Raw genomic sequence first — 135,371 nt, 5'->3', positions numbered from 1 at the left:
TTGTAGATAGACACAATACCTTTATTTTATTTGTTTTTATTTTTATGTGGTGCTGGGACTGAATCCAATGACTCATGCATTCTAGACAAGCACTCTATCACTGAGCCACAATCCCAACACCTGCAAACTGACTTTAAAGACAATATTTGCATATATTCAGAGGCAAGATTTGAAGTCTTGTGTAGGCTTTAAAAATTGTTGCACACAATATTTGCTTTTTACTGAATTTTAATTTAATCAAATTTCAATTTATCTTGGTTCTTTATTCAATTTTTGATTTATTTTTCTATGCATTGTTGGAGAAAAATAAATAAACAGAAAATATAAATTTCTGTTTTTTCACATCCTCACTACTCTGGATATTAAAGTAGCTAGAAGAATCTAATTAGAGAAGTAAGGCAAGAAATGGGAGATCTTACTGTAGGAGGAGGGAAAACTAACATTATAATCTGGTGAAACTGAACTAAACATGCAAGTCTACAACTCTCATTCTTTTTTCTTAAACATTTCTTTTTTTAAATTTATCTTTTAGTTTTAGGTGGACACAATATCTTTATTTTATTTTTATGTGGTGTTGAGGAACAAACCCAGTGCCTCATGCATGCCAGGCGAGCCCACTACCACTTGAGCCACATCCCCAGCCCAACTCTCATTCTTAACAAAAGGGAATAGTAACTCCTTTTATTTTCTGTCTTATGACTAAATTGTATAGGATCAACAACAAAGTAAAAATAGCAATTTAAGAATATTCAAGGCCTTGTGTGGAAATAACATTATGTCTTTCTAACCAAAGAGTTTACCAAGTTGCATAGTTTCAGGTAAGAAGCTTGTTAAGATCATCCAGAAAGCTGGGGACATAGCTCAATTGGTAGAGTGCTTGCCTCACATGCATAAGGCCCTGGTTCAATCCCCAGCATTACAAAAAAAGAAAGTCACCCAAAATTTTTGAGGCAAAGAAAAGTTCTATATTGAAATATTTTTTTTTATGTCATGAGGATATATAATGTAAATTCTCATGTAGCACAGAGGGCTTTCTTTAACAATGTGTTAAGAGACTTGAGCAAAATTAGCTTGACTTCCATCTGCAGTAATTCATGGTTTGTGTCCTTACAGGTGACCTCAACCTCCATGATATGTCTTTGCTCATGAAAATGCAGTTCTCTCAAACCTCAAAGTACATATTGCTTAATCCTCTCTGCTAGGCCATTTTCAGTAATTTTCTGCTTCTTCCTCTGTAATTTTCCATTTACATGTAACTCAATAGTTCTCTTTAGTCCTTCCACTCATAACAGGCTCCTCCCCCGATTCCCTTCTTATTCCTATGAAAACACAGTCATCTTTGCCTTACTAGGAGTTTAGCTCAGTTTACACTATAATCTCTTTCCCTTATGCCAGTAGTTTAAATAAATTAGGTCTGTCCACCTTTAGCAAAGATGTGGCTCTGCTTTGCTGTGACAGACACATAAATGGTACATTTGATTGCATTTTATTCAAACAAAGGATGTTCCTAAAAATGCATAATAAAAAATAATCTGGTTTCTCATTATTCTTAAATCAATAAGCTAAGGTTTTCATGGTCTCATTTCTTTTCAGTTATGATGATATACAAGATAGTAATAAGGTAGAATTTTTAAGGAGTTTTGAAACTAGAATTATATAATCATTAATGTTTAATGAGGAAGAAAATACATAGGTAAATCAGGTAGGCAAAAATCTTGTAAACATGGAATATAATCTTGCCATACCTTAATTCAGATTGGCTGAATTAAATGGGAAAGTCTGCCTATCATGCACATTGACCTTAGATCTCAATAATTCTACTCTTTTTCTTTTACCTGTCTTCATAAACTTTTGATAACAGAAATTTTATGACAAGGAAGTAGCAGTTGCCACACAGGCCTTTAGGACTTAATGACATCCAGCGAGTAGTACTGCAACCAGGTGATGTGGTGAGCAGGTGGACACAGGCATTTGACTCCTTTGTGGGTCATGTCAAACATGATCAGTCCAAGGTTTTCATAGACTGGTTGCTGTGAATGGTTGATAAACATATAGCATTCTCTTTATAGCTAAAGGAAAATCAGTAGAGATAGATTCATAAAATATCAAAGATAGACATGAAATTTTTGTGTATGTGGGAAAACAAGTGCAAAAAAATGGAAGGGAAATAAATTTATTTTCTTCAGTGATAATTCCAAGGATTGTAGTATATATTCTGAAAATTCTTCAACCCATAGGATTTAGAAATGAAGAGAAAAGATGGGAGAGCTGAAGTACTTTCTAATGTACAGATCGGAATTAGTTAAATTCCAAAGGCAAAACGAACGCGAACAACCAATCTATTATTTGAAGATGCAGAGCTCAAATTATCTAGTAAACAACTATAAATGGACTATGTGTACAGGGTTCCAAAGAGCATCACAATTTGTAGATAGGAGGCAACTCCATGGCTACTTTCAGATATGTGTCTGAAAGATGATAAAGAGATGGTATTGATCTGAAGCCGGTATTGAAATTTTATGCATGGATTAGTGATTAAAACAATGAAAGCAGATTGAATCCTGACTCTGACACTTACTTCTTGTTCTTTCATAAAATTCTTTGTTTCTAGTTTTTAATTGTTTAATGCAATGTCTAGGAAGAGTGGCTTTCTTTGCTGATCATCATGAGACGTATTATATTAATTTTTAGAATATTTTGAATTGTTTATATTATTTAGTAGACTCTCAATAAATGTTAGCTATTGCCTCTCAATAAATGTTTGCTATTGTGGTTGTTTTCCTTCTCAATATTATAATATTAGATCTAAGAGAGCTCAATATCTTAAAACAGCGTATGAAAGATATATTATTTTTCACAATAAAATAAAATAAACAGAAAATATTCTTGACACAATATTCTTTAGGATGAACAATAGCTGTACTAAAATTAAAACAGCATTACTTTTAAAACATAATTTTCTCCTGTGTTATTACTCTCAATATACTCCTGCTATATTTTGAATAAGCATTCCCCAAAACACATTGCTAAAGATTTGGACACCAACCACTGTGAAATGGAGGAGCCTTTAAGAAGGGAAATGAAGTTACGTTATTGGAGGGGATTCCCTTGAAGCAGACTTTGGGACCCCAACATATTTCTCTCTTTCTTTTCTTGTCCATTGTGATGTGAGCTGCTTTGGTTCATCTGCCATGATGTACAACCTTGCCATTGACCCAAAAGCAATGGAGCCAACCGCCATGTACTGTAAACTTCTTAAACCATAAACCAAAATAAAATTTTCATTCTTACAAGTTATTTGACTAAGATATTTTATTACAGTAAGGGAAAACTGAAGATCAGAAAAATACTGATAGAAAGTTTGAACATTGTTGTGACAATTCCTAAGATGATTTGGATAAGTCTTTGGACTTGGTTTGAGGGAGGAGTTTGGAGAGGCAGGCTAGTAAAACCCTAAGTGTAATGTAATAGGTGATTCTGGTAAGAACCCATAAGACCAAAATGCTGATAGACATGCGGACAATAAAGGATGTACCCATGAGGTTTCAGACAGAATTAATGGGTTTATTGGGAAATGGACTACAGGATTTCCATTTTTTATATCATGAAAGAAACAAACAAAATAAAACAAAACTTTGTTTTGTCCATACCCTGAGACAGTGAGAGCCTTTTAAAAATTGATAGAATAGTTAATCTGGTAGAGAAAATTTCAAGAAAGCAAAGCATTTAGGCTCTGATATGGAATTCCCAGATGCTTTAAGCCATATTATTGGTGAGAATCAGTAGCAAAAAAAGAAAACAGAAAGATTTTAAAAATTCACATTTTGGTGAGAAAAGAAGAGCTTCTAATGTTATTGCCAAGGAGGATATAGATGCTAATGAGACAAACTCCATTAAAAAAAATACTTTTAACTGGGAAAATAGGAAAGATGTGCTTTGAGGGCATCTCAGGAATCAGCAAGACCCCACTCATCACAGGATTCACAGAAAGTATTACTTTTCATTTCTAAGACTTTCACTTGAGAAGAGATCCCTGGGATGCCTGCTTGCACAGGGTCACTTTTTTCCTGCAGGATTTCCTTCTCCTGTGTTTAGCTCATCAAAGAATTCTGAAGCCACTACAACCATAATTCAACCAGGCTTGAAACATCTCACACATGCAGTAAATCTTATCATCATCCACATGATGCTGGTTCTGTGTACACAGAATTTAAGAGTTCTATGCTCATGGAGTTTTTCACAGAGACTTCAGTGAAAATCCTGGGAGACTGGTTGTAAGTGGCAGTATTGAAGGTCCTGTAAGCATCCTTTTATATGCACTATATGAAACTGTCAGAATGAAACTGATGCTGCAATGGAGACAGATTCCAGGAAGCTGGAGATGCCAGGAACCTGGAACATTTTCCAAGGGAAACTGCAGGGCAGGAGCAGAGCCAGAAAAGTGTGACCATGTGGGTTGTATCCATCAAGACCATAGGGACAGGGATGCCCATGACCTTAGAAGCTCACATTCTGCCACCATGTGTCCCAGATAATCGATATGATTATTAAGGTTTTAATGTTTACCTTTCTGAATTATCGTCTTGCTTTTTTCCTCATGCATTTTATTTTCTATTAAAAAAAATTTCTGTTTTTGGTGGGAAGGTTTACCATGTGCCATGGTTTCTTGAAAGTGTGTAAATAATTTATTTATTTATGTTTTGAGGTTTATAAGGCTCACAGATAAATTTGCTTTGAATCTTAAAAGAAAAATTAGAATTGGACTTTTGTGCAATTGTGAAATAATTAATTGTTTGGGGACTCTTGGATTAGGACTAGATACATCATTCATAATGAGATGGAAATGAGCCTTTGGGGACCTAGAAAAGAATTCTATGGTTTGACTAAATGTCCCCCAAGGTCCAGGTGTTAAAAGACTTTAGTTGTCAGACTGTGGTATATGTGGGAGGTGGTACAGACTTTAAGTGAAGACTAATGGAATAAACCTAGGTCACTTCAGGTGACACCTTCTGGTGAATAGTGGGATCTTACACTTTCCTTTTCTCTTTTTGCTTCTTGGCTACCACAGGGTGAATAACATTTGTTTTGTCTATCATATAAATCCTGTTATAATGTGCTGCATTGCACGGGTCCAAAAGCAACAGGAACAATTGGCCATGGACTAGACCTCTGAAATTGTGAGCTAAAATAAAACTGTTCTTCTTAAACCTTGTTTATCTCAGGTATGTTACAGTAATGCAAAGCACTCTAACACTACTTCCCCCAAAAAAGCTTTATTTTTATTTAAAGACATTATGATAGGGGGAATTATATGGACAATATTAATAATATTAAGATTGTAATGATTGTAGCATAACAAATTAATATTTCACTATGGACTAGACCTCTGAAATTGTGACCTAAAATAAGACTTTCCTTCTTTACCTTGTTTATTTTGGGTATTTTGTTACAATAATGAAAAGCAAACTAACACTACAATCCCCCAAAAGCTTTATTTCATTTACAGTAATTATGAAAGGAGAAAATGTATACACAATATTAATAATATTAAGGTTATAATGATAATAGCATAACAAATTAATATACTTCTAAAATAATTTGGGGACCAAATCTTTCTCACTCGGAAGTTTTGTCTATTATACAGAAAGATTCCAACCTATCTCATACATGGCAATTATTTTTTGATTTTACAATTCTTTGAAATGAAACAAAAACAACCACAATCATAAGCACTAAAAATATACCCACATATATAAATAGTAGCCTCTTTTCCTCCAAAGGTTTTAACTAAGCAAATTTGAAAATAAGAATCATTTACCATTTATCACTGCTAGGCTGAAAATATGAGCATAACAAATTTGGGAAGATTTAAATGTCAAGATAACTGGAGATTGACTATATCTTAATGATTTAATGAAATTAAACCATTTTAGAAAAGTATTAAAATTGAACACATTTAAATGAGATTATAAATATGTTAATTCACTTCACTATAGTAAGTTTTTACTTTCTATATATATTCCACAGCTTCATGTTATATACCTTAAAGGTACACAATAAAATTTACAAAAAATGATGAGTTCTCATGTTGAAAGTTATAACCAAACTGAACATTAGTACTTTTACAACATTCATGTTTTTGTGTTTCAAAGTTTTCCTAATGCTTCATTGTAATCATTCTATTAACACTTTCAATGATTCCTCTTAATTCCCTTTATTAGTTATTAAAAAAAATTTTCAATGTACTTAAACCTCTGACAAACCACTGAAAAACACATGCAACACAATACTGATGTTTTTCATCTACTATTAAGTAAATAAGTTCTCATTGTTAGGTTAACATTCAAATTCACTGCAGCCCCCCTTGGCCTTCAGGTGAGAATTAATCTATAAATACAATGTAGTTAAAAAACACAGTTACACCCACGAAGGTTTGATTGTTCATGACTCCATCTTGAGTGCACTCAACAAATCTGTGCTTAGCTTAATTTTAATCTCTTTCATTTAAATAATTCTTAGACATAAAATGAGAATTGCATAATATGAGACACTAAAAGGGGCAGTATTGTCTAGATAAATAATATTGCATCCATGAAACTGCATTTAAATATTTTTAATATCTCAGTGCAAACAGCACCAACTCCAATGGAGATGTACATGAAGGCCATATATCACACAGTGTATGACTGGAGATTTGACAATGAACCCATGATTAATAGGGGAACAAATAGAAAGAGCAAACAACAGACTAAAGAAGTTATGGGCCAAAGAAAGACTATGTAGTTGTTAGAACTTGTTCTCTAAAATAAATAGTGCAAAAAATGTAGAAAGGAAAAAAAATAGTATAATCACTAGGCCTGATATGAAGGTTATTCAAGGCAACAAAGAGAGGTCTTGGGATCAGAGAAAGTGTGTTATCACTTCATGATAAAGATTCTGTTATTTTTTCCCAAGGAAATACAGTCATTCATAATAAAACAAAGGTGATATCTCTCAGTGGCACTTGAAACACCCTTATGGCACAGGGATGCAATCCAGGTAGTTTTGGAAAATTCTGTGTGAAAGTTAACTGTGCTTGAAATAAGGATTCTTTGACCATACAGAATAATGAAGGTATAATCACATTTCCTTAGGATCTAAAATAAACATAAAGAAGTTTGGTTCTAAAATTTAGTATTTTAATAATAAGTTATAAGTCAGATTATTACCTATTGAATCATTATCCACCTTATTGACTGTTACTAAGATTTTCAGGGTTTACTTCCAAATTTTCAGCAAGTAGCTCATTCTGAGGGATCCCCATTGTACACCTGAGAACTGTACCCTAAAGTATATGGTTTCCTACTGTCAAATCTCCAAAGAAACTATAGGGAGAGACAATACCTTATTCAATTAATCAAATGTCAAATTTCAGCATATTAGAATTCTAAAATATTTTCAGAGATCATATAGTTACATGATTATTAAACAGGCAACATATGAGGGAATGAGGACAAGAGTGATTAAACAAAAAGAACTAGTAAAAAAACAGAGAAACATAAAGCATTTATGCATTCTTTACTTATTTCCCCATTCAATCAGGTAAAATGCAATATTGTTTTTCAAAGAGAGAGAGAGAACGAATCCTTTTTTGTAGATGGACACAACACAGTGCTTTTATTTATTTATTTTTCACACAGAGTGATTTGGGCAAAAAGAAAAAAATAAATAACGAATTCAAGGATTTAAGAAATGGTTTTGCAATTATAATTTTCTTGCAAAAAAGTAACAAATTATTGATAGTTTGCATGTTTACATTTTATATGTTTACTATACTTGCTACCATCTTCCAAGTTCAATATTAATATTTTCACTTTTTATTTTTGTATTTTTATTTTTTAAGAGAGAGAGGGAGGGAGAGAGAGAGAGAGAGAGAGAGAGAGAGAGAGAGAGAGAGAGAGAGAGAGAGAGAATTTTTTAATATTTATTTTTTTTAGTTTTCAGCGGACACAATATTTTTGTTTGTATGTGGTGCTGAGGATTGAACCGGGGCACAAACATGCCAGGAGAGCGCGCTACCGCTTGAGCCATATCCCCAGTCCAATATTTTCACTTTTTAAATAAAATGAGTTTACTTATATTCATTTATTCTACAAATTATTGTTTTAAGTGACACATTTTTGATTTACAAAAAGTTTATGTAATCAATTCTTTGTGAGAAATCAATTTTACTTAGCAATTACAATATCTCTTTTGGTAAACTATAAGTTATTAACACTATTTCCACGAAAAATTTCAAGTGGCAGTTTCAAAAGGAGTTTAGATTATTATTACTATTTCTAGGCTTGGAAATTTTTCATGGTTGCCAGAGAGAGAGAGAGAGGGGGGGGGGGAAAGAAAGAGAGAGAGAGAGAAAAGAAGAAGAAGAAGGAGGAGGAGAAGGAGGAGGAGAAGCAGGAGGAGGAGGAAGAGGAGGAGAAAAAGAAGAAAATTGTAATGGTACTGAACTTTGTTCCATCAACCATTTAGTCTTCCATAAATTACTACAAAGCATTTATAGCACAGATTAATATGGTTTACTATTGCCAAACCATTTCCTTCCCAGTTACAAAAAAAAGATATTGATTTTAAAATTCCCAAAGAATTTTCATAAAGTGGAGAACATTTATAAGCAATTAATTTCTACTTATTGTGTGAATGATAACAATATCCTCAGGTTATAACCTAATAATTAGCATAAGTGATTACAAGAAAATTATATCTGATAGGAAACTATTCTAGGTGCAGTAGTACATAAATACTCAAAAAATATTTATACGAAGTAGAAAATTAGTAATTACGATATTTTATGGATGGAGGAAACTTCCCATTTAAAGATTACTTCTGTTTGACTCCTTTCTATTTTCCTTTTCCTTCCTCAGTTGGGAGGAAGTATTAGTCTTGTGGGTTAGAAGAAAAGTCCTTGTTGCCTACTATAAATTTTAGTCAGCTTTGACATCTCTGTGATAAAAAAGACTTTACAGGAATAACTAGGGAGGAAAAGTTTATTGTGACTCAGTTTCAGAGTCCTCAGTCCATGGGCAGCTGACTTTTTAGCTCTGGGTCTAAGGTTAGGCACAGCATCAATGAAGAAAAGCATAGAATGGAAAGCAGCTAAGTTTATGGTACCAGGAAGAAGAACTCTGTTTACCAGGAACAAAATATAAATCCCAAAGGTCCACCCTCAGTGACCTACCCCTTCCAGCCAAGTCCTACCTGCCTAGAGTTACCATGCAGTTAATTCATATTAGTGGGTTAATCCACTGATTATATTAAAACTCTCATAACCCAATCATTTCACCTCTGAAAATTCTTACATTGTCTAACACATGAGCTTTGGGAGGACACCTCACATCTAAACCATAATGAGCACATTTTAAAATGCACTAGATTCACCACAAAGATAGAAACCCATCTCCACCATTCTCTTACATCTTTCCACTTTAGACATTAGGAGAGTCCAATCCAAAAGGGCAGGCTGATTTTTTTCTTTCTCTTAATCTGTATGGACTTGAACAGGCACACTGAAAACCCTATTCTGTAATTATGGTAAGTAAAGAGGGTGAGATTCCATGGGTAGCCTAAAATGCAAGAGGAAATTTCGTTTATTTTAAATACCTGCTTAATATTTTTGTGCTAGTTCTGTTAGAAATTAAAACTCCTTCCTGAATCATCTTCAGTGTGTACAATGACTGAGGGATTCTGCAAGGAAAGGAGTAAAGGACAGAGAGAAATTTTCATGTCTGTGTACCTGCATACAATATCACGATAACAAAACTACATATTGCATCTGTTAAATATATTTATTTCTTATCTCAATATTAATGTCAAAGTTATTAGGAATCTTTTTCTCCCACAAAACTCACTATGAGGACAGTATTCATATTATGGACATGAATGTAGTAGTCTCTATGAAAATCCTACTCTAGGATTTTCACCTGTTGCCTGAACTCTTAGGAAATTTATAGTACTTCCTATTTCCACAGCTTTGCCCTTCTGCTGTCCAATCCAATGGTTGTATCCTGAAGGCTTTCTGTTTTTTAAAAGGAATTATGGTTATATATCTGCTAAGCTCAAGTCTTCTTTGAATCCCAGTGTCTTTTAAGATGGTTAAATTCTTGTCTATTATCTGATTACAAATTACTTGTCCATACTTACCTAATTTTGAGTTTGTTGGAGGATTTCACTGTAAAACTGCCAAATCATTACCTAAGGTAGGTCTATGGTGATGAAAATTTTCCCATTTCCTTTAAAATTTAAAGCTCCAATAACAAAGATATGTTGTTGAATATTTCCAGTCTACCACTCCCAGGTTATTTTCTTTATCATAGGGGTCTTTTTTGAGTGATATTAGGTCTTTTGGACTTTATTTGGGAATTTAGCTAAAGAATAAAATAATTTGAGTGATGTACTGCATCTTTAGTGTGGATACTGAGCAAAAGGACAGAAAGGAGAGCCATGGAATCACTACAGAGACATTAAGATATTAATGTGGAACCTGATCACCAGGGACATTTTCCAAAGCAGTTGATTGAGAAAAATACCTTCGTGAAAATTCTTTGTGAATTGCACAGAATTTGATGAATAAGAAAAAAAAAGTATTAAGGGAAGGCACGGAATAAGGTAGCATTCTTAGATTTTAATCCTGGGGGTTATTGCCTGGTGGTGACCTTCAGTATCATAGGGAACAACTGGTGAAAAAAACTCTACTGAGTTGATGATGAGTTTAGTTTTTGACCAAAAGGGATTTTCACGTGATTTCTGGAAACATTTGGGGTAGCACAAGGTCTCAGTATTGGTAGAAAGCATGAAAAATAGAATGACAGTTGTCAGTATACTGAAATAATAATAAAACTGAAAGACTTGCTGGGTGATGCCTGTAATCCCAGCAGCTCTTGGGGCTGAGTCAGGAAGATCACAAATTCAAAACCAGCCTCAGCCTAAGGCCCTCACTTCCTGGACTGACTGCCAACACAATACTGGACAGTCAGGGGCCGAAGCCTTCACTGCATGAGTTACTGGGTAAAACCAGCTGAAGAGTTGCCCCCATCTCTCCCTCCTTCTTGGTCCTCCAGGCCAGTCCATGTGCTGAGGCAGCACTTGGTCACTCAAACACCTAAGCAAGGAGGCGAGAGACAGCAGAACCTCAGTTCCTGGGCAGTGGCTGCCCCAAGTGTTTCCTCCCACCTATCCCAAAAGTCTCAGCCCTGTCCCTGGAAGATGTGGGAGGCAGCCTGGGGGCTTATGGAATTCTCTCAAAGAAAGATATTGTGAAGAAACACTGAGAAAAGACAAGTTTTAATAAACACTGTGCCTGAGAAGAATGGATAAAGGAGAAAATTTCATGTCATAATGTCTTTGCAATAATTTAAATATGGACTATCCCTCTGCCAGTGCATGTGAAATTGTACCAGAGAAGAGATTCACTCCCCATGAGTGGGATACCCCACCGATCCTGCTCATGACCTTTGGAGTTGTTCTGTGGGGAGAAAGAAGGTAGATGCACATTTACCCTCTGACTGTTGGCATTCCTCATGTGGCCAAAACCCCAAATAAAGCCAATTGTTATGGGATGGGGTAAATATCCACCCCAATTCAAATGTAGTATTGCTTTCTGTAAGCATGATGTGAATATTTGTTTTCTGACAGAAAAATAAAGTTGTACTCCATATTCCAAAGTTTTCAAAGAAAAACTTGGAATGCCAGAAATGTTGGACAGAAAAAAAAATGTTGTTAAGAAACAACAACAACAAATAAAGTAGATAACCATGGTAAAAACATTATTGTCAATTATTAATAGGTGTGAGTGAAGAGACAAAACTTTTAAAATATGGTTAGTAGGCTGTACATCAAATGGAATGCCCAGGAGAGTTTTTGATTTCTCTTTAACTTAAGTAAAACATATTTAAGTTTCAAATTTCACTTCAAGATTCTAAATATGCTTAACAGTCAAGTTTATGGCTGCAAAAAAAAAAAAGCTATGCTAAGTACTGTCAGTACAGGAGTTAATAAAACAATATCTAAATAAATATACAGAGAGAGAGATACAACTCGTCCATGATCACTAGATAATACCCCTATCACACTATTTTATATATCCTTTTCTCCCTTTCATATGTATAATTTCACAAAAATAACTTTTGACATGCTTTACAAGAAGATTCCAATTTGGATTCAATTCCAATCTCAGATTACCTATTGATATAGACTTTGATCATTATGATTACCAATCTTAACTTTCACAGCTAAAAAATGAATTATGCTAGACACTAAATAAATAGAATAAAAAAGCAATAAACACAGTTAAGTAAAAAATACAGATCAGCATGGTGTGTGTGTGTGTGTGTGTGTGTGTGTGTGTGTGTGTGTGTGTTTTGATTTGCTTGATAAGAACCTGCTTAAGAGAAAACAGTTATTAGGACCTCAGAAACACTCTCCTAACATTAAGCAAGCTGGAAAAACAGTGCACTTTAGTTCAACACATTGCCCACTTCTGATAAGTTTTTTAGACATAAATTGAGAAATACCAGAGTGACCACAAATAGTTGCACAGAGAATACAGAACACATCTTTAGAGAGTGGCATTCACATAGGTTATTATGTAAAAGGACCTAGTCCTCAACTTTGCAGTGCCCAATTTGCAAAACTGAGCAATGACTCAGGGGAATCTGTACTTCATTACTGTTCTAAGACTCAAATTCTCAAATTAAATGCACCATCTTATAAATGTTATACAAATTTGTACCTAAAGCTGGTGTCAGTTATGCTCAGTGTTAATGAGTTTCAACATCCATCTGCAAAGAGAGTGATTAACTATATTCTCTGTCCCATTACTAAGAAGTTACTGACCAGAGTGGCAGGTCATACTGACCTTCTGTGAAATCTGGACAAGGGCTGAGGCAATGAGATTGGCCTTTTCTTCTGTGAGGTTTTTGACCATTGACCCCAGAGAAAATGCAACAACACCATCTTCCCCTGAGCTCTGGACAAAGTCTTCCATTTCCTGTGGACATACATTTTTTTTTCTATTAAAAAGTGCATCATCATAAAGAAAAAAAAATGTTCGCCTATACTTCTAACTAGAAAAAGTAAGAACTAATGTCAGAGAAATTGTTAGGCTGATTCTATCTTTTGACATATAACTATCTAGTCTCTCTAAAAAGAAGTATATCCCTGAAACCTATGGCTAATATGTATTGTAAGAAATTGCAAGTACAAATATGAGTCAAATCACTACAGAGACAAATAGCCAATGATGGCAGCTCTTCTCATGGTTAGTGCAATTGTTATTCTCAGGGTATCATTTTCCCAACCAACAGAATTATCTACAATCTGGTAAAAATATTTCATGGCAGGAAGCTCAAGAAAGGATCCAGATCTAGGCTTTTATATTATCAATATATATCAATATATATCACATTTTTAACAAATTTCTTCTTAGCCCCTATTAATCAGAAAATTGAATCCTTGTGATAAATCATCTTGAATGTTTGTCTCTTAGGAAGGTACATTTTGGATATAACAGGCATATTGATTTATTTTCTTTCTGGGATCACAGTTTTCTAGGGTAGCATTGTCTTATGTGGTTAGCTTCTGTTTAAAAAAAAAACTGTCGCCTTCTTCAGTGACTTATATGCTATAGCTTTTTGTTGCTTCCATCTCTGAAATTTTGCTAATGTGTTAGCTTGAAATCCATACCCACTTCTCCCTCCATCCCCAAACTAGGTCATCCTAAAACCAAAGCTTTTATCACTCATGATGGAACTAATGGGATCTATGAAGCTATTTATCATGGGATCCCTATGGTGGGAATCCCCATGTTTGCTGATCAACCTGATAACATGGCTCACAGGAGGGCCAAAGGAGCAGCTGTGGAGGTGAACTTCAACACAATGACAAGTGCAGCTTGCTCAGCGCTTTGAGAACAGTCATTAATGACCCTTCGTGAGTACTGCTACATTCAAAGACTTATCTGCCATTGATTATGTTATTGGTAATCTTAGAAAAGTTCCACTGCCTCAAACTTCAAAATGGGCTTATAGTCAAATAATGTAGCTTGACTAATATAAAACCTTTTATTTCATTCCCAACTGTGAAAATACAACAGCAGCAAAAACAACATAAAAAAAAAACATTAGAATTCTTAACAATAATTCTTACTATGTGGTGCCATGTTGATTAGGGGGGCTCTAAGAACTCCATGCACTTGGATTTACCACTTCTTAGTGTTTTCATTCAAATAATCTACTAATATTTTTTCACAATGAACACAGTTTTTAATAGAAGCACTTACATTGTTTTTCTGGATAGTCTGTTTGATTTTATGAATAAAAATATTTAAATATTATAAACCATTTATTAAGTGCAAAATGAAAGTGATAATGTTCCCAATATTAAACATTCAAAAATAACTACTAATACTCAGTGTCAAATAGTGTTGTTAAACACTGCTATTAGGTAATAGCTATTTCTGAATCATTAAAAATCTTCAGGATCTTATATGCATCATAATTTATGAGACAGCTAAGGGTTAGGAACTTCAATAATTCTTAGTATGATTTCTTTCCCTATAAATGTTGATCTTGATGTTTAATCAATTACTTTCTTACTAAGATGTTAATTACTGATAATTTCACTCATTTTATTAAACATGAAAGCTGATAGATTTTGTAATTCTTTTTACCTCTAATGTATAGAATATCTATTTATTTTAATTTAATTTTATAATGATTGACTCATGAAAACAGAATCATAGATACTCAGAAATTTCCAAGTAAATATTAAAAGTTATCTAATTAAAATATTTTCATGCTAATCCTCAACTTAATACTGCCTCTGAGATTTTCTAAAACCACAGGAGTGGTATAGTGTAGAGAATATATATGGATTCAAATGTATTCCATTATCTTCTTCCCAAAAGCAATTAAGAAGTACAAAAGATTACATAGTATTAAATAAATCCTAGTAATTCTGATTATTCAAAATATTTTATCATAGTCATAAAACAGTTCATAAAAATATAAAATAAAATATTTATGAACACAGTCCTTGATTATTCTTATTCATTAAAAAGTTTACCTAGATTCATGAGTATACATTTATCTATAAAATTTATGTATATTCAAAAATTTAATTCTCTATAAAATTGAAAATCTTAAGAAAAATCTGATTTGCAGAAAAAAGTTTTTACAGCAACTACACTTTGTCTAAACTGCAATAGAATGACCATATTTTATTATTATCTTGACCTTTCAGGTGAATGGCAGGATGACTCTTCTTCAACATACACAAAGAATGCATGTTGTTAATCTCATGCTGCTTGGTCTAGGTCATATTCACCTGTGAATGATGACCACATCTCTTTCCCCAATCCTAACTATGTCCTGCTAGCACAAACCAACCTGGAACCTACTAGTTCTGGCTAAACTATCAGGAAACTTAAATGAAGACATATCTTACCTTTTAAATACATAGATTTTTACCCAGTGTTTTTTGAGAAACCATTAGAGCTGTTAACAATATTTCTTGCTATTGTGGTGCCATGTTGATTAGGGGGGCTCTAATTCTATGGAGACAGTTTTATTTGTTTTAAGAACTCCATGCGCTTGGATTTACCAATTCTTAGTGTTTTCATTCAGTCCTGACATTGCCAGGAAAGATATTGTCATTTTCACCACAAATATGCAAATGCTTACAAAGGAAAGATTACCGCACTGCAATGATCTCAACACTGTAAAATGAGTCATTAAAGTTGATGACTAACTCCCCATGTTTGTCATTTGATCTAGTCAGATATTAGTGGCCATGCATATTGATGTCTTAAATAACACTATCTAATAATATTGGCTTATTTACTTCTTCATCTTAAAACAATCCTGAGCACTATAGCTCACATAATATCAAATTTTTTCATTGAAAATTAGGCTATCTATTTACAACTAAATATTTAATTTCTTTCTACATATACATTTCTATATCTAAAAACCACACTGTGTTAAGAATATATCTCTTCCACATATACACTTTTATGACTTAAAATCCTGGTCAACTGGCTAATCTCATGCAAGATAAACTTTTTCTCAACATAGCTATGGGTTTTGGTTGTATAATATTGAACTCACCTTTAGTAAAAAACAAAAATAAAATCTAATTTTTATGTATTTGCCTTTTAGTTATAAAGAAAATGCCATGAGGTTATCAAGAATTCATCATGATCAGCTTATAAAGCCCCTGGACAGAGCTGTCTTCTGGACCAAGTTTGTCATGCACCACAAAGGAGCCAAGCACCTATGGCCAGCCTCCCATCACCTCACCTGGTTCCAGTACCACTCTTTAGATGTGATTGGATTCTTGCTGGCCTGTGCAACGACTGTTATATTCATGGTCACATAATGTTGTTTGTTTTCTTGTCAAAAATTGGTAAGTCAGGAAAAAAGAAAAAAAGGGAATAGATCAGGAAAAGAGGAAACAGACTTTTCTAAGTTTGGCAAAGTCCAGAATTGTGAAATCCTATTGATTCTAGCCACAAAAAGCTTACTGAAAATCCATCTCTGCTTTCTGTTTTCAGATATCCCCTTCTGGGCTGGGGATATAGCTCAATTGGTAGAGTGCTTGCCTAGCATGCACTGGGTTCAATTCCCAGTGCCACAAAAAAAAGAAAAACAAAAATCCCTTTCCTCTGACTTGTTTTAGAGAAAAACCTAGATCTCAACATGACCATTAACTAGTGAGTATGTCAAATTCTTTCTTTCCCATTTTTTCTTTCTTCCTCTCACTTTCCTGACATAGGGGTGCTACAAAGTATAAATATGTTCTTTTCATAATGTAATTTTAAATTTTTAAAAATCAATTTATAGGGACTGGGATGTGGCTCAAGCCGTAGTGTGCTCGCCTGGCATGTGTGTGGCCTGGGTTTCAGCACCACATACCAACAAAAGATATTGTGTCCGCCGAAAACTAAAAAATATGAATATTAAAAAATTCTCTCTCTCTCTCTCTCTCTCTTTAAGAAAAATCAATTTATAGACTGACTAAAAATATACCAAATCCTAGGGAAAGTACAAAGTGTAAATGGAATTTGATGGATTTAAGGAAATCAGGAGTCAAATGCACAAGTCTCCAAAGACCACACATATCAAATAACCACCACAGGAAATTAGTTAACAATTTTATTTTTAAATTAAGAGAAAAAAAGAACCACTCTTCTGCTTCTCCATTGTTACAGTGATTACAGCATGAATTTATAAATGTGATGGTATATTATGGTGGGTCTATAACATTTTAATTGAACACATTTAGATAATCATGGTCTTTTTTCCTGCTTTTTTTTAAATAAATATTCTTGTTTGTCCTCTACTGTAAGGATTTAGATACTCTCTCCCGAAAGGGAAGACATGAATTATTTTTTTCAGAGTCAGGTGAAATGATCATTTTTAGAGAAATAATTAGGAACAGAACAAAATTAGCAATTTTATAAAATTTTTAAGTGATGGTACTATTAATAAGTGCTAATTCATTATATTTTAAATTACTAATAATTCATAATTTATGATCACTATTTATAATCAAGTTTAATTTTCTGCCAAAATTATTTACTAAGAATTTAGGATTGTTGTTTCCAGTTTCTAACTTCTATAAGTTTTAATTCATCTATTAATTCTTATGCTAAAGATACATGAGCCTTCCAGCTTGAATGAGAATATGTTAAAATAAATGTTTGTCAATAACCACAGTAATTAAAGGCAAATAATAATATTTGAATCATCTTTGAATTAATAACATTTATAAACTTAATGGCATGTATAATTCTTTTCATTTCAGTATTTGATATATAATTGATATAAGTGGCATTCATTGGCTTAGTAAAATATTTAAAATTCTTATTTGTTTTAATGAAGTTCATTGAAAACTACTCCATTTAAAAAGATAACTACATGGCAATGTATGTCTTTGTGAATATATGCATTACAGAAAATGCAAATAAATTGTGAAGGCTAAAAATGTATTTGATGAATTTTAACAATTTTTTAAAAGGTGATTCACATTGATGTGTTTTGAGTTTTACAACTTTACTGTATTTTAAGATTTTTTTATGTTGTCTCCATGATCAGGTGGTTTTCTGCAGTTAGAATTCCTCCAGGGAGCAGTAGACTATGTATTCTGGGGGTTGAGCCCTTTTGAGGCTCAGGCCCCATTTTTTTTCCACCTGAAATTGGCAACCCTGGCATAAGACTCACTGCTACTCAACAGTTCTAGTTCACTGGATTTTTTCCTCCTGCCTTTTTAAATATCCTGCTGATCTCTTTCTTTGCCTGAATATTATCAGATGGCAGTTTTACCTGGTAGAAATTCCTGAGTAATATAAACTGCATTAGTCAGTGTAACTATACTATGTATTTAGATTTAAAAAAAAAGTCTTAGAGTAGACTTATTTTTATGTCATTCATAAAACTATTCAGTTGGGAAAGTCTCAGATACCATTAAACAGAGGCCTGAGCACATCAATACAAGTACTTCTGCATAGCTCTTCCATAGAACTTGGAGATTCAGAAGAGGCTGAAGTTGGTAATTTATTCTGTTCACATACATTCCATGTATATGATAAGAGTGTCCTCTGGCAGCTTCTCCAGTGCTCAAGGTTAACTGGCAGAATTAAGCAAAATTCATCAATTCCAAATCAATATGATAACATGCTTCTTTACGTCTCTCACAACTTTCTACTGTATTTTATTACTGAACATCAGATAATTAAGTTGTATCCAAATAATGTGTTTTATACTAGACATAATTTTGCCTGGTCCTAATGTGTTTCTGCAACATAGTTGGATCAGTCACACAAGACAGCAATGTCTTTCCTATTTGGAAAAGGGAAACTCAAAATAATAACAAAATACTCATATCTTCCACTCTAAGAAAATTGTGGCCAAAATCCTGGGTTAGATCATTTTTCCCCCTTACAACTACACCCTCAACTTTCTGGCTCCAGATTATAAAAGTGAAAAACAAAATTTTCTAAGAGAAAGAGTAAAGACTACTTCTTAGAGGCCCCATTCTCACTTTTAACTTCTTGACTTCTGGACCCATGTATTCACAGTAAAATAAAAAGACATCAATACCAGGGTATGATTTAGATTTAAAACATACACAATATCCTTCAATATATACCTTTAAATAACTAAGGTGTGGTCTTCTAAATAAAATCTCAAACAATTGTCATTAATTAATGAGTGCAGATTTTTATCAAGTTAAGTTTGAACCTTGTTGTATTTCCTTTTCTATTACTATATTACCTGGTCATGTTCAGCATTAAGATTGCTACCATGATTTACACTAAAACTTCTTTATGTCCACAGAATTTCATGGCAGCAATGCAACACTGAAGGGGAGAAATCCATTATTTGTAAATTATAAGTACTTCTGATGCATCCTCTAAGATATAAGGTGACCAGGGAAATCTGTTACTTGTGGCTAGCTAGAACTATAGGGAGTAGTGACTTCTTAGGAAGTAGTGGGTAGCTAATTGCTATTAACAGATAAAGCATCTGGCAGCTTCAGTAGCCAGATGACCTCAGTGAGAAAATTCATGCTGGACATTAATGTATAGTCCCCATCACAGTCACACTGTTCCTTTTTTATGCAATTTTTAAAAAATTATGTATGACAGCAGAATGCTTTACAATTCTTATTACATATAAAGAGCATAATATTTCATATCTCTGGTTGTATACATAGTATATTCACATGAATTTTTTTATCTTCATACATGTACTTTGGATAGCAATGATCATCACATTTCACCATCATTAATAATCCCATGCCCCTTTCCTTCCCGTCCACCCCTCTGCCCTATCTAGAGTTCATCTATTCCACCTATGCTCCGGTTCTCTATCACACTATGAATCAGGCTCCTTATATCAATGAAAACATTTGGCATTTGTTTTGGGGGGATTGACTAAATTCACTTAGCATTATCTTCTCTAATTCCATCCATTTACCTGCAAATGCCATGATTTTATATTTTATTGCTGAGGAATATTCCATTGTGTATATATGCCACATTTTTTCATCCATTCATCTATTGAAGGGCATCTAGATTGGTTCAACTGTTTAGCTATTGTGAAATGTAAGTAGGCCCTAATTTCCATAATGTGGGATTAGGCCCCAATTTCCTTAATAAGACTAATGTGGCACAAGAATTAAAATCAAGAATCAATAAGAAGGATGGACTCAAACTTAAAAGCTTTTTCTCAGAAAAAGAAACAATCTGTGAGGGGAATAGAGAGCCTACATCTTAGGAGAAAATCTTTACCCTTCACACATCAGATAGAGCACTTATCACTAGGGTGTATAAAGAACTCAAAAAGCTAAACATAAAAAAAACAACAACAACAAATAACCCAATCAGTAAATGGGCCAAGGACCTGAAGAGACACTTCTCAGAAGATGATGTATAATCAATCAACAAATACATGAAAAAATTTTCATCATCACTAGCAATTAGAGAAATGCAAATTAAAGCTACTCTAAGATTTCATCTCATTCCAGTCAGAATGGCAGCTATTATGCATACAAACAACAAGTTTTGGTGAGGATGTGGGGGGAAAAGGCACACTTGCACACTGATGGTGGGACTGCAAATTGGTGCAACCAATATTGAAAGCAGTATGGATATTTTTTGTAAAATTGGGAATGGAACCACCATTTGACACAGCTGTCCCTCTCATAGGTCTATAAACAAAAGACTTAAAAAAGGCATACTACAGGGACACAGCCACATGAATGTTTACCACTTTTCATTTGTACATGAGTTTTATACCAAATTCTGGAAGGTCAGGAAAAAGCAATTGACAGCCATAGGACAGGTCATAAATCCACCTTGTTACTGATTCAGTTTTCTGGATTTCACACCTTCTGGTGGGAAGTGGCATGGAATGTGAACATCCTAGTTACCTATGCAGAGTTGTATTGATATAATCCTATGTTAGATTTTCATATAATTAACCTTCCACTTTATATCAAGTATTTGCTCAACTAGTCAACCCATGAGTCACTGCCCTGACTCTGTATATTTGTAACACAAGCAAGCCATTGTTGCTCTCCCCACTGGACCCCAAACATTATCCAGATGTGGTGCTTCATAGTCTGCCAGTTGGAATGATTTTGTTTCACTCTTATCTTTCAGAGACATGTCTGAATGGGACTATATCTAAGACTACTTCTTGGGCTCTGTTCATATAATGCAAGGCATACATACCTGGTCCTGGAATATTTTCTCTGCTTTTAATAAAGACTTTCTCCATAAAGCTAAGATGGTGGTTTACTAAGATTTATCTTAAAATGTTAATAGTTTCTATGAAAGTCTAAGTCAACTAAGAAAATTTACTTATTTCTCTGGAACTGCTCAGGCCTATATATATATATATATATATATATATATATATATATATATATATATATATATATAATACATTTAATACTAGAATATTGTCAATGTTCAGTTCTATTTCTATTTTTATTATAACAATGGCCATGAGAAGTAGCATACTTATGATCAAGTTTCCAGTCTCATTCAAAACTTAGTAACAAGCTGATGACTGCTTTCTCTATGCAGGATAGAGATCAGCAGAGAGAGAGTAAAGGACCCTTTGGGCAAAAGAGTTTATGTGAGTCCAGGATATGACCACTTCAGATATCTCATGTAAGTGAAATTCTTGTGATATTTGTTTTTCTCTAGTTGGCTTATCTCACTAAGCATAAGACCCTTATAACTCATCCATATAATTTCACATGGCAAGATTTCCTTCTTTTTTAAAGCTGAATAGTATTTTATTTTAATTGTATATGATATTTTCCTTATTCATCCATTCACCAGGGGACATTTTGCTTAATGTCATATCTTGACTATTGTGAATAATGCTGCAATGAATATGGGAGTGCAAGTAATACCTACAGCATTCTGATTTCCATTTTTCAGATAAGTGATCAGATCGGATTGCTGGATCACATTGAAATTATGTTTTTAGACATGTGAGGAACCTCCATAATGTTTACACAGTGGCACTATTTTATGTTCCCACCAGCAATGAAATGCTTACCAGTTATCTACATCTTCATTAATACTTTATTATTTTGATATCTTGGTAATTATAAGCAGCAAAGATAGGATTATACTTACATTGTTAGAGAGTTTAGCTTATTCAATAATAAAAACAAGATATGATTTCTAGAGTTTCAGAAGTGTAGTATCCAGGTCATCGACATTTCCAGTTCTTAAAATTCTCATACCAAATGGTAGTACTTTCTACTCAGCAGTGAATATCAATACTCCATCACACCCTTCATTTTCATTCATTCCTTCAATTTTTCACCTGTATGCCCATAAGCATCACATCCTTTGGATTCTCTTCAGAAGTATGTTTTCTATCCACTGCCAGTTTTCAAGCGGACATCCACAGTAGCCCTATCCTTTCCATAGCCCTCAACTAGAGTGATATTTTAAATCTTAAATCATATGTATCCCCTTCAGGGACATAGTCTACCTAAGTATCTTGTGTCCTAAGGCACTTTCTGCATGATGAACCTCTGGTTGACCTAGACCATTTGACCCACCACTCTCGTTCTTGATATGTGGACCCTTGTCTACAGACAAAAAAAAAAACAACTAACTCTATGGGTCTTTTAATATCATGTTTCCTTTCCCTGAGATGCCATTTCCAGGTAATCCTTCAAATTTCAGCTTAAATTTTATTTTACTTAAAATAGTCTTTTCTTATTCTAAATAATCCCCCCCAAAAAAATTATCTATTTCAGTCATCTTGCTTTTTCTTAGATACGTGTCAATCAAAAAAATTTTTAAATGAAAACAAAGACTCATTTATTTTGATTTTCACTGCATCCCCTTTACCAAGGTGGGTGTCCTTAGGTGTAGGTGTCTCTTGCTCTTTTATAGACCCAGAAACCCTCATCTTCTCTTTCTTCTCCCATGTCTGTACAAAGCACAGGAAGGAGCAGCACAGGGGTAATTGTTAGCAACTCCTTGTGCTGGGAAGTGTGATCCTGAAGGTTATCTGTTAGCAACTCATTGTTATTTCTTTGATAACCAGTCCTCAATTTCTCACTCACTGTCTTTCAATACCTACACTGAATGCCAGACCTTCTACCCCTGTAGGAGCTCTGTGTTTGGGAGTTGGGTCCCTGATGACTTCATACCTGTGGCATGCTTGGTACCTGGGAAAGTTTTTGTGCAAAGGCATAGGATGTTCAGTTGCTATGGTAGACTCTTATCAGCTTTGACCTTAATCTTAAGCACATAGACCTGGGAATAAAGGAACTTGCTTGCTTGGTAACTACAATGTTTCACTAAGCTCTGGTGCTCCTGGAGCTGTCTGCCTAACAGTAACTTTAGAAAATGGACCTTCTTGAGAAGTGCACAAAGCTCTTAACATTGCATATTGTAACTATGAAATACAACTGCAGAATATGCAACCTTACTGATACTCTAAACAATAGTGTGGTTATGGTACTATTGACCTAATGTAGTCTATTGTTATAAATAATGGTGGCCACTTTGACAAAGGGCCACTCTGCCTCCTTTCTTGCCTCTGCATCTTGTCTGTCTCTCTTTCTACTTATTGTTATTATTCTTTACATGCCCCTTCCTCAGTTTGTCAAGGAATGTGACATTTTCTGACCTTTCAGGCCAGGCAAATTGGATCATTTTGAAGAATTATTCTTTTAACCTCATGTTCCCACCAACCTCATCTATTTGTCTTTACATTTCCTCATTCAAGGACTTTGAACCCCTAGATTATTTGGGAGTATCTGGGCATCAACTTGTTATGGCTGCTTCTGGTGATGTCTAGGGAAGGAAAACCCCAAGTCTTTGGAGAGTTATGGGTATTTAGCATAAAAAAAAATGGATCCAAATAATTTTAGTTCACGTGACTCAAAAAATTTCAATTTTAATTAGATAAACAGATGAAAATAAAGATATCTTTTAAATTACTAACTCACAAGTTTTTCTAGGTAGTCAACAATACAATGTTGGTTAATATAAAATGTCTAGAATATAGTAGTCATTGTTTCTAGGATTTTAATTTAACAAGAAAGAGATGGATAATGCTGTTAACTACACTTTTCTTCTATCTAGGTTTTTACAGTTAAAAATAACTAAATTAGATTTAACATCCAATGAGATTATTCTTCACAATTGTGTTTGTTAGAGAAGACATCTGGTTAACTTACAAAGTTAAAATGCTAAAACATTGACTGCTAAATATAAAAATCAAGTACTCATGACTGCTTAAATTTCATGTTAATATATTAAAAATTAAATATGTAGTTTTAAAGTGTAAAGGAAAAGAGTTTGAGATTGCTTTATTTCTTTGTCTTCACTAAAAATTATGGTTAGTAAGAGATAAGATTCTATCAAGATTAATTTTACATACAAAGAGTCAAATTCTTTCAGTAAATTTTAACTAAAGGACTATAAAAACAAAATATTTCATCTTATTAAAGTGAAGTAATTTATCTAAATTCAGAAATTTTATAAGGATTGTTTCAGAATGTAAATTTTAAAAAAGGAGTCAAAAACTAAGAATGAGGTATAAAAATGTTCTAGGTATGGAAATATATTTTAATATGAAAAGTAAAAAGAAAAAGAAATGTTTCTGGATGAAAAACCTTTTATATAGCAAAGTAAAAATGTTGTAGAATGTCTAAGTTATACATGGATTGTGGAGGGTGAAGCTCAAAAAGTTTGTTTGTGACTAATGGCTATAATTAACACAACAAATTAATTATTTCAGGTTTTCCAAAGGTCAAATATTAATGTATGGATATAAACAAAAGTTTAATTCTCTATGTGTTATAGTAACAAAAATTTCTTAAAATATTAATCTGATCTTATCCAACAAGATAATTTCTTATGTCTGTTAAGTTTTATTATTTAGAGAATGTAGCCTTAAAGAAATTAAGATTTGTACAACTCTGGGTAAACAATAAGTGCTATTTTAGAGTATTATACAACACTATGTATTCTGAATTTTCCTTTAAAAGCAAAATGTGGTTCATATAAAAACATCAGTGTAATTGTGGTGCTGTTAATGGCTTTTTGGTGTACTCAATGTATTCATATATTCCAAGTATAAAAGTCTTTAAAATATAAAGTTTAGAAGAACATTTTACTAAGCTAAACTTTTTCAAGTGAGAGTTTGAATTAAAGATTTGGGATTTTAAAAATTATGTTTCTTCACTCATAGCTATTATACAAAATAAATGTTATCGGTCTTGTTAATTACATTTTTTAATTTTCCTGGTAAACTCTATAACTGTTGTCTTTTGGTGCTCTACTTAAGTACAAATTCTAATATAAAAACCTGAGTAAATTTGAGATAACAGGCTATCACCTATAGCACAGACATAAGGCTAACTTCCAGTCCTAATACCAACCCCATCTAAATGGAAGGGGTAAATAACAATAAAATTATAGAAATTGAAGTTAAAGCCCAGTACTCCTATGTCAGGCCTGCTAAAACTGGCATTCCAGATGTTTAAAACCAGAACTTGGAGACTAGATTTAAGGAAGTGAAAGGGGAAAGAAAGAAAATAGCCAATGTTTTGCTCTTGCCTTCTGAGGTCAGCTCAACCCCAAGGAATGAGGTAACTTCTCTAAGGGTTTTGTAACTGTGGGCCACATGACCTTCTGATCATGAGGATCAATGAGAACATGGAGACCAGAAAGTCAAACAGTGCACATACTACAATGAAGAGAGTCATTTTAGCATATCCCTAATGCTTTCTAGGGAAGCAAGACCTTGATCTGTCCTAGCAGATGGCACTAACAAAGTTGAGAGGCTTCTCCCAAGTTCCCAAGAGTTACTCTCTGAGGAATCTCAGCTGACTTCTAATAGTAGGTGGGAACAAGATCAATTTGACCAGCTTGGTCTTAAAATCAGGCAAGAAAGTTATAACCAGTGATTTTTGGTCATTTAAAAAGAAAGATGATAGTTATTTTAATGTAACATAAGATGTACACTTGTGACAGCTCCCCAAGAGTAAGTAAGTCTGGAGGCTATAAAGGAGGGATTAGAATACAGGAGAGCCTGATTACTATCAAAAGAGACTATCAGAGTCAAAAGCTTTTTTAAGTCAACTTAAGACTTACAAATCTTCCTAGCCTCTTGTATAGGCAGGTTTGATCTGTGTTTGGTAGTATGATCATCTAGCCCTAAGTAATAGAAATAAAGGTATCTTCACTAAACACAGAGGCTATGTCAATAAAATGTTACTTTACAAAAAACAGATGACATTAGAGCCTAAAATACATAAACATAAAAAAGTACAGCAGTCCTAAAAAAATGGCATGATTGTAATTACTTTAGTAAAGGAGCATGTGAAGCATCTTCATCAGATCAGAGTGCACTTTTGGGTCAGATTAAGTCAGTCCCAATATTTAAAGGAAGTGAGAGCCCTAAAATCTTCAGGTAAAGACTCTCAAGGTAAAGAAGGCTTGCACATATGAGATCATAAGCGAGCAAAGTCACAGAGTGCAAAAGCCTATAAGGAGCCATTTAGGTCCTGCAGCAGCTTGAATTTAAAAGTGACACTTCCACCCATCTCCCTTTGGCCCCAAATGAGTTTTGGAAAATTGCCTCTGTAGCTTACACTTCAGATGTAAGTCTTGAGGATACAGAGATCTAGCAGAAAGTGAAACAGTAAGGAAAGCTACTGTTTGGAGCTTGAGAGGTAAAACCTCATACATAGGCCATTTGTAGCCATTTTTTCTTCCTCATTTATAAAATCAGTCCCTGAATGTGGGGTTTTATAGTTTATGGGGTTTTTTGTTTGTTTGTTTGTTGCTGTTGTTTGTTTTGGAGATCATTTTCCATTCTCCCAGTTGGTACAAAGCCAGGTTTGGATGTAGAAAATCATAAGACATCTCCTTTTTCTCAACTGTGATTAGGTCCTGTCCCATGATTACTTATTAGGACAGAGTTCCCCTCTAAACAAAAAAAAATTTTAAAAATGAAATAAATGAAAGAGAACAGAACATGGGCATCTGGTCTGAGGGAACTGTCTCTTTGGCTGGGGGATATCTTCCTGACCCTGGAGCCTGTAGCTCCTAGAGCATCCAGCTGTTCCTACCTCTCCTCCCATGACCTCTGAATTTAACTGTTGCCTTTCCAATGTGGTCATGACTTCTCTCCTCTTTCAAGGGTTGCCATTAAAAAGGTGTAAACCTCGACTGTCCACCCTTGCCATGTAACTTGCTACTCTGGGAGACCATATGACACATGTTTTTCTTGTAATAAATCTAGGTTGTCTATGCTGAGCCTACCATTAGTTAATGAACTTTTTTTTGGGGGGGGGCGGGTCTAGACCTCACTCAAGATGGAGAATCATAGCTGAATCTAATTTACATTTTTGGCACAATTTTTTGTTTTTAAAAATAGGGCCTGAGGAGTCTTAGGCCTACACATAGGAATCTCAGACTACTTGCCTTAATTTTTAGAGAAGAGGCTAAGCAATAAACTGTTATAAAATTTCACATTTTCCTCTGATGGTAATGATTCTCTGTTGGGGAGTTGGTATTGAGGCCATGGTTGGCAGCAGAAGAACAATAGGGATAAAGACTGGAATAAAGAGTTTGTGTTTGCTGTGGGCCAAAGGAATCTCCAGAGCGCAAGGAGGACATCTAGTGGTTGTTAAACTCTTTTAACACCCTTTCCCCCAAGGGATCTAAAGAAGAGGTCAATTGAAAGATTCAGGATTTTCCTTATGAATCTTTTTATGCAAAATTTTTCTCTTTCAATGACTAGAGACTGATTGGAGAGGAAAGGGGGTGCTCAGGAGGAATGAGCAGAAGGAGGAAAGTGTGGTCAGCTATTACAGAGGTTTATGTGTTACTGGAGCATTTTCTCAGCACTGCTTGATCAACCAGTCACCACAGGATACCCAGAAGGCTATCAGGAGAGGAGGTCGAAGAAGAAGCCTTTGAATTCACCAGGAAGAGACCCCAGTTAGAATCTCACAGTTGCTTCCGTCTTTTACTCAACTCTTCAAATCCAGAGGCAAAGTGGGATTAGGAGTTGCTGTCTAATAGCACCAGATATACTCCAAGCCAGAATAGAAAACAGGGAAGAGATTTTTGTAGAACCAATGTTCTCCAGAAATAAAGAGAAGAGACAGAAGACGAAAAGACACAACTCTGAAAGATATGAGGTGTAGAAGCTTACCTCAGTGATTATTCCAGCAGTCAGAGATCATGATCAGGTCCTTGTGCCCCCAGTGTCAAAGATTAAATACTTGAAAAATGCTGAGACAAGCATAGAAATGTAAATTTTATTTAAGAGAGGGACACAGAGGTAGCAGACTTCTCTGGGGAACAGGAGACCCAGAGATCTGTGTCTATGGGAGTGGGTGTGTCTTGCTCTTTTTTTAAAATTTTCATTTTTTAAAAGTTGATGGATTTTTATTTTATTCACTTATTTACTTGTGGTGCTGAGACTTGAACCCAGTGCTTCACACATGCTAGGCAAGCACTCTACCACTGAGCCACAACCCCAGCCCTTGTGTCTTGCTCTTTTATAGACCCAGAACCTCCACCTTCTGTTTCTTATCTCATGTATGTGATGAAGGGCAGGAAGGAGAAGCACAAGGGGTAATAGTTAGCAACTCCTTGTTCTGGGAAGTGTGATCCTGAAGGTTAGCTCATTGTGGTGAGACTGCAATAAATCATGGAGATGGAACCATCTTTGTTCACCAGGTAGTGGGACACCAGCTGGCAGTGGAGGGCAAACCACAAGTTTGCACTTCTTGGCCCCCTCCAGGGGATAAAGCAAATCTTCTATAGACCAAAACCACAAGTAAAGCATGTCAGTACATTAATCATAAGTGGCTGTTGCTGTGATTCAAAAGCATAAACAAAAATCATGAGATCTAAAATCATAAGCAGAAGAGGAAGTGGGTCAAAATGACCCTAGTTGAGCGTAAGTTAAAGAATGCTTACTAACGTCTAGACAACTACATTCTACACAGTTAGGGTACATTGCACAAATGCAGTGTATAAGAACAGAAGAGATAATTTTGTCATTTTTTGTTGCCAATATGCTATGCTAAGCAATTGTTGGTAGGTATAGTGGTAGGGTTTTCTCATGAAAAGAGGCATTTCTTACATGACATGGAGTCTCTGTAAAATGGAGTCTGTTTTGTCACTGTCAATATAACCTGGCTCATAACAATGTTAGCAACCCATTGTTTTTTCTCTGTCTCCTCAACTTCCATCATTCATTACCTACACTCAATGACAGACCTTCTACCCTGTGCCTCAATTTGTTGATGAATGTGACATTTCCTGACCTTTCAGGCTAGGCAAGACTCCAGGCAGATAGCTTTTTTGAAAAGAAACATATGGGGAGTCATTAAAGTGAATCCTTTCATAGAATAGTTAACCTTGTGTTCCTACCATGTCATCTATGTGTCCCCTTGCAATAGAATATACATCTTTACCTTACAAACCCAAACAGAGGTCTGTATTTATATGGATCATTCAGGGAATTTTCTATATCCTTCAATTATTACTAATAAAATAGTTTTCTATATATTTAAATAATGAGCTGGAATCCAGGAGACTCAAGCTGGCTGAATTAATTGTATTCTTCAGAGATACATTCCTATTATCTAGAAATAATTGAGTGGTGATTTGGTACATATATTTTGGAAGTTATCTGTCATTTGTAAGTTACTGAATAGAAAAAATGAGTTACCCAATTTATTTGTCATTTAAAATTGAGACAAATTTAGTTGTCTCAATTTTCCACTGAGAATTGCTGTTGAAGGGCACCATGCTCAGCTCTATGGTTAATTTTTTTATGCTGTAAAAATATGCACAAAACTATTGGTTTGGTTCTTGTTTTTCCTTCCCCTTCTCTGTCCCTCTTCCTCTAATTCTTTTATTCCTTTCCTTCTATCTTTTCTTAACATTTCATTAATGCCCCCTTATATTTGACGTACAGAAGCTAAATTATTCTAGGGAAACTAACGTTACCTTTCCCTTGATAGTTTATCAGAAAATCAGTGACCCAATTTTCCTATTTGAACTATATGTTAACTCCCTCCACAAAACTATTATTTGTTTGCTTCAGAATGATTCACTGTTGCAAGAAACAAACTGGTCAAGAAGCAGCAAGCAGCACTTGGGGAGGAGATCTCCAAACTTTATTTTATGTTGGCAGGCCCAGAGGAAAACAAAACTCCAAATACTGAGCCCTGATCCACCATTTCTTACAACTTTTGTAGGTTACTTTGTGTCATCTTAGAACCATCTGATCATTGGACCTTTTTGTATCCTTAAAAAAAAATCCTAATCTATGAGGCTGAAAGCCTTGTGCAGGGTCTCTAACATAAAGCTTGCTTACAGAAACAGATAAGCAGCAACAGCTCTTCTCACAGTTTCTGTTATATTTCAAGAGGGAGTGAGTAGTCCAGTTGGCACAGTGGGGTACTCTGGTAATCCCAGCAGCTTCACAGGCTGAGGCAGAAGGATCACAAGTTCAAAACCACCTTTAGCAAAATCAAGATGCTGAACAACTCAAGCAACTCAGTGAGGCCCCATCTCTAAATAAAATAAAATAGGCAAAATAGGGATGGGGATATGGCTCAGTGGTTGAGTGCCTCTGAGTTCATTCCCCAGTACCAAAAACAAAAAGGGAGAGAAAGTGGTCAGGCACATAGAGTAGTTATTTACAATCCAAAAGGCAGGAACCCGGGGCTGGGGATGTGGCTCAAGCCATAGTGCGCTCACCTGGCATGCGTGTGGCCCGGGTTTGATCCTCATCACCACTTACAAACAAAGATGTTGTGTCCACTGAAAAAACTAAAAAATAAATGTTAAAATTCTCTCTCCTCTCTCTCTCTCTCAAAAAAAAAAATTAAAAAAAGGTAGGAACCCTTTAATTAGGCTGCATGGAGAAAGGCTGTGGAGGGGTGGCTGAACCTTTCCGTAGACATTGGTTTCTTACCATAATGTTTTATAATTTTATTTCACAACCAGATCTCATTTTGCCATCACATTACTCCATTATGTGAAATTCTGGGGAAAGTTGAAATTTAGCTAATCCAGACATATTGGGATTTCTAGTTTTCTCATTCATGCTTACATAATTTTGAACTTCCTGTAAATTGTACTGAAAATCTAGCAGACAATATACCAAAGTAGAACAATTACATTGAGAGATTTTATGTGTTTTATGACATGACATTCATTTTTTCTTAAAAGATTACAGCCTTTGAAGCCATATTTAAAGTTTGGTAGTTAGTGTAGTTAGGTAAATCGGGTCTAATATGGAGTGAAATCTAAAATGGAGGCCATGCTGACAATGATTCTGGGAAATACAGGACAACTCATGGAATGTTAATGAAGTCCTGGAAAAGCCTCTAGGCCCAAAGTCCATCCCAAAGAAATGTTAATGAACAGCCCTAGCAAATTTGAAGATAGCCCATCCCAACGAAGTGTTAATGAAGTCCTTACTGCCCAGATTACTTGTTTGGCCCACCTGTGTCCCAACCCTTCCCCTTACATTCCATCACCAAAACTATAAAAATGGGAGACAACCACACTTCCATGGATTCCACCTCTTGGGTCCCCTTCTTCCTCCTGGAGAAGTCTTTTCAGCTGTTCTTTAATAAACTTCTAATTTCTACTCTGACCTTGCCTTGGCATGCTTCTCTGGTGTTATTCTTCAACATTGGGGAAGCAAGGACTCGACAATGGCCAACAGCGGTAACATATTGGAGGTCCCACCGAGATTTTACACCGAGGTAAGCACCTCTCCATGCACCCCATGTCTGTTTGAGGTGCATCTTTATCTCTCTTTCTTTATGGAGGGTGAGGTGGGCACCCGACGGCTACTTAAACTCAATTAGTACAGTCGCCACTCTTTAAGACTCGGGTGCGAGGTTTCCCAGCCTAGGCAGCTCTCAATCACCTGTTCAATACAGAGCAGGCATGTGGGGTTCTGCCAAAGCCGCTTCCAACTTTTCTGTCAGGGCCTGGAGAGCAATTGGCATGAGTACACAGTGTCCCAAATCCCAATCTGCCTCGGAAGTGTGGAGGTAGAGGAAGGAATTTGGAACAACTGCGGAATTCTGGTCTGGAATACACTCAGACGTATTCCTAAGGTTCCTTTCTCTTGAGCCCCTTCCCGACAGCCCTCAGGGGTATCCAAGGTGATCGGTAGATGAATGGCACTGAGGGAAAGCCCCAATTACATTTGCTTCCCTATGGGCTACGCAACACTCCCAAATTCGAATCCATTCCCTCCTGAATGCTCCCCTTCCTTTGAAGGTCAGACATGTTAGCAATTCAGGTTGTAGGACTGAGAGAAAGGCATGAGATAATTAGTAAAATCTGCCCAGGTTCCCTAAGGTGCATAGGTAACTTTCACTAGTCTGTTTTACTGCCCCAATGTTTAAAATGTTCTGTGTTCTCTTTAAGCTGCTAGAGAGGCATTTTTAGAATCAACTCCTCCGGTAATCTCTCTGATAGAAAGTGCTACATTACAACCAGTAGATATCCCTTAACCCTTAGGCAGTTCCTTTAGTCTACAGAGCAAAGACAAAAAAGAGTGCATGATTCTCTTTTGTAATGGGTTTTTAGTGGCCGGGAGGATAAGCAGTAATGACCTTAAGTCTGAATCCTCCCAGGGTCTCTGGGACAGGGCAAACTGAGATCCTAGCACTTTGCTAAAGGGGACCAGAAACCCCTTAGCAAAGCAAGGTGGGAGACAGGTTTTCTGGACTGTTTAGGAAGCTCAAGCCTATGAGAACAGTTTTCTCTGGCATGGCACGGGCACCTGAGTCCTGTTTTCTTCTCACTCAGATGGGAGCTTCTCTCTCTCCAATATTCCAGGTGCACACTAGCCTGCGTATTGAAAAATTGGGATAGATTTGATCCTCAGAGGACGCTCAAGCAAAAGTGACTCATTTTCTTGGCCTGGCCTCAATACAAACTCTCTGATGGAGAAACCTGGCCACCAGAGGGAAATATCAATTTTAATACAATTTTACAGCTTGATAAATTTTGCAAAAAGAAAGGGAAATGGTGTGAGGTGGTTTTCTTTGCTCTAAGGGAAAATCCTAAATTATGCCAAGAGTGTAAAGTAGACTTAGCTATGATATGTGCAATGAATAGAGAAAATCCTGGGGACTGACTGAGGAAAAAATCAGGAGGACCCACAAAATCTCCATCTGCTGGCCTCTCTGCATCTGCCCCAAAAGGCAAACCAAATATATTACCTCTCCAGGAGATGCCAGGAGAATTTGGGCTGATCAAAGTACACACCCCCTTCTCCCTTCAAGACCTAAGGCAGATAAAAACTGACTCTACTGGAAAGTTAGGAGATATGCCAGATTGCCTGGGATTGGACCTAACCAAAGGAGCTAATCCTGTAAGTAAAAGGAGAGACTGAGGGACTCCTAGCAGCTGCCAAAGTCATTTTGCTTTGGGGAACTTCCTCATTCCTTTCCTGCACCTTAAGGATTACTTCACCTCTGTCTACTTAAAAAAAAAAAAAAAGAAGGGGACACTGAAGGCAGTAAAGTCACCACACCAAGACCCTTGATTTCACACTTCTGGTTGCCCCTATGTGAGAACATCTGGTCCACTTGTTGGGAAATCTATGGTGCCACTAATGTAGGAGTCATAATTAAATGGGAGTTAGAAACATGGGGAGATTTTCTCTTATCTGGTCTGCTTTAAAGGTTATTATAGATTGTTTCTTGGGGATGATCTTGGCTGAATGTGTATCTAAAAGATGATTTTTTATTGTAACAATCTGGTATCTGAATGGGTTTTTGAAGCATTGCATAATCTTGAAATTAAAAGTTGGGTTTAGGTAATTGTTTAGATTTCAGATAGTTCATGCTAGAAACTTAAATACTTAGGATGGAAAATTAAAGAACTCTACTTCCAAGTGGGCAAGTTACTTCCAATCATTTAGTTTTATCTTTTCATCAATTTTTGAACTGGATAGCCTGAGAAGATTTCACTAGTTGTACCATTGAATTAACTTGGGCAAGGATAGTAAATTATGATATGGTATCTGTTTCCTTCAGTGTGTAAGATTTAGGAAAGAAAAGTGTTGAATTGGAATGCTGGTCTAGCTTATTAAAATGACATTAAATAGCAACAGTCTTGGAAATTTTTAAAGCTTAATTTTGGATATACATGGTAGTGTGTGGTTCTCTTTTGAAAAATTTTTCAGGTGATTTAATGTAACTTAATACGACTTTAGGAACTTCAGAACAAAGGAAGTAGCTTAATGATCCTATAGAAATTTCTTCTGATGGTAGCCTTTATATTACTAAGTAAGATCCTATTTTCAGTTTTGTGTAAGCATGTTTTTCTAGTGTAGAAAGATGTAAAGATATGAAATTTTGTGAATTGTATCTTAAACTTGTATCATAATTTTCAACATCCAAACCTGAAAATTGTGACTTATGGTTAAAATGCCTTAGGCATGAGGCTTCTCCTCAGAATTCCAGTTTTTCTTGCTCCTCCCAGACCTCAGGCAGGATTTAAGTTGAAATGCAAATAGAAGAAGCCTGGAGTTCAGTAGGAGACAGATCTGAGGCCCAAGGGAAAAAAAGGAGTAAAAGTTTCTTTTTATGGGAACTCAAACTAGACCAAACCAAAAAGTAAATTGTATGGCATTTATTAATTACTGGCCGGTCAATTTTTTTCTAGGACTTTTGCTTTTTCTTAGATTCTGTATTTTTTTGAGCATGATTTTGATCCTACAGACTTAGGTTAATGTTTTTCTGATAAGTTCTATTTTTGATCAACTGTGGAGTTTTTTAAACATTGCAAAGGATATTTCACCTGAGAAAAGCTACAAGGCCTTTACTATTGTGTTATGTGTTAAACTTGTGTTATGTGTTGTATGTATAAATGTCTGTATGTGTGTATGTCCACATATCATGCAGTGATAAGACAATTGACAGATGGAGTGCTCATGAAAAATTAAAAAAAAATGGATCCAAATATTTTTGATTCACGTGTTGCAAATGGTTCAATTTAAATTGGGTAAACAGATAAAAGTAAAGACAAGACGTCTTTAAAATTAAGCTTATACATTTTTCTAGGTGTTCAAAAAAGAGCCTAATAAAATGTTGATGTCTATGAAATAATCTGCCTAAATTCAAAAATTTACAAGTATGTTTCAAAATGTGAACATAAGGAGATTAACAGATAGAAAATAAAAATTAAAAGGTTCTAGGTATGGATTTAATAGAGGGAAAATGTGTTTCTGGATAAGAGAATCTACTAAGTAATTAAGAGGGTTTAAGTAAGTGATAAAGAAGGTCTGTATAAGTTGATTATATGTAAGTTTTTTGAGCAAGTAATCTTAAAGAAATTAAACAGTGGTTAAACAAGTACTGATGTTTTAGAGAATTGTGCTATGTTATTTATTTAAAAAGCTAAACTTTGTTAATATAAAAACATCAATGTAATTGTGGTGCTATTAATGTGTTCATATCTTCCAGGTATAAAAGTCTGTAAGAAAAAAAAAAAGAGCATTATATCAAGCTGGTGTTCTAAAGTTGTATGATAATTTTAGGCTTATAAAATGTTGGAGATTTATTTATATCATTTGTCTTCTATAACTGGACTTGTTATCAATAAGATATGTAAAGTTCTATGTTACTTTTTACACTAAGATACAATTTAAGTGCATTTTTAAGTTAATGAGAGCCTAATCTGTGTAAAGGTTTTATTGCAAAACACAAAAGTACATTGCTACTTTTCTACAAAAGGTTAAAAGCTTTCATATTTTCTTTAATTCATGTTTTAGGTGTGATATTATATTGTGTTAGCTAATATTCATGTAAACTTAAACAACAATTTATGTAGGCTTTGTAAAATGATGTTTAAAAAGCAAAGATCAGTTTCAGAACTACAGTACTTAAGATTTATGAAGAACCCTGCCTTACCTGAGATAAGGATCTATGTCCCATCTCACTACATGTGAAAGTGACTATGCAAGAAGTAGGCCAGATTTCAGTACATTTAAAGTTGTGTCCAAAAGTTGTTTTTTGTCAAGATTACTAGGATCTCAAACAGGGGATTATGATGTATAACTCTGCCAAAATTCAAGGTAGCTATTGCATGAACTAAACGTTTTTACTCTTGTTAATTTTATTTTGTAGTTTTCTTATAAATGGTCTAAAGATTGCCTGTTAATATTTTGCAGAGGTACTGATTTAAAAACACACAACCTGGGTTAATTTAATATAATGAGTTATCACCTTCAGGATAGAGAGATAGACATTAAAGCCCAGTACTCTTAATATAAGGCTGTTGAAATTTATTTGCTGGATGTTTATGATTAAGTTTTAAAATTAAAGTTAAATTAAAAGGGCTAAGAAAACCAATTTTTGGCTCTTGCCCTCTGAGTCAGTCTGAATCCAGGGAACAGGGGACTTCTCCAAAGAGCTTTGCAACTCTGGGCCACATAACCTCCCGATCAGGGAGATTAATGAGACCACTGGAGGACAGAAAGACAATCAGTGCATTTGCTATGAAGAGGAGGGTCATCAGAGAAGGGAGATACCCCTGATGCTTCTGAGGGAAGCCACATGGTCAAGCAAGACCTGGACCCATCCTAGCGCAAATGGCACTAGCGGAACTGAGAAGCTGCTGTAAAGTTCCCCCAGGACTCCCAGGGAAACTCAGCTGACTGTTAACAATAGATAGAAACAAAAGTCAGTTTGACTTGCTTCATTTTAAACACTTAGCAAAGATGGTTAAAGCCAAAACACAGCCATTCCTGGGTATTTTAAATAATAATAGCTAAATGTAACTTCCCAAAATAAGTAAACTGGAGGCTACAAAGGAGATTCTCAGACAGAAATACTTGATAACTATTAAAAAGAACTGCCAGAGGAGTTTTTAGTTTAAAGCCTTTATTTCTAACCTACACCGGTAGGCTTGGTGTTTAGTATGGTTATCCAGCCCTAAGTAACAGAATTAAAGATTTCTCTATTAGAAACAGAGGTCATACTAGTAAAAGGATTTTGCAAGATCAGATGACATTAAATTATTAAACTATATCTTAAGGGAAAGGACATCTGTAACCCTAAAAGTGAAATGTTGTGTTTACATCCCTGACAATTCTGGCAATGTGACAAATATACTTAAAGATTTACATGCTGAGATAGAAGCCATGTCCTCAGCAACTTTGTCATGGAAACAATATCTTAGCTCCTGGTTCTCTGTTACTTCCTGGTGGAAAACATTGTTAGTCTCTGTCTTTGGCATCATACTTATTGGCATATTCCTGTGCTATAGCATTTATTGCTGCATTAATCTTGTTCCAGTACTAATGAATTCTTGTTTCTCTTATAGACAACCCATCACTCAAATGGCCCTCTAGCCTATTATTTCTCAATCGGACTTCTATCATGGACCACTTGATAGACCCAATTTTTAAAGGGAACTCCAAACTGCTTGCCCCACATAGTCCCCTTTCAGCCTGAAGAAGCCAGAAGGATCTTTGCCCCCTTTCCTTACAGCAGTAAGGAGTTCCCAAAATTAGAAAGGGAAATGAAGCCAGATTTAAAGTTAGGTAGTTAGTGTAGTTAGGTAAATCGGGTCTAATATGGAGTGAAATCTAAAATGGAGGCCATGCTGACAATGATTCTGGGAAATGCAGGACAACTCATGGAATGTTAATGAAGTCCTGGAAAAGCCTCTAGGCCCAAAGTCCATCCCAAAGAAATGTTAATGAACAGCTCCAGCAAATTTGAAGATAGCCCATCCCAACGAAGTGTTAATGAAGTCCTTACTGCCCAGATTACTTGTTTGGCCCACCTGTGTCCCAACCCTTCCCCTTACATTCCATCACCAAAACTATAAAAATGGGAGACAACCACACTTCCATGGATTCCACCTCTTGGGTCCCCTTCTTCCTCCTGGAGAAGTCTTTTCAGCTGTCCTTTAATAAACTTCTAACTTCTACTCTGACCTTGCCTCAATGTGCTTCTCTGGTGTTATTCTTCAACACTGAGGAAGCAGGGACTCGTCAATGGCCAACAGTGGTAACACCTTGATAAACAGAGACATGAAGCTGAACATGTTCAGTTTGCTTTTCCATAGTAAGTAATTTTTTACAAACTTAACCAAGAGCAGATAAATAGCTTAAGAAAAACCTCTTTATTTTAAATATAGAAAATTAGATTCTGGTCTTATATTAGTATATTGAATTTTGACCTCAAAAACAGCCCTTAAATAATCTTTTTAATAAAACCAAACTCCATATACAAATTTCTTAAGGCTTATCCCCCACAAGCTTCTGTGTTTTATTTCTACAATCTACAACATGTTTATATCCTTAATTTTGTTCTATCTGTTTCCTTTCTATCATGGAAATTAGGATGAAATTCTTAATTTTTACATACAAAATTTTTTCTAAGAAAAAAGCTCTTGTATTTGTAACACTCATACATATTTCTCCTTATTGTTGAGTCTTTTCTACTTTTTCTGCCTTCCCTTCCTTAAGTTTACAATTTAAAAGAGCTCTTCTGAAATTTCTGAATTTAGAAAAATTACTTTATCCTTAATGTTATAAAATGCTTTATGTTTTTATTATAGTGTTTTCATCAAAGCTCAGTATAAATTCTGTGTATTTTTTGTATATAAAATTACATATATTAATTAGGTTTTTATCTTTTAGTAAACTTGCCTATTAGTAAAGATCCCAAAACAAATTGATATTTTCTTCCTATTATAATTTATAATAACATGACCATAGGCCCAAAAGTAATCTTTTAGATTTTAAGAAGACAATATGTAAATATAAATAAATTTATATTTAACAATCATTATTTTAGTATTTTAACTTATAAATGACTCAGATATTTTACATCTATTGTATTCTTAGAAGTTGATACAGGCAATGCCACTGAAACATATCCTCCATTTTAAAGCAAAAATCACTTCGTGGACACTCTGATTCAGCTTGACCTAAACTCCCTCAATGCTCTATCATCATGCAAAGAAACATTTCATTATCATAAGCAAGGAAATTGTTATCAGGACTGAAATCCTGAAAATGCCTAAACAAAAATCTCCCCCTCCCTCAATTCCCTATAAGTACCTCAGGTTGTAAGTGGAAGACAGGTTTCATTCTGCACTGTGCCCCTCTTCACAAATTTGTCCCAAAAAATTCTGTATTGTTTTTGAGGCACCTCTCTTCTCTGTTCCCTTCTTTCAGTTCTTTGCTTACACATATAAGACTTAGATTTTAAATTATATGAAGAGCATTCTTATAAGAATTTATATATTTACTTTTCCCAAATTTATTTTTAACAGTTTTTTATATTACCCATAATGAACAAAGTATCAGATGAGCATAGTTAAAATTTTATGGCTAGCAACCTAGGCAAATTAAGATCAATTGTTTTAATTCTAAAAACATTTTTACTTTTATCTTACCAACAAAATTGCTTTTAAGACTTACCAAAGTCATGTGAACTAAAAGACTTTAGGGTTTATGTTTTTTGGAAAAATTATAAGCATTCATTTATTTGTAAGCTAATATGATGCCATGTAAAAAATATGCAGACACAAGCACATATGAAGACACAAAATACTATGCACTTACATACACAAATATACATGAAAATGACTGAAAACAAAGATTTAATAGTTTTCATTCACTAGGTAATTGGTCCCCCTGGTATGCAACAAGAAAGAAATAGTCACTAGATAGAGAACATGTCAGATATAGAGCCTGTCATAGATTTTATTGCATAATACAGACGTGGGAAAGGTCCTTATAATTGGAGGTGGCAATGGCAGTAACTTCTGGTCATGGTTGACAATAAATAGTTCAGGCATGACTTGTCATTCATGAGGAATATTCACATTAATTATCATCACTGTTATTCCCCTCTTTAGGACCCTTCAACTGGGAAGATTTATTCTATTTTTCTTTTTAGTGTCAAGTGAGTTGAGGATTAACTCTTGAGAAATTCATTCCTGAGTAAAGACAGTTGAGGAAAAAAGTATGTAGAAAGAGAGGCAAAAGTTGTAGGTATTCTGACCTAGGAAGTAGACAAGAAATCATGTGAGCAGACTCCCAGAGAGTAACTGGCACCCTGATTCCCACAGTAGTCTCCCTCTGAGGCTATTAAGATAACTATGCAGGTATTCTACCTGGTTTTCATAGTAACACCTTAGGTGTGAAAGGCTCTCTGTTTGCAGTAACCTGGACCTTATCTCAGTTAGCTAGCACTCAGGGTTAAAGGAATGCTGGTTAGAGTGTTGTCATTGGTGGTGGATAATATGTAACTTTTGGGTTAATAAAGATAGTGGCAGAGAGAGGTAGACATTCTTTTGTCTGCCATCCTTCTGTCTGTCTGCACCTTCCCTGTGTGTCTGTGTCTGTCCTTTGTGCATCTCCTTCACAGGTATTCCTCCAGAAGTGTTCCTTTACAAAAAGTCTTCAGTTGTAGAAAATAAACAAACAGGAAAAAAATAATAGAGGGTAAAGAGCCAAAAGTGAATTCACCAGAAAAAAAGATGAAGTCAGAGAGGAAGAGGTATTTGTCAAAAATTAAAAGTTCCCAGTTACTGTAGTAAGAGCACACACAGAACATTGAAATTAGAACAGAGAGAACTTCCAGTTCAAATTAAATTCAAAACAGATATCTCAAAGCATGTGAGGACTCACAGATTGGGGTAGATTGCTAAATCAAAGAGATCAGTATCCATGTAAAACCATTACTTTAGCGGGAGTCACCACTGTGGGTTTGTGCCCCACATATGCTCTCAAAGATATTATTTTGTCTTCCTCTTTCTTTTCTTTTCTTAAAGGGGTTAAGATAAAGAGACATATCTAAGAATTGACAGCCCACAATGCAATGGAGTAAATAAGGAAGAAAATTTTCTTATAAGATTTTTGCCAAAGACAAGGGGATGAGGAGAGAAATTTTATTTCATAACAAAATGAAAGAAATTAAGATAGCTTGTGTGGTTTTAGCATCTTGGATTTTTAAACAGACACTATGTTTACTTTCATCTCAAATTAATATGAGAGTCAACAGATGTGTAGTTCTGATCAAGATAAGCAGCCATGAATAATAAATTATTTTGGTATCCATAGAAAGAAAGATAAGAAAAAAGAGTGAAAGAAAGAAATGGGGGGAGGCAGAGACAGTAAGCTAAAAGGTTATTCAATTAACCCTAAAATTACTATATATAAGAAAGTAAATGAAAAAAAAATAATGGAAGAAAAACCCAGTAGACTTTAGCACAGTTAGAATTCAAAGATTCTAACAGGTCCCCAAGGACAGTGTCAACCACCACCCAATTGCCACTTTAAACTACACTGTATATGGATAGTCTCCAGACATTCAAGAAGTAGAGCATGCCAAGTTTATCAGACTATACTTATACTCTTTAGTCTTTGAATGTGAAGGAAGAAAGAGAGAGAGAGAGAGAGAGAGAGAGAGAAAGAGAGAGAGAGAGAGAGAGAGTGTACAGGTGTTAAAATATAATAAGTCAGAGCCAAAACACAAAGCAGAAGGAGAAGCAATATTGTAAGATTGTGCCTCAATTTACCTCTTGGCTATCTCATCACAGAAATGTCATAGGATGAAGCCTGAGAAGATCTTCCTGAAGGAAGATTATGACCTTACCTCAGCCCTGAATGAATTTTGGGTTGTATCAAAAGAGGCACAAGCAGAGATTTATTTAGGAAAGCAAGAAAATTTATTCAGGAAAGCAAACAATACAGTAGGATACACAATCAAAGGGAGAGGGATTGTAGGTGCTTAAAAATGAACAAGCTTTTGGAGTCTCAGGATTCCTTTGAAAGAAACTTTGTAAATTGTGAATATGAGAGGTTTGTAGGGTAGTGTCAGCTTAATGAATTTAATTCTTCTGTTTTTGGAGCACACAGCATGTCAAATCATCTGGTTCATTGCAAAATCTTTAGATTTGATACTATCATAAGATAGCATCTCATGGGTTTTAACAATGTCTTTCCCTAGGCTTAATTTAATTATCTAAAAATATGTTCTATAAATTAAAATATATCGGCACTCATTATCTGAACTTACATTGTGCTAGGATTTGTTGGATGTTTTAAGAATTCATGCTTGGGGAGTAAAAGTGTTCATGAGTTTTTACATTTCTAGTTCTTCTATGTTATTCTCCTTTCTACTTAGGCTTATCTTTTCTATTCTACCTCATTTTACCTTTGTGATTTTAGTTTTTGCTATTGATTCTTAGCAATTTAAATTTTATAGAATAATAAATTGTATAAATATGTAATTCCTCCTTATGAACTTTTTAAATGTAGAAATAGATCCAAATATATTTAGTTTATTTTCTTTAAATCATAGTTTAAATAGTTGGTGATTTAGTATTTTGAATTAAAAATGACTTAACAGCTGGGCGCAGTGGTGCATGTCTGTAAATCCCAGTGGCTTGGGAGCCTGAGGCAGGAGGATCGAAAGTTCAAAGCCAGCCTCAGCAAAAGTGAGGTGCTCAGCAACTCAGTGAGAACCTGTCTCTAAAACATACTAAATAGAGGTGAGGATGTGGTTTAGTGGTAGAGTGCCCCTGAGTTCAAACCCCAGCACCACACCTTCTCCTGAAAAAAATGAGTTAACTATCTGTTGAATATACCTGTACAATTTATAATATAAGCTGTTTTAGTCAGCTTTCAACTGATGTGACTAAAAGGACCCCACCAGAATAATTTTAGAGGAGGAAATATTTATTTCATAACTCATGGTTTCAGGGGTTTCAGTCCACAGACAATAGGCTCCATTCTTGGGGTTTCATGGAGAAAGAGTGTGGCAGAGGGAAGCAGCTCACATGACAATCAGGAGCAGAGAGAGAGTCTGTTCTCCCCAGATACAAATATATACCTCAAAGCCATGTCCCAATTCCCACCCCCTCCAGCCACACTCTACTACTTTAATTACCACTCAGTTAATCCCTAACAGAGGATTAATTCATAAATTGGGTTAAGACTCTTTATAACCCATTATTTTTCCTCCAAACTTTCTTGCATTATTTCACATGTGAGATTTGGAGGGATATCCAAACCATAACATTTTAAGTTACTGAAAAATTTTTTTTGAAAACTACAGAGAATTCATTTATAAATGTTTATTCCATTTACATTTGTTATTTTACTTGTTCTTAACAATTATATCTGAATTGCTCTTCAAAATTTTGAGACATTAAGTGCTGTTACCTAGCTATCATCTAAAGTGTTTTTCCCTATTAACTATTTTAACAGTATGTGGATGTTAGAAAAGTACAATAAAGTTAAATAAATTGGTGTTTTCTTGATGACAAGATATATCAGTTTTTTAGAGAAATACTAGGTTTTATTTACTTATGATTATACCAAGTTATGTAAAATTTGAAAAGTATTTGGGTTTATTGGATTTATGAGTACTTATTTATTTCTAAGGTAATTTGATACCACATACACAATATACAAACACATCTACAGAAAATCAACACATGTGTAGTTATAACATAATCAAAATGCAAACAGACAATAAAGATCTTCTTATAACATTTATTTAGATTCTTCATTTCCTTTTCCAAATAGTTTTCCTCCCTCTTAAGGCTATCATTCTTCTCCATTACCCTAAATAATCAGTAGCCCTAAATTGACACTTCTGAAGTATCATTCTAAGGGAAACAAGGTAGAAAAATTTCAACTCAAAGACATCAAACTTGGATAAAAACATAATTTTTTTCTGATAAAAGGAGTTAAGGAGAAAAAGGGTAAAAAATGACATTTGTTATGTAGACTTAAGTTGCTATCTTTCTTGTTATAGAAGTTAGTTCACAGATAGGGAAATGTCTTTAAAAATGGAGATTTCTTTATAGATAAAAATTTTATTTAAAAAGTTTCAAAATATCAAAAACAAACAATAAAACTAACTAAAACCTCAGAAATTCATACTATGGAGAACTTTTTTCTTGGTAATTCTTTCTAACCTATTTTACTTCCTAATTAAGATCACTAAATTTAGAATATTCAATGAATAGGACAAAGAGTATTTTACATGCTCATCAAGCTTGATGAGTTGGGCTGCCTATGTCTTTCTAAATTATTCACTTCTTGTTCTAATTTATTATAGATTTTCATTATTTTAGAAAGAATCTATAATCTGTAGCTCATCATAACAATCTAAATCTGGATGTTTTGGTGGCTGTAGTTGTTCTTATTGTTCTGCTTTCAAATTATTTTCTCTTTTAAGAAAAGGAAAGATGTGCTGGACATGGTGGCACATGTCTGTAATCCCAGTGGCTTGGGAGGCTGAGGAAGGAGGATCAAAAATTCAAAGCCCACCTCAGCAACAAAGTGAGGCCCTAAGCAACTTAATAAAAGTAGCAAAAGTGGAAAAATATTTCCAGGATCCACACTGCCAACCTGTAAATTAGGCTCTTCTAATTATCTTTCTAAAAACACATTTAAATTTCCACCCCTATGTAATGACCAACATAATTTTCATATATAGCTTATTGATAATGATTATTTTTATCCAGTTACAAAAAATTAACTGACATAAATAAATCCCCATATAAATTTTCTATATTTCTATAAGCATGAAAAAATCTATTATTACTAAAAACTTTAGTTAAGGGGACATCACCTTGATAAAGTGCTTTTCCTAAGCACTAGGCTTTATTTAATTATGATTTATATATAAATGTATATAAATTATATATAAACTTTATATATAATTTATATACAATATATAATTAAATTTATATATAAATATAACATATTTATATATGTATTTATATATAAATTATATTTATAAGGCTTTCACACTTGGAGAACATGAATAGTTTTTACATACAAGAAAGTCACTAACAATTAGCAGCAGAGTTACACAGATGTCTTCATGTTAGCTTAATTACAACTTTGAAGCAAAACTCAGGATAACCATAACTAGAGGTCTACATAGGTTAACAGTATTGATAAAAATTAAAAATATAGCTTTAGTATTGATAAAAATATACAAGTTTAGGAAATAGTAATAATTACCATAATGGACTTATTACATAATATATAAGTGCATTTCTGATTTACAATAACCAAATGCTTATTTAGAAAGCAAACTGATGCAGAAAAAATAATGTATAAATGCCATCCATAAGTTTCATGGACTATTTTATATGTTTAAGTTTCAGATACAATACATGCTGTATTAAAGGGAACACTTATTATTTATCTTGTAGGCATTAAATTTACATTATATTAATTGTAGAAACTGCTGCATAACATTTGGATGAAGCTCAAACATACTAAGTCCTTAGATGTATATGTACTTTGATTCATATATATAAGTTGTCAATCTAAACATATTAAATAACCTAAAATAACATTTTTTTATTTAACCAGTGCTATGAAATTATTATTTAACAGACTTTAAAACAGAAAGGTACATAAAAAAATCTTAATTATTTTAAGAATGGTTTCCAAGTTATAACTGTTTTGTTTAATTGGAACTAGAAGAGGGATTATATTCTAGTTTATGCCCTTCCTAGAGATTGGGAAGGACACTGAGATTGGACCCCTGTACTGGTCACCACCATTGTCAGTGAACATATTGAGTTTACTTCCCTCTAAATTTTAAATAAATTCAGGTCAGATTTGCAGGTATACAACCTTCTAGTGTTACAGGAAAGCAATTCATTGATGACTGATCCTCCAGCAGCATGCAGTCTTTACATTCATCGATGACAAATTCATTTTATGGTCTTTTCATTTAATGTTTGATTGAAAAGAAAAAAAGGGACTACTTCCCTAAGTGAAAAAATGCTGAGATTATCTTGATAACTAAGTGCTTTAAGAAAATCTTGCTTAAACATAAAAAATTAGATTTTGGTTTTATACAAGTTCATTAAATTTTGACCTAATAAACCCTTAAATAACATTCACTGTGTCCATTATAGCCAACTTACTCACACATAAAAATTTCCTAAGATATTTACTTTCCACCATCTCCAACTTACTTAGACAATCTACAACTTGTTTACATTCTTAGCTTTTCCCTCATGTCCATCTAGGACTTTATGGGGAACAAAGAGTCACTCTATCATATAAAATACTTTCTCATCCCAAATCATTTTTTTTTCTTTAATTTTTTTTAACAAAATGCATCCCAATTCCAAAAACTTTTTATATCTCTTTCTCTTATTTGCTGACTCATTTTCCCCTAAGGGTACATTTTAAAACAATCTTAAAAAAATTTTCAATTTAAGAAAATTATTCTTTACCTCAATAATATGAAATAATTTATGATTTCAACAGTATTTTAATCAAAACATAGCTAAAACTCTTCATAGGTTTGCATATAGAATTACATCTATTAATTTGAATTTAAACTCTTGGTGATCTTGCTTTGTAGAGACCCAGAAATAAAATGATCTTAAAACAGTTTTTGTCATATATCAAGAATTTATAAAAACTTTTTAAGAACACATTTAATAGAATAAAATTTATATTTTTCTTACAGAACTTAGTGTTGAACCCATGATGCAAAGAAAAGACCACCAACTCTAATTTTAAACCAAATTAAAGTAAGCTTATATTGCGTACACAAGAGATCTGGCCAGCAAATACCTCACTGGAAAACCTGGGTAAAGGACAGCAACAGCTCTCAGGAAAGAAAGGTATTTATAGCACAAGAAGTTACAAAGGGGCTAGTGTTGGGAACTTATAGCTAACAGGGTTCTGGCAATCATGATACAAAGGCAGATAGCAGGTTAATGATCTACATGGCTTGACATTTTAATGTAGGGAGTAAATTGAGATTCCAACATCAGAATTTGTGAGATGCTGCTGGAGTCAGGAGGGATGAGGAGTCCCTGGGCAAATAACCAGTCCATGATGGAATTAAGTCCCTCCCCATGGGTTTTAGAGATAGGAAATTGGGGACACATAGGAAATTTAGTTTGGGGTTTCAGCTGGATACAGACTGGCTTGTGGTGGGAGATTATGATGAACTTGGAGGTATCCCAGACTTGGGGATCGACTAGGTCAGGGGCAATGGCATGTTAGATACTGTCAGATTATTAGAGTAAGGATTAGAGGCAGAAGCAGATGTGTTGTAGTATTCTTGGGGGTGTACTTGGAGGGTGGCTCCTAGTAATTGGAGAACATCTCTGCCTAGGACAGGATTGAATGACCAGAGTGTGTGAAAGGGTGTCCCTCCAGGGAATAGGCCAGTTTAGCAGTTCACTTTGGTGAGGAGGGTTGCCATTAATCCCCATAACCGAGACCTGGGAAGAAAACAGAGGCCTAAAGTAAGCAGGCAAGACAGAATAGGTAGCCCCAATGTCCACAAGAAATATTATGAACTTACCCATTACCTGGAGCATTACCCTGAGCTCATCAAGGGTGGTGGTGGTCCTCCAATCTGGGCTTCTTCAGTCTTCTGTGAACATTAATAGTTCAAGAGAAGGGACTGCCTGGCTGGTCATACTCCACATGGAGGCACTCAGGAAGAGCCATCCATGGGGCAGTTGCTCTTCCAATGTCCTGTGTGCTTACAGATGGGACATGGCCTGGGGTGGCACCATGGGTTTGGTCATTGGTGAGCCAATGACCTTCACATTCATATTTGAAGAAAGTCCCTGGTGGAGAGGGATGCTGGTTCTCACATGAAGATTTTGTTGGAGGAGTAGGCCTCAGGGCCGCTGCCAAGCCCTGGGTTTGGAGTGTTACCTTTTTATGCAATTGAGCCTTTCCACAAGATCTTGGATAGGGGTTGGAGGACCCTCCTCAGCTTGTTTGAGCTTTGGATTAGCTGGTAAGAAGGCCTGGTGGCACCGGGTGTGGACACTGACAGAGAAGAGATGAATGAGTAGGTGGAGAAACCCATTGCAGGAGGATAGGGAAGGACTTATCAGTAGAAGAGGTGGGTGAAGGAATCATGGCTGCAGAAGAGGAAGATGGAGGGGTGAGGGAGGTTTCTAGACTGGGGGAGAAGGTGCTGTGACCTCCATATGTAAGGACATTCTGCCCACTTCCCTATCTGGTGACAGAAATTGTCCAATTCAGTAAAGGATTAAAATCAATAGTTTTTTGTGGGGGCCATTGTGACCATTGTCTAAGTCACACTGGGGCAAGGCCACAGTGCAGTAAAGACCTGGCAGTTATAGCATTGGTCTGAGTCCTAACTTGTCAAAATTTGAATATAGAATTTCTTTTTTTTTCTTTTTCTCAGAGAGAGAGAGAGAGAGAGAGAGAGAGAGAGAGAGAGAGAGAAAATTTTTGCTGAGAATCGAACCCAGCGCCCCGGGCATGCCAGGTAAGTGCGTTACCACTTGAGCCACATTCCCAGCCCCTGAATATAGATTTTTCCAAAGACTTTTGGGGTCTAAGGAAGATTCGATGTTTTCAATGACATTCTGGCACCCTCAGGTGTAGGTGGGATCAGAAAAAGGCATCCCAAATTCTGATTGCACTCACCTGAGGAATGGATAAGAGCCAGGCATGGATTGAGGTATCCATGCAACCCACTGGGGGCCCAAATGGATCAGAGTGGCTAGCCGGAGTACTGGGACATTTCCAAAGTTCCTGGGGCCTTAAACAGAATGGGTGGGAGTCTATGGCACACTCCTGACTTATGGATAGGCCCCTGTGGCCGGAGAGGGGCTTGATGGTCAGGGGAAATGAGGGACCATACCCCATTCCTGGCAGCCCAGATGAAGGGAGAGGGAAAGAAGGAGCAGCTTAGGAATTTGTTGGTTTGTTTGAAGGGGGAGAGGGTGGACCTCATTCCCCAGATGTAAGGTATGGAAGAGGCCTGAAAAGCTCTCCCGGGTTTCAGCACCAGATGTAAGGTCAGGCAGCAGCCACTAAAAGGAGGCAGATTTAAGGGCTGCTGAATGAGGCTTTATTGAGATTTTGCTTCTGGGCAGGATCCTCAGACCAATAGGGTAAAAATAGGATCTAAGGAGAAAGGCATGGGGCTCAAGTAGACTGAATTTGTACTGGGCTTAGGGCAGGAAGGAAGGGCTTGGGACAGGAAAAGGGGTTTTTAGAGTCCCTTGTCCTACTGGGGTTGGTCGGGAGAGCTGGCTAAGACTCAGTACTGGCCAGGAGACCCCTCTGATTGACAGGCGGTTCTTTCAGTGCCTGGTGGTGGTTTTTTTTTTTTTTTTTTTTTTTTTTTGCACACACAGGTTGCTTGGTGTTTTGTGTCGGAGCCACCTCAATTGATCTGACAGATTTTAGCTCCCTTTGGTGAGAAAGTGACAAAATGTTTTTATTTTCCACATGTTTAACTTGTAAATAAACCATGCCTTCCTATTGACTTATAAAATACATTTAAATTGCCAGCCCAGTGTAAAGAGTCACATGAAATGTTACATATAACTTATTGATAGCAGGTTATTTTTCTCTAATTACAAATTAAATAATATAAATAAGCCTCCAGCTAAATTGTTGTTGTTGTTGTTGTTATTATTATCATTATTATTATTATTATTATTATTATTTTGTGTGTGGTGCTGAGGATTGAACCCAAGGCTTGTTCATTGAAGGCAAGCATTCAAACAACTGAGTTATATCCCCATCCCACAATCCATTATTTTTATATAAGTCTGAAAGAGACTATTGTTATAGAAAGATTTAGTTTGAAGAACATGAACTCAGTAAAATGTTTTTCAATACTTTTTATTTTAGTGATTTTTATACTTGAAATATATGAATACATCAAGTATACAAAAAAGGCATTATATTATATTATATTAACAAAGTTTAGCTTTTAAAGGTAAATTCAGAATTTGTAGTGTAGTGTATTACTCTAAAATAACAGCTATTGTTTACCTAGAGTTGTACAAACCCTAATTCCTTTAAGACAATTTCTCTAAATAATAAAACTAACTAGTCATGAGATATTATCTTGTTGGATAAGAGCAATTTAATGTTTTAAGAATTCTTTTTTAGTTTAATACACAGAGAATGAAACTTTGGTTTATATAAGTACATTAATATTTAGCCTTAAGAAAAAACCTTGAATAACTTTAACTTATAGTGTTAAGTAGCCAACTTAGTTACACAAAAACTTTTTTAAATTTCACCTCCACAAACCTTAGCAATTTACTTAGATATTCTATAGCTTTTTATATTATCACACAATTCTTTTTATTTATTTATTTGTTTATTTTTTAATTTAAATTTTTTATTATTAATTGTTCACATAATTCTTTTTCACACAGAAACATTTCTTTTTCCTTCTACTTTTTATATTAAAATGCACTCCATTACCTACAACTTTCTTATATCTCTTTTGTTATTGTTCACCCCTTTTTAAAAAATTGCATTCTGGGGCCTGGGGTTGTGGCTCAGTGGTAGAGTGCTTGGCTCACATGTGTGAGGTACTGGGTTTGATTCTCAGCACCACATATAAATAAATGAATAAAATAAAGGTCCATCAACAACTAAAAAATAAAGTTAAAAATTTACATTCTGAAACAATCCTTATAAAATTTCTGAATTTAAACAAATTACTCTACTTTAATAAGATGAAATACTTCATATTTTTAGTCCTTTAATTTAAACCCAACTGAAAACTTTTGTACTGTTTTTATATAAAATTATACCTGATAGAGTATTAAATCTTAGCAAACTTTTTTTTATAAAGACACAGAAAGAAAGAAATCTTAAACTTTTTTATTTACCAATTTATGAAAATACACTGTATGATTGAATATATTACTTTATGGAATCTAAGAAGTCAAGAGTTCTTGATTTTTTTATTAGCAGTTAATGTGTCAGCATTTTAACTTTCCAAATTAATCAGGTGTCTCCTCTGCCAAGCACATTTATGATTAATCCTATTGATGTTAAGTCTAATTTAATTTTTTTTAACTGTAAGATAAAAGATATCAGATAATTGTTACAAATAGTAATAGTTATTTCTTTGTTATTGAAGAAAAATTCTATAAACAAGGGATATTACATTTTAGATATTTTATAGAAACCAACACTCTATTAATTATTTGACCACCTAGAAAAACTTGTGAGTTAGTAATTTTAAAGACATATTTATTCTCATCTGTTTAACTTTTTCAAAAGTCATGTGAACTAAATGCTATTTGGCATCCATTTCTCATTTAAAATTTTATTTATAAGTGCTCATTTATTTTTGCCAATCTTGATATCATGTACATAATATATGTAGCACATATGTAGACACAATAGTATAATACATAGGTGTGCACATATGCATAGAACAGACAGGAAAGAAAGATCTTGCAGCTTTTTGTAGGTAGATTTCCACAGGTATGAAACAATAATACAAAAGTTTTTAAAATACCTCTAATTAATTTAATCTGATAGAAATTAAAATAGAGCCTGCCATTATTTTACATTATGACTTAAATATAGGCAAGCCTGTATATTTGGAAATGTTAGGTGTGAAGTGTAACAGCCATTTAGACACTGAAATTAAAGATTCAGGTGGCCATGTGTTCTTGAAGACTATTAGATTTATTCCCTACTTCACCATGTCTATATCTTCCTTAGGACTCTAAAAAGGAGATTTTTCCAATGTATTTGAGAGTTAATCTTTGAAAAATTGGTCTTTGAACAAAGACAGTGTAAAAAACTTTGTACTTTGTACTTAGATAAAATAAAATAGTTCAGAAATATATTTGTCTAGGTATGCAGGATCCATGAGCTCAAGAATATAGAAAGTTTTAATAAAACAGAAGTTAAAAAAATGACATGACCACAATTTCTCTAGTACAAGAAAATCCAGAACTTTGATCAGATCAGAGTGAACTTTTGGATCAAATTAGAATCAGTTCAGATGTTTAAAGAATGTTAGATTCCAGAAATCCTTGGGTAAACATTTTTAAGGTAAAGAAGTCTTACATATATATGAGATTATTTCATTTTCCCTCTCTGTTTTAGGAAGGAACTTGTTAAGAAAGTAGGTGGTAGTGTGTAGATAAGACAGTTGGCCATTTAGGTCGTACATGGGGCTTGAATTTAAAAGTTATTTCCTTTTTTCTTTTGTCTCAGATCAGTTTTGAATAATAATTTCTGCAAGCCTCCCAAGTTTTTCAAGTTCTGAAATCTCTGTAAACTTCTGTAAGTTACATTTCAAATGCAGGCCTTGGAGAGAGAGATCTGGCAGAAGTTAAGTAAGGGAAGATGCTATTTTGAGTTTAAGAGGTAAAACCTCATGCATAGGTCATTTTAACCATTTTTTTCTTTTGTAAAATCAGCCTCTTAAGATGCAGTGCTATAATTTATTTCTTATAGTGAGTCTTTTTTATTCCCCCAGTTGGTACTCAGGATAGGGATGCAGAATACTATAAAACATCTTGTTTTTCATGCTGTGCTTAGGTCATTTCCCAGGCCTGGTAGAAGAGAAAAATGCACTTTTTGAGCATCTGTGGGTCAAACTTATTCCAATTTTTAGTAATACAGAATTTTGGTAAACCTGGTATAACTGTTGAGAAAGAAGCTCCCATCTGAGTACAAGAAAACAGAACTCAGGTGCACATGCCTGAGAAAAATCTATTTTTTAAAACGGACATCATTCAATGAGCTTCTGATGTCCAGAAAGCCCATTTTTCATCATGGTTCTGCAAAATTAATTGCTGGTGTCATTGGCCAAATAAACAAGGACTCTGTTTAAAGCATGACAATGACACTGAAGATTCAGTCTCAGAGGCATGACTGACCTCTATAAACTTTCAAATGTGATGACCACAAAAAAACAAAACAAAACCTAACATGAAGTACATCCCTCTGCTCTGTGGCTAAAGGAATCTCCAGAGTGTAAGGAGGACATCTAGTGGTTGTTAAGACACTTAACACCCTTGTTTTGAAAGATTATGGAAGGGGTGAAAGAAAATGTCTCCCAGTTGCTGCCAAAGAGACTCACAGACCACAGAAAAAAACAACAGGAAAAACCCCTGGAGACTTATAGCAGCTTAATGTGTGAACAAAGGGAATCCAGGCATTTCCTTATGAACCACTCTCAATGGCTAGAGACTTATTGGTGAAAGGAGGGGAGTGCTCTGGAGGAGTGAGCACAGGAAAGTGAAGTTTGGCTCATCTGGACGTGTGTCTCACTGCCCCTCTGTACAGGGAAGTTGTTAATTAATGGGTTCTGGGCTGCTCCATCCTGCACTTCCTCCCTCAGCCCACCTGTTTCCCACCTTTTGGCCCTCCCAGCTAGCCTTTCCTGGGCCTAGTCACAGACATACCCAGGAAGGAGAAAGATAAGGGGAAGAGAGCAGGAGCACAAAGGAAGCCTAGGCATATAAGAAAGGCAGAATACCTTGCTTCTTGGAATACTAGGATACCTTCTATGGCCCCCTTCTCCCTTCTGGGAGAAATCTATGTTACCTGCTTTATATGCTTGCCTTGGCATGCTTCTTTAATGTCCAAATTTCAGCACATGAGGGAGCAGATAACCAGTCACTAGTAACCATGGGTATCAATACTGCCTGCCTATTAGTTGAAGAATGCTCTAAAATTGTCAAATTATTTTAATAATTTTTAATGATTTTGTAATCATCCTTTGATTTGTTTTTGACCCATTTGCTATTCAGACGTGTTTGGTGGACTTTCTAAGTGATTTTGGATTTTTCAAATTTCATTTCACATTGATTGTTAATTTTATTTTATGGTGATCAGAATATATGCTTTGTATTATTTCAGTTCACTTACTTTAATAGATACTTTAAAAATAATCTGCCAATGGTACATCTTGAGAGAGGTTACTATGCACTGAAAAATATCATAGATTTGTTTTTGGATGGAGCATCATGGAAATACCTATTAGACATCAACTTAAAGTGATCTTCTGGTCTTCTTTTTCCTTGTAATATTCTTCTAAGGATCCTGTCACTTGAAACTGCAGTAATGATGTGTTCAACTGCTATCACTATTATCTTGTTGTTTCAAAACTTTCTGTTTTATCTTTCAGCCTCTGGTGTGGCTATGTTTGGATCTTTCTTGGATTTGAGAGATTTCTGAGTTTTTCCCAGAGACTATAATTTGACTTATCTTATAAACCTAACCCCTCATATTTGAAAGATAATGTATTTTTATCATCAGCATTTCAACCATGTGCCATTTAGAATATATTTTTGTAGTTATATGAAGGGTAAAATAATGGTGGAAAGTTTTTAGTCATTTAATAGTGCAAGTTGATTTTGCTGTGCACAGCAATTATTTTCAGGGGTAGAGCAAGTTAACAAACACATTCTTCACAATCCCATGACATAAGTTATGCCATCATATTGATGACTATTTCAGTGGTGAGAAAACTGAGGCACAGAGAATTTAAATAACCAGCTCAACTTCACATACTTTTGTAGTGACTAGTGTCAATGCTATCTGAATTCAGAATACAAATGCTATAGCTATTTTCAAAATTTTATATTATGTCTCCCATATATGTAAATATATCTATATGTTAATATAAATAAAATCACATAGTGTACGAATAATTAAATGACAAATATTTATTATATAATTATCTGTCACTGCATAAAAACCAACCCTCAAATATAGGGTCTTAGAATATCCTGTTTTAGTATTATCTCTTACTGTTCTGGGTGTTGGCTCACTTGACCATGGTGGTTCTTGAGTGCGATTTTTCATGTACTTACAGACCTGTGATGGTTGATGTTGAATCAGCTGAAGGTTATCCCCTAACAAGTCTGGTGATTAAGAGTCCATCTAATTGATGCCTGACAAAACGGAGACTTCTTATACATATCTTTGTATCCTCCACAAAATGCTCATTTATCATGGAGACTACAATTCTGACTCAGGGCTCCACCATGAGTAGAGGAGGAAAGTTTGAGGAAAGAGAAAAAGTCACAAAGAAAATCGGCGGGTGGGTGAGAATTCAGTGCCTTGATTAACTAAGTCATGGAAGAAAAGTGCATGACTTCCAGTGCAAGCTCCATGATGAAATTGACAAAGTGCAATGAGAGGGGACACGGATCAATGGAACCATTGTTCAAGTGTTTGTAGTCTTGTCTCAAATTGCTGCAGATATAAACTTTTGAAGTAGCTATCAGACAGCTCTATGCTACTATGAAATGTATTTAAATGTTGATATTAGACCTAAATTTATATTATAAAAATTGTGTGAATCTACAATGCACAGTGATGCAAATCTAATAACATAAGCAATATATTTAATCATTGAATTTTGCAGTGTTAATATTAATGCTTCAGAAAAGGGAAACAAAGCAGACAGCATTTAATTGTGATGAATATCACATGCCAGCAGGAACCCAACCACATCCAAAAATATGTACAGGAATCAGAAGAGGTTCTGGATGGCATAGGGGGAGAGTGAAAATTGAAAGATTGAGACTATGTATATGTATAATCAAAGCGGGAATGAAACTGAGACCATCTAGGTAAAACTTTTTAAAGGACTAAGAATAAAAGTGAATGAGCCCATGATAAATGACTTTGCCTTCTATATCTTTTAGGAAAGAAGGGATGCTGAGGCTGGATGTACGATGAAAGGCAAACAACATTAACAGTCTCCCCAAAAAAAAAAACCAAACAGAAGGGCAAATCTTGTCACTACACTCTAATTACTGAACTCTTTCTTCAGAGAGGTTAAAGCTACAAAATAGAATCATAAATGGCAATATAAACATGTGGTTTAATTTTATTTTCTCTAATAGTTTTTCCTTTAACTGAAATATTTTTATATTTTACACAGGGAGTAAGTTTTATGAAGCCAAAATTTGACTTGACAAAGTGATATGTGAAAAGTTGTTAGCATAGGTAGAAACCTGGCAATACAGCCTCCTCTTGTGGAAGTTAACAGGAGGAGCCATTTATCAGGATTCCCAGCTTCAGGCCTAGGTACAATTACTCCCTTTTTTTCTTCTTTCCAGTTTTAAAAAACATCTGGAAACAAAACAGACAGCATTTAGTGATGAATAACATCCCAGTTGCCACACAGGCCAGCAGGAACCCAATCACATCCAAAGAGTAGTACTGGAACCAGGAGAGGTCATGGGCAGCCACCCGGAGGTGTTTAGCTCCTTTGTGGCGCATGACAAACTCAATCCAGAAGACAGCTCTGTCCAGAGGCTTCACTGGCTGATCATGTTGAATTCTAGATAACTTCATAGCATTCTCTTTATATCTAAAGGTGAAACATAAAAGCATCAACATTGAAAGTAAGTTAATCTGTCTAAGCACATGAAGTCAATGAAAGTTTTTCATAAGTGCCATATGGATAATTTAAAATAATTATCAGAGACTTGCCCTGCATATGGTGTATTTTTGCTTTTGTCACCATATTATATTTGATTTTAATTGGAATGTTCTGATGTATAAATATCTCAAAAGTGCCTATGGAACTTTAGGGAGATGAGAAAAATTCTTTCCATCAGAGGAAATAATTATGAGTAATTCTGAGTCTAATAAGTGAGAGAGAAGGCATACAGTTTGTGAAAGATTACCTTGAAGTCTTTTAAAGAGGAAACATATCATGATGGGCAGTGCTTCCTAACCATTCTCTGTTTTTCCTCTTCATTTCTACCTTCTATTGTCTCTTTTCCAACTGGTAGGTAGGATGGTATTTTGAAAATATACACATCTATTTATGAAGTTGTCTGCTCAAAATTTTCATTTGACTTCTCATCACAAGTGGAATCAAATCCAAGTCTGTTCTTGTACTAGTGGATTCTAATGGGTTAGACACTGGCCATGTTTTCTGATATCATTTCCCCTTGATTATTCTGTATAGGCATATGTGTCTTATTTATTTTATTGTTAAAGCTTTTAAAAAATTATATATAACATAAGAATACATTTTTACATAATTGCAAAGAAATGGAATATAATTTGCTCTAATTCAGTTCCCAGAACACCCCCTCCTCATACCCTCCCTCTACTTAACTCTTTCTATCCCACTGATCTTTCTTTAATTTATTTATAGTTTTTTTAAAATAAGTGTTTTTATATATACTTGATATTGGGATTCACTGTAATATATTCAGGTATATACATATGAAAATTTGTCAGATTCATTCCACTCTTCTTCCCTTTTCCTTTCCCTCATTCCTTGTCCTCAATCCCCTTTGTTTACTCTATTGATCTTTCCTCTATTTTGATAAAATTCTCTCTTCTTTTTTTTCCCTCTCTCTCCCTGCCCCCCACCTCGGTCCCATTCCCTGTTATTTTGGATTAACTTGTGTTTATAAGGGAAAACTTTTGAAATTCTAGTTTTTGAGACTGACTCATTTCACTTGGCATGACAGTCTCCGGTTTCATCACTTTTCTGGCTAATGCCATAATATCATTCTTTATGACTAATACTCCATTATGAATACATATCACATTTTCTTTATCCATTCATCTGTTGAAGGGCACCTACATTGGTTTTATAACTTGGATACTATGAACTGTGCTGCTATAAAGATTGATGTGGTTGAATTCCTATAGTATACTGATTTCAGATCTTTTGGATATATACTGAGGAGTGGGATACTCCATGGTGGTTCCAATTCTAGTTTTTAGTAGTTTAGGCTCATTTGCATTCTTCCTCTTCCCCAGTGTCACCAAATGTGCTCTCCCCTTGGCACCTTCAGACTTTTAATCTTGTCTGGCTTTTCCTTGAGCATCCTTACCTGCAACACCACAAGGCCTGCTTATATTTCATAGTTGAGGTCTTGGCCCTCATATCACCCCTCAGAGGTGCTTTTCCTGACCATATTAGCATAGCAGCCCTAGGCATTTTTCTATTATTTTGGTTGTTTTACATGAATTTCTCTTTTATACCACATTATATTTTCTCTAATAAGCCCCGCCACAACAAGATAATATACATATCCTAAGTGATCACCTGGAAATATCATAATTAACTTGAAGATATGTGAAGTGAGGACACTAATGTACCCACTAATTGGATCAATGACATCGGGTTTGCACATGATATGATCTGCCATTTAGAAGATCCTAAAGAATCCACTGGAAGACTTAGATCTGGTGGTGAAATACAAATTCAGAAAAGTAATAGGATACAAATAACCACACAAAACTCAATAACTTGTCTAATACATAAACAGCAAATTCACTGAGAAAGAAATCAGAAAAGAAATTTCTTTAGCAATAGTTCCAAAGATAAATAACTAGGAATAAGCCTAATAGAAGAGGTGAAAGTCTTCTTTCATATTCCAATTATGGAATATGGAAGAAAGAAGATACTATAATATGGAAAGACTTCTTTGGTTCATAAATCAGCAGAATGAATACTGTTGAAATGACCATCTGACTGAAACCAATCTACTGATTTTTGATAAAATTTCTGTCAAAGTATTATATTTTGTCAGGAATTTTATCAAATCAGTACATTGGTTTCAGTCATTGTACTGTCATGTGTAACTAATTAAAACAAAAAAAATATATATATATATAAATGGAAGTCTTCACAGAACTAAGAAAAACAATCATAAAATCATATGAAAGTACAAAAGACTAAATAGCCAAAAAAATTGAGCAAAAGGATAAAAGCTAGAAGTATCACAATATCCAATTTCATATAGCCTAGAGAGCCATAGTAATAAAAATAATATTGTAATTATAAAACAGATACAGACCAATGGAATACAATAGAAACTCAAGAAATAAACCCATAGAGTTATAACCATCTGATTCTTGAGAAAGGTGCCAAAAATGTATGCTGGAGAAATGATAGCCTTTTTTTAAAATGGTGCTGGTAAAACTGGATATCCACATGTGGAACTTTGCAACTTGATCCCTAACTCTGACCCTGTACAAGAATAAACACAAAATAGATCAATGACCTGAGTATAAGATCTAAAACATTGAAACTACACAAAGAAAGACTTCATGACATAGGCACAGGCAATGAGTTTTTGAAGAGAACTCCTATAATTCTGAAAGTTATAAGAAACATCAATAAATGGGACTGCACCAAATTAAAATGCTTCTGCATAGTAAAGAAAATAATCATAACAGTGAAGAAGAAGCCTACAGAATAAGATAAACATTTTGCCCTCTCCTTTTAAGACAGGATTAATATTCAAAATGTATAAGGAATTCAAATGTCTTAATACCATAATATTCTCCAAATAAACCAGTCAATGAATAGGCCAATGAGCTGAACATCTTATGGTTTGAATATAGATACCCCCCAATAGCTCATGTGACATCACAGGAATGTTCAAAGTGAGATAATTAGATGATGAGAGGTATAGTCTCATCAGTGGACTAATGTATTTGAATGGAAGTGATGTATTACTTTGTAGCAACTGTATCCAGAATGTGGCTGGAAGAAGTAGATCACTGGGGATGTGAATTTGGGGATTATATTTTGTCCCTGAATCCCTATCACTCCCTTTCTCTGATTCCTGATTGCCATGAGCTGAGTAGCTTTCCTCTGCCATGATGTTCTGCTGTGATTTTCAACCTCATCTCGGGCCCACAGTAATTGAGTTGGTTGATTGTGAACTGAATCTCTAAAACCACGATCCAAAATAAAGTTTTCCTCCTCTAAGTTAATTTTTTTTCCTGTCAGGTATTTTTGTCACAGCAACAAAATCTGACTAATACAATATATGAAAAAAATGTTCAACAACTTTAACCAGTAAGAACATGCAAAATAATACTACACTGAGATTCCATCTCAGCCCAGTCAGAATGAATATCATCAGGAATCCAAGTAACAATAACTGCTGGCAAAAGATTCAGGGAAAAAGAACCATTTGTACACTGTTGGTGGAAATGGAAAGTAATACATTCATTATAGACACGAAAGTGGAATTTCCTCAAAAAGCTAAATATAGAAATAACATATAATGAAGGTATACTATTCTTGGGTATATACTGAAAGGAATTAAAGTTATCATACTAGAGTGATGCCTGCATATTTATACTCTTCATGGCACATTCACAGTGGCTGGATTATAGAATTAGCCCAGATTTCCATCAACAGATGAGTGGATAAAAAAATGTGATATCTCTCTCTCTCTCTCTCTCTCTCTCTCTCTCTCTCACACACACACACACACACACACACACACACACACACATAGAGAGAATTATTGAGCTATAAATAATGAAATTATGTCATTTGTAGAAAAAGAGATGAAATTAGAAATTCTAATATTAAATGAAATAAATTAAAAAATTTGACAAATATTGCATGTTTTCATTGATATATGGAATCTGGCAGGGTGATGTAATGTATAAGTAACCAGAAGACTATTATACAAGAAGGAAAGGATCAGGAGAGGAGGGGGAGAGATTGTTAGGCTACTACAAAGTCTTCTAGGACATAATGTATTAACTGATATATTCATACTTAAGTCTGATGTTTTAATCTGTATTTTCTTTTCCATTTTTATGGCTCTTTTTCTATTCTTTCTTTATGTCTTTCAGAGTATTTTTATTATTCATTGTCTAACTATTTTCTCCTTGGAAATGCAATTTTGAACTTGTCCTTCAAGTGATACCTTTCTAAAATATAATACTCTGATAGGAGAAATAAGAGCTGAATAGAAGATAGTCATTCTGCTGAGATACAATTCCCATTTCCCTTTGCAGTATGGAAAAGGTTAATTATTGAAGTTTTGTTTTATCAAATGTCATGTAGAAAATTTTATTGTGCTTCAAAAGTTACCACAAATTTAAAAAGTCAACCATAAGGAATGTTATAAAAATATTTGCAATTCATATATCTGATGAGATAAAATATGATGAAATATTATCATCAATAATTAAAATATAAATAACCTGATTAAAAATGAGTAAAGAATTGGAACTGACATTTCTCTCAAGAAGATAAGTAAATGACCAATAAGCACATAAAGCAATGCTCTTTAGCTATAATGGAAATGCAAGTCAAGACCACAGTGAGCTACAATCCTAGTCATTAGATTGGCTATAATGAAAGAAACAGGTGATAAATGCTAATAACAATACAGAGAGATTGTAACTCTTACGTTGCTTGGATGCTACAGAAAATTTTGCAACTAGTTTGTAAAACAATTTGGAAGATCTTAATACATATAAAATTAACATATGACCCAGCAGTTCTATTAGGAATTATCAGAAGAAATGAATACTTATGTTTATACAAAGTTGTACCCATTGTTCATAATAATCAAAATTGAAAACAACAAAAATGTCCATAAACTGATGAATTGATAAATTACTGTGAAAATGACATACCTATATTTGAAGCTGTCTACAACTCTGAAATCGTACTGATTAAACTGGTTTGAAATAAATAAGATTTAACATGGATTAAATCTTTTAAATTCTTTCAAAACTACCCTCCTCAAAAATGGGATAAAACTTACACTCATTGATGAGAAGACAATCCTTCTATGAATACTACCCGATGTCAAAGTTGTACTTACAAAGGGTCATTAATGACCATCCTCAAGGCCTTGAGAAGATCTGTACTTGACAATGTTCTGTAGTCCAATCTAATAGCTGCTCCCTTGGCCTTCACATGAGCAATGTTGTCAGCCTGATCAGCAAACAAAGGAATGCCCACCATGGGGATCCCATGATAGATTGCTTCATAGACGCCATTGGTTCCACCATGAGTTATAAAAGCTTTTGTTTTTGGATGACCTAGGATTGAGTCAATGTCAACAAAATTATTAATTAAAAATCTTAGAAATGAAATGAGAAATGTGTATTATAAGACATTAGAGGGAGCAGTGTACTTTAGATAACAGTTTATTGTAAACATTATCTTGCACTGAATTATTATTATTATTTTTTCATATCTCAGAGGAACAAGCACCTATGTCCACTGGAGTGCTAAGTGAAAACTACATGAAAGAGGGAGTATATGACTTGAGACTTGATAATTAAACACAAGATTGATAGGTAGTAAAAAAAATAGAACATTTTTTGAGTAAAGGAATCAACATGTACTAATGAAAAATACAGCCATGAAGGACATTTTAGCATATTTTCTCATTATGAAAAAACCCCAAAACTGAAGTCACTAAGTTTGCTATGTAGCATGTCCAAAGCAGCAGGAAGTAGAATGGTGATGGTACTGAAATCAGAGAAAAGAGAGACAACACTTCATTATGAAATGTGTTATCACTTCATAATAAAGATTGTGCATTCATTTCTATAGAAAATAAAGAATCACTGTTAATAAAAAAAAAACAAAACTGTCAGTTACTTTCGAGTGGTATTTGAAATACTTCAGCAAGAGGGGAAAGAATGAGTCAAAGATGTAAACTAAGGGACTGGGGTTGTGGCTCAGTGGTAGAGTGTTCACTTTGTAAATGTGTACCACTGGGTTTGATCCTTAGTATCACATAAAAAATAAACAAAGATATTGTGCCCATCTACAACTAAAAAAAATATTTTTAAAAGAGATGTAAAACAATATAGAGAGATAATCCAGGAACTGACTGAAAAATTCTTGCAGAGGTAATTGCACCCGAAATAAAGATAATTTGGATTCTGTATATAATGACTGTGTATAATAAAATTGCAGCTTTTTACTTTGCTTTTACAAACCATCCCTGGGTCTGGAAAATAATTTTTTAAAAGTTGAACATTGTGTTTGATTTTTAAAAAGTAACAAGTATTCAATAAAATGTTTCCTGTTGAACTGAAGAAACCAGATTGACTGTACTCATGTTTTCAGGATTTATCTCAGAGTCTTACCAAGAAGGTCATTCTGGGGGATCCATTTGTATATCTGAGTGTTGGGTCCTAATTTATCTGGCTTCTTGCCATTAAATCTCCATATGACCTGTTTGGTAAACAAAGTACCTTATTCTATGTTTTAAAGATTAAAGTTATAGTATGTTTGAATTCTAAAAATTTAAGAGATCATCTAGTTCAATATTTCACACATAATGAAATGAATACAAACAATTTTTAACAATGGGAATTCTTAAAATCTAAAGTAAAAGTCCACATTTATTTTGTTTAATGTATTTTACCCTAGCTTTCATTTTTCAAAATTAATATTATCAGGTTTATTTCTTTTGAGTGACACAGATTGGACATTACATATATTCATTAGTTCTTTAAGGTACTTATTTCAGTTTGGCATTTTGTTTTTTTACTACACAAAAGCAAAACAATACAGTCAGCTACTTGTTTGAAATAAATGAATTCTAATGAGGAATTACATGTAACTTGTTTTAGACAGCATTTTACTAAGCAGTAACTACAATAATCATTTCACTGGCACGTGTGAACTATGACCCACACTTTATCAATTTAACCTACGCTTTTATCAACATTGGTGGATTTGGAAATTCTTTTAAGTTTTAAAAGGAAAAGCTTATTAGCAACTTGTAAATAATTACATGGGTTTTGAAATAAAGTGCAAAATTTTGATGTCACTAGATTTTTAAAAACTGTTTGTTATTTAATGATGTACTACAAAGTCTTGGTGGTAGTATCATACAGATTCAAGATATTTTTATGCCTAGAACCAAAACAAGGAGCTGACTTTGGAAATTGAAAGCAAACTTCATGAACTGGAGTATAATTTCTATGTTCTTAACTTCTATATGCAATGTGAATAACAAAGTAACTTTAGTTCTGCAGAAAAGAAAAACACTTGAGTGATTAGGAGAAGACTATACCAGATAGAAAACTACAAACTATATGGCAAACACACAAAGACCACAAGAGCATTCTGTATGTAGAAAATGTGGTATTAAAGCATTTTATGGAGCTGCATCTCCTGAATTCCAGCCCATGCTAGGCTTGCTTCTGCTTGACTCTTCCTGATAGTGTCTTGTTTTTCCTTCAAAGGTGTTAATCTGATATTTTAGAAGCAAAGTCCTTTGGGGCACATTTTATAATGCACAGGGTCCACTTTGAGGGAGGGCTAATCTCTACACATTTAAAAATATTTTCCTTTCTCAGACATTATCTGTTAGTGCAAGCTGTTTTTTGTTTGTTTGTTTGTTTTTCTGCAAATACATGTGACTGAGTGTGAATTTAGAGTCAGGGTTTAAGGCTTGTTCAATTCTGGGTAGCCTTTCTCCTCAAAACTCCAGGAACAGTTCATTAAAGAAATCTATGTTGGTTTTTTGTTGTTGTTGTTGTTGTTTTTTTTTTTATATTCTTTTTTTTATTGTTGGTTGTTCAAAACCTTAAACCGTTCTTAATACATCATATTTCACAGTTTGATTCAAGCGGGTTATGAACTCCCAACTTTACCCCGTATACAGATTGCTGTATCACATCAGTTACCCTTCCATTGATTGACATATTGCCATTCTAGTGTCTGATGTATTCTGCTGTCAGTCCTATTCTCTACTATCCCCCCTCCCCTTCCCTCCCCTCCCCTTTTCTCTCTCTACCCCTTCTACTGTAAATCATTTCTTCCATTTGTATTATCTTGTCTTGTTTTTTAATGGGAGTATTTTGAACTCATAGTTTCCGAGGTTCAGCACACGTTTGGTAGACTCCAGTGTTCTGGGCCAGAGATGAGGTGGAATATGATTCCAAGAAGCTTATTCTTAAATAAGGATAAGTAAGGAACAAGGGATTGTATAATATATCTAAAATCATGATAAAATTTAGCCTTTTCCAATACCTGATTAATATTATTGTGGTGGTCCAGTTATGAGTTAACTTTTTTATAGCTTTCTGATAACATTTGCTGTGTATATGGTGCCCTCAGGAATCCTGCAGGGAAAAGGAAGAAGTGGCAGGGAAGAATGTAGTATCTGTGTGAATGTAGTATCTTACAATTAAAATCTCACAATGAATCTGTGAAAAATATATATATAAAAGAATGTATATATAAAAAGATATATATATCATGAATTATATATACCATGATAGGTTTTTTTCACAAAGGATGCATCTTTAAGTAAATACTTTGTAAATTTTATAAAGTTTAACAGACTTTTTCATACTTATCCACTAATAGGGCACTTTTTCTCACCTTTTGTGGAATCTGTGCAAGAGCAGATGCAATCAGATTGGCTTTCTCTTCTGGCATGTTAGAAACTATTGTCCCCAGAGAAAACACCACAATACCATTTTCTCCAGAACTCTGTACAAATTCTTCCATTTCCTGTGAATAAAACATTTGCTCCATCAAAAAAGTTTAACAGCGAGGGAATAGAAGATGGCAGATTAGAGGAAGGCTGACTTCTTAATTCCTCCAAGGATCAAAATACAAGTAGTGAAAATACTGCTTGTTAGTGAGGTAGGTGAAAGAAGGATTTCACTAAAATTCAGTACTGGACAATCAGAGTTATCTCAGAGACTCAGAAGTTTAGGTTCATTATACAAAGAAGACTACATTGAAACCAAAGTATTTGTGGAAGTGGCTGTAGTAGTAGTAATGGTGCTGTCTACCACAGAGAAAGGAAAACACAGAGAAAAAAACACAATGGACATATTTGGTATGAAAAATCCTGACATCAGAAAAGCAGCCTGAACTTAGCTGATCCAGAGGCTGCACTGTGCAGTGATACTTGAAAAATTATGTTTCTTTTCTAGGTGGGGAGAGATGAGGTGGAGTAATCTTGAAGAGGCCATACTTCAGCTGCTGCTAGTACTGGGAGATCAGAGCAAACACTGCTGCAATGCCTACTGTGTGGCCTAGTGAGTACCTAGTTAAATGGAAGGGAAACAAACCCAAAGAAGATTTTACTCCAGGGGAATCAAGTCAAAAAAGCAAAGTGGGAGCACAACTTGCTTTTCCTTTGAGACTGGTGGTTCATGTGACCAGATGAAGTGGGTAGAGAATCTGAAAATGCAGGTGTAGAAATACTCAGAGACTAAGCTTGGGAGATCTATGTTGGTGGACCTCAGAATAAATGGAGGATCAGCTCCCCTGCTGTTATGGGATAATTTGAAAATTAAGTCAGGCTGACTGCATTTTGCTCAGACATCTCACCCTGTGCAGAACTGGTCCCCCTTTCTGCATGAACCCACTCACACAGAGCTGAAATCTCTACCCTCACCCACTTGCACACTGACCACAATGTATTTTAAACTCTGGAACTAATGCAAGTTTGCTTCCTGATTATGTATAAAAAGGTGCTGATTCTGAGAACTTGGTGCTTTCCACTTTATGAATTTGTGTCCTATGATTGTACTTGCCTCTTCCATCCCCATTATTTGTGGTTTTTGTGTTTTTAAGCTGTCCTCCCTCCCCCCACACCAGTGTTCAGTGTCTTGGGCCATAGAACAGTCTGCTTTCTTCTCCCTTGGCCCTGGCCAGAACATATCCTTTGTCTTTTCTTCAAAAAACTCAGAGTTTTATTTGGGATTTTGGAATATCACCTTAACATGGCCAAATGAATAGAATTCTTGGGAGGCTACTGAGATTCAGATTTCTTACAAAGTTCAGCAACTGCCAGGCCCTAAGTGTGTGTCCATCTACTCTCTTCAGATCAGAATCCAACAAAGCCCTTGAGCTCTGATTAGACCTAAGCCTCATCCTTCAGGACTCCCCTCATACAACACCACACCTTGGTGTGCATAGATCTGTCTGTGTAGGCAAAGCTCCAACTGACAGTTCTTCCCATTCCATCCTATGTCATATTGGTAAGAAGGAAAGCTATCACTTAAGCTACATAGCTTAAGAAGAAATGGAAAGAAAGAAAGTTGGGCATAGTCGGTGATCATCCATTCTTGCTGACTATTTTGACCGCTTCCGTGGAAATTATTCTTTCATTTATCATTAAGAATATTTTTACTTTTTCTTATTCTCTCTCTCTCTCTCTCTCTGTGTGTGTGTGTGTGTGTGTGTGTGTGTGTGTGTTCTTTCAGTGGTTCATGGACATATATCTACATTTTTCTTCTTAGCATTTTTAAAAATGTAGTTATTTCCTTTGCCTTGTCTTTTGAGGATTAGGATTTTTGATCTGTATATTTTTGTTCATTTTGTATTATTTTTATTTGTTCGTTTCTCTTCCTCTCTTTTCTTCTCCTGCTGATAGCCAAAATCTATTTTCTTTTTCTCTCTTTCTTTACTTTTTTCTTTTTTTTCTCCTCCAGCCTCATAACTGTCACCTGCCACATTTCTGCTGCATTCTCTCTGTTCACTTTTGAAAACTGCAAACCCTTTTTCTTCCTTCCTATCATGCTTCATTTCCTCTTAACTGTATTTTTCATCATCTTTTAGAACTAATTGTTTTATATAAGTCCTGCTTTCACCATTAACACTCTTGAAATTATTACTTACGTGGATGACATCGGTGATACCTGTTTCTTGTTTTAATGCTGGATCTAGTATGGTTATACACCTTTTTCTTATTGTTGTTGTTGTTATTGGCAATTGCTGACCCCACCATTTCTGTGTTGTTTTTTTTTTTTTTTTGGTAGCAATTGACATTGTAGAAGTCATAGTAGAATCCAACTATTTATTTTAATGCTGTTTATTGTTTGTATAATTTGTTTCCATTGTTTGTTTCCACCTATTCTGTAACTGGAAATCTATAGTGTTACTACAAGTACAGGGTAGAGAAGTCTCCATCTAAAATAAATTCAGCCAAAATACAGTTCACCTTCCTCCACACACAAATTAATGAAACTCAATCTCTGTCTATACTTTAATACAAAGATAAAAACACAAACTATTTATAAAGCCACCTTAAATAGAAAGTGCTAGGGGTGGGCTTTTAGCAACCTATGAAAATCCATTGCCACAGCAAATTCAGAGAGAATTAATGCAAAGCCTGTGAATACCACATTTACAAGGGTGCCTCAATCCAGATCATTCTAGGACATGTTGGAAAGTAAAGACAAGGCCCTATATAGAGTAAAAGAAATATCCCCATCTAAAAGATGTATAAAATTCAATACAGGTCTATAACAAATATGTAAAAACAAGGTAATATTAAATGTTATAAAGTTTATAATTCACCAACTGACCCCAAAGATATTATAATAAATAAAATATCAGATAAAGAATTAAAAAACCCAGTATAAAAATGATCAATGAATTCCTAGAGAACACAGAAAAACAATTGAATGAACTAAGTAAGTTATTACAGAATATAAATGAAAAATTAAATGAGAAATATTGAAAGAGAACCAAATGTGAATCTTGGAAATGAAAGACAAAATAAATAAAATGTTCAGTTGTAAGTCTCTATAATACAGTAGACAATGCTGAAGACAGAATCTGAGATATAAAAGAAAAATCGGCCAGCCTTGAACATTTAGGCAGTTTTAAAGTAAAGAAAATATGTTACCATGACCAGAACATACAAGAATATTGGGAAAACATTAAGAGATTAAACTTAAGAACCATTGGAATTGAGGAGGATTGTGAAAGGCAGGATAAGAGAAATTGATAGCCTCTTTAGGGAAATAATAACAGAAAAATTTTCAAACTTTGAGAATAAGACAGGTACCCAGATACAGAAGGATATATACAGATATGGAACCCCAAATACACAGGATAGATAAAGAAACTTTCTACAACACATTATAATTAAAATGCCTAACATACAGAACAAGAATAGACTTTTAGAATCCTTAAGAGAAAATTGTCATGTTACATTTAGAGGCAAGACAATCATAATCACTTCTCATTTCTCAGCACAAACTCTAAAAACAAGAAGATCTGGGAGTAATAAGTTCCAACTCCTGAAAGAAAATAACTGTCAACCAAGACTGCTATACACAGCAAAGCTATTCTTCAAAATCAAATTAAAACTTTCCTAGATAAGCAGAAAGTAAAAGAATTCAGAGCAACTAAACCAACAATACAGAAGATATTTAATAAAATAATTCTTTTGGAAGAAATGAAAAACAGACCACAGAGTTCAAAAATGAACAAATCTGATTTGAAGAGTAATTAAGCAAATGAGAAACAGGACCAAATTAAACATAAATAAATCAAAATGACAGGAATTAATAAACTTCCCTTTGTAATTATATTGAATATAAATGGTCTTAATTCTCCAATTAAAACATATAGTCTGTCAGAATGGGATTGTAAAAGAAGACCCAATGATACATTGTTTGTAAAATATGCACCTTACAGATAAAAACAGCCACAGGCTGAAGCAAAAGCATAAAAAATAATATATAATGTAAAGGGAAAGATAAAATAAGCAGGATTAGTTACTCTCATATCTGACAAAGTAAACTTCAAAACAAAATTAATCAAAAGAGATAAAGATGGTCACTTCCTACTTGTAAAGGAAATAATTTAAAAATAAGATATAACAATTATAAATATTTAAGTCACAAACATGGGTCCAACTAATTACATAAAGGAAACCTTACTCATATTGAAGCCTCAGATAGACATGAATACAATAATACTGGGTGATTTAATACAGTTTGTTTATCAAGGTCATTCAAACATAAAGTTAGTGAAGATTCTTTGGATCTGAAAAATATTATAAGTCTAATGAACTTAAAGATATCTAAAGAATATTTCATTCAACAACATCTGAATACACTTTCTTTTTAGCATCTTATGAAACCATCCCCCAAACAGACCATATTTATGATGACAAAGCCACTCTCCTCAAATACAGAATAATTGGTATAATTTATTATATCCTATCTGAATATAATGGGATAAAGTTAGAAATCAGCATGAATTCTAAAACCATACAAAAACTATGTAAACATATGAAGATTGAACAGACTGTTTCGAATGAAACAACCCCCCCAAAAAAAATTGGATTATAGAAGAATCAAGAGAAAAATTTAAAAATCTTAGACTCAAATGAGAAGAGTAATACAACATATCATAATCTCTGGATTAGTATGAAAGCAGTTTAAAGAGAAAAGTTTATAGCTGAGTGCCTGTAAAATAAAATCATAATGATTCCACATAAAAAAACTATTTATTTCAAGGTTCTTGAAAAAGAAGAATAAACCAATTCCAAAACCAGAAGAAGAGCAGTTAGAAAAGAATGATATATATGAGATACAAAAATAGGAAAGAAAGAAGTCAAATTATTAGTTTGTAAAGGTATAATTCTATACATAGAAGACCCATAGGACTCCACCCAAAGATTGCTAGAGCTAATAAATAAATTTGACAAAATAGCTTATTATGAATCAACATACAAAATTCAATAGCTTTCCTATATACTGACACTGAATATGCAAAGAAAAAAAATCAGGAGAAGGATTCCATTCACAATAGCCTCAAAACAAAACAAGCAAACTAAAAGCCCCTAGGAATAAATCTAACAAAAGAGTTGAAAGACCTCTACAATTAAAGAAAGAAATTAAAGAAGACACAGAAGAAATTGAAAAGGCCTTCCATGTTCATGGATAGGTAGAATTAATATTGTTGAAATTGCTAACTATTCAAAACAATATACAGATTCAATGCAATCCACATAAAAATACCAATGATGTTCTTCACAGAACTAGAATAGACACTCCTAAAGTTCAACTGGAAAAAAGTAAAAAACCCAGAATAGTGAATGCAAATCTAAATTCAAAAAGCAATCCTGGAGGCCTCACAATATCTGTCTTCAAATTATACTACAGAGCATGGAGCCCTCATATCACCCAGGCATACCACTTTTGTTGTAACAAAAACTGCTTGTTACTGGCATAAAAGAGACACATTGATTAGTAGTACAGAATAGAAGACAGAGAAAACCCCACACATATACAGTCATCTGATCCTTGACAATGGTGCCAAAAACATACATTGGAGTAAAGATTGCCTTTTTAATAAATGATGATGGGAAAACTGCAGAAGAATTAAACTAAACCCTTATCTCTCACCCTTCACAAAAATCAACTCAAAATGGATCAATGACCTAGAAATTAAAGTAAATAAAATACAACTCCTAGAAGAAAACATAGGGTCTACATTCCACATATAAGCACAGACAATGACTTTCTCAAATAAGACCTCTAGAGGTCAGAAAAAAATGCCAAGAGGTAATAAATAGGAAGACATCAAATTAAATAGCTTCTGCACAGCAAAGGAAACAATCAGAATTGTGAAGAGAGAACTTATAAGATGGAAGAAAATCTTTGCTATCTATCTTCTGACAAAGGATTAATATCTAGAATATATAAAGAATTCAATAAACTTTACACTAAAAATCAAACAACCCAATTAATAAGTGGAAAAATAAATCAAACAGATGCTTCTCATAAAAATAAGTATAAAATGCTTAATATCACTACCAATTAGGAAAATCAAAACTATACTGATATTTCACCTTATACTAGTCAAAATAGTAGTCATTGAGAATAAAAAGGATAATAAATGCTGGAGAGGATATGGAGAAAAATGAATACTTTTACACAATTGGAGGCATTGTAAATGGCTATGGAAATCAGTATAGAGATTCATTAAAAGAGTAAGCATGGAACCATCAGGTATACCACTTCTCAATATTTATCCTAAAGAATTAAAGTCATCTTATTACAGTGATACACACATACCCATTTTATAGCAATATAATTCAAAATGGACAAATTATGGAATCAGCCTAGATGTCTGCCAATGAATGAATGAATAAAGAAAATGTGGTCTATATACACAATGGAGTTTTATTCAGCCCAAAAAACTAAATATCATTACATTAAGTTAAATAAGTCAAACTCAGGTCAAAGGTTGTATGTTTTCTCTCATATGTAAAAGCTAGAGAGGAAAAAGGAAAACAAAGATGGGATGGATCTCATGAAAATCAAAGGGAGATCAGGTGAGAAAGGGATCAATGGGTGGGAGGTGGGGAAAAATGGGGAATTTCTGGAAAATTATATTGGCCAAATTATATTGTTATATTGTGTGAATGTATGAATTTGTAACATAAAATCCCATCATTAGGTATAACTATAATGCACCAATAAAAGTGTTGAAAAAAAGGGAAACAGAAAATACTAGAAATAATTTCTATGTAAACTAAGGAGAAAAATCATGTATTATTAGGAATTTGGTGTCAATGGCTATTTTTAAATTGATCCAAACACTTATCAAAATTAAACTAGACCCTTATCTCTCACCCTTTTGAAAGAGATGTGTATTATGGCATTCAAGTTCTACTAGGCTTACTTGTATAAACATGTCTCCCTGTGTGTGCTTGTGTCTGTGTGTCAAGAAGAAATGACCTAGAGCCATTAAACAGTAATTTGAGAGGTGATGTTAGAAATTATTACATGTAGACTCTTAATTTATAACTTTATTCATTACTAATGTCAATTTTTTGTTAGACACTATAGCTAGTACTTTACTTGGCTTCAATTGTTACATTTCTAGGAAATCAGGTTATCTGGATAATTTTTTAGTTTGAAATTATTAGTACTTATTTCTCTCCTAGTGAGCACTGAAGAAAAGTTACTGGGATTTTTTTTACATGTTTATAGTTCTTATCTCTATAATACTTACTTTTTCACTTTATAATTTGTGAGAGTTTCTCAATGCTTTCCTCTATAACATCCCATAAAAGCTGGATATTAACAGTCACTGGCATTCAGAATATAAGTAGTATGTTGGATTTTCTTTTACATAATCCTAACAATCCTCTGCTTGTCTATTTCAGAACCATTCTGATCCACAATCAGCATTTTCATTGCATTGGAATGATACATATATCTGGGTGATCATTTGTTTGGGTTGTTTATATGTATCATCTTTTGCCCTGAAATTTGTAAATAATATAGAAATTCCACAACAATGAACTGTGTACAAGTGGCTGTAAAGAACCCTTATCACCACCTCATATGACCAATGGGAACTGTTGCACACTGGTGTGTGTTCCTCTGGACCTTTTATAGAACTGGCCAAAAAATAGAGTACCCCTTCATGTTCAAAACACTAGAAACACTAGGGATAATAGGGACATATCTCAACATGGTAAAAGCTATCTATGCTGAGCCCAAGGCCAACATCATTCTAAATGGAGATAAATTGAAAGCATCCTCTCTAAAAACTGGAACGAGACAGGGATGCCCTCTTTCACCACTTCTATTTAATATAGTTCTTGAAACACTGGCCAGAGGAATTAGACAGATAAAAGAAAATAAAGAGATACAGATAGGAAAAGAGAACTCAAATTAGCAATATTTACCGGCTATATGATTCTATACTTAGAAGACCCCAAAAATTTCACCAGAAAACATCTAAAACTAGTAAATGAAATCAGCAAAGTAGCAGGATATAAAATCAACACCCTTAAATCAAATGCATTTCTGTAATTCAGTGACAAATCCTCTGAAAGGGAAACAAGGAAAACTATTACAAAAGTCTCAAAAGTAAATAAATAAATAAAATACTTGGGAATAAATTTAGTAAAAGACATGAAAGTCCTCTACAATGAAAACTACAGAATTCTAAAGAAACAAATTAAAGACGACCTTAGAAGAGCAAAAAAATCTCCCTTGTTCTTGGATAGGAAGAATTAATTTTGTCAAAATGACCATATTACCAAAGCATCATACTGATTTAATGCAATCCCAATCAATATCCCAATGAAATTTCTCATAGAAATAGAAAAATCAGTCATGAAATTCATCTGGAAAAACAAGAGAGCCTGAATATCTAAAGCAATCCTTAGAGTGAAGCAGGTAGCATCACTATACCAGATATTACCCTACACTACAGAGCAATAGTAACAAAAACAGATGGTATTGGCACCTAAGTAGACTTGTAGACCAATGATATAGAATAGAGGACACAGAGACAAACTCACATAATTAAAGTTATTTTATATTAGACAAAGGTGCCAAAAACATACATTGGAGAAACAGTGCTAGGAAAACTGGAAATCTGTATGCAACAAGATGAAATTAAACCCCTATCTCCCACCATGTACAAAACTCAACTCAAAGTGGATTAAGGACACAGGAATTAAACCACAGACACTGTACCTAATAGAATAAAAAGTAGGCCCCAAACTCTATCATGTCAGATTAGGCCCAACTTCTTTAATAAGACTCCTATAGCAGGAGATTTAAAATCAAGAATCAATAAATGGGATGGATTCTAAAAAGCTTCTTCTCAGCAAAAGAAACAATTAATTAGGTAAAAAGAGAACCTACATTTGGGGAGCAAGTTTTTACCACATGCATATCAGACAGAACACTAATCTCTGTGATATATAAAGAACTGAAAAAGTTAAACACCAAAAAAACCAAATAACCCAATAAATAACTGGGCCAAGGAATGAACACACACTTCTCAGAAGATTATATACAATCAATCAACAAATATATGAAAAAGATGTTCAACATCTTTGGCAATTAGGGAAATGCAAATCAAAACTACTTCAAGATTTAATCTCACTCCAGTCAGAAGGGCAGCTATTAAAAATACAAACAACAATGAGTGTTGGTGAGGATGTGGGGAAAAAGGCACACTCGTACATTGGTGATGGGACTGCAAAATGGTGCAGCATTGGAAAGCAGTATGGAGATTCCTTAGACAACTCAGAATGGAACCACCATTTGACCCAGCTATCACACTCTTCAGTCTATACTCAAAGGACTTAAAAACAGCATACTACAGGCAAAAAGCCACATCAATGTTTATAGAAGAATAATTCACAATGGCTAAACTGTGAAACCAACCTATATGCCCTTCAGTATATGGATGGATAAAGAAAATGTGGCATATATACACAATGGAATATTACTCAGCATTAAAAGAGAATAAAATCATGGAATTTGCCATTAAATACATGGCGTTAGAGAATATAATGCTAAGTGAAGTTAACCAATCCCAAAAAACCAAAAGCTGAGTGTTTTCTTTGATATAAGGGGGCTAACTCATAATGGAGATGGTGGGGGGCTTGGGATGAATAGATCAACTGTAGGTATGGCAAAGGGGTGGGAGGGAAGGGAAGATATAAGAAAGACCGTGGAATGTGATGGACATCATTACCCTAAGTACAAATATAAAGACATGAATGGTGTAACTCTACTTTGTGTACAAGCAGAGTCATGAAATATTGTGCTCTATATGTGTAATATGAATTGTAATGCATTCTGCTGTCATATATAACAAATTAGAATTTTTTTAAAAAAGAAAACTAGTTTCTTTTATATGTGTAATTATATCCATTATGCCTTTCACATATTAACTAATTGATATTATTGGGAACTACCATACAAGACCTGAACTGGTTACACTTACAAGAGAAAATCTACGGTAGTTAGTTTCAGCCATATTGTTTCTTTCTCTCGAGTTGAATATAATCCAAATTCATGTACACAGTAGTGTTTTGGGTATGCTAAAATGAATTACCTGTAAAAACACTCAAATATTATTATTTCTAAACATTAAGCATATCTTTTTGGTATAGTTAGGATCTTTAAAAGTAGATAACAAAGTTCAGTTATTTAGAAGGAAAAAATTGTTTTATAGATACAAAAAAGAAATAATTACAACAGCTAATATTACTATGGATCCTATGTTTGTGCCGAGGACATTGTGTATCAGTATTATCTATTTTTTCCATGTAACACAATATGAAATTGAACTATTAACAGATAAGTAAGCATCATCACATGTAAGAACTACCTCATCCATGTTTACATCTTTTGTTATCTGCAGTCTTGCAACAACTTCCTGAGTGTTTCCTCTGCATTATCTTTCCCTCTACAATCCAACTTGGTGACTGCATTTTGAGATTTTTTCAAAAGAGAAAATTTATTCACATCTCTCTCTTTTAAGAAAAATTACTTTTCAATTGTAGTTGGATACAATCTATTTACTTATTTATTTATCTGTTTATTTATTTATTTATTTTTATGTTGTCCTGAGGATGGAACCCAGGGCCTCACACATGCTAGGCAAGTGCTCTACTGCTGAGCCACAACCTCAGCCCCTTCACATCTCTCTTATACGTAACTCTTTTCATGGAATCCCCAATGCACTTAATAGATTCTTTAAACTCGTAGTTACCTAGCTTTCACTTACCTCTCTAGCATTTTCTGCTCTTTGCTGTCCTACTCCTGATACACTACTCTTGAAGTTCTTGGGAGTTTCCCTTACTATTTATTGTATGTGATTTTCCTTTTGTGTCTTCCTCTCTCTCTCAACCCCTTTTCTTATCCTGTGCATTCTTTAGAACTCATCTTAGTTATCAAGGATTCTAGGATGTTTCTCATGATCTTTGCTGGAGGTTTCCTTAGCATTGTATAATTTCCTTATGGTAACACACACAAATTTATTCCTTGTTAGAGTCCTTGTACCCAGCTTGAATGTAAGATCTGGATGATGCAGAAACTGTGTCAACTTTATATCTTTCTGTATCTAGCACTTACCTCTGGTAGATGTGAGTCACTTAATAAATATTTTCTTTATATTTAGTAGAATAATTGATTGATTTTTTCTTATGAATTATATAACGAAGGCATAATTTTCATGACTAGTCTCAGAGGATGCCAGATTTCCTATTTTCTTCTGTGACAATAATGAAATGCCAGTATCTTTGATGGCATAGAAATGCCGAGTCTATAATTGGCAGAACTCTTTATCTTGTTTTTCATATCTTTGGCTCAAAATCTCTGAATTAGGAATGCAGAATCATTTCTACCAAAAATGTCAATCTTTAAACAGAACAAACAGGAGCAGATTTACCTTAGGGAGGGGTTTGGCAGGTTTACAGTGGAGTCCTCCAACAAAGTCAAAATTTGGTAAAAGTGGACGAGGAAATTCTAAATCCCAATAGGTTCGAATGAGCCAAAAATCAGCTTTCCCCATTGTTTCATATATTGTAGTGGGTCTCCCTGAAAGGATAAAAGAAAAGATGATGAAACTTGTATCTTGAATGCCTCATATAATTTCCATGAAATGAACTGGATTAGTGTTGTCAAGATGCTTAAAGTGCATGTGTGTATGTGTTTGTGTGTGTTTGCATCCTAAAATTGATACTGTTTTTTTTAGAGAGAGAGAGAGAGAGAGAGAGAGAGAGAGAGAGAGAGAGAGAGAGAGAATTTTTTTAATATATGTATATAAATTTTTTTTTAGTTATTGGCGGACACAACATCTTTGTTTGTATGTGCTGAGGATCGAACCCCTGGGCCGCACACATGCCAGGCGAGGGTGCTACCACTTGAGCCACATCCCCAGCCCCTAAAATTGATATGTTTTATAGTGTATTTTTTGTATATTATAATTGATATGTTTTACATATGTTAATATGTACATAAACTAATTGTGTGGGTACTTTCTAATGTTCCATCAGTATATATACAATCACAAATAATTACTAACATAAGCCAGTATAGAAGTAACATATTTTATTTTCTCTCTAAAACTGTAGAATAATCTAAATTTTTAGAATCTTTGTGAGCTCCATAACCAATCAGTGTTCCCATAACTGTAAAGACATCTTTTCTAGGAGTACTCAGTCTAATTCTCACAATTGAACAAACCATTCCCTTGATTCTTGATTCTACAAGTGAACTGTAATGGTTAGTGAGTATGCCTGAATTCCTAGTGACCACTACTGCAATTGCCTCCTATTAGGAGATTAATAATATTAACTCGGTAATATATATGTATTTGAAAATAACAGCCATACAAATCATTAAAACAGAGATTTGTTCTCATCTTAATTTAGTTCATATTGCATTAAATAGTAAATATTAGTCTTTAAAAATATAGACTAATAAGGTGTGGTTCCACTCCACACAGTTTTAGGCCTAAAGCCATGGTTTGTTTGTTTTTTATCAAAGGAATGTGAAGTATGAGATAGCTCAATTTATAGTTCTCTGCATCTGAGATAGAGACACTATTTACTTAACTGTGAAGGAATCTTTAAGGTAATTCAGATAAATACTTTAATTTCTAACTGAGGAAATGAAGCTACATAAAAATAATTTTCTCCATGTTACATACATATTGTTATGCTAGTAATACATATGCATGTTATTAATGTACATGTATATCATCATTAAAACATTTAGGGAAATTAATGACTGTCCTTAAAGATGAAAAAAAATAGTAAAGTGCAGACAAATCTTCCATGATTCAATTTGCAAGTTATTGCTTCCTAGAGCAATCCGTACAAGTGATTGCCACTGGTTTCTAATTGACCCTATAATGTAAAAGCCCTTCTTTATTGGTGAGACCATTTGTTCACCTTATATTTTCATTCCATACTTTTTAAAATTATTTTTTATTTGTTTTAATTTGTTATACATGACAGTAGAATTCACTTGTACTTGATATATCATACATAGATGGGATATAATTTCTCATTTTTCTGATTATACATATTGCAGAATCACATTGGTCACACAGTCACATATATACATAAAGTAATAATGTCTGTTTCATTCTACTGTCTTCCTTATCCTCACATCCCCTGCTTTCCCCTCCTTTCTCTTCCCTCTACCTAATCTAAGGTAATGATATTCTTTTTTTTTTGCCTTTATACATGTACACTTTTTTTTGTATTACAATTCTTAATACACATATATACCACAAATTTTGTATCTCTGTTTGTATATAAAGTATGTTGGCACCCAATTCAAGTCTTCATACATGTACTTTGTATGATCTAATGTAATCACATTACACCACCCTTGCTAATCCCCTGCCCCCTCCTTTTCCCACCCATCCCTCTGCCCTATCTAGAATTCATCTATTTCTCCCATGCTCTCCGGCCCTACCCCAATAATGAGTAAACCTTCTTACCTCCTTACATCAGAGAAAACATTAGGCATTTGTTTTGGGGGGGATAGGCTGACTTCACTTAGCATTATCTTCTCCAATGCCATCCATTTACCTGCAAATGCAATGGTTTTGTTCTTTTGTAATGCTGAGTAAAATTCCCTTGTGTATATACATCGCATTTTGTTCTATAGTTTTACTTACAGAAAAGAAAATTTTTCTGATTTTATGCTTATGAAAGGTCAGCTTCAAAGTCATAGAAAATTTAGGATTTCAAATAATAATTAAAGAATCAACTTACCTAGAACTTCACTGTAAAACTGATTCCATCTCTTCACATCAAATATTTGGAACCAAAAATCAAAATAAAGCATATACAGTGTATTTTTAACCCTCTCCATGAATGTCATTTGATCACTTAATTCTGACATAACAATGGGCACATAAGAAGGAGGAACTGTAAGTCCACCACTGTATTTTTCATATGTGTAGCCAAAAGTGAAGCGGAGAGTATATACAAATGGTATATTAAGTAGCTCAGCCAGCAGCTCACCACAGGGACCAACTGCATCTGCAAGAACAACATCAAATTTTGATTCATGTAGTTTCATCATAAGTTTCTTGTTTAAAACTACATTTCTGCAGAGTTCTTCAATTGTATCAGAATAGTTTTTGAAAACTTTTTGTACTAAAGAATAAAATTCCCAGAAGTCATCTTTTGGAGTATCATAAATCCATTCATGGATCCATTTGGAGAAATGTTCTTCCAAATTTTGTTTACTTGAAGGTGCAGGGTAAACCTCAAAATTAATAGCAGATGTTGTGTTGGGATTAATAAGAATGGAAGCTGTTGATGTCAGAACAGTCACCTCATGACCTCTCTGGATAAGTTCATCCAGGATTGTCTTTATGTTGATCCAATGGCTGTATTCTGTGGGCCACACCAGCACTTTTCCACAGCTTCCAGAGCTAAAGTAACACATCAGTTGTATCAGCAGAAGAACCGAGTTCCTTTTCACAGACATCTTGGTGCAATGCAATGTTTCTGTTACATTAGCAGCTCTTCTTTTCTTCAATTTCTCAGGCTTATAAGTCTCAGGATAAATCAATCCAAAGTTAAAGTATAACTCCTGCACTTCAAAGTACAATTGTATAGGCTGATCATGTGGATGATAGAAGAACAAACACAAGGTAGAGTACTTTAAGGTTATAAAAACTTGTTTAATATCTCCTTTATTTTTGTAAGTGCTATTTTCCAGATAAGATATATTGATCTCTCATATATACATTACCTATCTTACATATTGTATTTTAGAATGATATCAAGGAAAGTGGCAACTGAAAGGATCTCCTATGTGTATCAAATAAAAATACAACTGACACAGCATTTATTTGATGATCTGATTCAAGGGTAATTTTTAAATTTTCTTGATATATAAAGATACTATACAATTCACCAATTTAAAGTGTATAATTCAATGTTTCCTAATATATTCACAGAATTTTGAAATCTTATTTTATATGGATTTAAACTCAATTTTTCTTCTGAGTTTATTCCATTTTATATTCTTATAACAAAATACCTAAGTCAAGGTACATTATAAGTAAAAGATTCATTTTGGTTATGGTTCTACTGCCTGGATTGGCATCTGATTATGGCACTGGTTAGAACACTCTGGCTATGTCATAGCATGACAGAAAAATAGTATGGGACTTGGGTATGTGCCCAAGAGGCCAAACATTTGGGTTGACCCCATTTTATACCAACTGTCTCTTGCAGTAACTGATCCAGTCTTGCCAGATCTAACCTAGTCCCAAAGACATATTAATCCTTATTAATTAAAGTCTTAATCACTGCTATAATCTGAAAATAAAATATTCCCTCCCTGAACTTCTGTTAATGCAGGACTATTCATGTGTAAAAACATTAGATTATGAGAACTATAACCAAATCCGTCCAAACTAGAGTGCACTGAGTGGGTGTAACTGTACACAGGTAAAGCTTGGCTGGTGGAGGTGGGTTTTTGGGGGTATGCCCTAAAAGGGTGCATTTGCCATGGATTGTGTGTGTCTCTCTCTCCTTCCAGACTCTGATATAAGCTGAACATGTTTCCTTTGCTAGGGCCTTCCCCCATGATGTACTAGTTTATCTTGGGCCCAGGGCAATGGAGTTGGCCATCAATGGACAGAGACCTCTGAAACCATAAGCCCCAAATAATTTTTTTCTCCTTTAAGTTGTTTTTAGGTATTTTGGTCACAGTGATGAAAAAGTTGACTAAAATAATCACATTTGAAGGTTACCATACCTCTCAATACTGTTACCTTAGCAACCAAACCTCAACACAGAGGTGGGTAATGATAAGCTCTATTCAAACCACACAAATCCCCTACTAAAAAGATTTATTCAGTGATGCAGACATTGGTTGTGATGGTCTTGAATGAAGTCTACCTCACTGTTATTAAGAGATATTGTTAATATTTTGCTTTAACAATAGTGAGAAAACATTCTCAGGTTTATCACTTATGATGTTATTATTTTTAATATGTTCTTGGAAACAGACAATCAATAGGAACTTAACTTACATTTAGTTACTTATAATTATTATTTTACTTAAAAAGGTGTTCCATGCAAGTTATCTGAAGAATCATTTTAGTTTAGTTTTTTTTGTCTTTCAATTTAAGGGTAGTAAAAGATAGTTAGTTATAGATGAAATTACTTTATATCACTTTCAGTCAGCTCAATGTTCCTGGGTAGCTTATCTTAAAATATGTTGGAATTTTCCAATCACTCCCCCTTAAATCACCTCTATAATAAGGCTAAGAAATGCTGATTTTTAGGGTCATGGTGCTATGGTTTAGAATTTCAATGAAACTGTTCTAAGAGTCCTATTTATAATCTAGGAGAATATATGTATAGTTACATGTTTAAATGATCATATTTCTTAGGTCATTGTTTCTATATGGCACCTTTTGCCCTGCTATCAAATTAATATTCTGCTAGAATATGCTATGTATATCTGATATGAGGGGGCCCTCCTCATCACCTTTCTGTATCCTACAAGGAAAGCTTATACCACAAAGAGGTTCAGCAGGCATTTCTCCAAAGGAGATCTGGTCAAACTTTTGATCAAATCACTTCAACTTTTAGAAAGCTCCTGGTAAAGACATATTTGGTTGGAATTATTTTGAGAATTATTCTTTTGTTGTTGCTGCTGCTCTGTTTTTCTTTATTACAACCCTGTCCTGTGTTCCCGAATGATGGCTTTTTAACATGACACCCAAAATATTCCCACAGTGAATCCTGTTAGCATTCAAAAGTCTCTCAATTTCTTTCTCAGCACATTAAATCCAAAAGGGGGGAAAAGTCTTTTAAAAAGTCAATAGGTTTAGCGCATCCCAGGAAAAGCACCTTTGCAATAGGAAAACTAAATGTGTCAGAAATCTGACCAAATAGGTAAAGCATCAGGTATGATTCCTGAAGGAATGACTCCCAAAGGAACATAAATAGATCCACCCAATTTATATATATTTCACAAGCATGTACATATATACTAAAAGAAATTTGGTTTTTAAATCCCCCCAAATTATTCAGAAATCAACATCCCATCTGAGTCGGGGGAAGCTGGGTACTGCATCCATATTACAAGCCAAGCAGCACCTCTCTGTGTACAGGCCTCCCAGCCCCTATGCTCACTCCTGGCCGAACAGCATGGACAACTAAACTAAAGGTTGCTGGAGTAAATTTACTGGCATACTAAATAAAACACAGACACACATATTACCTTTCAATCAAGCTTCAGGGGCTGGGGATGTGGCTCAAGCGGTAATGCACTCACCTGGCATGCGTGGGGTGCTGGGTTGGATCCTCAACACCACATAAAAAAAATAAAGATGTTGTGTCCACCGGAAAAAAAAAAAAATATATATATATATATATATATATATATATAAATTCTCTCTCACTCACTCTCCCTCTCTCCCTCTCTCTCTCTCTCTCTCTCTCTCTCTCTCTCTCTCTTTAAAAAAATAAATAAATAAAAAATAAATAAATGAAGCTTCAGGACAGATCCTTCACTCTAGGCCTCAAGCTCCCCAATGGGAGAGCGAGGAATGTCAGGAGAGGCTGGAGAGCGAGAGCTAGCACCTTTGGAAGTGAACTTTTACAGGAGGGATCCTCATTCTTTAGAAAGTTCCATACAAAAAAGGTCAAGAGGGGCAAGGTTACAAGGACAGGTAAGGTAATTTGACCCCTGGGGTTGTGGGAGGCCACACCTACACATGATGACACATTCAGCTATTTGGAGGATGGGGGAAGGATCTAAGGCCACTATGAAAGTGACCAGATCACTCGGAAAGTGACAGACAGAGCCTCTACCAGTCACTGGAAGGAAAATGCTAGTCATTCAGCATGATGGCCCCCTACATTCCAAATTATTCAGAAATCAACATCCTATCTGAGATGGGGAAACCGGGTTCTCCCGCCATATTAAAAGCCAAGCAGGCACCTGGCTGTGCACAATGCCTTCCTCACCCCTTGGCTCACTCCTGGAACAGGGCTGGGGTGGCCCAGGTCTGGCAGATCCATTGTTTGTAGAAAACTGAAATAGGAAGGCTGGTCCCTGGGTGGCCTGGGGACCCCAGAACCAACTGGAGGAGGGAACAAATGCCCAGACCCCCCACAACCAGACCTGAGGGCTCCCTGTTCCTAGGGTAAAGCAAATGCTTGGACCCCAGGGGTAGGAAAGCAGTGCTCCCTCCCAGCTTTAGCTGCCCTCTGGGTCCTGCCCAAACACCTCCAGGCTTTTGTATTTGATCAGCCTGGGCTTCACCCAGGATCCAGTGGTTTTGGGGAGTAGTTTCAAGACCCACCAGGGATTAACCTGTGAGCCTGCTCTGTGTGTGTGTGTGTGTGTGTGTGTGTGTGTGTGTGTGTGTTCGTGCTCTCACATGTACATACAAATTTTTTAATGGAAGTCGGGCAGAAATGAGACATAGTTTTCTCTCACATTGCTGTTTCCTGCTCAGAAATTAAAATATTGGGCATATTACCTAAGGGATTTCCTCATATTTTCCTTGGAAATTTTAATTTGCTTAATTATTACAAACTAGACTAATTGTGGCAACGTTTTCATGGATACAGCAAGATCAATAAATTTTGGAGCTACGATAGTTGCTCACATTTATACCTCTTACTTTTAGACCTTTAAACAAAAACCAAAAGGAGTTCATTCTACAGTGTTTTGTTTCAATGATTTTTTTAAAAAATTGTGAATGCCATGAAAAAACTAGAATTCCATGAAAGATGGTCTCTTCTCATTTCTATACAGAAAGTGGTGCTAGAACTGTTCATAATTCTATACCTACATAACTATGTAAAGACATTCAGTGAGGTTTATCATTGTTATTTTAGAAATAAAATTTAAAATAGCATTAAATAAATGTGTAATGTCTTAGAGAAATTCTAAGGTCTTCAATTGGCAGGATTATGATATCCTAGAATGACTAATGAGTGATGGCCACAGGGTTCTAAATAACCATGCAATGTAAGCCTTACTTAAATCTTTGTGAGATTGATCACTGATTCCCTTTTACTGTATCACCTGTACAAATTTCTCTGATTTCAAATATTCATTCAAACTTCCTTCAAATAAGGAAAGTTTTGACTTCATGCTACCAACTGAAATTGTATCTTATCTAGTATTTTACAAGTGAGGATGATTCTACTTCTTCCTAAATGTGTAGAACTAACTCAAAATAATGGACATGCATCATATTCTTTCTTTCACCATGAATATCACTTTGCTACTTAAGTCTTACAAAAAAGCAGCTATGTCAGAAAAAAGAGATAGAAGTTCTCTGCTCTACTACTTCAGTGTATATCCAGGAAAGAATTTGACATTGTATACATAGTGTGTTTCAAGTATTTTAGCCAGCCATTCACCACAGGGACCAATGGCACCTGAAAGCAGGATATTCTTAGTTGATTTTTGTTGCTATAATTAACTACTTTGATATATTTAATGAATGAAAATTTTTTTCTCAGTCTTCTGAGGCTGGGAAGTCCAAGAGCCAGTCACTGGCAAAATTTTTGTTCAGTGGTCTGTGCTTTCACTAAGAACACAGCAGTCCTCCAGAGAGGAGGAATGCTTTGTCCTCATGTGGCAGATGATGGAAGGACAATGTAGTTTTGATTTGCATTTTCCTGATGGCTAAAGATGCTGAATACTTTTGTAAGGGAGAAAGAGACCACACAAGAGACTGGCTCCATGCAATTGGCAAAAGGGAATTTATTGGGGATCCATTCCAGTGAGCTGGGGCCCCGTGCTCACTCAAGAAGGGAGAGCAGCCCGGAGCCCAGAGCAGAGGTCAAGCCGAGCTTAAGTACACTTTCTGGAGAGGGCGGTGGGATTTGCATACATCAGAACAAATCGTCATGAAGCGAGTGAAAATTGAACAACAACTCTGAGATGTGATTGGCACATTCATTGGCGGGAACAGGTTGGACGGGAAGGGGGGGGGGATTGGCTACTCCTAAGCGGGGATACACATTCAAACTGATTGGTTCGGGCCCTGTGATGAACTGCACAGGGCCCTAGGCTAAATGGCCAGTAGGGCGTTGTTTTAACTATCTCAGGAATCTGGGTGTAACCGAGGAACTTAATAATACCTAATCTTTTACATTCAAGCTTTCCAGCTTAGAAACTTTACCCTTTCACTTTTTCATATATTTATTGGCCATTTTTACTTCTTTTCAGAAGCATCTATTCAGCTCATTTGCCCATTTATTGTTTTAAATATGATTCAGTTCCATTTGTCAAATTTTCTTATAACTTTCTGAGCTATATGGATCCTATTTAGAAAGCTATTGCCTGTATTTACATCATGGAATGTCCTTCTTTATTTTCTTCTAGTAGATTCAAGATTTCATCAATCTTGACTCATTCATTTCATGGATGATCTCATGCCTGGGTCATTCTTCCATTTTGAGTTGATTTTTTATGAGATATATGGATCTAGTTTTAGTCTTCTATGATGGACATATGGCTTTCCCAGAAAGGTTAGTTAAAGAAACTATCTTTTCTCCAATGTATGTTTTTGGCAATTTTGATAGGAATCAGGAAACAATAGCCTCATGGGTTTATTTCTTGGTTTTCTCTTCTATTCCATTGGTCTAGGTGTCTGTTTTCATGTTGTACCATGCTGCTTTTGTTACTAAGCTTGCTCTTTTTGCTCAGGATTGCTTGGGCTCTCCAGGGTCTCTACTGCTTTCATATGAATTTTAGGATTTTTTTTCTACTTCTGTGAACATGAATATAAGAGTTCTTTGCATTTTCTAGTATCTTCCTTAATTTTATTTCTTCCATTGTAGAACACATGCCCAATATACTTTTGAAAAATCATATATTTATTTATATTTATAGTTGGCTTATTTATTTATATTTTCATACATTTGTGAAAAAATCTCCAATTCCTCCTTAACATGGGATACAGGAAAAATTAAATTTTTTATAGTAGATAGTTTGTTGAGATCAAAGAAAATGGAACATGAAAGTCTCAGAAGACCACCTTAGGGTCCGCCAGGACAAGTTCATCTAGAACTTCCTTAAAAATGACCATTGAGCACAGTAGCACTTTTCTATCACTATCAGAGTTGAAGTAATAGTTCAGCACATTTTTGATTGTGTTGTTTTGTTATGTTTGAGTTTCAAGTTTTCTTTACATATTTATAAGTCCAGTATTAATTATCCAATATATGATTTAGAAATATATTGTGCAATCTTGTGATTTGTTTTTTCATTTTCTTGATGATATCTTTTTATGAATGAAACTTTTAATATTAATGAAGTCAAATTTATTGATTTTATTTGGTTTGTTTTGCTTTTAGTGTCATATCAATGATGAAATAAGAAAATAAAAAAGTTTTAACTGTATTTTCCTTAAGATCTCTATATATTGTATGTACAAAATGTATACTTCATATACTTCCTTTTGAAATTTGTTAAAAGAGAACAAGAAGTACACATTCTTCCTCCATCTTATAATTGTGGATTATTTTTACTGTGCTTTATTGTGTGGATTAGAATTGGAGTTTGGGCCGGGTAGAATGGTACATGCCTAGTCACCCAGGAGGCCTAGGCAAGAGGATTGCAAGTTTGAGGCCAGCCTTGACAACTTAGAGGGACCTATCTAAAAACAAAAAATTTTAAAAAGGTGGTTATGCAGCTTAGTGATAAAATATCCCATTGTCTGATCCTAGTAACCAAGAGAAAAAAATTAAAAATTAAAAAAAATAGTTGAAGTCTGGGTTTATTTACATTCAGCCTGAAAAACTACTTTTAGATTTTTTGTAAGGTAGACTTGCTAGAAATAAATTATCTGTCTTTGTTTTTTTGTAAATGTATTTATTTCTTATTTTGGAAAAAATAGTTTTATGGTATATAGGATTTCTCTTCAACAGAGATCTTTCATTGTTTTGAATATGACATACTAGCCTCTCATGGATCCAGAGTTTATGATAATAAGTCAGCAGTTAATGTTTTTGGATTGCTTCATGAAGTGTCTTTCTTTTGCTACTTCACAATTTTCTCTCTTTAGTCATTACCTTTTACTTTGATGTGTCTGTGATTGGACCTCTATGTGTATCTTACTTGAAATTCATTGTACTTCTGGATTTTATCAATCAATGTCTTTCATCATACATTGAAAGTTTTCAAATATTTTTTAAAAAGTATTTTCTCAGATCATTCTCTTTTCTTCTTGTATCCCCACTTCACACACCTTGGTGTGCTTAAGTTTGCTTCATAATTCTGTAGGGCTCACTCATTTTTTTTCATGTTTTTAATCTCTCTGTTCTTTGGGTCATATAATCATTGTTTACCAACCTGCCGTGTTGACTGACTCTTATCAGCTGCTGTTTCAGATCTACAATTGGGTTCCTTATAATGAACTTTTTAATTTCAATATAGTAATTTTCAATTTTAATATATATTGTTTTGATTCTTTTAAAGGAATATAATAACTATCACTTTTTGTATCTTCAATATTAGATATTAGATTATTTTCCCCCTGTAAATATATATATATATTTTTGCATTACAATTCTTAATTATTACAACTTCTTTTATTCTTGGGAGCTGGTCCAGGGAACTCCTCATACTGCAATATGAAAATTGGCTTGTAAAGTTTTCCTGTAAAATATCTCTTATTCCTATATATGTTGAAGGGAAGAAAAAAACAATTAGGGAGATAAGAGTAAAAATTTAAACATTAGGAAGTTGTAATTTAAGAAAAAAGAGGACATGTTAAAATTAAGGGAAGAAATCCTTTTGAAGTCATAGCCCTGTGTATCTGATTTTGGGGGATTTTGTTTGTTTAATTACTTAATAAGCAGTAGTGCTGAGGGCCATTGCCAAGTAGGAATGATGCATCGAAATTTCCTTGCCAGTGTACCCCATGTTAAATGGACTTGCCTTGGAAATTCGCTGTGATGTTGCATGTGTGTTTGAGAAAGGTGACCCTGCTCAAGGACCAGGGTGGATCTAGGTTTAGGGTGTATCCTGCAGGTTTTAGGAAGTATCTCACTCCTTGGGTTTAGGGTGTTCCTGGTTTAAGACAAATTTAGGGCGTTCCCGGTTTAAGACAATCTGGGTTTAGGGCAGCTGAAAGTTTAAGATTATTCCTGCTGGGAATAGGGCGTATCCTGCTGCCTGAGTTCCTGTTGAGTTCTCATGGAATTCAGAAAGTATTTGGGAAGTGAATTGTGTGGCAGAACTTGGATTTCCCCAGAACGTGTGTAGAGGCCGGTGTGAGTTCCGGAATAAAGAATTGCTGTTTGAATCTACAAAGCTGTGTGGTGACTCCTGATCTTGTGCCCAGCCAGACTGCAGCACAGTAGAATGACTCCAGTAGATAATATTGGGTTGCCATGACTGGAGGCTGGGGAAAGTACTGAATAGACATCTTTTTTTGGTGATGCAAATGTTTTTTTATCCAGAATATTGTAATAGTTGCACAACACTGTGAATTATTGAATATCACTTATTTAACTTAAAATGTAAAATGTTATTTTTTTACTTGATTATTTAAAAAAAATAGCCATATTTGTCCCAGAGGCCCCAATTTGTTATTCATAGCTTGTACCATAAATTAATACCTACATATTCAAAATAGAAAATACTCTCATTTTTATTGTTTACATCTGAAACATCTTTATTATTATTATTATTATTATTATTATTATTTGGTATTATGAATTGAACCCAGGGTTGCTTAACTACTGAGTCATATCTCCAGCTTTTTTTTTTTTTTTTGCATTTTACTTAGACACAGGGTCTAAGTTACTTAGAACCTTGCTAAGTAGCTGAGGCTGGGTTTGAACTCATGATCCTCCTGCCTCATCTTTCAAGGCACTGGGGTTACAGATGTCCACCACTGTACCTGAATTAAACACGTTATTTTTTCATAACATTTTAAGTAATTTAGGTGAGAACTACAATCATTGTGGAAATTTTTAATTTGCTATGTTGAAGGACTGTTCTTAAGGCTTTACCAAGTTAAGACATCTGTCACACATTTTCTAAAACTATTGAGATAGGCAATGATGTTACCTCATCTCCATTTCACTGGTGGAAAAGCTGACACAGAGGATAGGTTGGTGAACCTCACATGACTCTGTAGTGGAATTGCAAGGATGTGAATCCAAGGTATGTGCTCCAGGTTTAATCACCATGCTTTCTGGGTTCCACTTATTTTCAAAATGTAGCATGTATAGTTTCCATATTTTTAGGCCTCTATCCATTTTATATTATCACAAATGCAAACTTTAAAAAGTTTGGAAATATTGTTTAAGTTACTCATCACTTTATAACAAGCTGTCTTCAAGTATCTTTAAGACATTAATAATCATTTAAGTATAACTGTTGAAATCTTGGTGTGGGCTGGGATCATTGATGTGGTTCTTGCATAGGGTTTCTCAGGTGGTTTCAGTCTTATGGTTGCTGGGACTATTATCATCAGAAAATCATTCACTCATATACCTGGTGAATGTTATCTACTGGCTGGATAACCATGACTTTTCAGGCATACTTTTGTAACTCTACATCAAATCATCATTGATCAGCAGGACTTTGAGTACGGCACAGGGCTTCAGAATGTCTCAAGAGAGAATGAGAGAAACAGAGATATATTTAAACAAAGAGAAAGATAAAATAGCTTTTTCTTATTGAGCTTTGGAAGTTAAGCTGTGTTATAATGAGATGTTGTGTTGATTAAGAGAGCCACACAACTCTACCAAGTGGAAGAGGAGGGAACACATATGATGAAAAGACTGTAAATGAATGTATATTCCCATCTCAAGACCCCTAACAAATAGGAAGCTCTTTTAGATTTTATAACATGAAGTCAATAATGTTGTCTCTTGATCCAAATGTGGCTACACAAATGCATTTACTTTTTGAAAATGTCATCAAGTTGTACACTTAATGTTGAATGTTTGTGTACTTTTTATATGTATGTTATATTGCAAAGAAAGCTTACATTTAAAGAAAATTCACAAATATTATCATGGGGTGGTCAGCACCTTGCCAGGGAATTCTTGCCTGCTCAGAGGGATAATCCTCCTAAGAAATTAAAAGTTTATGATAATTAAAGAACAAAAGACAAAGTTGGAAAGGTAGTTTCAAAAAGTTGGAGCCCCTGATAGGTCCAGTCCACAGAGGACCTGGAGCTACACAATTAGAAAATGGCTCCTGTTTTTTATTTATAAGGTCACAGGTATGGAGTCTTGCTTTGTGATGTTTTGCAGTTAGCAGGTTGATTGGCATCTTGGCAAGTCATACCCAACTCAGAGAGGCTGTGCACAGCAGGTCACCCCATCGCCAATGCTGTGTGGGACCTGGGAAGAGCTGAATAGGACTCACAGTGTGTCTAGGCAGTCAACCAGAGAAAATGTACACTGGAATTTCCCAGACCCCTGATTCTCCTATTCATTAGACTTCCAGGCAGGACACTTCACACACAGCCCATGGATAACTCTCAACAAAATATAAACAATTGAATTATTCAGTGGAAGTCATTAAGCAACTGTAAATATTGACATTAACACAGTAAAATCAATAAAGTTATTTGAACTCAGAATTTCATAAATTTAATAAACATTATAATGAATTTATTCATATATATTTTAAATATGAAATGAGTGTGTTAAAAACAAGCGCTGCATGGATCAAATATTTATGTGCCAGATTTTTGGTCATTCGAAAATTCTGAATGACACTGAAGAATTGACAATATATCTGCCAATGTCTTGATTGGGCACAAGATCAGGAGGCACTCACAGCTTTGTAGGCTCAAACAGCAATTCTTTATTCCCGCTCTCACACCGCCTCCACACAGGTCCAGGGGCAAAACGTGTTCTGCCGTCTCCCGCACCATCCACCTACTCCACGAGGCTCTCTCCAAATCCCATTTTAATCTCACAAGAACTCAACGGGAACAAGCAACAGGAACACCCTAATCCCAGCAATAATCTTCAATCTCCAACTTCCCTAAAACCCATTATCTTAAACTGGCAACGCCTTAAACTCAAGGAGCCGGTTACTTCCTCAAACCTGATCAGCTCTAAACCCGGATCCACCTTGGTCCTTGAGCAAGGTCACCTTATTAAAGCATGCATGCAATGTCCCATCGAATGTCCTCTAAGCAGCATGGGGTACGCTTGACAAGGAAATTTCAATGCGTCATTCCTACTTGGTAATGGCCCTCAGCATATATCAATTCTTGGAACCTGTTAACATGAATCAATTTGCTTATTTCACCAATTATTTTTTCAACTAACATAATATATAAAACATTATTGTGAAAAGTTTAGCACTGTGAAAGTACATAGGGTAATATTTAGAATTCCGATCCTTGATATTTTGTGTAATCTTCAGGACTAAATTCCCTGTACTTCCAAAGTTTTCATATATTTTATTTATTTCTGAAGATATACATATATATGTATATCTTCAGACACACACACACACACATCAATATATATACAATATATATACATATATATACAATATATATGTATATATATTATATATATATGTATATCTTCAGACACACACACACACACACACACACACACACACACACACACACTGGGGATTTAACCAGGGATACTTTACTACTGAGCATTTTTTGTTGTAATCCTACTGTCTTCTGAGCCTCTGTGATTACAGAAATTCATCACAGCTTATTTTTATTTATTTATTTTTTAAAGAGAAAGTGAGAGACAGAATTTTTTAATATTTATTTTTTAATTATCGGCAGACACAACATTTTTGTTTGTATGTGGTGCTGAGGATCCAACTCGTGCCACATGCATGCCAGGCAAGCATGCTACCGCTTGAGCCACATCCCCAGCCCTTATTTTTATTTTTCTGGAAGTTAACATGTTGGTATTAATATGACAAGGAGAACTTTCAATGATATTGCCTCTAATCTATTAATTCCTTTTAATTGCTGTATTTTCTGTATCCCTTCATGTAGCTATAAATTCATTGACTTATAACCATTTGTGCAGTTGGAAATGTCCATATATACAAATGCTCATGTGCAAGTACTTTTTCCACGATGAATGTTTAGATGTAGAATTCTAGGATGACACAGAATATTTTAATTGTACTTAAAAAGATTTTATCACATATAAGGACTCAGAAATAACTTTCATAGACTTCTAAAGTTTGAAAGTCTTCTCTGAGGAAACAAGTTATTGACTTAATTTCTATTTCTCAAAGTATCAATGACTTTTTTTAATCTTATATGATATTGAGTATTTTTAGTTCTCTGAACTGCCACTTTATACCCTGCATATATTTCCACATTGAACTACTTATCTTTCTGACTGATGATTTACATTCATGCTCACCACACAATGAACACTATTCCTTTGATACATTTGTTACAGTAGAAGTTTGATGAAAATTAATTCATATGTATGTCTATGATTTAATGTTATTTTTTTCAATTGTACTAAATTGACCCAGTTTTTCTTTAAAACTGTGTTAATTATCTACATGTGCCGCTTGGAAAAAAATGTGTTAAAAACTGTTCCTATATTTTCCCTACCACTGAAGTTTTATTTTTAAAACAAAAACATGCCTTAGGCTGGAGAATGTTTTTGTTTGTCTTAGATAAAGTTCTTCTTGCCCATAATAGATTATTCTTAACCTGGACCACTTTAATTTTAAAGAGCTTCCATGATGTGCACTATCCAGGAGGGCCTTGAGAATCCCTTTCATTTTATTTGTCAAATTTTCATAAAATTTTGATAGTTTTTTTTTTTTTATTCTTTGCATTGTTACTGATGATGGTAAACCGGAATATGTGCAGGTTTAAAATGAAATGGTCATTTTTTCATTTTCAGCTATGTAGAAATATTTAATATTTCTGTTTTGGGGTTATGAGAAAATAAAGCAAGAGTCTCATGAGGAAAAAGAAAGAATGAGGATGAATGCTCACTAAAGCATGGCCATATAGAACAACTTGCATTTTGTTAAACACTCCTCTCCAAACACATTTAACATCACAGAGTGTCTGAAAGGTAGCTGCATGGCACTGTGTTGCCTCCTGAAATAAATAAACATACATGTTTACTTGTCACTGTGGGAGAATGAAAATTGACTATGTCGTATTATATTACAGGTTATATGTTATCACAACCTATAATTCAAGACACTCTATTTACTCTCAATATTTAAATATGAGAATGAAATCAACCAGGTAAATCTTTGTAAAGTCTCACAGGCCAAAAAAAAAAAAAAAAAAAAAAAAAATCACTAGTTAGTGGGCCAAGACTTTTCCAGACAGCTTAAAGCTATAGAAAGCTGTTTGAGGTACTTCTAATTCCATGAGCATTCCACTGAGAAATGAGATGAGCTGGTAATTTTGCCATGTCCATATAGAAGAAAATGTAGAACAGCCGGTGGATGCATATTAAAGTCAAGCAGCAGTTTGTCTTCCAAAGTTGAAGTGAAATTACGTATACTATTTTCAAGTGCTCATAAAACTTTTATAAAGGAGTTCTCAGGCAAGGTCACAGATTAGAATCTCAGCAAATTTAAAGTTTTTATATGAGATAAATCTTACTATAATGGAATAAGACTAAAAAATCAATGGAAGAAAAAGGGAATGCACACCATCTATTCTCAAATACTTACATTTGGGGTTGCATTTATTGCAATGGACTAAACTGTTCATAATTGACTCAATACTTTCTCACTATTTATGCTCCTAAAACATACACATCTTAAAGAAAAAGCAGTATACAATAGTGCCGCAGCCCAGCTGGCTGGGCAAAATAAGGGGGGGGGGTGACGAATAACTTGTGTACGTTGATACAGCAGGAGAGGGAGCCTTTATTGTAGGGCAACAGAGCTATTTATACATTTTGCACAGCTTATCTTAATTAGCATAAACTAGATACATCAGTCAACCAATAAGGAATCTCCACACTTAATGGCTGGCTTTTGTTATTTCTCAAACCACTCCCTCTGGCATTTTGCAAGGCACCATCCAGACTTGTTTACAAACTCTAACATTTCTTTGGCAAAATACCAGGTGTTATTTTGACTTGTCTACAGACCTTAACACAACAGCATTCCCAGGCAAATATGTAATCAAGAAAAATATTCACTGATGATTAGTGTGTTCTTGGAATCCAAATAAAACATAGGCCTTAATTGTAGGGAAAATATTTTACTCTATATGGAGTGCAGTGACTCTCTGCTTAAAAACGTAGAACAGATTTTGGAATTGAAGATCTCTGTAGGCTACAGCAGAAGCAATCCACTGTTCTGAAGGATTGTTCTCTAAAATAGAGCACACATTCACAAACATGAAACAAAAATGAACATATGAAATAGAATGGATTAGCATGGATGAACAAAAGAATGAGCAAGATCAGCAGTGGACACAGTTAGTGAGTTTTCTGTTTTACTACATGTAATTTGACTGGTAGAGCCTCCAGTAGGAATCCTGTATGCGCTTCAGGAATTACAAAGTAACTGATTGAAAGTGTAATATTTTAAACACCCTCTATTAGGGCCTATTGTATTCCTGGGTTGTCTAAAATTGTCTTGTTTCTAATTTTCTTTTCCCTAACCATCCATCTTATATGTTATTGAAGTACTTAATCCATCTTATATGGTATTGAAGAACTTATTCAATGTGTTCATCTCGATTTTGATTTCATTCTAGCCTAACTAACTTTTGCAATATGTGTGTACTCATTAGATGTTTGCACTTCACTTCTTCTCTGACTCATAATTTCTGGTTAATTTTTTCCAGCTTATCTAATCTATATTGATTTCAATTTTAGGCACACACCTGACTGCTTCCCTGCCCAGTCATCATGACTCAGGATTTCAACTCTTTTCCTAGTTACTCTATTTAACTTTCCTATACCAAAGGAAAGCCAGTATAAAAACTTCACAAGTACAGAATGCTAACAAAAAACCAGAATGAATTATAAACTTAAAAAGATGGCCAAGCAGACTTTTCCAAGAAAATTAATGATATATTTACATATACTTTTTATTGGGAAATATATATGTGCACCATCGGTGAAGCACCAAATAACTGGCTACTCCAGTGATGGTTTGATGGTGGTATACATGCAGCAGTTCTGTTTGAATGGTACAATTGTGCTCAACAGAATATACTCTCTCTAACCAAGGTTGAGCTAGTTTCTACAGAAACCACAAATCCAATGAAGATAATATGTCAATTTTCATATGTTTAGACATCAGAAGTCACCACCAATGTGGCTACACATTCAATGGGCCAACTCTTATTTTTGTCAGAACCCCTATATGCTCCCTGGTTTAAGAATTTCATTTTCAGAAGAACGCTATGCCTCCTCATGGGAATTTCACCATGATGCAGTCAGTTCCTAAGGGTACAATAATTCAAATACTAACAAATGAAAAATTTGAAATTTTATTATTTGCTGTATCATTTCATTTCCTTGTCTCTCATCTCCAAACAGAGTTTGAATCTACATGCTGTTACTATTGAATCTATATGCTATAATCTATTACTCAGGATGGTTGGGTAGCCACGGGAAAACCGATCATTCCAATGTCCATTTTCTTAACTGTTATTCAGTAATATTTGTGGTCATTGTTGGGTTTTAGAAACATGTTTGTTATAGACTATATTTTAGAATTATAGATTATACTTGAGAAATGTAGGAAGAAAACTTTTAGCTGCTCTATTTGTATTACTTTTCTTTTAATAAACATTCCTTTTGACATGGAAACTAATTCAGAAAACTCCTAATTAAACAGTCCTTGAGAAAGATATCTCAGCTTCATATTTTATTTTCAAAATAAAACTCATGATTATTTACTGCCTGTCTCCAATCTCTGTCGTGCTTATATATGCCCTACATTAAGTGTTATAATTAAAATAAATGAGACTATCCCAGAGATTAAAAAGATGAAGCATTTCCAAATTCTGTCTTTATAAGTGACCACTCACAATTTTTTTACTGACTTTTTTTGATTGCTGAGAGGTTTGGAATCTGCAAGATTCAATATTGAAGGAACAAATACATGGATAACTTTTAAATTTGGGGCATTTAATATAAAAATAGATTTATATGACTCTGTTAAGTCTGTCTTCATGTTTGCATGTTTCCCTAATGTGTAAATATTGCTTTATGTGAAAAAAGAGCCTCATTTGCCTGAGAATAATATATATACATGGTTTCCCATTTTTGAAAGTACATTACTGTATTTTTATAATATTAATATAATGCATTTCTTTTTCCTTTTTTTGTATTTTATCATTTATTTGACTTTTCCTTTCTATTAATATGATGGTGTATTTAATAAAAAAAATAATTACTTGTCTACTTATCTGGACATTATTATAATAATTAGCTTCATTAACAATTATTCTAAAATTTTCAACAAAAAATAGTGCCTTAAAATTTTTTTTATTTGTTAAAAGTGCTAATTATGTCTCTCTTTCATCCAACTATTTAAACTTATCTGTTGTCAGGCAGAAGGACTGCTCTTAATTGCTTTTGTCTCTGTAGTTTACTTTGCAAACTGGATTTATTTATATATTTATTTATTAATTTAGTTGTAAATGAACACAATACCTTTATTTGTTTTTATTTTTATGTGGTTCTGGGGACTGAGCACAGTGCATCATGCATGCCAGGCAAGCACTCTACCACTGAGCCACAACCCTGGCCCCTGAAAACTGAATTTAAAGACAATATTTACATATATTTAAAGGCAAGATTTGGAGTCTTGCATAGGTTTTAAAAATTGCTACACACAATATTTGTTTTTTACTGAATTTTAATTCAATCAAATTTCAATTTATCTTGGTTCTTTATTCAATTTTTGATTTATTTTTCTATGTATTGTTGGAGAAACATAAATAAAAAGAAAATACAAATTTCTGTTTTTCACATCCTCACTACTCTGGATATTAAAATAGTTAGAAGACTCTAACTAGAGTAGTAAAGCAAGAAATGGGAGATCTTATTGCAGGAGGAGGGAAATCTAACATAATCTGGTGAAACTGAACTAAACATGCAAGTCTTCAACTCTCATTCTTAACAAAAGGGAATAGTAACTCCTTTTATTTTCTGTCTTATGACTAAATTATATAGGATCAAAAACAAAGTAAAATATCAATTTAAGAATATTCAAAGCCTCATGTGGAAATAACATTATGTCTTTCTACCAAAGAGTTTACCAAGTTGTATAGTTTCAGGTAAGAAGCTTGTTAAGATCATCCAGAAAGCTGGGGACATAGCTCAATTTGTAGAGTGCTTGCCTCACATGCATAAGGCCCTTGGTTCAATCCCAAACACCACCAAAAAAAAAAAATCATCCAGGGTTTTTGAAACAAAGAAAAGTTCCACAGTGAAATATTTTTTATTTCATGAGGATGTGTACTGTAAATTCTCATGAAGCACAGAGGGCTTTGTTTAACAACCTGTTAAGAGACTTGACCAAATTTAGCTTGGCTTCCATCTGCAGTAATTCATGGGTTGTGTCTTTACAGGTGATCTCAACCTCCATGATATGTCTTTGCTCATGAAAATGCAGTTCTCTTAAGCAGCAAAATATGTATTGCTTACTGCCCCCTGCTAGGCCATTTTCAGTAATTTTCCACTTCTTCCTCTGTAATTCTCCATTTTCACATAGCTCAATAGTCCTCTTTGGTCCTTCCACTCCTTACAGGTCCCTCCTCAGATTTCCTTCTTATTCCTATGAAAACCTCAGTCATCTTTGTTTTACTAGGAGTTGAGCTCAGTTTATACTGTAATCTCTTTCTTTTACACCAGTAGTCTAAATAAAATATGTCTGTCCACCTTTAGCAAAGATCTGGCTCTAGTTTGCTGTGACAGACACACAAATGGTACATTTGATTGCATTTTATTCAAACAAAGGATGTTCCTAAAAATGCATAATAAAAAATAATCAGGTTTCCTGTTATTCTTAAATCAATAAGCTAAGGATTCCATTGTCTCATTTCTTTTTAGTTATGATGATATACAAGATAGTAATAAGGTAGAATTTTTAAGGAATTTTGAAACTAGAATTATATAATTGTTAATGTTTAATGAGGAAGAAAATATATAGGTAAATCAAGTAGGCAAAAATCTTGTAGAACATGGAGCATAATCTTGCCACACCTTAATTTAGAGTGGTCGAATTAAATGGGAGAGTCTGCCTATCATGCATACTGACCTTAGGTCTCAATAATTCTATTCTATCTTTTTCTTTTACCTGTCTTCATAAAATTTTGATAACAGAAAATTTATGACAAGAAAGTAGCACTTGCCACACAGGTCTTTAGGACTTAATGACATCCAGAGAGTAGTACTGGAACCATATGAGGTTTGGAGCAGATGGCCACAGGTATTTGACTCCTTTGTGTGTCATGTCAAACATGATCAGTTCAAAATTTTCATAGACTAGTCACTGTGAATGGTTGATAAACATATAGCATTCTCTTTATAGCTAAAGGAAAATCAAGTAGACATAGATAGATTCATAAAATATCAAAGATAGACATGAAATTTTTGTGAATGTGGGAAAACAAGTGCTAAAAACATGGAATGGAAATAAATTATTTTCTTCATTGATAATTCCAAAGATTGTAGTATATATGCTGGAAATTCTTCAACCCATAGGATTTAGAAATGAAGAGAAAAGATGGGAGAGCTCAAGTACTTTCTAATGTACAGTTTTCCAAAGGCAAAACAAACCTGAACAACAAATCTATCATTTGAACATGCTGAGTTTGAATTATCTAGTAAACAATTATTAATGGACTATGTGTACAGGGTTCCAAAGAGCATCACAATTTGGAGATAGGAGGCAAGTCCATGGCTACTTTCAGATATGTGTCTGAAAGATGATAAAGAGATGGTATTGATCTGAAACTGGTATTGAAATTTTATGCATGGATTAGTGATTAAAACAACAAAAACAGATTCAATCCTGACTCTGACACTTCTTGTCCTTTTATAAAATTCTTTGTTTCTAGTTGTTCATTATTTAATACAATGTCTAGGAAGAGTGGCTTTCTTTTCTGATCATCATGAGCAATATTATATTAATTCTTAGAATATTTTGAGTTGTTTATATTATTTAGTAGCTTCTCAATAAATGCTGGCTATCATTGTTGTTGTTTTCCTTCTCAATATTATAATATTAGATTCTGAGAGAGCTCAATATCTTCCATTGAGGCATTGTACATAAGTACAATTTGTTTCTAGTGTTGAAATACTTATTACTAATGGGTAAGAAAGAAGGGTGAAAATAGGGAAATGGCTTGTCAATCTAAACTCCAAACTGCTAAAGTGTGACATAGTAGCACTAGCTATGGAGGGGACTTCTTTTCCTTTTCATTAAAAAGAGTGTGAGGACTGTTTTACAAAGAAGTATACTAATTTTGATACATTTCTAATATGGTAGGGAAAAGCTATAATGGTGAAGTTACATAATATATTCATAGAACTAATAATTGGTACCATATTATATGCATTCAATATGTCAGCTAAGACATCTGAGAAATATATATTTTTACATTAAAACAGCATATGAAAGATATATTCTTTTTCAAAATAAAATAAACAGAATATATTCTTGACACAATATTCTTTAGGATGAATAATAGCTGTACTAAAATTAAAACAGCATTGCTTTTAAAATATAATTGTCTCCTGTGTTTTAACTATCAATATACTCCTGCTATATTTTGAATAAGCATTCCCCAAAAGCACATTGCTAAAGATTTGGACACCAACCTATGGTAGTATTGTGAAATGAAGGAGCCTTTAAGAAGGGAGAGGAAGTTAGATTATTGTGGGGATTCCCTTGAAGCAGACTTTGGGACTCCCACCGATTTCTCTCTTTCTTTTTCCTGTCCATTGTGATGTGAGCAGCTTTGGTCCATCTGCCATGATGTACCACATAGACTCAAAAGCAATGTAGCCAACCACCATGTACTGTAAACTTCTTAAACCATGAACCAAAATAAAACTTTCATTCTTACAAGTTGTTTGCCTAATATATTTTATTACAGTAAGAGAAAACTGAAGAATAGGAAAAAACTGATAGAAAGTTTGAACATTGCTGCGACAATTCCTGAGACGATTTAGATAAATCTTTGGACTTGGTTTGGGGAAGGAGTTTGGAGAGGCAGGCTAGTAAAACCCTAGAATACTATAAGTGTAGTGTAATGTAATGGGTGGTTCTGGTAAGAACCCATAAGACCAAAATGCTGATAGACATGCGGACAGTAAAGGATATGCCCACGAGGTTTCAGATGGAATTAATGGGTTTATTGGGAAATAGACTAAAGGATTTCCATTTTGTATCATGAAAGAAACAAACAAAATAAAACAAAACTTTGTTTTGTCCATACCCTGAGGCAGTGAGAGCCTATCTAAAGCTGATGGAATAGTTAATCTGGTAGAGAAAATTTCAAGAAAGCAAAGCATTTAGGCTCTGACATGGAATTTCCAGATGCTTTAAACCATATTTAAGGTGAGAATCAGTAGCAAAAAAGAAAACAGAAAGATTTTAAAAATTCACATTTTGATGAGAAAAGAAGAGTTTCTAAAGGTATTACCAAAGAGGATTAAGATGCTAATGAGACAAACTGCATTAAAAAAAATAAAATAAAAAGCAAAACCAAATACTTTTAACTGGGAAAATAGGAAAGATGTGCTTTGAGGGCATCTCAGGAATCAGCAAGACCCCACTCATCACAGGATTCACAGAAAGTATTACTTTTCATTTCTAAGACTTTCACTTGAGAAGAGATCCCTGGGATACCTGTTTGTACAGGGTCACTTTTTCCTGCTGGATTTCCTTTTCTGTGTTTAGCTCATCAAAGAATTCTGAGGCCACTATGACCATAGTTCAATCAGGCTTGAAACAACTCACACATGCAGTAGATCTTATCATCGTCCACATGATGCTGGTTGTGTGTACACAGAATGTAAGAGTTGTATGCTCATGGAGGTTTTCACAGAGACTTCAGTGAAAATCCTGGGAGGCTAGGTTGTAAGTGGCAGTATTGAAGGTCCTGCAAGCATCCATTTACATGCAATATGCGAAGCTGTCAGAATGAAACTGATGCTGCAATGGAGAGAGACCCCAGCAAGCTGGAGATGCCAGGAACCTGGAACATTTGCAAAGGGAAACTGCAGGGCAGGAGCAGAGCCAGAAAAGTGTGACCATGTAGGTTGCATCCATCAAGTTCACAGGGACAGGGCTGCCCATGACCTAAGATGCTCACATTCTGCCACCATGTGTCCCAGATAATGGATATGATGATTAAGGATTTAATGTTTGCCTTGCTGAATTATTGTCTTGCTTTTTTCCTCATGCATTTTATTTTCTATTAAAAAAAATTCCTTTTTGGTGGGAAGGTTTACCCTGTACCATGGTATCTTGAAAGTGTGTAAATAATTTATTTATTTCTGTTTTTAAGTTCTATAAGGGCACACAGATAAATTCGCTTTGAATCTTAGAAGAGACATTGGAATTGGACTTTTGTGCAATTGTGAATTAATTAATTGTTTGGGGACTCTTGGATTAGGACTAGATACATCATTCATAATGAGATGAAAATGAGCCTTTGGGGACCTAGAAAGTAATTCTATGGTTTGGCTAAATGTCCCCCAAGGTACAATGTTAAAAACTCTAGTTGTCAGACTGGTGCATGTGGGAGGTGGAACAGACTTTAAGAAGTAAAGCCTAATGGAATAAACCTAGGTCACTTCAGGTGACACCTTCTGGTGAATAGTGGGATCTTACACTTCTTCCTTCTCTCTTTTTGCTTCTTGGCTACCATAGGGTGAATGACTTTTTTTTTTTTTTTTGTCTGCCATATAAAGCCTGTCATAATGTGCTACATTGCCACAGGTACAAAAGCAACAGGAACAATTGGTCATGGAATACACCTCTGAAATTGTTAGCTAAAATAAATCTATCCTTCTTAAACCTTGTTTATCTCAGGTATTTTGTTACAGTAATGGAAAGCACTCTAACATTACTTCCCCCTCAAAAGCTTTATTTTCATCTATAGACTTTATGATAGGGGGAATTATATGCAGAATATTAATAATATTAAGATTGTAATATAGTAGCATAACAAATTAACATTTCACTATGGACTAGACCTCTGAAATTGTTACCTAAAATAATCTCTAAAATAATTTGGGGACCAAATGTTTCTCACTCGGAAGTTTTGTCTATTATACAGAAACATTCCAACCTATCTCATATGTGGCAATTATTTTTTGATTTTACAATTCTTTGAAATGAAACAAAAACAACCACAATCATAAACACTAAAAATATACCCACATGTATAAATAGTAGCCTTTTTTTCTCCAATGATTTTAACTAAGCAAATTTGGAAACAAGAATCACTTACTATTTATCACTGCTGGGCTGAAAATATTAGCATAACAAATTTGGGAAGATTTAAATGTAATGGGAAAAGGAGATTGATTATATCATAATGATTTATTGAAAATAAACCATTTTAGAAAAGTTTTAAAAGTGAACACATTTTAAATGAGATTATAAATATGTTAATTTACTTCACTATAGTAAGTTTTTTACTTTCTATATGTATCCCACAGCTTCATGTTGTATACTTAAATATACACATAAAATTTCCAAAAAAATGATGAGTTCTCATGCTGAATGTTATAACCATATTGAACATTAATACTTTTATAACATTCATGTTTTTGTGTTTCAAAGTTTTCCTAATGCTTCATTGTAATCATTCTGTTACCACTTTCAATGATTCCTCTTAATTCTCTTTATTGGTTATTAAAAAATTTTACATTGTACTTAATCCTTTGACAAACCACTGAAAAAGACAGGTAACACAATACTGATGGTTTTCATCTACTATTAAGTAAATATGTTCTCATCCTTAGATTCACATTCAAATTCACTGCAGCCCCCTTGGCATCTATGTGAGAATTAATCTATAAATATAATGGAGTTAAAAAACACAGTTACACCCATGAAGGATTGATTGTTCGTAACTGGATCTTGAGGGCATTCAACAAATCTGTGCTTAGATTTATTTGAATCTCTTTAATTTAAATAACTCTTAAACATAAAATGAGAATTGCATAATATGAGACACTAAAAGGGACAGTGTTGTCTAGATAAATATTATTGCATCCATGAAACTGCGTTTAAATATTTTTAACATCTCAGTGCAGACAGCACCAACTCCAATGGAGATGTACATGAAGGCACATGTTACACAGACTGGAGATTGGACAATGAACCCATGATTAATAGGGCAACAAATAGAGTAGAAAACAGACTAAAGAAGTCATAGGCCAAAGAAAGACTATGTAGTTGTTAGAACTTGTTCTCTAAAATAAAGAGTGCAAAAAATGTGGAAAGAAAAAAAAATAGTGTAATCACTAGGTCTGATATGAAGGTTATTCAAGGCAACAAAGAGAGAGGCCTTGAGATAAGAGGAAGTGTGTTATCACTTCATGATAAAGATTCTGTTATATTTTCCCCATGGAAAACACAGTCATTCATAATAAAACAAAGGTGTTATACTCAGTGGCACATGAAATAACTCTATGGTACAGAAAGACAATCCAGATAATTTTGGAAAATTCTGTGTAAAAGGTAACTATGCTTGAAATAAAGATTCTTTGACCATAAAAAATAATGAAGGTGTAATGAAATTTCCTTAGGAGTATAAAATAAACATAAAAAAGTTTGGTTCCAAAATTTAGTGTTTTAATAATAAATTATTAGTCAGATTACTACTTATTGAATCATTATCAACCTTATTGACTGTTACGAAGATTTTCAGGATTTATTTCCAAAGGTTCAGCAAGTAGCTCATTCTGAGGGATCCTCATGGTATATCTGAGAACTGTACCCTAAGGTATCTGGTTTCCTACTGTCTTCAAAGAAAGTTTAGGGAGAGACCTTATTCTATTAGCCAAATGTTAAATTAAAGCAGTTTGGAATTCTAAAATGTTTTCAGAGATCATATACTTACATGATTATTAAACATGCAACATATGAGGAAATGAAGACAAGAGTGATTACGTAAGGAGAACTAGTAAAAAACAGAGAAAAATAAAGCATTCATGAATTCTTTACTTATTTCCCCATTCAATCAGGTAAAATGCAAGATATTTTTCACACAGAGTGATTGGGGAAAAAGAGAAAATAAATAATAAATTCAAGGGTTTAAGAAATTGTTTGGCAATTATAATTTTATTGCAAAAAAGTAACAATTATTAATAGTTTGCACCTTTATATTGTATATGTTTACTATACTTGCTCCTATCTTCCAAGTTTAATATTAATATTTTCACTTTTTAAATAAAATGAGTTTACTTATATTCATTAATTCTACAAATTATTGTTTTAAGTGTCACATTTTTTGATATACAAAAAAGTTTATGTAATCAATTCTTTGTGAGAAATCTATTTTACTTAGCAATTACACATATCTTTTTTGGTAAATTACAAGTTATTAACACTTTTTCCATGGAAAATTTCAAGTGGCATTTTCAAAAAGAGTTTAGATTATTGTTATTACTATTTCTAGTCTTGGAAATTCTTTATGCTTGCAAAAAAAAAAGATTAAAAAAAGAAAAAGAAAAGAAGAAAAGAAAAAATTTTAATGGTACTGAACTTTGTTCCATCAACTATTTCCTCTTCCATAAATTACTAAATTAATAAATTACTAAATTAATAAGTTTACTAAATTACTATAAATTACTATATAAATTACTAAATTAATCTGTGCCTTTATAGCACAGATTAATATGGTATACTGTTGCCAAACCATTTCCTGCCCAGTTACAAAAAAAAAGATATTGATTATGGAATTCTCAAGCCATTTTGATAAAGTGGAGTAACATTTATTATGCAATTTATTTCTACTTATTGTATGAATGATAAAAATATCTTCAAGTTATGAGCTAATAATTAGCATAAGTGATTACAAGAAAACTATCTGATAGGAAACTATTCTAGTTGCAGTAGTACATACGTACTCAAAAATATAGTTATATGAAGTGGAAAATTAGTCATATTTTATGAATACAGGAATCTTCCCATTTAAAGATTACTTCTGTTTGACTCCTTTCTATTTCCCCTTTCCTTCCTTGATTGGGAGGAGGTAATAATCTTGTGGGTTAGAAGCAAAGTCCTTGTTGCATACTATAAATTTTAGTCAGCTTTCACATCTCTGTGATAAAAAGACTTTACAGGAATAACTAGGGAGGAAAAGGCTATTGTGACTCAGTTTCAGAGTCCTCAGTCCATAGGCAGCAGATTTTATAGCTATGGGTCTAAAGTTAGGCACAACATCATGGAAGAAGGGCATAGAATGGAAAGCAGCTCAGGATATGGTCCCAGGAATAATAACTCTGCTTACCAAGAACAAAATATAAATCCCAAAGGCCCACCCTCAGTGACCTACCCCTTCCAGCCATGTCCTACCTGCCTAGAGTTACCACCCAGTTAATTCATATTAGTGTGTTACTCCACTGATCATATTAAGACTCCCATAATCCAATCATTTAACCTCTGAAAACTCTTATATTGTCTAACACGTGAGCTTTGGGAGGACACCTCACATCTAAACCATAATGAGCACATTTTAAAATGCACTAGATTCACCACAAAGATAGAAACCCATCTCCACCATTCTCTTACGTCTTTCCAATTTAGACATTAGGAGAGTCCAATCCAAAAGGGCAGGCTGATTTTTTTCTTTCTCCTAATCTGTATGGCTGGGTGTGGATTTGAACAGGCACACTGAAGACCCCTATTCTGTATTTAGGGTGAGTAAAGAGGGTGAGATTCCATGGGTAGCCTAAAATGCAAGAGGAAATTTAGTCTATTTTATATACCTGCTTAACGTTTTTGTGCTAGTTCTGTTAGAAATTAAAACTCCTTCCTGAATCATCTTCAATGTGTACAATAACTGAGGGATTCTTCGAGGAAAGGAGTAAATGAGAGAGAGAAATTTCATGTCTGTGTACCTGCATACAATATCATGATAACAAAACTTCATATTGGACCTCTTAAATATATTTCTTTCTTATCTCAGTATTAATGTCAAAGTTATTAGGAATCTTTTTCCCCCCACAAAACTCACTATGAGGTCAGTATTCATATAATGGACATGAGTGTAGTAGTCTCTATGAAAATCCTACTTTAGGATTTTCACCTGTTGCCTGAACTCTTAGAAAACTTTATAATACTCTCCATTTCCACAGCTTTGCCCCTCTGCTATCCAATCCAATGGTTGTATCCTGAAGGCTCTCTGTTTTTTAAAAGGAATTCTGATTATATATCTGCTAAGCTCTAGTCTTCTTTGAATCCCAGTGCCTTTTAAGATTTTTCAAATTCTTGTCTATTTTCTGATTACAAATTACTTTTCCAGCAAAATAGGCCTGGATTTGGCTTCCTGCTATTAAAGATGCAGTTGTTTGGAATTGCTTTTACAGTATCTCCTGGCTTTTTTCCTCTTTCTTTTTTTTTTTTTATTGTTGGTCATTCAAACATTACAAAGTTCTTAATATATCATATTTCACAGTTTGATTCAAGTGGGTTATGAACTCCCAATTTTACCTCATATACAGATTGTTGTATCACATCAGTTACCCTTCCATTGATTTACATATTGCCATTCTAGTGACTGATGTATTCTGCTGTCTATCCTATTCTCTACTATCCCCCCCTCCCCTTTTCTCTCTCTACCCCCTCTACTGTAAATCATTTCTTCCACTTGTATTATCTTGTCTTACCCCTCCTTTCCTCTTATATGTAATTTTGTATATCCCTGAGGATCACCTTCCATTTCCTCTTTCTAACTGTGTCTTCTTTCCCCCCTGCACCTTAGATTACTTCTGTACACCATTCATCTCTCACTCTTATTTCAGTGGCTCTGGGATACTTTTTATGATCTCCAGTGGTTATTCTCTTAGCATTGTAATCCTGTTTTTAAGACTTTTATTTTTCTTTCTAGAGGCATATGATTAACCCTATTTCTTTCTTAAGTGAGGACCTTCACAATTTAAACAGATAAATTTCAAGCAAGGAAACAGAAGACACCATCAAAAGCCCACTAATGAAGAAAAGGCCAGGACCAGACTTATTCATAGCTGAGTTCTAGAAGACATACAAAGAAGAATTAATAACAATACTCCTTAAATTATTCCATGAAATTGAAAAGAAAGAAACCCTCCCAAACTCATTTTATGAAGCTACTATAATCCTGATACCAAAACCAGGCAGAGACACATCAAGGAAAAAAAATTAAGACCAATATCCCTAATGAACTTTGATGTAAAAAATTCTCAATAAATTTTTCCTGGAACTCATGCTTAATAATTTGTGCCCACTTTTTGCAGAACTTGGCTTCAAACTCTCAATCCTCCTGTCTCAGCCTCTCAAGCCACTGGGATTACAGTTGTGCACAACTGCGCCAGGCTTCACAAACTCTTGATAATAGACATTTTATGACAAGAAAACTCACAGTTGCCACACAAGCCATGAAGACCCAATCACATCCAGAGAGTAGTACTGGAACCAGGTTAGGTTATCAGAAGCTGGCCACAGGTATTTGACTCTTTTGTGGGTCATGACAAACTTGATCAGTCCAGGGGTTTCACAGACTGGTCATTATGAATGGCTGATAACCATATAGCCTTCTCTTTATAGCTAAAGGAAAATCAAGTAGAAATAGATAGCATAGACTAGAAAAAATAGAGATGAAATGGTTTGTGTATATGGAAAATGAGTGCACAAAATGTGGAAAGGAAATACATTATTTTTTTCAGTGATCGTTACAAACATCTTAGTTCACAGGCCAGAACAACTTGAATCCATAGGATTTAAACAAACGAAGAGAAAAGCTAGGAATGTAGAGCTCAAGTTCAGAGCTCAAGCTCCAATTTATAGACTGGAATTATTAAATTTCAAAGGCAAAATAAGCCAGAAGAACAAATCTATCATTTGAGAGTGCAATGCTTAAATTATCTAGTAAACAAATATTAATGGATTATGAGTACATGTATCCTAAGAAAATCACAATTTAGAGATAGAAACCAAGTCCATGCCTTCTTTCAGATACCCGTTTGAAACATGATAAAGACATGGTATTGATCTGAAGATGTATTGAAATTTTATGGATGGATTAGTGATTAAAACAATAAAAGCAGATTGAATCCTGGCTCTAACTCTTACACTTGTCCCTTTTATAAAATTCTCTGTTTCTAGGTGTTCACTGTAAAAAGCAAGGTCTACGAAAAGTAGCTTTCTTCATGGATTATCAAAGCAATATTATAGTGATCCTTAGAATCCTTTGAATTGTTCATATTATTTGGTAGCTTCTCAATAACTGTTTGCTATCCTTGTTGTTTTCTTCTCAGTATGAAGATTTTAGATTTTGAGAAGTGGTCAATATTTTCCATTGGGGCATTGTACTTGCATTTGTATCTAGTGTTAAAATGATTATGGCTAATGGGTCAGAAAGAAACATACATATAGGGAAATGTCTTGCCATCTAAACCCCAGACAGCTAAAGCATTACAAGGTAGCATTAGCTATGAAGGCAGCTTCTCTTTCTGTTTAATAAAAGCATTTAAGAACTATTTCCAGAGAAGTACACTAATTTTGATACATTTCTAATATAATGGGGAAAAGTTATAATTATAAAGTTACATAATTAATTCATAGAACTAGTACATGGGTGTCATATGCATTCAACATGTGTCAGCTGATTAAGATAAATTTAAACATGTGGAAAGACATCTGTCTGAGAAAGACATATTTTTACATTAAAAATTATATAAAAGACATATTCTTTTTCAAAAAAATTAGACAGAAAATATTCTTGACACAGTATTCATTAAGATGAGCAATAGCCATACAAGAATTAAAACAACATTACTTTTAAAACACAGTTTCCTTTGTATTATTATTATCAATACACTCCTGTTATATTTTGGATAAGCATCCCCCAAAAGCATATTACTAAAGATTTGGACACTATCCTATGGTGCTATTGGGAAGTGAAGGAGCCCTTATGAAGGGAGAGGAAGTTAGGTCATTGTGGAGAAGAATCTGAAGCAGATTTTGGGTCCTCCACCTGTCTCTCTCTCCCTTTTTTGTTTCCAGGTCATCCTGATGTGAGCAGCTTAGATCTACCAGCCATGATGTACCACCTTGCCAGAGACCCAAAGCAATGGAGCCAACTACAATGTACTGTAAACCTCTGAAAACATGAACCAAAATAAAACTTCCTCTTTGGAAGTTTTTTGTATCAGATACTTTCCTGAGAAGATTTGGACAATTCTTAGGAAATTGGTTTGTAGAAGGAGTTTGGAAGAGCAGACTAGAATAACCATAGGATACTATCAGTGTAGTGAAATAGGTGACTCTTGTAGAACCCAGAGGACCAAAATGCTGACAGAAATGTGGACAGTAGAGGAGATGACCATGAGGTTTCAGATAGACATCATGAATTTATTGGGAAATGGACTAGAGGATTTCCATTTTATATCATGACAAAAACAAAACAAAACTTCATGTTTTCCATACCCTGAGACTGTGAGAGCTTATTTGAAGTTGATAGAATAGTTAACGTTTTAGAGAAAATTTTGAGAAGACAAAGCAGTCAGGCTCTGGCCTGGGGATTTCTGCATGCTTTAAGCCAGATTCAAAGTGAGAATCAGTGGCAAAAAAGAGATCAGAAAGATTTTAAAGATTCACATTTTGGTGGTAAAGCAAGAGCTTTGAAGGCATTGCCAAAGAGGGTTCAGAGGCTAATGAGATGAACTTCATGAAAAAGAAAACAATTACTTCTCACTGGGAAAACAGGAAAGATGTACCTTATAGACATCTCAGGGATAAGCAAAACCCCACTCATCAGAAGCTCAAAGATGTAAAAGTAGGAAATTTCATTTCTAAGACTTTCATTTGAGAAGAGAGCCCTGGGATTCCCTGCTTGCATAAGGTCACTTGGCAAGTTTCCCTGCAGGATTTCTTTCTCTGTGTCTATCACATAAACCCTGTCATAATGTGCTGCATTTCCTCCTCTGTGTTTAGCCCATCACAGAATTCTGAGGCCACTGTAGCTATGGTCCAACCAGGCTTGATACAGTTCACACATGTGGTAGATCTTATCATCATCCACGTGATGCTGGTTGTGTGTACACAGAATGTAAGAGTTATATGCTCATGGAGGTTTTCACAGAGTTGTTAATGAAAACCCTGGGAGGCTAGGTAGTAAGTGGCAGTATTGAAGGTCCTGCAAGCATCCATTTACATGGCAATATACGAAGCCTTGAGAATGAAGCTGAAGCTTCAGTGGAAACCTCAGGAAGCTGGAGATGCCAGGAACCTGGAACATTTGCCAAAGTCCAAAAGCAACAGGAACAGTAGACCATGGACTAGACCTCTGAAGTTGTGAGCTAAAATAAAACTTGCCTTCTGACAGCTTGCTCATATCAGATATTTTGTTACAGTAATGGGAGAAAACTTACACCACCAACCATCCTTTATTTTCATTTAAAGTCATTTTGAAAGGGGGAAATGTATACAGAATAGTAATAATATTAAGATTATAATGACAATAGTATAAAAGATTAATATACCTATTGAAATACTTTGGAGACCAAATTTTCTCACTCAGAAATTATGTCTATTACACAGAAACATTCCAACCTATGTCATATAAGGCAATTGATTTTTGATTTCACAGTTCCTTCAAATGAAACAAAAACAACCATGACCATAAGCAGTAAAAATGCACCTCACCTGTATAAGCAATATCATCTTTTTTTAAATGGTTTTAACTGAGAAAATTTGAAAACCCTAGTCATTTACCATTTATCAATGTTGCACTGAAAATATAAGCACAACAAATTTGGGATGAATTAAATGTAATTGGAACTGAAGATTAATTCTATCTTACTGGTTTTATAAAAGTAAACTATTGTAGAATAGTTTAAAGAACAAAATGATTTTTTGAGATAATAAGTATGTTAATTTATTTCAGTATAGTATGTTTTTTACTTTCTATACATTCCACATCATGCTGAATGTTATAACCATACTGAACATTTGTACTGTTATAACATTCAAAGTTTTCCTAATGCTTCCTTATAATCCTTCATTGCTACTTTCAATGACTCCTCTCATTTCTCTTATTGGTTATTAAAAAATTTGCACTATTCTTAAAACTCTGACCAAACACTGAAAAAGACATTGTAACACAATATTAATGGTTTTCATCTAATATTAAGTAAATCAGTTCTCATCATTAGACTCATATTCAAACTCAATGGAGCCACCTTGGCCTTCAGGTGAGAATTAATCTATAAATACAATGTAGTTAAAAAAAATACAGTTATACCCATGAAGGATTGTGCATGACTGTCTTGAGTGCATTGAACAGATCTGTGCTTGGCTTTATTTGGATCTCCAGACTAACAGTTGCTTCTTTGACCTTCATGTGAGTAATGTTAACATGTTGTTCCCCAAACAAAGGAACCCACTAAAGGAATTTCCCTATTGGTGGCCTCATAAATTCCATTAGCGCTACTGTGAGTTATAAAAGCTTTAATTTAAATAGTCTTACTCATAAAATGCTAATGGCATTATATGAAGCACTAAAAGGGTCAGTGTTTTCTAGATAAAGATTATTGCATCCATGAAACTGCATTTAAATTGTTTTTAAATCTCAGTGCAAACAGCACCACCTCCAATGGAGGTATAAGGGAAGATCACCTGTCAGAAATGATGTATGAGTAGAGATTGGACAATGGACATGTGATTCTTAGGTGAACAAATAGAAAGAGCAAACAACAAACAAAAGAAGCCATGAGCCAAAGAAAGACTATGCAGTTATTAGAACTCTTAGAACTCGTTAAAAAATAAAAAGTACAAAAAAATGTGGAAAAGAAAAAAATAGTGAAATCACTAGGTCTGATATGAAAGTTACTCAAGGCAGCAAACAGAGGTGTTGGAATCAGAGGAAGTGTGTTATCACTTCATGACAAAGATTGAATAATTCTCCCCTATGAAAAATACACATACATTCATAATAAAACAAGGGTGTTATCTCTCAGTGGCATTTAAATACCCCTAGGGAACAGGGACAGAATCTAGGTAATTTTTGAAAATTCTATATGAAAGGTAACTATGCTTGAAATAAAGATTCTTTGATCATAAAGTATATTCAGGTGTAATGAAATTTTGTTAGGGCTTCAGAATAAACATAAAGAAGTTTGGCTCTAATTTTTTAGTGTTTAAATAATAAATTATTATTCAGATTGTTACCTATTGAACTATTATTGTACTTACTGATTGTTACTAAGGTTTTTAGGATTTACTTCCAGAGATTTACAAAGAAGTTCATTCTGAGGGACCCCCCTTGTATGTCTGAGAATGGATCCTAAGTTATCTGGTTTCCTGCTTTCAAATCTCTAAATAAACTTTAGAGAGAGACAATATCTTATTCTATTATTCAAAGGTGAAATTATGGCATTTTGAAATTCTAAGGAGGTTCAGAGATTAGGTGATCATTAAAATGCAACATTTGAGGAAATGAGGAAAAGAGTGATAAGGGGAATGAGTAAGAAATGAGACAAATAAAGTATTTATGTTTTCATTACTTATCTTCATATTCTATCCAGAAAATGTAATTTATTTATTTTTCACATACTGAGTGACTTTTTATAAAAGAGGAAAAAATGATAATCAAGTATTTAAGAAATTGTTCTAGGGCTGAAGTTTTAGCTCAGTGGTAGAATGCTTGCCTAGAGCACATGAGGCACTGGGTACAATCCTCAGGACCACATAAAAATAAATGAATAAAATAAAGGTCCATCTATAACTAAAAATATTCAAAAAATAAAGAAAGATAAGAAATTGTTCTGCAGTTATAATTTTATTATAAAAATGAGTAACAGATTACTGAGTTCACATCTTTATTTATAATATGTGTACTATACTAGCTCTTATCTTCCAAGTTTAATATTAATCTTTTTACTTCTTAAGTGAGTTTACTTATATTCATTTATTTCAAAAATTATTATTTTAAGTTTCACATTTTTTTATTTTCAAAAAAACCATGTAATTAATTCTTTGTGAGAAATCATTTCTGTTTAGCAATTACACGTATACTTTTTTTGAAAATTACAAATTATTAAGCATGACTTCCAGGAAAAATTTCAAGTGGAATTTTCAACAAGAATTCTGATTATTATCACTATTGCTAGGCTTGGAAATTCTTTATGGCAGTTGCAAAAAAATTGAAAATTGTAATTGTACTGAATTTTGTTTCATTGATTATTTATTCTTCCACAATTTACTACAAAGCATTCATAGCAGAGATTAATGTGGTTTACTATTGCCAAACCATTTCATGCCCAGTTCTAAATAAGAGAATGATATTAGAATTCCCAAGCAATCCTCATAAACTGGAGCATCTTTTATAGACATTTATTTTTTACTTACTGTGTGAATGTTAAAAGTATCTTCAGTTTCCCAGCTAATAATTAGCATAGGTGTTACAAGAAAACAATATATGATAGAAAACTATTCTAGTTCCAGTAATTCATAAATATGCAATATGCATATGTTATATGCAGTAGAAAATTAGTACCTATTTTATTTTATGGATAGGGGAAACTTCCCCATTAAGGATTGCTTCTTTACTCATTTTTATTTCCTCTTTCCATTCTCATTTGGGAGGAGGTATAAATCTTGTGGGTTAGAAGCAAACTCTTTGTGGCATACTTTAAATTTTAGTTTGCTTCATAATCTCTGTGATAAAAATATCCGTCAGGAACAATTAGGGTGGAAAAGTTTATTGTGACTCAGTTTCAGAGGTCTCAGACCATGGACTGACTCTATGGCTGTGGGTCCAAGTTTAGGCAGAACATCATGGCAGATGAGCATGGTGGAAGAAAGCAGCTCAGGATATGGTAATAAGAAACAGAAGAGCTCTGTTTACCAGGAACAAAAAGTATATCCCAAAGGCATGTCCCCACTGATCTTCTCCTCCAGCCAAATCTTACCAGCCTAGAATACCACCCAGTTAATTCATATTAGTTGATTAATCCACTAATTACATTAAGACTCTCATAACCCAATCTAACATTCTTGTAGTTTAATCATAGTTTCTTCTTTGAAACTGCACCTGAATATTTCAAAAGTAACTCTTGCAGTAGAGGAAAATATTACCAATATGAATCTCTTGGCACACTATAGATCAATGCACTGACTCATTATGTGAAAAAATCATACAGCTCATCTTTATTCGAAGATGTAGGAAAATGTTTAAATTTCATGCATTTTTTCCTGTTGACATCAAGAGAAATGAAAAATCAAGTCTTTGTAAATATCACTTCGTATCCCCTCTGGGTGGGGTCATTCAGTATTATATTTAAACTCATACAATGGCTGAATTCAAGAAATTAGCTCTTTTACACAACTTTAAGTACCAAAGTGACAACTCAACTGTAACAGCAGAACTGAAATCCTTTTCACAGACATCCTGGTTAAATGCAATGCACTAGTCATGCTTGTATTCAAGAAGAAACTAACAAGGAAGTTAAAACACTCAGTAGATTGGTCAAAGTAGGTTTTTCAGATAAAGCTTATTGCATCCATGAAACTGCATTTAAATTGTTTTGTTATCTCAGTACAAACAGCTCCACCTCCAATGGAGATATAAGTGAAAGTCATAGATCACAAATGGTGTATGAGTAGAGATTGGACAATGAACACATGATTCCTATGTGAACAAATAGAAAGAGCAAACAACAGACTAAAGAAGCCCCGGGCCAAAGAAAGACTAGGTACTTGTTAGAACTTGTCCTCTAAAATAAATAGAACCAAGAACTGTGGAAAGGAACAAATAGTGTAATTACTAGGTTTGATATGAAGGTTATTTAAGGCAGCAAAGAGAGATTGTGTAATTTCATGGCAAAGATTGTGTAATTTTTCCCCCATGCAGAATACAGAGTAATTATAATAAAACAAAGGTGTTATCTCTCAGTGACACTTAAAATACACCTAGGGAACAGGAGGCATCTAGGTAATTTTGGAAAATTCTATATGAAAGGTAACTATGCTTGAAATAAAGATTCTTTGATCATAAACAATATGAAGGTGTATTGAAATTTTGTTGGGATTTCAAAATAAACATAAAGATGTTTGGTTCTAATTTACTGTTTCAATACTAAATTATCAATTCAACCATCATTAACCTATTGACTGTTACTAAGGTTTTTAGGATTTACTTTTAGAGTTACATCAAGAAGCTCATTCTGAGGGACCCCCTTGTAAAGCAGAGAATTGGATCCTAAGGTATCTGGTTTCTTGCTGTCAACTCTCCAAAGAAACTTTAGGGAGAGACAATATTTTATTCTATTAATCAAATGTCAAAATATAGCATATTGAAATTCTAAAGGACGTTCAGAGATCACCTAGTTAAGGGATCATAGAAAATGCAACATTTGAGAAAATGAGTACAAGAGTGATTAAGCAATGAGAACTAATAATAAATGAGAGAAATAAAGAATTTATATATTTTTTACCTATGTTCATATTCAATTTTTTCAAGGAACCAACTTTATGTTTTGTCAATTTTTTTCAATTTTTTTTTGGTTTCAAAATCATTGATTTTTAGCTCTGATTTAATTATTTCCTATCTTCTACTGCTTGTGGTGTTGGTTTGTTCTTCTTTTTCTAGGGCTTTGAGATATAATGTTATGTCATTTATTTGTTGACTTTTTCTTCTTTTACAGAATGAACTTCATCCAATGAACTTTCCCGTTTGTACTGCCTTCACAGTGTACCAGAGATTTCAATATGTTGTATCAGTGTTTCATTTACTTCTAAGAACTTTTTGACATTTTAAGACCTCTTTTTTATTTTTATTTTTTTGCATATGTTTGCATATAATTCTTAATGCACCATTATACAATAATTTGCTATTTCCCTTCTCCCTCCATTTCCCTCCCACCCTTATTCCCTATCTAGAGGTAATCTTCCTCCCTTGCTCTCCCTCCCAAATCCATTTGGAGCCACCCCCCTTATATCAGAGAAGACATTCCACATTTGTTTTTTTGGGATTGAGTAACTTCACTTAGCATAATCTTCTCTAATGCCACCCATTTCCCTGCAGATTTCATGATCTTAATCTTTATTATTGCTGAGTAATATTCCATTGTGCATAAATGCCATATTTTTTTTTATCCATTCATCCACTGAAGGACATCTAGGTTGGCTCCACTGTTTAGTTATTGTGAATTTTGCTTCTATAAACATTGATGTGGTTGTGTCCCTGTATGTAATATGCTGTTTTTAGGTCCTTTGGGTACAGTGTGTGAATAGGAATAGCTGGGTCAAATGGTGGTTCCATTCCTAGTTTTCTAAGGAATCTCCATACTGCTTTCCAAATTGGCTGCACCAATTTGCAGTCCCACCAGCAGTGTATGAGTGTACCTTTTTCCCCCGCATCCTTGCCAGCACTTGTTGTTGTTTGTTTTCATAATGGCTGCCACTCTTACTGGAATAAGATGGAATCTTAGAGTAGTTTTGATTTACATTTCTCTGATTGCTAGAGATGATGAGCATTTTTTCATATATTTGTTGACTGATTGTATATCCTCTTCTGAGAAGTATCTGTTCAGGTCCTTGGCCCATTTATTGATTGGATTATTTAGGGATTTTTTGGTGCTTATCTTGTCCAGCTCTTTATATACTCTAGAGATTAGAGCTCTAGCTCATGTATGAAGGGTAAAAATTTGTTTCCAGTATGTAGGCTCCTTATTCACCTTACATAATATTTCTTTTGCTGAAAAAAAAACCAACAACTTTTTAGTTTTAATTCATCCCATTTGTTGATTCTTGGTTTTAATTTTTGTGCTATAGGCATCTTATTAAGGAAGTTGGGGCCTAGCCCCATGTGATAGAGATTAGGGCCTACTTTTTCTTCTATTAGATGCAGAGTCTCTGGTTTAATCCCTAGATCCTTGATCCATTTTGAGTTAACTTTTGTGCATGGTGAGAGACAGGGATTCAATTTCATTTTGTTGCATATGGATTTCCAGTTTTCCCAGCACCATTTGTTGAAGATGCTATCCTTTCTCCATTGCATGGTTATGGCACCTTTGTCTAATATAAGGTAGTTGTAATTCTGTGGGTTAGTCTCTGTGTCCTCTATTGTGTACAATTGGTCTATTATCTTGTTTTGGTGCCAGTTCCAAAATGCTGATTTTGTTACTATTGCTCTGTAGTATAGTTTAAGGTCTGGTATAGTGATACCATCTGTTTCACTCTTCCTGCTTAGAATTGCTTTAGCTATTCTGGGTCTCTTATTTTTCCAGATGAATTTCATGATTGCTTTTTCTATTTCTATGAGGAATTTCATTGGGATTTTGATCAGAATTGCATTGAACCTGTATAGTGCTTTTGGTAGTATGGTCATTTTAATAATATTAATTCTGCCTTTCCATGAGCAAGGTGTATCTTTTCATTTCTAAGGTCTTCTTCTATTTCTTTCTTTAGGGTTCTATAGTTTTCATTGCAAAGATCGTTCACCTCTTTTGTTAGGTTAATTCCCAAGTATTTTTTTTTTTGATAATATTGTGAATGGGGTACTTATCCTCATTTCCTTTTCAGAGGATTTGTTACTTATATACAGAAATGCCTTCGATTTATGGGTGTTGATTTTATATCCTGCCATTTTACTTAATTCATTTATTAGTTCTAGAAGTTTCTTGGTAGAGGTTTTGGGTCTTCTAGGTATAGAAATTATATCATCAGCAAATAGTGCTAATTTAAGTTCTTCTTTTCCTATAGTTATTCTTTTAATTTCTTTCATCTATCTAATTGCTATGGCCAGTGTTTCAAGACTATGTTGAATAGAAATGGTGAGAGAGGGCATCCCTGTCTTGTTCCAGATTTTAGAGGGAATGCCTTCAGTTTTTCTCCATTTAGAATGATGCTGGCCTGAGGCTTAGCGTAGATAGCTTGTACAATGTTGAGGTAAATTCCTATTATCCCTAGTTTTTCTAGTGTTTTGAACATAAAGCAGTGCTGTATTTTGTCAAATGCTTTTTCTGCATCTATCAGGATGATCATATGGTTCTTATCTTTAGGTCTATTGATGTGGAATTACATTTATTGATTTCCATATGTTGAACCAACCTTGCATTACTGAAATGAATCCCACCTGATCATGGTGCACAATCTTTTTGACTTGTTTTTGTAGTTGATTTGCCAGAATTTTATTGAGTATTTTTGCATTTATATTCATTAGAGATATTGGTCTGAAGTTTTCTTTCTTTGAGGTGTCTTTGGTTGAGTGTTGGAATTAGTTCTCTTTTAAAGGTCTGGTAAAATTTAGCTGGTCCTGGGCTTTTTTTGGTTCGTAATCTTTTGATGGCTTCTTCTATTTCCTCACTTGATATTGGTCTGTTTAAGTTGTGTATATCTTTCTGACTCAATCCGGGCAGATCATATGACTTAAGGAATTTATTGATGCCTTCACTGTCTTTGATTTTATTAGAGTATAAGGTTTCAAAATAATTTCTAATTATCTTCTGTATTTCTGTAATGTCTGTTGTGATGTTGCCTTTTTCATCACATAAGCTAGTAATTTGGATTTTCCCTCTTCTTCTCTTCATTAGCATGGCTAAGGATCTGTCAATCTTATTTATTTTTTCAAAGAACCAACTTTTAGTTTTGTCAATTTTTTCAATTGTTTCTTTTGTTTTGATTTCATCTCTGATTTTAATTATTTCTTGCCTTCTACTGAATTTGCTGCTGATTTGTTCTTCTTTTTCTAGGGCTTTGAGATGTAGTGTGAGATCATTTATTTGTTGGCTTTTTCTTCTTTTGAGGAATGAACTCCGTGCAATGATTTTTTCTCTTAGTACTGCTTTCATAGTGTTCCAGAGATTTCAATATGTTGTGTCTGAGTTTTCATTTACCTCTATGACTTTTTAAATTTCCTCCTTGATGTCTTCTGAAACCCATTGTTCATTCAGTAGCATATTATTCATTCTCCATGTGATGTAGGAATTTTTCTTCCTTATTTTATTGTTGATTTCCAATTTCATTCTATTATGATTGGATAAAATGCATGGTAGTATCTCTACTTCTTTGTATTTGCTAAGAGTTGCTCTGTGACATAATATATGGTCTATTTTTGAGAAGGATCTATGTGCTGTTGAGAAAAAAGTGTAAACACTTGATGTTGGTTGATATATTCTATATATGTCAATTATGTCTAAGTTATTAATTGTATTATTGAGTTATATAGTTTCTTTATTCTTTATAGTTCTTTATAGTTTCTTTATTTGTTTGAAATATCTGTCCAGTGGTGAGAAAGGTGTGTTAAAATCACCTATGATTATTGTGTTGTGGTCTATTTGACTCTTGAACTTGAGAAAGGTTTGTTTGATGAATATAGCTGCACCATTGTTTGAGGCATATATACATATATATTAATGATTATTATGTCTTGTTGGTGAATGGTTCCCTTTAGCAGTATATAGTGTCCTTCTTTGTCCCTTTTGATTAACTTTGGCTTGAAGTCTATTTTATTTGATATGAGTATGGACACCCCTGCTTCCTTCCGAGGTCCATGTGAGTGGTATGATTTTTCCCAACATTTCACCTTCAGTCTGTGTATGTCTTTTCCTATCAGATGAGTCTCCTGTAGGCAGCATATTGTTGAATCTTTTTTTTTAATCCAGTCTACTAGCCTATGTCTTTTTATTGGTGAGTTTAAGCCATTAACATTTAGGCTTACTATTGAGGTATGGTTTGTATTTCAAGCCATATTTATTTTATTTATTTATTTTTGTTATTTAACTTGATTTGTTTTTCCTTTTGATTAGTTTTTCCTTTACTGTACTATCTCTCACTGTTGGTTTTCATTGTTATTTTTCATTTCCTCTTCATGTCCTTTCTTTCCTTGTCTTTTCATACTGTTCATGTTTCTTTCCAGCTCTATGTGACTGTTATGTTAATGTTTTTCCCCTATATATTTATATTTCTCTTGTACAGTTCCAAAATATCTCTGATCAGCCACAGAACTGGGCTGGTAGCCATGCCCATTGATAGATGGCGAGTAAGGTTTTCCAAGATAGAATCCATCTGTTTCCAAAGTAGGGTGTTTGGTGAGGTGGAGGGTGCTGGAGTGACTTTGTGCTGTGTTCAGAGCTTGGTGTGGTGACCCACAAGCAAAGCCTCTGTGTTCTGCACTGACCATGCATGCCGGACCGCTTTCCATCTGCCTAAGAATTTTTTTTTTATCTAAAAAAAGAGAATTTTTTTTTAAATCTCCTGTTGGATGTCTTCTGCAACCTATTGTCATTCAACAGCATATTATTTAGTCTCCAAGTGTTGGAGTAGCTTCTATTTTTTAGTTTATTATTGATTTCTAATTTCATTCCATTAATGATCTGATAGAATGCAAGGTAATATCTCGAATTTTTTGTATTCACTAAGAGTTGCTTTGTGGCATAATATATGGTATATTTTAGAGAAGGATCCATGAGCTGCTGAAAAGAAATTGTATTCACTCATTGATGGATGAACTATTCTATATATGTCTGTTAAGTCAAAGTTATTGATTGTATTATTGAGTTCTATAGTTTTGTTGTTTAGCTTCTGTTAAGAAGATCTAGCTAGTGGTGAAAGAAGTGTATTAAAGTCACCCAGAATTATTATGTTGTGGTCTATTTGACTCTTTAATTGTGTAGAGTTTGTTTGATGAACATAGATGCTTCATTGTTTGGGGCATATGTATTTATAATTGTTATGTCTTGTTAGTGTATGGTTCCCTTAAGTAGTGTAAAATGTCCACTTTATTTAATATGAGGATGGAAATCCTGGCTGTTTTCTTAGTCCATGTGAGTGGTATGTTTCCCAACTTTTCTTCTTAAGTCTGTGAATGTCTTCCTATGAGATGAGTCTCTTGAAGGCAGCATATTGTTGAGTCTTTTTGTTTTTAATCCAATCTGCCAGTCTATGTCTTTTGATTGTTGAGTTTAGGACATTAACATTCACTTTTATTATTGAGACATAATTTGTATTCCCAGTTCTTTTTTTTTTGGTATTGAATTTGACTTGGTTTCTCTTTGGTTTTTACTTTAGTATAATACCTCCCTTTGCTGAATTTTATTGCAGCTTTTTATTTCCTCCTTATGGAATATTTTGCTGAGGATCTTCTGTAGTGCAGGCTTTCTAGTTGTATTCTTTTAACTTTTGTTTATCATAGAAGTATTTTTTTTATTTTGTGATCAAATCTAAAGCTTAATTTTGCTGGATATAATATTCTTGGTTGGCACCCATTTTCTTTCAGAGTTTGGTATATGCTGTTCCAGGATCTTCTAGCATTTAGGGTCTGGGTTGAAAACTTTGTAGATATCCTAATTGGTTTCCCCCTCTATGTAATCTGATTCCTTTCTCTTGTGGCTTTTAAAAATCTATCCTTATTCTGTATGCTAGGCATTTTGATTATAATGTGCTTTGGTGTAGATCTGTTGTAATTTTGTACATTTGGTTTCCTGTAAGTCTCTTGTATTTGATTTTCCAATTCTTTCTTCATGTTTGGGAAATTTTCTTTATTTCATTGAAGACATTGTGGATTCTTTTGTTTGATCCTCTGTGCCTTCCTCTATCCCCAAAAATCTTAGATTTGATCTATTGATATTATCCCATAGTTGTTGGATGTTCTGTTCATAGATTCTGTGTGGTCAACTTTATTTTCATGTTTGTATATTTTGTCTTCATTATCTGATGTTCTGTCTTCAAGTGATCTAGTCTGTTGGTGGTGCTTTCTATTGAATTTTTTATTTCGTTTGGTTTGTTGATTTGGTTTGTTGATTCCTTCATTTTAAGGATTTCTGTTTGTTTGTTTGTTTTAGAATCTGTATGCTTTTCTTGAAGTAGTATTTGCTACCTGTATTTAATCCTTTATCTCTTTTTTTGGTGTGATCAATAGTTGTCTATTTTTGCTTCTTTAACACTTTGTTGGTTTGATCAAGATTGCCTGTATTTGTTCTCTTATCTCTTTTTTGGAGTGTTCAATTTTTGTCTGTACTTGCTTACTTAGATTTTTCTTTAATTCATAGATCATTTTAATTATGTACATTCTGAACTTCTTCTCTGACATTCATCAACTGTGCTGTCCATGGATTCTATAATTGTAGTATCTTGGTTTATTTGGGGCAATTTATTCCCTTGTTTTTTCATGCTGTTTATCTGTCTTCCTTTCTTGCAGTGCATTTATGAGGTATTACAGTTTCTATCCTATAATCCTATAGTGTCCCTGCAGATTACCTGTACCTTGCCTTACTCCAACTAAAGGTGTTGGTGGAAGTAGCAGAGATAACTCAAGATAGCAGTAATGGTCTTCCAAGATGGATGCAACCAGTTTCAGAGATGAGCCTGAGAGGGGAGGCTGTCTATTCAGAGATACAGCTGCCTCCATGTCCTATCTGTTGTCCCAAGATTAAGCCTAGAATGTGGGGGAGGGCTATGGCATTGGATGCACTGTCCCCAAAGGAGGTGGGGTTGGCCTAGTTTCTGTTATAATTCTGCATCTGTGGGTGCAGTCCTTGTCCTGGGGCCTGGGTTCCAACCATGTTCTCCTGGTCAATGATAAATGGTAAATTACTAGGATTTTCAAATTTGCTGAGTTAAAACCATTGAGAAAAAGAGACTATTTCTTATACATGTAGGAATATTTTTAGTGCTTATGGTCATGGTTGTTTTTGTTTCATTTGAAGGAACTGTGAAATCAAAAATCAATTGCCTTATATGACAGGTTGGAATGTTTCTGTGTAATAGACATAATTTCTGAGTGAGAAAATTTGGTCTCCAATGTATTTCAATAGGTATATTAATTTGTTATGTTATTATCATTAAAAAGTTAATATTATTAATATTCTGAATGCATTTCTCCCTTTCATAATGACTTTAAATGAAAATAAAGCATTATTGGGGGGTGTCAGTTTGCTTTCCATTATTGTAACAAAATATCTAATATAAACAATGTATAATAAGGAAAGTTTTATTCTAGTCCACAACTTCAGAGGTCTAGTCCATGGTCTACTGTTCCTGTTGTTTTTGGACCTGTGGCAATGCAGCACACTATGACAGGGTTTATGTGATAGACAAAACAAAATTGTTCACCTCATGGTGGCCAAGAAGCAAAAAGAGAGAAGGGAAGGGGATAGATTCTAATATCCACCACAAGGTTTCACCTGAAGTCACGTAGGTTTCTTCCATTAGGCTTCACTTCTTAAAGTGTGTACTACCTCCCACATGTACCACAGGCTGACAACTAGAGTCTTTAACATGTGGACCTTGGGGAACATTTAGTCAAATTAAAGAATTCCTTTCTAGGTCCTCAAAGGCTCATTTCTATATTATTATTAAAAATGAATTTAGGCCTAATCCAAGAGTCCCCAAAGACTTAAATATTTCACAATTGTACTAAAGTCTGTTTTCAAAATGTCTTCTGGTACTCAAAGCAAATTCATCTGTGAGCCCTTATAAAACTTAAAAATAAATAAATAAATGAGGTATATACTTCCAAGGTACTCTGGCATGAGTTAATAATTCCCATCTAAAAGGGAATAATTTTATTTATAGAAAATAAAAAGTATGAAGAAAAAAACAGGACCAAAAATCAGCAAAGCAAACAATAAATCCTTACTCTTCATATACATCATCTGGACATATGGTGGCAGAATGTGAGCTTCTAAGGTCATTGCCAGCCCTGTCCCTGTAGCCTTCTTGCTGGATGCAACCCACATGGTCACACTTTTCTGGCTCTGCTCCTGCCCTGCAGCTTCCCTTGACAAATGTTCCAGGTTCCTGGCATCTCCAGCTTCCTGAGGTTTCCACTGAAGCTTCAGCTTCATTCTCAAGGCTTCATATATTGCCATGTAAATGGATGCTTGCAGGACCTTCAATACTGCCTCTTACTACCTAGCCTCCCAGGGTTTTCACTGAAGTCTCTGTGAAAACCTCCATGAGCATACAATTCTTACATTCTGTGTACATACAACCAGCATCATGTGGATGATGATAAGATCTACCACATGTGTGAACTGTATCAAGCCTGGTTGGAACATAGCTACAGTGGCTGGCCTCAGGATTCTGTGATGGGCTAAACACAGAGGAGGAAATGCAGCACATTATGACAGGGTTTATGTGATAGACACAGAGAAAGAAATCCTGCAGGGAAACTTGCCAAGTGACCTTATGCAAGCAGGGAATCCCAGGGCTCTCTTCTCAAATGAAAGTCTTAGAAATGAAATTTCCTACTTTTACATCTTTGAGCTTCTGATGAGTGGGGTTTTCATAATTCCTGAGATGTCCATAAGGCACACCTTTCCTGTTTTCCCAGTGAGAAATATTTGTTTTCTTTTTCATGAAGTTCATCTCATTAGCCTCTGAACCCTCTTTGGCAATGCCTTCAAAGATCTTGCTTTACCACCAAAATGTGAATCTTTAAAATCTTTCTGATCTCTTTTTTGCCACTGATTCTCACTTTGAATCTGGCTTAAAGCATGCAGAAATCCCCAGGCCAGAGCCTGACTGCTTTGTCTTCTCAAAATTTTCTCTAAGACATTAACTATTCTATCAGCTTCAAATAAGCTCTCACAGTCTCAGGGTATGGAAAACATGAAGTTTTGTTTTGTTTTTGTTGATATAAAATGGAAATCCTCCAGTCAATTTCCCAATAAAGTCATGATATCTATCTGAATCCTCATGGTCATGTCCTCTGTTGTCCACATTTCTGTCAGCATTTTGGTCCTCTGGGTTCTACCAGAGTCACCTATTACTACACTGATAGTATCCTATGGTTGTACGAGTATGCTTTTCCAAACTCCTTCCACAAACCAGTTCCTAAGAATTGTCCAAATCTTCTCAGGAATGGTCACAGCAATGTTCAAACTTCCTATTCGTATTTTTTCTGTTATTCAATTTTCTCTTACTGTAATAAAATACCTGAGACAAATAACTTTTATTTGGAAAATAATTATTTTATTTTGGTTTTATTTTCAAAAGAAAAGTTTTATTTTGGTTTACAATTTAAGAAGTTTGCAGTATATTGTGGTTGGCTTCATTGCTTTGGGGCTACAGCAAGGCGGTACATCATGGCTGGTAGATCTATGCTGCTCACATCAGGATGGCCCATAAAGAAAAAAGGGAGAGAAAGAAACAGGTGAGGGTCCCAAACTCTGCTTCAGAGGCACCCCCACAGTGACCTAACTTCTTCTCCCTTCTTAAGGACTCCTCCACTTCCCAATAGAACCATAGGCTAGTGTCCAAATCATTAGCAATGAGCTTTTGGGGAATGCTTATCCAAAATATAAAAGGAGTGTATTGATATTTATTTTTTTTTAAAATGAACATGTCTTCTATATGCTTTTCAAAGTAAAAGTATGTCTTTCTCAGACAGATGTCTTTCCACATATATAAATTTATCTTAATTAGCTGACACATGTTGAAAGTATATGACACCCATGTACCAGTTCTATGAATTTATTATGTAACTTTTTCATTATAACTTTTCCCCATTATATTAGAAATGTATCAAAATTAGTGTACTTTTCTGAAAATAGTTCTCACACTCTTTTATTGAACAGAAAGAGAAGTTGCCTCCATAGGTAATCCTACCTTGTCACACTTTAGCTCTCTGGGATTTAGATGGCAAGACATTTCCCTATATGTACCTTTCTTTCTGACCCATTAGCCATAATAATTTTAACACTAGATACAAATGCAAGTACAATGCCTCAATGGAAAATATTGACCACTTCTCAAAATCTAAAATATTCATACTGAGAAGAAAACCAACAACTGATACCAAACAGTTATTGAGAAGCTACCAAATAATATGAACAATTCAAAGGATTCTAAGGATCACTATAATATTGCTTGTGATAATCCATGAATAAAGCTACTTTTCATAGACCTTGCATTACAGTGAACACCTAGAAACAGAGAATTTTATAAAAGGGACAAGTGTAAGAGTCAGAGCTAGGATTAAGTCTGCTTTTATTGTTTTAATCACCAATCCATCCATCAAATTTCAAAACATCTTCAGATCAATACAATGTCTTTCTCATGTTTCAATGATAGAAGCCATGGACTTGGTTTCTATCACTAAATTGTGATTTTTCTTTGAGTACTTGTACTCATAATCCATTAATATTTGTTTACTAGATAATTCAAGCATTGCACTCTCAAATGATAGATTTGTTGTTCTGGTTGATTTTTCCATTGACATTTAATACATCCAATCTCTAGTTTGGAGTTTGAGCTCTAAACTTGAGCTCTGCTCTCCCATCTTTTCTCTTCATTTGTTTAAATCCTATGGATTCAAGTTCTGGTCTGATGAACTAAGATCTGTGTAATGATCACTGAAGAAAATAATGTATTTCCTTTCCACATTTTGTGACCTCATTTTCTTATATTCACAAACCATTTCATCTCTATGTTTTGTAGTTAATGCAATCTATTTCTAATTGATTTTCCTTTAGCTCTAAAGAGAAGGCTATATGGTTATCAGCCATTCACAATGACCAGTCTGTGAAACACCTGGACTGATCAAGTTTGTCATAATCCACAAAAGAGTCAAATACCTGTGGCCAGCTTCTTACAACCTAACCTGGTTCCAGTACTACTCTCTGGATGTGATTGGGTCCTAAGGGTTTGTGTGGCAGCTGTGAGTTTTCCAGTCATAAAATGTCTGTTATCAAAAGTTTGTGAAGCCTGGCACAGTTGTGCACACCTGTAATCCCAGTGGCTTGGGAGGCTGAGACAGGAGGATTGAGAGTTTGAAGGCAACTTCAGTACAAAGTGAGGTACTAAGCAATCCAGTGAGATCTGTCTCTAAATAAAATACAAAACATAGGGCTGGGGATATAGTTCAGTTGCCAAGTGTCCCTGAGTTCAATTTCTGGTACCCACTTTTCCCCAAAAAAGTTTATGAACAGATAGGAAAGAAGAAAAAGAGTAGAATTCTTTGATACATCTGGTCAGTATGCATGATAGGCAGACTCTCTCATTTAATTCAACCACTCTGAATCAAAGTGTAGCAAGATTAAGCTCCATGTTCTATAAGATTTTTGTCTTCCTGATTTTTTTTATTTCTTGTTAAACATTAATGGGTATATACTTCTATATAATGGTATATATAGTTCTATATAGTTTCAAAACTTCTCAAATAATTTTATTTTAGTACTGTCTTGTATATTGTCATAAATGAAAAAAAATGAGACCACTGAAAACTTAGCTATTGATTTCAGAATAGCAGAAAACCTAATTATTTTTTATTGTGCATTTTCTGAAACATCCTCTGTTGGTATAAATTGCAATCAAATGAGCCATTTGTGTGCTTTTCAAAGCATACCAGAGCCACATCTTTGTTAAAGGTGGATGAACCTAATTTATTCAGACCATTGACATAGGGAAAAGAGACTACAGTATAAATTGAGCTCAATTCATACTAAAACAAAGACTAGTGAGGTTTTCTTAGGAATAAGAAGGAAATCTGGAGAGGGATCAATAAAAGGTGGATGCAACAAAGAGGACTATTGAGCTATGTGTAAATGAAAAATTGCAGAGGAAGAGGTAGAAAATTACTGAAAATGGCCTAGCAGGGGGATTTAACAATGTGTACTTTGTTCCTTGAGAGAATTTGATTTTCATGAGCACAGAGGTATCATGGATGATGAGATCACCTCTTGGGAAATAATCCATGAATTACAGCAGATGGAAGCCAGGCTAAGTCTAGTCAAATCTCTTAACACATTTTTAAAGAAAATCCTCTGTGCTACATGAGCATTTACAGTATACATCCTCATGAAATACAGAATATTTCAGTGTGAAATTTTTCTTTGTTTCAAAAATTGTGGATGATCCTAGTAGCTTCATACCCAAAACTATGCAACTTGGTAAACTTTTTGGTTAGCAAGACAAACGATCATGTCCACATGAGGTCTTAAATATTCTTGAATTGCTTTTTTTTTTTACTTTGTTAATGATCCTATACAATTTAGTCATAAGAGAAAAAATAAGAGGAGGAACTATTCCATTTAGTTAGGAATGGGAGTTGGAGATTTGCGAGTTTGGTTCAGTCCTACCAGATTATAATGTTATATTTTCCTCCTTCTATAATAACGTCTCCCATCTTTTGCCTTACCTCTCTAGTTAGATTTTTCTAGCTACTTTAATACCTGAACTAGTTAGGATATGAAAACCAGAAATTTGTATTTTCTTTTTATTTATTTTTCTCCCACAGTGCATAGAAAAATAAACAGAAAATTAAATAGAGAACCAAGATAAATTGAAATTTGAATAAATTAAAAATTCAATAAAAACAAATAGTGTGTGCAGCAATTTTCAAACCTGTGCTGGACTCCGCAACTTGCTGTTTAATATGTGTAAATATCATTTTTAAATTCTAACAGGAAAGAAATTAAATGAAGAACAGATCTTTTGCCTGACAAGAGAAAAGTTTAATTAGTTGGATGGAAGAGAGACATAATTTTCATTTTTGACACATACAAAAGATTTTTACAGCACTATTTTTATGCAAAATAAGAATAATTGTTATTGAAGCTAATTATTATAATAATGTCCAGAAAAGTAGATAAGTACTAGCTTCTTTTATTAAACTTTGAATGTACCATCATGTCAGGAGCTGACACATTGGAACGGAGTGCCCCTTAGCCTTTAATAATTAGAATATGGAGATATGGCAAGCCAGCCATGGGCTGTGTGTGAATGAACTATGAGCATTGAGTGCAGAGGGTGGACTGAACCAATGTTGCCCCTCTGTTTGAGCAGGCAACATCAGCCTCTTTTTGCTCTCTCTGCCTATGATCCCCACACAAAACATGAGATGGGCATGGCCTTTCTAGATGTCAGTCAACCTGCTGACATCAAGACATCATGAAACTAGACTCAACCCTCTGAAACCTGACCCCTTGCCTCATATGAATAGCTTCTCCCCAATAAAAACATTCAGCATGTGCTCCTCACTCTCTTTCTTGCCTGCCTTGCCCCTCTTGTGGGAGCTGCAGTTGAGAAGTGGTCACTGAACCAAAAAAAAAAAAAGGTACTTTCTGTGTCTCTGTCTTTATTTATTCCTTAATTTCCCTTGGAGTGACCTGACTGGTTTAGTTGTGTGATGCAACACCATCATATCAATAAAAAGCAAAATTCAAATAAATGATAATGTACAAAAAATCAATAAAATTAAAAAAAATCAACAGAATCAATAAATTCATCAATAAATATTTGAAAAAGTGTTCACCATCTCTGGCAGTTAAAGGAATGCAAATCAAAACTATTCTAAGATTTCATTTCACTCTAGTCAGAATGGTAACTATCAGAATACAAGCAACAATAAGTGTATAAGTGTTGGGAGGATGTAGGAAAAAGTTTCAATCATTCATTTCTGGTTGGATTGCAAATTAAAGAACCACTCTGGAAAGCACTTGAAATGGAACCACCATTTGACCCAGCTATCCCACTCCTCGATTTATACCCACAGGACTTAAAATCAGCATACTATAGTGATGCAGTCACATCAATGTTTATAGCAGCTCAATTCACATTAGCTATACTGTGGAACCAACCTAAATACCCCCCAGTAGATGAATGTAGAAAGAAACTGTGATATACATACATAGTGAAATATTACTCAGCCTTAAAGAATGAAATTATGACACTGCTGATAAATGGATGGAGCTGGAGAATATCATGCTAAGCAAAGTAAGCCAATACCAAAAAAAACAAAGGCCAAATGTCTTGTTTGATAAGTGGAATCTGACCCATATGGTAGGGGGACAAGCAAAGAATGTATGGATTTTGGATTGGATGGAGTTGAGTGAGGGGAGAAAGGAGGGTGTGGGGGTAGAAAAGATGGTGGAATGAGAGATATATTTTTATCCTATGTACATGTATGATTGCATGAATGTTGTGACTATGCATCATGTACAACCAGAGAAATGAAAAGTTGTATTTCAGTTGTGTAAAAAAAGGTTAATTAATTAATTTAAAAAAAAAGGGGAAAAGTAATGCATTATATTAATATTTTATTATATTACATTAATGTATTTTAAAAATTGGAAAAATTTGTGTATATATTATTATGAGGCAAATGAGGCTCTATAAGTTCAACATATATCAAAGTATTTTTTATTTTATAATGAAGAAATTCTGCAAAATCTCTAATGACTTTGTCAAAATCAGTCTTTTCAATTCTTAAATTATAAAGCCAGATAAATAAGTCCTTTGCTACTCATATGCAGTCATCAAAATTTTTTCACTTGTTTTAAGTTCAAAGTTTTTTTCACATAGAGCAATATTTACACATTAGGGAAATATGCAAACATGAAGTCAGACTTAACAGAGTCATATAAATCCCTTTTTATATTAAATGCCACAAATTTAAATGTTACCCATGTGTTTGTCTCTTCAATATTGAATCTTGTAGATTTCAAACCTCTCCTTTAATATAGGAAAGTAAGAAAGTGAAACTTGTAAAACTGTTGAAATCCTGAATCATGATGACAGGGGGCATGTTTGTGGCTGAATTTGAGATCAATATAAATTTTAGAAGCTGGGGAAAAAATTAACCAGAAATGATAGGTCAGAGAAGGTGAGATTTGGAAACATCTAATCAATTATGAGTACATGCATTATATTATTAGAGTTAACTTAGAAAAAAATCAAAATAGAGAAGAACATATTTAATAAGTTCATAAGTACTTCAATGATGTATAAGATAGATAGTTAGGGCAAAGATATCCGGGAATGCAATGGGCCCTAATATAAGGTGTTTTAAAAAAAAAAAAAAAACCCACACTTTGAATCAGTTAACTGGCAATTTTTAAAGTACACATGTGATTCCTATTGTGTGCTCTAATAGGTAAGTTTAATGCCCAAACCAGAAAACTCACTAATTCTCTCCACTGCTGATCTTACTCATTCTTTTGTTCATCCATTCTGTTCCATTATATTTTATATGTTCAATTTTGTTTCAAGTATATGAATGTGTGTTCTATTTTAGAGAACAACCCTTCAGAACAGTTGATTGCTTTTGCTGTAGCCTACAGAGATCTTCAGTTCCAAAATTTGTGTTTATTTTTTAAGCAGAAAGTCACTGCACTCTATAGAATAAAAATTTTTTCCCTACAGTTAAGGCCTATGTTTCATTTGGATTCCAAGAACACACTAATCATTATTCTATATCTTTCTCAGACACATATCTGGATGGGATTGCTGTTGTACACAGCTCCTTTTTTAGGATGTGTTTATATCGGGAGTAGAAATAGTGGGAAAATGTTGAGTCATTTATGAACACTTCATTCTGCTGCAATAAATGGAACTCCAAATGCATGTATTTGACAGTATATGGGGTACATTCCCTTTTTCTCCCAGTGATTTTTTAGTTTTATTTCACTGTAGTCAGATTTATCTCATTTTAAAAATTTAAATTTGCTGAGATTTCATTTATGACCATACCTGAGATCTCCTTATATTTCATTTGCACTTGAAAATAATATATGTATTCTCACAATGTTCTCTTCAACTTTGGAAGACAAATTATGTTGCTTGACTTTAATATGCATCCAAGTACTGATCTACATTTTACTTCTAAAGGATATGGCAAAATTACCATCTCACTTCATTTCTCAGGCAATGCACATGGAATTAGAAATACTTTCACCTCAGTCAACTTTCTATAGCTTTGAGTTGTCTGAGAAAGTCTTGGTTCCACTAAGTAGTTTTTAAAATTTTTTTCACTGTGGGACTTTGCAAAAATTTACATGGATGATTTCATTCTCATTTTTAAAAATTGACAGTAGATATAAGGTAAGGTCTGAGTTACAGGTTGTGATAACATAAAACCTGTACTCTAACAGGACATAGTAAATTTTCATGATATTCCAGTGAAAAGTATATATATATATATATATATATATATATATATATATATATATATATATATATATATATATATAACTATATATACATTTCTTTCAGAAGGAGACACAGTGCCATGTAGCTACTTTACAGATATTCTGTGATGTTAAATGTGTTTGGAGAGGAGTGTTTAAAAAATGCCAGTTATTCTATATGGCCATTCTTTAGTGAATATTCCTCCTCTTCTTATTCCTTCTTTTTTCTCTGGAGACTCTTGCTGCATCTTTTCATAAACACAATACAAAAACATTAAATAATTTTCATGAGTTAAAATAAGATAATGGCTATTTCATTTCAAACCTGGACATATTCTGTCTTACCATAATCAGTAACAATGCAAAGAAGAAAGAAAGAAAGAAAGAAAGAAAGAAAGAAAGAAAGAAAGAAAGAAAGAAAGAAAGAAAGAAAGAAAGAAAGAAGAAAACTTGGCAAATAAAATCAAAGAGATTCTCAAGGCCTTCCTGAATACTTCACAACACTTTAAAATCAAAGTGATCCAGGTTTAATAAAACCTATTAATCTTTATGGGCAAAAAGACCACCATCTAAGACAAAAAAAAATTCTCCAGCCTCAGGCATGATTTGTTTTTAAAATAAAACATCAATGTAAGGGAAAGTATAGGAATAGTTGGTGGTTTCAGGCATTCAGTAAATCTTAGTTTTCTGAAGGCTAACAGAATACTGAACAATTAAAAGTAGCTCTCAAAGAGTGTTCTGCTACCAGCTCTGCCATCACAAGATCTATGAGCATGAAAAATCTATACACATGTGAGAGACAATTCAAAGACTAACCACTGTAGTAGGAGAAAGATTTCATTAAAATAGTTCATCTTAAAACAAAAACCAATTATAACCCACAGAAGGAGATCTAACATCCAAAATTTCTATATTCACTTACCAAAAATTTTGGGGGTGTAAATTTAGTCTAATAGTACAACACTTGCCCAGTATGTGTGAGGCCTTTGTTTTGATCTGCAGCATTTCAAAAAAAGGTTTTAACAGAAATCAAAAAGACATGCCAATAATCAGGAAAGTGTGATCTTTACATCTGAAACAAACAGGGAGTAGAATCTGCTAATAGAGGGATGAGTTGTATTTAACAGGCAAAACCTTTAAGATAGCCTGCTGTGGTCCCATCTCTCAGCCATGGCTGTTAATTCAGAGGGCTAACAAACAAACAAACAAACAAACAAAAAACAGGAGGAGGGACAAAAGGGGATTGAGATACCACAGACACACAAGGAGAAAAAGGTGAGGCCAAATGGAATATCACCCTCTGAAACAGGATGAATGGCCCAGATTAGTACAGCACATTTATTATATAGGTTTCTTCAAAAGATTATTTTTGGTAAAGTTTCAGCAAAGCAGGTAATATGAAGAATGCAGGACTGGTGAGATATTAGGGTCATCTTATTATGATCAGATTTCTCCATCACTGTGAGTTGGTGCCTGAACTCAAGGTCCCAATTAATACAGTGCCTTTGTATATAGCCTCTTTGTATTAGTGTCAGCATAACAACTGGGCCATCTTGACCTGTACCTTTCTACAGGTAGTTCCAGGTGAAAATACAGCCATAAGCAATCAGAAACCATGGTTCAAGTCACTGCTCTTCACAATAGCCACGATAAATATGTTCAGAGACTTAAAGAAAACAATGTTGAAGAATAAAAGAAATTGTAATAAGAATCTAATATCTAATATTGAAGACACATATAGTGATGTAATTATATTCTTTAAAAAGAATCAAACAAAAATATTGGAATTGAAAATTACTATATTGAAATTAAAAAGTTCATCATAGGGAACCCAAATGTAGATCTGAAACAGCAGCTGATAAGTCAGTCAACATGGCAAGTTGGTAAACAGTGATAATATGACCCAAAGAACAGAGAGATTTAAACAATGAGGAAAAATGAGTGAGCCCTACAGAATTATGGAACACATTTAAGCACACCAACATGTGTGAAGTGGGGGTACAAGAAGAAAAGATAATGATCAGAAAAAAAACCTTTAAAAATACCTGAAAACTTTTAATATATGATGAAAGACATTGATTTATAAAATCCAGAAGTGCAATGAATTCCAAATAAGATGCACACAGAGGTCCAATCACAGACACATCAAAGTAAAAGGTAATGACTAAAGAGAGAAAATTGTGAAGGAACAAGAGAAAAACAATTCATGACATTCTAGGCACTCCACAAATAGTCACTATTGACTTCTTATCATAAACTGTGAGACCCACATGGGGCTAATATGTCATATTCAAAACAATGATAAAATTCTGTTGAAGATAAATCCTATGTACCATTATGATGTGGTTAGTTAGTCACTTGGCTACCTCAGTCGTGGTGGGTAGAGACATGGAATCAACACACAGACTCTGGGAGCTGGTGAGAGAACTGGCTGGAGACCCACCTCAAGTCATCGACCAGTAGCTCAGTTTATTTTTGGAATGCATACAATTGTTATAGGGTTAGAGTGGGGCGGGCCATCAATCAAGCAAGATAGTATCCATAAGCCAATCATCTTATGCCTAATGTAACCACACTACGAGGATGCTCTAAATATTGCTATCATCAGGAAGGGTCTTTGTCCCTAGGGGAGGGGGTTTCTAAGTTAGGAGTTCCATGCCTGAAGCTCCTGTCTATCAGTTTTCTGGCCTGGCAGCTTGGCAACACTAACCACAAATGCTAAGGATGTGGCTTAACTAGTGGCTCACTAGAGCATTCCATCCTGAAGGCATTCCTATAAGGTCTTAATGAGTGTAGCTTCTTGAAGCATTCTGAGCTGCTCATAGCAGCTAGCTGCTAGCTGTAAACTGAAAGTTATTCCAACACCATTGAACTATTTTTTTTCCAAAATAAGAAGGAAAAAGAAGATGTTTTCAAACAAACAAATGTCAGCTTTTTTCCTGGGTGTAAACTGAAGTAGTAGAACAGAGGAATTCTATCTCTTCCTTTGGACGTAGCTGCTTTTATCTAAAAATTAAGTGGCAAAATGTATTCATGGAGAAGGAAATATGATGTATGTACATTATTTTGTGTTTGGGTCTACACATTTAGGAAGAAGTAGAATCACTTTTGCTTGTGAAATACTAAATGAATTATAATTTCAGTTGGTAGCATG

General features: G+C 34.3%; 1 protein-coding gene and 2 long non-coding RNA genes across 3 annotated transcripts; 2 read left to right on the top strand and 1 right to left on the bottom strand.

The window, feature by feature from the left end:
• The first annotated feature begins 16,584 nt into the window (after positions 1-16,584).
• On the top strand, positions 16,585-46,737 carry LOC120892259 (uncharacterized). The gene is made up of 3 exons (XR_005736856.2): positions 16,585-16,744; positions 21,629-21,715; positions 46,582-46,737. It is a non-coding gene; the product is annotated as an uncharacterized LOC120892259 (long non-coding RNA).
• A 1,555-nt stretch (positions 46,738-48,292) lies between these two features.
• On the top strand, positions 48,293-110,406 carry LOC144366701 (uncharacterized). The gene is made up of 3 exons (XR_013425802.1): positions 48,293-48,378; positions 65,565-65,669; positions 109,371-110,406. It is a non-coding gene; the product is annotated as an uncharacterized LOC144366701 (long non-coding RNA).
• On the bottom strand, positions 55,291-79,689 carry LOC101974308 (UDP-glucuronosyltransferase 2B17). Its single transcript, XM_005333281.4, has 6 exons — positions 78,935-79,689; positions 76,594-76,742; positions 65,002-65,133; positions 62,751-62,838; positions 61,469-61,688; positions 55,291-56,223 (listed from the first exon to the last, which is right to left on the bottom strand). Exons 1-6 carry the CDS (start codon positions 79,656-79,658, stop codon positions 55,944-55,946), a joined length of 1,593 nt encoding a protein of 530 aa, XP_005333338.2. The 5' UTR covers positions 79,659-79,689; the 3' UTR covers positions 55,291-55,943.
• Positions 110,407-135,371: the final 24,965 nt, after the last annotated feature.

Source organism: Ictidomys tridecemlineatus, chromosome 9 (assembly GCF_052094955.1).
Source record: "Ictidomys tridecemlineatus isolate mIctTri1 chromosome 9, mIctTri1.hap1, whole genome shotgun sequence".
Taxonomy (NCBI): Eukaryota; Metazoa; Chordata; class Mammalia; order Rodentia; family Sciuridae; genus Ictidomys; species Ictidomys tridecemlineatus.
Note: the sequence above shows the minus strand (reverse complement) of the source record. Positions and strands in the feature narration are given on the sequence as shown.

Excerpts from the sequence above, each read along its gene's own strand:
- LOC101974308 (XM_005333281.4), bottom strand. The coding sequence starts at position 79,658 with ATGTCTGTGAAAAGGAACTCGGTTCTTCTGCTGATACAACTGATGTGT. Across the intron at positions 76,743-78,934 it reads GTTTTACAGTGAAGTTCTAG|GGAGACCCACTACAATATAT; the intron begins GTAAGTTGATTC and ends TTATCCTTTCAG. Across the intron at positions 56,224-61,468 it reads ATGGTCATTAATGACCCTTT|ATATAAAGAGAATGCTATGA; the intron begins GTAAGTACAACT and ends TTTCACCTTTAG.